Raw genomic sequence first — 144,179 nt, forward strand, 5'->3', positions numbered from 1 at the left:
TATTCTTCACAATATGTAGATTAAGATTTTCATTTCAACCTTTTTCCCTACTTTTCTATGTGAACTTTAAATATTCAACCTCTCACAATGACTACCCAACCTCTCTTTCAACATTGTTTCCCCTTTGTCCCTACAATTCTACACAACAAGCTCTCCAAGAGTTGTTTCCTCTCTTACAACATCCACTCGTTCACTTCCCATTTTATTGGAGTTGTGTTCAAAAGGAACCCTTTCAATTCTAATACGAAATGGTCTAAGGTCATCATTATGAAACAATCATGCCTACCAATATACATACAATAGATGGAAGACAAATTACGTACAAACATGTTCTTTCAACTTAGAATAAAATTTATATATGCATGTAGCCTAAATGGGATTTTCTATTACAAGAAATACAATGATATTACTCATTTTTTAATTGGATTTCCATTATATTAAATCTCAATAAATTGTACACCAATTACATGACTCATAATTGATTCCTTTCCTATATTTTAAGGTGTATAAAACAATGGAATTGTTTGTCACCTTGGGTTTTTGTAGCACATCACCTTTATCATCATTCTTTGAAGACTCACTTTTGTTGTCATTAATGATTCCACCCACCGCTATTATACTGGAATCATTATACCCTATTCAAGAACTAAATTTTATCTATTCTTAAGAGTTTGTAAGTTTGTTGTCTTTTATGTCAACCTTCTTCCTACAACATTCAAGACCTCTATTGGACCTGTAATTTGCCTCTTTTCTATGTTGGTTCTACCTAACAACCATGACTACAACAACCTTATAAAAGTTATGGCATCACCTTATTTGAGTGGTTATCATGTAGAGCCTCTTTAGTATGATTGGGATTGCATGCCTTAGTATCTAGGTCATCTCAAATTTTATCTTAATTTTATATTCTTCTTTGCAAGAGCTTTCTTCATCAACCATCTTTCTCTATTCTTCTTTGTGAGAACCTTCTTCCTCAACCATTTTGATCTTATCTTTTATTTCTTCCTCTTTGTTTTCAATATCCTCTATTTCCTCATTGTGTGTGAATTAATGAGAGCATCCCCTTTCTCTACAAGACTCCCTTTCATATGCTTCTTGTTCTTCCCACCACCTTCATCCTAGACTTATGTCCACTACTAGTACTACAAATATTTGAACCTTCTCCCATCCCAAGGTTCCACATATCCAAGCTCACTGGATACCATTAAATCCTAAATTTTTTTTTTTTAGTTTCTGTTTTTGTTTTTAGTTTTGTTTTTGTTTTTGTTTTTGTTTTGTTTTGTTTTTATGGGTTGTGAGATCTCAACATCTTATTCAACTCTTTGTGGGGTCTTTATGGGTTTTGAGACCTCAACATCTTATTCAATGCTTTGTGGGGTCCTTCCTCCACATCTACCTTCGCACTAACCCTTCCAGACTCCATAGGCCCCCCGCCTTTTTACTTGTCATTATATTCATACTCAAATGATGTATTTGCTCCAACAACCATTAAGAATGAAAGGAATAATATGGGTGCTCCTACAACCATTAAGAATGAAGGAATGATATGGGTGCTTCCAAAACCATTAAGAATGAAAGGAAGACTGATGACAAGCCTTCTTGCACTCTCTCCTTCCTATAAAATAACAAAGCACCTTTATACTTTGTAGGAATCCTAATGGTGATGAGGGTTACTAAACCATTGGATGAAAACTTATCATTGGGGGCATCTAAGTAGAGTTTTTTTGGTTCCACATGATGAAGAAGGATACGCCTACATAAACTTTAGTCATTCCTCTAGCTTTAAATCCCCTCTCCTTTGTTTAAAATATTTTTCTTCTAACTCGAAACATGGTAATCCCATCTCTTCCTCATAAAGTTAATATCCATATAATATTTTGGATACTTTTACATGTTATGGAAATATCTAACCCCAAAGTAATAAAAACTCACTAATTACTACTAAATAATATTTGATCAAAACACAATGCTTAAAAAAATTACTTAATCCTAAGAAACAATCTTCCACAAATACGATGCTAAAAACCAAAATTTACAATTTTTTTTATATTGACAAAAATGTTTAAAATCTTAACAGAATATTAGTAGTACATTTTATCTATAGTAAAAATGAAATAAATCTTTTAACATAATTTATTTACAAAATTGTTTTATTAATTTATTTTAATTAAAATGTTTTTGTTAAATGTTTATAATATATTTATTATTATTAATCAAATTTATTTGATCATAATTAATCCAAAACCACATTAGGTGATAAACTTCATCAAATACTTGTAATATATTATAGATGGAGTTGTCTACCGAGGCGGAGGAATTGCCCAGACGGTCAAAAGTGGCTGGAATTCGGGCAAAAAAAAATTCAAAAAACCTTGTAGAGGCATTGTTTGAATCGTGTTTTTGATGGTGGAAATGGATTCAACACCATCAAAAACCTCTAGAACACCTAAAATTTTGAAGTTTAAGAACTATAACTTGGATTTACAAAAATCCTTGCCGGATTTTCTCCAAATATAACCGGAATTTCCATGACTTTCCGGGCAATTCCTCTGGCTAGTTAGACTATGGCTATTATAGATTGGCAAGAATGTCTTGATGGTGATTCAGTAAAACATTTTCCTTCTTTATTTATATATAAATAAATTTATTTTATATTAAAATTTATTTTATTTTTTATATTATTATCCACCTATCTTTTTTTCAATAAATTATTATTATTATTATTATAAACCATATTTATTTAAGAGTTCACTATTAATTCATGCAACACTCTAGTTAGATAAAGTGAAGTGCAGGTCACATACAATATCTTTCGTGTAAGGAAGGTTGCTGAACTCATGAATTCAATCTGAACTCTTTCTTTGGCAGGCTTGGGCCCTAAAGATGGCACTCATATGTGACTCAAATTACTTTCCACACTCTTAGTTCCTTCCTGAAAAGTCATCCTTCCTATACGGCCTGCATCAAAAACAAAAACTTGGGAAGGGAATTGAACCCAAAACTTGCAACAATTCCACAATATTTAGTTTCATGTGATAAACATACACACAAAGGTCAATTTTGTATTGTTTCCTAATGGTTATGAAAATCCATGCATCCTTCTGAGATCATGGGCTCTCAATTTTTCTAACCCAAGCATGCCACTCTATGCCCATTTGTCCAATGTCGATTCTACTAGTTCATCAGTATGTATAACAATAGATTCTAGGATTAAGGGCATTTATATTTGTTATTGCTCAATTGTACATAATTAGGATTGAGTTTTTCAATGAATTAGATGAAGGCAACATGGATCAATATGAGAAATGCCATGTTATTTTTGAAATATAGTGCTGAAAAACCAACCATGTCCAATATGACCACTCGTTCGAGCTGATATGTGCAGTACATTCTATCAATATTTGAATTTGTGGCTCTATTATGTTAATTATGGATATATTATAAAACAAACGTTAGAATTTTGTCATAAATTGAATGATTTTCTACGTAATGCTCTGCTTCTAATCCTGATAATGGATTTTGGATGGCATGATCTAGGATATATACATATAGCCTTAACGACGAGGATGCAACCTTCTCGGAAATATATTTATGGATATGGAAGGTACAAGCATCTCGAGTAGTTGCAGGCTAGTGTTAAGTACATATGTCTAAAGATTTTCCTTGATTTAGTATTAGTGATAAGTTTATTGACTCGTGCCTAGCATTGATATATATATATATATATATATATATATATATATATATATATATATATATATATATATATATATATATATATATATATATTCTATAATCACAATGTGGGATGGAGTTCTCTAGTGCCAATGATGTTTGATTTCTTGCATTTAGTGACATGGGGAAGGCTCAACACAATGCAACAGATGAGCATTACATTCATGTTGTTGGAAAGGCAACAGAGGAAAGCACAAATTGCTCACAAAACATGTGAGCTATTACTCAATCAATTACAATCGAACCCAATATGATGTACTTATTCTATCTAATTAGTGACTTAAATAAAATGCACTCAAAATAACTACATCATGCAAACTTACACCAACATGACATCTTTAAATCTAGACTGAACTCAAACTAACTTAATCTCCTTGTCTAGATTAATCTGCATGCGGAAGAAATTGCCTACTTTTATCACTCCCTCTTAATTACGACCACTAAACTAAGACATGACTCATGATAACTTAAACATGCTTGCTAGTCTAAGTCATAGTTAGGCTTACAACTCCTAAGTTTCCTCTATGAAACTCAAATATATATTTTGCTAATGGCTTAGTGAATATATCAACCAACTGATCAATCGATTTACAAGGCTCTAAATAAAATTCTCCATTGCTCACAAGCTCTTTTAGAAAATGGCGTCTTGTAACAATATATTATTGATCATTCTTGTTTCTATTGAAGTCCTTCCAAAACTCTACATAACCATATTACTTGACACGTTGTTGATGTCACTGCTACATATTCTGCTTCTGTTGATGAAAATGTCACAAAGACTTCTTCTTATATTACCATGGAATTATTCCTAAAATTAAACACATAACCAAAAATGCTTTTCCTATCATCCAAACATCCTATAATGTCATTTTCAGCATATGCAACCAAATATTTATTTTATGTGCTTGCAAACAATATGCCACAATTTTTATCCCCTACTATGTATCTCAAAATCATTTGCCAGATTTCCAATGTGTGTCTTTTGGTGACTCCATAAATCTAGAAATCATACTCACTCCAAGCATGATATCTGATCTTGTAGCTATGAGATGCATAATATTGTCAACCAATCTTTTGAACAATGTTGGATTTACATATGAGCCATCATCATCCTTAGTTAACTTTGTACTCATCACTACTAGTGTAGGTGCAAGTTTACAACTTTCCATTTTGAATATTTTTAACAATTCTTTTGCATATTTATATTGACAAATAAAAATCTCTTTCTCTAATTTCTCAACTCTATACCAAGAAAATATTTCATAAAACCAAGATCTGTCATTTCAAATTATTTCTTCATTGATACTTTAAACTAAGCTAGTTCAAGATCACCAATATAAATCATATCATCAACATAGAAACAAACAATCAAAATTTGCCCATATTGATTTACTTTTATGTACAAGGTTGGTTCATTTCTTCTTCTGCTAAATCCATTTCTGATGATATAATTAGGAATTCTTCTATACCATGCTCTTGGAGCTTGTTTGAGTCCTTAGAGTGTTTTATTCAATCTGTAAACTTTGTCTTCATGACCTTCTACTTCATAACCTGGAGGTTACTGCACATAGATTTCTTCTTCTAGAATTCAATTTAATAAGGCTCATTTGACTTCGATCTAATACACTTTCCACTTATTCTAAGTTGTTATTGCTAAGACTGCTCTTATAATATCCAACCTTGCTATTAGAGCAAAATTTTCTCCAAATTATATTCCTCATTGCTACAAGAACCCTTTTTCCAAAAGCCTTGCTTGAAATATGCCAATCTCTTCTTTTTCATTCAATTTCATCGTGTAGCCCATTAGCAACCAATGAAATTTTTATCTTTAGGTGATTCAACCAAATCCAAGCATTATTTTTCTCTAGAGATTCTATTTCTTCATCCATAGATTTCACCCAATTCTTGACTTTGATACCTTCTTCAAATAATGAGGGTCGAAATGGAAATAATGAAAAATTCAAACTGATATCTAAATCATTGTAAACATCTTGCAAACTTCTCATTTTTCTCTCACCATTACTTTATTCATTACCTAACTAATAGTATGGAATATTTTGATCTACTGATTTGTTTGATGATCCATAATAGCACGGAGTCTTTGTTAGCGTGTATCTGATTGGTGTCATTTTCTGTGATCCTTGCTTCTCATTTTCTTCTTCATCTTGTTCTTATATGAGTGGTACTTTTGTATCAACACTTTTGTCTACACTCCCATTCCATGACTCTTGTTCATTGAACACAACATCTCTGCTAATTATAGTCTTTTTGGTGACAGGGTTATATCATTTATAAGATTTTTAATGCTCACTATACTGTGTAAATATACACTTTTCACTTTTATCATCTAACTTGCCTCTTATCTCTTTAGGTATACGAGCACATCCAAACACTCTAAAATGAGATAAACTACAAGGCATACTGGACCATGCTTATTGTAGAAGCTTATTCATCATGCTTGTAGGAGATTTGTTTATCACATAAGTAGTGCATGTAATTACTTATGCCCAATTCACATTACACAAATTTCTCCTTTCGAGCAAGCTACTTTCCATGTTCATAATTGTTTGGTTCTTTCTTTCTCCTACACCATTCTACTGCATTGTATATATGGTAGTATATTACCTTGTGATTCCATGTTGTTTTCAGTAAGCATGAAATGTCTTCAAATCATATTCTCCACCACAATTTGATCTCAATAATTTGATCTGACAAATATTGTGGTTCTCTACTAGAGCTTTGAATTCTTTGAAATTTTCAAAAGTCTCAGACTTCTGCTTCAAAAAATAAATCATCTTTCTGCTAAAATCATCAATAAATGCAAGGAAGTAATAACTTCCACTAATCAACTATGTCTGCATGGGTTCACACAAGTCTATATGAACCAACTCTATTAACTTCTTTTCTCTATATGCAACTCCTTTCGAAAAACTTTCACGATGTTGATTTCCCAAGATACAACACTCACAAGTACTAGAAGGTTCTTCGATGGGAGGTAATACTCTAACCATCTATTTTTGCCATAAAAATCTCACACGAAAAAAATGCAAAATGTCAAAACCAAAAGTGTCATAACCAATAATCATCACCACATGCAACCTTATAAGAAATGACCTGAATTTTAGTAATTCGTGATCAGAGGGAAGCATATGTTCTTTGTCATCTACACCTTCTCTATTAGCTTCTTGCTTGGAGGCTTATCATATAGGAGACAATCTTGTCCCTCAAAAATAACTTTGTATCATTCTTGCATTAATTGACTAACACTAATCAAATAATGTTTTAGACCAGGAACATAGTATACCCCTAAAATTGACTTCGGCTCCCCCTGCTTGGTCGGTACGTTGACCAATACTTTTCCATCTACATCCACAATATTTCCAGACCCTAATTTTAGCTCTGTCTTGACCAATTCATTCAATTTTGCAACTACATTCTTGTTGCTAGTCATGTGTTTACTACCATCATTGTCTAATAACCAAACATTATCAGAGGGTTCATGCATGGTATTACAAGATAGAAACATGGAGTCATTATTTTTTATAGTTACATTTTCTCTTTGTTTTCCTTGATCAATTATCCGCTTCCTACAATCACGTGCATAGTGGCCAAATTTATTGCAATAGAAACATCCCATCTTTGATTTATCGACTCTTTGATTATTATTGAAGCATTTCTTGTTGCTTCCACTTTCTTGTTCTTGCTCTTCTTTTCCATCTCTTTTACCACCATTCCTTTCACCTCGACCTTTGCCTCTCGATTTACCTTTGCCTTGCCCTTTGTCTCTTGAGATAGAAACCTGGATTTTAAAGGCATTTTCTATGGAGGAATCCTTATTTCTTTCTATCCTCACCTCATAGTATAGATGTGATCCAATTAATTCATAAACTAACAACATCGTCAAATCATTGCCTTCTATAATAACAAGTACTACAACATCAAATTTAGTAGAGAAAGGTTTGAGGAAATTTCCAACCAATGGTTGATATTTAATCTCATCATCATAAATTTTTAACTCGTTTACAATGGTCAAAACCTGATTCATGAACGAATAAATATTCAATGTTTCTTTCATTTGTAGCCTTTCAAATTCTCTCCTAGTATTCTGCAACTTAACAATATTTATTTTTTCCATACCTTTATAGAACATTGTCAATATTTCCCATGTCGTCTTTGTCAAAGTGGTGGTCATGATTTTCTAGAATATTAACTTCCTCCACCGCTTATTGGATAAGTTGCAATTCATGTGCATTCTTCTTTCTATTTAGCCTCAATTGGTCCTTTTATGCATTTGTGAGGGTTTGTTCTATTGCTCGATTGGATAACTTGCAATGCATGTGCATTCTTATTTCTATTTAGCCTCAATTTATCCTTCTATGCATTTGTGAGGGCTTGTTCTATTGCATGATCTGCAAGTTCAGCATATCCAGTCTTCATGTAATTTCAAATGTCTTGAGCGAATAACGTAGTCTCTATCTTAATAGCCCACATATCATTATTTTTCCTAATAAACATTGAAAATTACGATTGAAAGCTCGTTGAAACCACTTTTCCAATAAAAAACTCACTAAAACCATATCTTCTTTTACAATAAAAAGAACTCATTGAAACTACATCTTCTTTTCCAATAAAATTTTTGTTTATAGTAGGATCAAAAACCTCACTTTATAAATGTCTTAAAGAAAACTTTTAATATTTGTCAACATAATACCTTTAATATTTGTTGAGAGCCCCTTTAAAAATTTAAGATATAATAAACCTTTATACATGTTAAGTTTCTCAAAATTATATATTGAACCTTGGAAACATTTGGAAACTTTAAGAAACCTTTGGAAAAAAACTTCACCTTTATGAAACCTTACGAATTTCTTTTTAAAAACCCTTTAAACTTGTGCATGGCAAACTAACACGGTGTGGGATAAGGAGGGCACACGTTACTAATGTGACTTGGGTTAAGGAGGAACCACGTTTAATCTTTGGATTCAATGTGTTACTTCGTTACGTTACATAGACTACAATTGCTAATTTGTATACATTTTAGTTTTCCGACAGCTCTTTGAAACTTTACTATGCCATCAATCTGTTGGAAAGATTGAAGAGAAAAAGAGAAATTTCACAAAGAGAGGAACTTGGTTAGATGTGCCCTTTTTGTAATAAATCTTAGATCTCCCACTTGATCTGTTCATTTTCCAAAATGGAGTGGTAGTATATCATCTCATTAGGCAAAGGTGCTCTAGGAGTTAGATTGATTGAATGCTTGACCTAACAGTGCAAGGGTACCCCTGTGGGTGAGGAGAATATGTACTTGCATTCTTCCAGAACCTTCTCACCTACTTATGCTGCATGGAGGAACCCTTCCCATGGCCATGGATGTGACCACAATCTTCCCCTTACTTTGAGAGCAAATTAGAAAGAAAACAAATTTCCTGGTGTCAGACATGATCTTACTTCATTGCTTAGCTGAGATCAAAGAGATGGTAGTAGGCGCAGCTACCTCAGGTATCCTATATAACTTATTGCCCAAAGTAGTAATAAAAGCATGAGGCCTAGACTCATCTACAACATGATGCTTCCACAAGTATGGTTGGCCTAATAATACATCACAAACTTCAAGAGGATAAATGTCACACAATACCTCATATGTGAAGTGTTTGATGTTATAGGGAAGGTGAGACTGTTGGCTGATGTGGAAATACCATCCTTGGTGGAGCCACCCGATGGTGTATAACTACGAGTGACTACGAGTGTGGTGTGGTTAGTAGGCCCAACCACTTAATGACTTATTTTGAGATGAGGTTCTTTTAGCTACCATTGCTAATAATAAACTGCAACGATGACCCCTTCATCCACATATGTGAGTGGAAGAGATGCTTCCCTTCCTCTGGGTCTCTAAGCTCAATCTTATGGATCTTTGTGGTGGTAACAATGGTGTTGGGCTCTGCATCAATAATATTCATCCCATTTTCATCCCCCTTGTCAGATTCTAACTCAAAGTCAGAACATGCATCTAACTATGAAGCCTTCAACTTGGCCACTAATGACTACTTAGCACAATACTAACTTTCGTTGTGAGTGGGGCTCTTGTGGAACTCACACCACTTCCTTGTATCATTCTTCATCTTCATGGAGTTATTCTTTGCTTGCACCGTTGATGGGTTGTCTTGGGTTAACCCACCATGGATTTGTCCTTTGCTCTTCAATTTGGGGGCACCTGTTCCTTGCCTTGGGTTCGCAAATCCAAAGTCTCCCTTCTTCTATTTATTTTTTTGTTAGATCTTAACAGTGTATCAATATGAAATTTTGAGCAAGGAGATTTTCAGGAACTCCATCTCGTCCTGGATGTATTTGTGTAGACAATCATGGTAGTTGAGTACCATATGCTGCTAAGAGTCCTTAATACCCAACTTCGTATGAACGATATGAAACCTATTTCTAAACTCTGACATGTCTTGGTCCCTTCCCTGATGTAGTGTGGTCCATTTTATGTACTTAACTTTATAGCCCCCGATAGGGTGATAGTGTTCCTTGACGACATTTTGGAAGGAATTCAAAGAGGGTATGGCTGAAACTAGTGAGGGTTCTCTCTCGTCCTAATACTAATAGTAGGATTCCCACCGGTCCTTAATGTGGGGGAAGCTTTGAGGAGCACAAAAGTAATATTTCCCCTATTGGAAAAATCATGAACCAAAAATATCCTTCGAGTAGATTTAACCAATTATCTATGGCACTTGCATCTATTTCACCTTCAAATATAGGGATGTTAAATTTAACTTGCACCTTGAAGGGGTTGGCACCTACGAATGACTAATGGATGAAGATGCATTAACAACTGGCATCCGACAAAGGATCTGGGAAAAATTGTCCATATTCTTGTTCCTTTGCTACTCGAGGGATTCTTCGAGTAGAAGTTGATAGGGTATCCTTCTTCCTCGTCTTTATTTTCTTTCCCCATGGGAAGTCATCGGTATCGGTGGGGATGGTCTTACAACGATTAAACCAATTCAAGTCATAACTCCTGATACCTCAACCTCGTTGGGGACATGGACAGGAAAAAAGACAAAGGGAAAACCACTCTAATACCACTAATATGAATCTATTCATGAAGGAAATGAAATACATACATAAATAGGAACAGAGAGCTACAACAAAAACATAACTTTAATTTATTAATAACAAAGTACTGAAAATTGTTACATGCAAAATGCAAATAAACTAGTTTGGGAAATGGTATCTTATCTGTGAGAAAAAATGTGGTGGCTACATGCCTTTTGAACTATGATACAATGAGGCTCAAAGGCCTCTTTATTATTGAGAACAATGGAAAACCTTAAACATCCAAAAACATAACCCTAGGAGATGAAGTACCAAAACTTTGTGGGCCCCATTCAGGTAAATTTGTGCATCAACATCCTAAGGTCGTAACTTCCGCATACATTCTTCATTTGATGCGTATGATACCTCATTAGAAATATATATATTCGGAATACAGCATTTCATTGTAAACACCTACCAAAACTTTCGATTTTTCTCATTTTCCAAAAAAAATGTCGTTTAGGGCCTTCAAATGGCTTCGGAAGTTCATGACTAAAAAAACTACCAAAAATAGTAAATTGTGATACAATTAAGGAAACTAAAAGAAACAATGGTGGTGATCCAAGTGGAATAGATGTGTGTCCACCAATATCCACCTGGATTAGTAATCCAATTCTTTGGTTGTCCTCTTTGTTGGTCCTTGTTGAAGGTAGAAAAATGTGCAAGAATCCTTTTCACTTCTCTCCAAATTTCATCCTTTCCCCTACAATGTATACGCTTCTTTCCATTCACATGTGTGCAACGTGTTGGTGCCACATTAATCCTCATAGGTTTCACAAATTTGAAATTATCCTCTTCTTGACAAATTCTTCGTCCCTTAAACCCTTCAATAGTTCTACCCATCAAATTTTTATAGGATTTTTCTTCTTCTACACTAATATTTCTTACCCTACAATACTCTTTTCTAGATCTATCTCTCTCCCTTGGGAAACTATATAGGGATTCACTTTCTAAATATTCCCTCTAAAATATTAATATTTTAGATCTTTGTAGCTCAACTTCCTTCTTTATCATGATTTCCTACTTCACAATATGCACTCTAGCCCCAAAAATAGCATCTACCCAACAATTCCTATGTTGGAGTTATTCTTCACAATATGTAGATTAAGATTTGCATTTCAACCTTTTTCCCCACTTTTCTATGTGAACTTTAAATATTCAACCTCTCACAATGTCTACCCAACCTCTATTTCAACATTGTTTCCCCTTTCTCCCGACAATTCTACACAACAAGCTCTCCAAGAGTTGTTTCCTCTCTTACAACATCCACTTGTTCAATTCCCATTTTATTGGAGTTGTGCTCAAAAGGAACCCTTTCAATTCGAATACCAAATGGTGTAAGGTCATCATTATGAAACAATTGTGCCTACTAATATACATACAATAAATGGAAAATAAATTACTTACAAATATGTTCTATCAACTTAGAATAAAATTTATATATGCATGTAGCCTAAATGGGATTTTCTATTACAAGAAATACAACGATATTAGTCATTTTTTTATTGGATTTCTATTAGATTAAATCTCAATAAATTGTACGCCAATTACATGACTCATAATTGACTCCTTTCCTATATTTTAAGGTGCATAAAACAATGGAATCATTTGTCACCTTGGGGATTTTGTAGCATGTCACCTTTATCATCATTCTTTGAAGGCTCACTTTTGTTTTCATTAATGATTCCACCCACCGCTATTATACTGGAATCATTATAACCTATTCAAGGACTAAATGTTATCTCTTCTTAAGAGTTTGCAAGTTTGTTGTCTTTTATGTCAACCTTCTGCCTACAAGATTTGAGACCTTTATTGAACCTGTAATTTGTCTCTTTTCTATGTTGGTTCTACCTAACAACCATGACTACAATAACCTTATAAAAGTTATGGCATCACCTTATTTGAGTAGTTATCATGTACAACCTCTTTATTATGATTGGGATTGCATGTCTTAGTAGCCTAGGTCATCTCACAGTTTATCTTAATTTTATTTTCTTCTTTGCGAGAGCTTTCTTCATCAACCATCTTTCTCTATTCTTCTTTGTGAGAGCTTTCGTCCTCAACCATTTTGATCTCATCTTTTATGTCTTCCTCTTTGTTTTCAATATCATCTATTTCCTCATTGTGTTTGAACTAATGAGGGCATCCCCTTTCTCTACAAGACTGCCTTTCATATGCTTCTTGTTCTTCCCACCACCTTCATCCTAGACTTATGTCCACCACTAGTACTACAAATACTTGAACCTTCTCCCATCCTTAGGTTCCACATACCCAAGGTCAATGGATACCATTAAATCCTCAATTTTTAGTTTTTAGTTTTAGTTTTTTTATTTTATTTTATTTTATTTTATTTATTTATTTATTTATTTATTATTATTATTATTATTATTATTTATGGGTTGTTAGACCTCAACATCTTATTCAACTCTTTGTGGGGTCTTTATGGGTTGTGATACCTCAACATCTTATTCAACACTTTGTGGGGTCCTTCCTCCACATCTATCTTTGTACTAACCCTTCCAGACTCCATAGGCCCCCACCTTTTTACTTGTCATTATATTCATGCTCAAATGATGTGTTTTATCCAACAACCATTAAGAATGAAAGGAATAATGTGGGTGCTCCTACAACCATTAAGAATGAAGGAATGATATGGGTGTTCCCAAAACCATTAAGAATGAAAGGAAGATTGATGACAAGCCTTCTTGCACTCTCTCCTTCCTATAAAATAACAAAACACCTTTATACTTTGTAGGAATCCTAATGGTGATGAGGGTTGGTAAACCATTGGATAGAAATTTATCATTGGGGGCATCTAAGTAGGGTTTTCTAGTTCCACGTGATGAAGAAAGATATTCCTACGTAAATTTTAGTCATTCCTCTAGGTTTAAATCCTCTCTCCTTTATTTAAAATATTTTTCTTCTAACTCGAAACATGGTAATCCCATCTCTTCCTTATAAAATTTATATCCATATAATATCTTGGATATTTTTACATGTTATGGAAATATCTAACCCCAAAGTAATTAAAACTCACTAATTACTATGAAATAATATTTGATCAAAACAAAATGCTTTAAAAAATTACTTAATGCTAAGAAACAATCTTCCATAAATACGATGCTAAAAACCAAAATTTACAATTTCTTATATGGACAAAAATGTTTAAAATCTTAATATAATATTAATAATACATTTTATCTATATTAAAAATTAAATAAATGTTTTAACATAATTTATTTACAAAATTATTTTATTAATTTATTTTAATTAAAATGTTTTTTAATATTTTTAACATATTTTATCATTAATAATAAAATTTATTTGATCATAATTAATTCAAAACCACATTAGGTGATAAACCTCATCAAATACTTGTAATATATTATAGATCCGCAAAAATGTCTTGATGGTGGTTCAGTAAAACATTTTCCTTCTTTATTTCGTGTAAGGAAGGTTGCTCACATACAATATCTTTCGTGTAAGGAAGGTTGCTCAACTCATGAATATTCTGCTCAGCATATCCCTTTGCGTATTCTCAAAATATGAGTAATTGAAATAGGATTTTTATGATGAGTTTTATTTGTTTTTGAATTGTTATATTTATTGAAAATATTATGTCATTAAGATATATGAGCAATTGAGATAGGGAGGACAAGTGGACATTTTGACTTTTGTCATATTAGTATTTTTATTTATTAGAATGGGGACACCTATATATATATATATGATATTGATGAAATGGGAAAGTATTAAATAAAAATTATTAAAAATGATTAAAATTCATAATCCCTTGACTCTTTAGGAAACTTATATATTTTTATATAAAATATTAAAGGTGTTTTATTTTTATGTATAAAACTTATTTAAAAATATTTTGCGTATTTGTACCTAAAATTAGATTTTCATCCATAATTATAATCGTTATAAAAGAAATAGATAAGTGGTAGAGCATAATTAAATTATTGAATTGTAAAAAATTAATGAGGATTTAATAAATGTTAAATTAGTATAAATTTGTTTTAGTTTGTATTTTAGACATGTATATATCAAAATACAGTTAAATCCTTTTCTATGTGGAAGGAAGATTAATTTTGGGCTTTGGATAATACCTTGTGTGAAAATAGGTTTACTAGAGATAGTAATTTACCAAATCAGTAAATGTGAAATTTAATGAGTCCAAAAGATTGAGATTAATGTCTAATGATTCATTATGTCACTCAAATTACTTTCCACACTTTGAGTTCCTCAAAATTCATCCTTCCTATAGAGCCTGCATCAAAAACAAAAACTTGGGAAGGGACATGAACCCAAAACTTGCAACAATTCCATAATATTTAGTTTCGTGTGATAAACATACACACAAATGTCAATTTTGTATTGTTTCTTGGTGGTTATGAAAATCCATGCATCCTTCAAAGATGAGAGGCTCTCAACTTTTCTAACCCAAGCATGCCACTCTATGCCCATTTGTCCAATGTCGATTCCAATGTTGATTCTACTAGTTCATCAGTATGCATAACAATAGATTCTAGGATTAAGGGCATTTATATTTGTTATTGCTCAATTGTACATAATTAGGATTGCTTTTTTGAATGAATTAGATGAAGGTAACATGGATCAACATAAGCAATACCATGTTGTTTGTGAAATATAGTGTTGAAAAACCGACCATGTCCACTATGACCACTCATTTGAGCTGATAGGTGCAGTACATTCTATCAATATTTGAATTTGTGGTTCTATTATGTTAATTATGGATATATTATAAAACAAATGTTTGAATTTTATCATAAATTCAATTATTTTCTAGGTAATGATCTGCTTCTAAGCCCAACAATCGATTTTGGATGGCATGATCAAGGATATATTCATATCGCCCTAACGACGAGGATGCAACCTTCTAAGAAATATAGTTATGGATATGGAAGGCACAAGCATCTCGAGTAGTTGCAGGCTAGTGTTAAGCACATATGTCTAAATATTTTCCTTGATTTAGTATTAGCAATAAGTTTATTGACTCGTGGCTAGTGTTGATCTATATATATATATATATATCTATATATATATATATATATATATGGTTTCTATAACCACAATGTCAGATGGAGTTCTCTAGTTCCAATGATGTTTGATTTCTTACATTTAGTGACATGGGGAAGGCTCCCCACAATGCAACAGATGAGAATTACATTCAGTTTGTTGGAAAGGCAACGGAGGAAAGCACAAATTGCACACAAAACATGTGAGCTATTACTCAATTAATTACAACCAAACCCAATATGATGTACTTATTCTATCTAATTAGTGACTTAACTAAAACGCACTCGGAATAACTACATCATGCAAACTTACACCAACTTGACATCTTTAAATCTAGACTGAACTCAAACTAAATTAGTCTCTTTCTCTAGATTAATCTAAATGCGGAAGAAATTTCCTATTTTTATCACTCCCTCTTAATTACGACTGCTAAACTAAGACATGAATCATGATAACTTAAACATGCTTACTGGTCTAAGTCTCAGTTAGGCTTAAAACTCCTAAGTTTCCTCTATGAAACTCAAATACATCTTTTGCTAATGGCTTAGTGAATATATCAGCCAACTAATCAATCGATTTACAAGGCTCTAAGTAAACTTCTCCATTGCTCACAAGCTCTTTTAGAAAATGACATCTTGTATTTATATGTTTTCTCTTTTAATAGAACACATTATGCTTCGATAGTGCAATGGTTGAGGTGTTTTCACGATATATTATTGATCATTCTTGTTTCTATTGAAGTCCTTCCAAAACTCTACGTAATCATATTACTTGACACGTTGTTGATGTCATTGCTACATATTCTGCTTCCGTTGATGAAAATGTCACAATAGACTGCTTCTTAGATGACCAAGAAATTATTCCTAAAATTAAACACATAACCAAAAATGCTTTTCCTATCATCCAAACTTCCTATAAAGTCATTGTCAACATATCCAACCAAATATTTATTTTATGTGCTTGCATACAATATGCCACAATTTGTAGCTCCTACTATGTATCTCAAAATCCTTTGCCATGTTTCCAATGTGAGTCTTTTAGTGACCCCATAAATCTAGAAATCAGACCCACTCCCAGAATGATACTTGATCTTGTAGCTATGAGATGCATAATATTGTCAACCAATATTTTGAACAATGTTGGATTTACATATGAGCCATCATCATCCTTAATTAACCTTGTACTCGTCACTACTGGTGTAGGTGCAAGTTTACAAGTTTCCATTTTGAATCCTTTTAACAATTCTTTTGCATATTTATCTTGACAAATAAAAATCTCTTTCTCTAATTTCTCAACTCCATTCCAAGAAAATATTTCATAAAACCAAGATCTGTCAATTCAAATTATTTCTTCATTGCTACTTTAAACTAAGCTAGTTTAATATCACCAATATAAATCATATCATCCACATACAAGAAAACAATAAAAATTTGCCCATATTGATTTACTTTTATGTACAAGGTTGGTTCATTTCTTCTTCTGCTAAATCCATTTATGATGATATAACTAGGAATTCTGCTATACCATGCTCTTGGAGCTTGTTTGAATCCATAGAGTGTTTTCTTCAATCTGTAAACTTTGTCTTCATGATTTTGTACTTCATAACCTGGAGGTTACTGCACATAGATTTCTTCTTCTAGAATTCAATTTAATAAGGCTCATTTGACTTCCATCTAATACACTTTCCACTTATTCTAAGTTGTTATTGCTAAGACTGCGCTTACAATATCCAACCTAGCTATCAGAGCAAAAGTTTCTCCAAAGTATATTCCTCATTGCTACAAGAACCCTTTTTCCACAAGCCTTGCTTTTAATATGTCAATCTATTCTCTTTCATTCAACTTCGTCTTGTAGCCCATTCAACACCAATGACATTTTTATGTTTAGGTGATTCAACCAAATCCCAAGTATCATTTTTCTCTATAGATTCTATTTATTCATCCAAAGCTTTCACCCAATTCTTGTCTTTGATATCTTCTTCAAATAATGACAGTTGAAATGGAAATAATGAAAAATTCGAACTGATATCTAAACCATTATAAACATCTTGCATACTTATCATTTTTCTCTCATCATTACTTTATTCATTACCTAACTAATAGTAGGGAATATTTTGATATACTGATTTGTTTGATGATCCATAATCGTGGAGTCTTTGTTGGCGTGTATCTGATTTGAGTCATTTCCTGTGATCCTTGCTTCTCATTTACTGCTACATCTTGTTCTTATATGAGTGGTACTTTTGTATCAACAATTTTGTCTACACTCCCATTCCATGACTCGTGTTCATTGAACACAACATCTTTGCTAATTATAGTCCTTTTGGTGACAGGGTTATATCATTTATAAGCTTTTTAATGCTCACTATACTGTGTAAATATACACTTTTCACTTTTATCCTCTAACTTGCCTCTTATCTCTTTAGGTATATGAGCACATCCAAAAACTCTAAAATGAGATACACTACAAGGCATACCTGACCATCCTTATTGCAGAACCTTATTCATCATGCTTATAGGAGATTTATTTATCACATAAATAGTGCATGTAATTACTTCTACCCAATTCTCATTTGAAAAATTTCTCCCTTCGAGAAAGCTTCTTTCCATGTTCATATTTGTTTGGTTCTTTCTCTCTCCTACACCATTCTACTGCAGTGTATATATGGTTGTAAATTACCTTCTGATTCCATGTTGTTTACAGTAAGCATGAAATGTCTTCAAATCATATTCTCCACCACAATTTGATCTCAATACTTTGATCTGACAATTATTGTGGTTCTCTACTAGAGCTTTGAATTCTTGGAAATTTTCAAAAGTCTCAGACTTCTTCTTCAAAAAATAAATCATCATTCTGCTAAAATCATCAATAAATGTGAGGAAGTAATAAATTCCACTAATTGATTATGTGTGTATGGGTTCACACAAGTCTATATGAACCAACTCCAGTGACTTCTTTGCTTTATATGCAACTCCTTTCAAAAAACTTTGACGGTGTTGCTTTCCCAAGATACAACACTCACAAGTACTAGAAGCATCTTCGATGGGAGGTAATACTCTAACTATCTATTTCTACCATAGTGGTCTCAAACGAGAAATATGCAAATGTCCAAACTAAAATTGTCATAATCAATAATCATCAACACATGCAACCTTATAAGAACTGACCTGATTTTTAGTAATTCATGATTGGAGGGAACCATATGTTCTTCGTCATCTACACCTTCTCTATCAGCTGCTTGCTTGGAGGCTTATCATATATGAGACAATCTTGCACCTTAAAAATAACTTTGTATCGTTTTTGCATTAATTGACCAACACTTATCAAATGATGTTTTAGACGAGGAACAAAGTATACCCCTAAAATTGACTTTGGCTCCTCCTGCTTGGTCAATATGTTGACCAATCCTTTTCCATATACATCCACAATCTTGTCAAACCCCAATTTTTCCTCTGTCTTTACCAGTTCATTCAATTTTGCAACTAGATTCTTGTTTCTAGTCATGTGTTTACTACCACCATTGTCTAATAACCAAACATTATCAGAGGGTTCATGCATGGTATTACAAGATAGAAACATGGAGTCACTGTTTTCTATAGATACATTTTCTCTTTATTTTCCTTGATCAGTTATCCGCTTCTTGCAATCACGTGCATAGTGGTCGAATTTATTGCAATAGAAACATCCCACCTTTGATTTATCAACTCTTTGATTATTATTGAAGCTTTTTGTTGTTGCTTCCACTTTCTTGTTCTTCCTCTTCTTTTCCATCTCTTTTACCACCATTCCTTTTGCCTCGACCTCTCCCTCTCGATTTACCTTTGCCTCGCCCTTTCTCTCTTGAGATAGAAACCTCGTTTTTAAAGGCATTTTTTATGGAGGAATCCTTATTTCTTTGTATCCTCGCTTCATAGTATAGAAGTGATCCAATTAATTCATAAATTGAAAATATAGTCAAATCCTTGTCTTCTATATTAACAACTACTACAACATCAAATTTAGTAGACAAAAGTTTGAGGAAATTTCCAACCATTGGTTGATCTTTAATCTCATCACCATAAATTTTTAACTAGTTCATAATGGTCGAAACCTAATTCATGAATGAATGAATATTCAATGTTTCTTTCATTTGTAGCATTTCAAATTCTCTCCTAGTATTCTGCAACTTAACAATATTTACTTTTTTCATACCTTGATAGCGCATTGTCAATATTTTCCACGTCGTCTTTATCAAAGTTGTGGTAATGATTTTGTGGAATATAGCTTCATCCACTACTTATTTGATAAGTTGCAATGCATGTGCATTCTTCTTTCTATTTAGCCTCTATGTGCATGTGCATTGACTTGGGTTAAAGAGGACTAGCATTTGTGAAATGCACCTCTTGGTGCAAGGAGGTGGCATCAATGCGGAGTCATTAAACTTAATTTTGAGGAGGCCACATCAGGTGTAAGGTGATTGCCCGTGCGTCTGTCCTGCTTTATAACACGTTTAATCTTTGGATTGAATGACTTACTTAGTTGTGTTACATAGACTACAGTGGCTGATTTGTAGAGATTTTAGTTTTCTGTTAACTCTTTGAAACTTTGCTATGCCATCAATCTGTTGGATGAAGAGAAAAACACAAATTTCACACAAAATAACTGAACTTTTACTCAATTACTCTATTAAAATATAAATTTAATCCATTACAATTGAATCCATTATGATACGTTTGTTTTATCTAATTAATCACTTAATTGAAACTCAGTGAAACTAAGTACATCATGCAAACTCACAGTAACTTGGTTTCTTTAAATATAAAAGTAACTCAAACTAACTTGGGCTCTTTCTCTAAATTAATCAGCACGCAAGAGTAATTACCTACTTTTATCACAGGTATCAAGTTTGCTTTTTGATATTGTGGGATAAACTAACATGGTTCTACTTTTGAAATTGTTGGGATAAATTAACATGATTCTACTTTAACTTCGGGTTGATTTATGAAGTATGACTATTCAAAACCCAGAATTTATCAATCACTAGGAACATCAATCGCACCACAACACTCTCAAATGATTTATTAAGCAAGAATAGTCAAAATCTAAAATTTCTAGATGAAATAAAACTCCAGACTTAAGAATGGTTAATAAATTCAGAATGAAATGAATTAGCACGTTTTCTATGCCAACCATACATTTTTGGTAAAACATGTGAGTAAGCAATGTCCATTTTAATCTCGGTTTCTTTGTATGTCACTATTTCTGTTTCAGTAAAACTCTTTACAGTTTGAAAATTGTCCGGTTCAGAAATCCCAATCTGGGGACTAATGCAAATAATTGTTTTTAATTTATTTAATACTATTCTAAAATCCAATCCCATTCGGATGATAATGGGCGTTCATAGTCTCAATTTTAAAATTATCATATTAATAGTGGGTCTTTGGAAAACTCAATCCCATTCCCATTCCCATTATGGGTGTAATTGACAGATGGTGGATTCTCAACCCAGTTCTAATAAACATGATTACATTTACTCTTTTACTTTCTTTAGTTACTTAAATTAGGTTAATCTACTAATAGGTTTGGTTATAATGAGTAATTAGATTTCTGGAAACAAAAAATATAATATAAATGAATAATAAATCAAATATAAAAAATAAATTTATCAAAATATTGTTTATATATGTGTGGGAGGGAAAGAGTCGAGTAATTTATTATGAATGTTAAAATATTGATTAAATAATATATAGGAACTTTATTCTTGTATTCTTGCAAGACATATATTTTAGTATTTCTATCATCCACACCACTCATAAAATCATTTTTAATATATCCAACCAAGGAATTAGTGTTAGAATATAATTTACAATATCTTATTATTCCAACAATATATCTAAAAATTATTTTGTCACCTTGCCAATGTGAGTCTTTTGGAGATACCATGTGCCTAAAATCAAACTAATATCATACATAGTGTCTAGTATAGTGCTAGTGAGATACATGAGGCTTGACAACCAATGTACTGAATAGATTTAGATCTACATTAGATTCTCTTTGCTAATATTTTTCCTTGCTACAATTAGAGTTGATGTTGGTTTATAGTTCATCATCTTGAACCTCTTCAACATATCTATTTCATATTTTATTTGAAACACAAAAATTCTTCAATATGATTAATGACTTCAGTACTAAGGAAATATCTCATTAACCCCAAATCAAACATTTCAAATTCTTGATTTGGTTGATTTAAACATGTTTATTAGCATATTTTCTATTAAAATCATATCATCAATAGATAAACAAATAATCAAAATTTGAATTTTCTTATTTGACTTTGTATACAATGTGGTTTTAATCATGCTTATGTTGAACCTATTACTAATCACATATGAATCAATCTTACTATACCAAATGCTAGGAGTGTTTTTGAGCCCATAGTGATTTTTCTTCAATTTGTACATTTTATTTTCATGTCATTTTAACATGTATCCTAGTGGATATCTATATAGACATTTTCTTCAAAAATACTACTTAAAAATGTTGATTTTACATCTATTTGATAAACTTCCCACTTGTTCTGAGATGCCATGGCTATGATAGCTGTAACTATATCTAACCTCAGAATTGGCTCAAAGGTTCCATCATAATCAACTCCAAGTTGTTATGCAAAACTTTTTGCAACCATTTTGGCCTTGTACTTTTTAGCTTCTCATTTTTCATTAAACTTGGTTTTATAAATCCATTTTATACTAAGGCAATCTTTACCTTATTGTTTTTCTCCATGGAATCCATTTCTTCATTCATTGATTTGGTCCTATTTTCTTCTTTAATTTCTTCTTCAAAATATGTTGGTGGAGAGATAAAAATGCAAAATTCGATTACACATCTAGCTTTTTGTAGGCTTCTCTCAAGCTTTTATCCTTTCTAAAACTTCGAAAAATAATTGTAGGGTTATATTCACTACTTGATTGAGAAGGAATATATTGGGATACTAGGAAAGATGACTCACTCTGAATAGAATTACTTGGAGTCTTTGTTGGACTACGTATAATTAATGAATGGTTTGTGAACTTTGCACTTTGAATAGAATTACTTGGAGTCTTTGTTGGAATACCTATAATTAATGAATCGTTTGTGAACTTCATTGCATACCTTAGGCAATCTATTCATTTACTTCATTTTCTATATGAAATAATGTTTCTTGCATATGTTCCCATCCCATGCTTCATCCTCTTTTAATTCAAAACTTCTACTGATATCACCTTGTTTGTAAATGAATTATATAATTTATATTCCTTAGACCTATCACCTTTTTTGTAATTGAATTATATAATTTATATGCTTTAGACCTATCAGTGTCCACAAGAAAGATGGGACTTTTCAATTATATTGTCTAACTTTATTCTTAATTCTTTAGTCACATGGGCATATGAAACACAATCAAATATTATAAAGATACGAAACACAATCGAATATTATAAAGTGGGCCATATACCTGTTTTTACTTCTTATAAGATTTTGTTTGTCACACTTTTAATGGGAGATCTATTCAAAATATAAGTAGAGGAAGCTATTTATTCTCTCCATAAATCATTTGATAGTCATTTTTCTTTCAACATGCCTCTACTCACGCTCATAATGGTTCTATTTTCCTTTCTGCTACACCATTTTGTTCAATATTTACTTTTTCATAAACTATTATTTAACACCCTATTGTTGGTAAAAAAATATTCATATTCATATCCGTTTTCTATTATTAAAACTTTAATTTGATTGCCACTTCACTTCTTTACTAAGGGTTTGCATTATCTAAATTTTCCAAAAGTTTTAATATGACCTAGTCTTTCTATTGTAATCATCTATGGAGGTTACAAATTTTCAATTTAAAAATGGAAAGGCATGGGAAAATCTAAAGAAAAAAATTGTTCAATATCAATTCATATTTCTTTTGTTCCTATTTTTGACTGCCACTGCATTTCATTTTCAAATAGAGATACTCCTTTTCCAAGTATAAATTTAACAACTCAGACTTAACATTCTAATTGTAAAACAAATTTCGCCACTATATTAAAAAAAAAAAAAAAAACAAAAAAACGCAAACTAAAACGAAGCTACGCTCTTTACGAATCAATCTATAGGTAAAAACTGATTCATGCCCTGCGTTATCTTTACTTGACATAAAGTTTGACGAAAGCAGAACATTTGATACACGTAAAATTTGATAACTACACGATATTGAGAGTTCTAATATGGTTTGATTTAGTTTTCTTTCAAAATTCAAATTCCATTTAGTTTGATTATATAAGATGCCAAGGTTGCCTACATATATCATGTGCCGCACGTAGCCATTTGCTTCTCCACACTGATCCAGCCATGAGTACTTTCAGAAGAATGCAGACATTCTTCAATCAAATTAATCATATTTTCTTCTTCACGTGATTCTTATTATGGCAAGCCTCATATGTTTTGATTCCCACTGCAGTGGATTTTCTGCAGATGGTTATCCTTCGAACTCATGGTTCGATATCGAGACCTCAAGTCTTGGCTATCATAATCTGTGTGGGATCGGATACAGATGCATTAATAGAAGGGTTCTTGAAGAGTGTTCGGCTCAAAATCCAGAGTCGCAGATTAATCTCAGCACGCAAGGACCGCTTCCGGATGAAGAATGTTGAAGTACTAATTCCAACTGCAATGACCGTAAACCTTTTACCAAACCACCTGTTTTATCGCACCACGTTTCACAAGTTAGTGGTATTCTTCGGATGGGCAGCGATACAATCACCATCTGAGGCGTGTATTCAGTACGTTTTCCAAAACAACTTTTCATCGGAGCATAAAGTTCGGCATGAAGAAGCCGCGCAATATTGATTTCAGCCGTTTGATTGAAAGCTTGGTTTGGAGCCGTTCAATGGAAGTCAACAACTAAATGTACAGGCCTGCAGCACCATGGAGTTGACGTGAAGTTTTGATTTTGACCGCCAGTAAAACAATTAATGTGATTTACGTTGGTTCGTAGATTGTAGGTGAAATGTTTTAATTTTAATGTTTTTAAATTGACGGGAGTATGGCACAAGAGTAATGGTAATATCATTATGTTGTTTTCGTTTTTTTTTTGAATATGTAATGCAACACACAGTAGTGTTGACCAGGGTATTGTGAAACGCACAGTAGTGCGAATATAGAAGAACAGGGGCAGCGTGGAAATTTTTTTTAGTTGATTGTAATGCAATATAGTGTAGCAGCGCATGGATGTTTTTTTTGTTGATTGAAGTATAATGTAACACATAGCAGTGCGAGGGTAGCTTTGTTGATTGATCGTTGAATGCAATATGCGTAGCAGCGCGAAGGGAATGTAAGTTTCTTTTGTAATGGAATATGCATCAGTATAAATATACGTAATTTTACACACAGCAGTGTAATATTTTGCAAGCAGAAACAGAGTATGTTCAAGAGAAGACATAGTAATTTTTTTTTTGTATGGAATTCGAAGTTCTTGGTGAATCCCTCTGTTAAAAGGAAGATCCTTTTGTAACAGGTTGTTTTATTAATGAATACAAAGTTTGTTTTGTGGGTGTATGAAACTCTATCTGCTCAGCAAACAATTTTTGCTTCCCTGTGTTAAAGATCCTGTGTAGAAACAAAGTATCATTCTCTGTTCATTATTTTGTTTTGGAATTTAGCAAAAAATTCCCAACAGTGGTATCAGAGCTTGTCCAGGCTCTTTGAAGGTGTCAAAGAAGCTGAAGGGAGGATTTTCTTGTTGCAGCCGCTTCTCCAATAGAGTGAAGACTCAGTCAAGTCAAGTATTTTGAAGAGTGCAAGAATGGCTGACTCCACCACCAGCACTAGCATGGGTATCTTTAATACTCAGCTCCCACAGTTTAATGGGAAAATTGGGCAATAACCATGAAGGATTTTCTTGCCTCACAAGATTTATGGGAATTTGTTGAGGATGGATTTGAAGAACCAGCAGATGAAGAAGAGTTTAATAACTTGACACAGGCAGAGAAAGATCTGTTGAAGAGCTATAAGAAGAAGGACTCAAAAGCCCTCGTATTTTTGTATCAAGCAGTGCATGAGAGTGTGTTTCCAAGGATAGCAGCAGCAAAGACATCCAAAGAAGCATGGGAAACTCTCAAGACAGCCTATGAAGGCATGGAGAAAGTGAAGACAGCAAAACTACAGTTGCTGAGGAGAGATTTTGAAAATATTTGCATGAAGGAGTCAGACAATATTGACTCATTCTTCACACATGTAATTGGTATGGTCACACAGATAAGGTCTCATGGAGAAATTCTTAAAGAAAGGAGGACTGTGGAGAAATTGTTGAGGGTCCTACCCTCAAAGTTCGATGTGATTGTCACCACCATAGAAGAGACAAAGGATCTCACAAACTTCTCAATTGATGAACTACATGCATCATTGATAACACATGAACAGAGATTGAGTAGGAATGAAAACTCATCTCTAGAGCGTGCTTTCAAGACCTAGATGTGCTTTGGAAGAGGAAGAGGTCAAGGCAGAGGAAACAAGAGAGGAAGAGGCAGAAGCCAAAACAGAGGTGGAAGAAACAGTCAATCAAACACTCAAGGAAAAGGCAGCAATCCAAATCAGAACCAAGGCCAAGGTATCAACCAACAAAGTGGACAACATCATGCTCAAGGACAAAGGTATGAAAAATCCAATGTCCAACGTTATTATTGTAAAAAATATGGGCATTATGCAAATGAATGTAGGAAGAAGAAGCATGATATGAATAATAGATCTAGTGCAAATTTCACTAGAGAAAATATCAGCCAAAATAATTTTTTTTTAGCTTGTAATATGGTTGAAGAAAATAGTGAAGATGTATGGTTTCTAGACTCCGGTTGCAGCAATCATATGACAGGAAACATAGCCCTGTTTTCTATGTTAGATCAGAATTTGAAATCACAAGTCACACTATGGATTGATAATAAAGTTTTTGTTATGGGAAAAGGAGAAGTAAAAGTTTTAACAAAGAGAGGTGAAAATAAAACCATAGAAGATGTTTATTATGTTCTTAGAATGAAATGTAACCTCTTAAGTATTGGATAGCTTGTTCAAAAGGGTTACAATGTTTTCTTTGTGGATGATGTATGCACCATCATGGATAGAGCACCCAGCAAGCAATGTATTGCTGAAGTGAAGATGACAAGGAACAGGATGTTCCCTCTCAGAATGAAGGCAGATTTGAAAAATAAAGAAGTAATTGCAACAGTGACTCAAAAGGCTTTCCAAAGCGAACCAAAAGATGAAAATTGGTTGTGGCACTTGAGATTTGAACATCTCAACTTTGGAGGTCTTAACTTGTTGAGTAGAAAAGGAATAGTAAGAGGATTGCGATTGATAGAGAAACTAGACAGCCTTTATGAAGGTTGTATCTTGGGGAAACAACACACAGAAAGTTTTCCATCAGGGAAAAGCATAAGGGCAAAAGCACCCTTAGAAATTATCCACTCAGATTTATGTGGACCAATGCAAACTCCATCACTTGCAGGCAGCCACTACATATTAACATTCATTGATGATTTTACAAGAAAAACTTGGGTTTATTTCTTGAAGAACAAAAGTGAATTGTTTGAAAGATTTTTCAATTTCAAAGCACTTGTGGAAAACCAAAGTGGGCTGCATATCAAAGTTTTGAGAACTGATAGAGGAGGTGAGTATACCTCCAAATAATTTCTACGTTTTTGTAGAGAAAATGGAATTCATAAGTAGTTTACAGCTGGGTACACCCCGCAGCAAAATGGAGTTGCTGAAGGGAAGAATAGGACAATCATGGATATGGCGAGGAGTATGTTAAAGGCAAAGCATTTGCCAAATGATTATTGGGCTGAAGCTGTACATTGTGCAGCATACATTTTGAATAGATGCCCTACAAAAGCAGTTATGAACAGAGTGCCGGAAGAAGCATGGAGTGGGAGAAAGTAAGGAGTCACCCACATGAAAGTTTTTGGATGTGTGGCTTATGCACACATTCCAGATCAGCTAAGGAAGAAGTTGGACAGCAAAGGGGAGAAATGTATTTTTATTGGATACAGTGAGGAATCCAAAGCTTACAGGTTGTATAATCCATCCACCAAGAAGCTCATTTTGAGTAGAGATGTTCAGTTCATTGAGGAGGAAGCTTGGGATGGAAGCATAGAGAAAACAGTGAATGTTAAAACCTCTTTGTCACATCATGAAAATGATGAGGAGATGGCTGAAATAAATCCCCAAACAGCAGCACCAACACAAGGACAGCAAGGGACACCCTTGAGGAGAAATGAAAGTGCTTCTATAAGCACACTACAATGAAGAAATTCAAGTGCTTCTTCAAGCACTTGTACACCAAATGAAAGAGGTAAGAAGTTCAGAAATTTAAGTGATATTTATGAACAAGGGGCAACAAATGAAGGTATGAATTCTTTGTTTGCATTATATTGTCATGTTGATGACCCTATTCATTTCGAAGAGGCAATTAAGGATAAGAAATGGATAGAAGTTATGAATGAGGAAATCAATGCCATAGAAAGAAACACGACATGGGATTTGATTGAACTACCAAAAAGAAAGGAGGTAATTGGAGTTAAATGGGTCTACAAGACCAAGAGTAATGCTGAAGGCAAAATAGAAAGACACAAGGCAAGACATGTTGTCAAAGGATATAAGCAACAATATGGGAGAGACTATGAGGAAACTTTTGCACCGGTTGCTAGAATGGAAACCGTGAGAGCAGTGCTATCCATAGCAGCACAAAACAAGTGGAAAGTTTACCAAATGGACATGAAGTCAACATTCCTAAATGGAGTGTTAAAGGAAGAGGTTTACATTGAACAACCTCTAGGCTATGAAAAGAAAGGCCAAGAGCACAAAGTGTGCAGATTGAAGAAAGCTCTTTATGGGCTGAAGCAAACACCAAGAGCATGGTACAGTAGGATAGATTCCTATCTACTGGAAAATGGATTTGAAAAATGTGAGGGAGAACCCACCCTCTATATCAAAGAAAATGATGGTAAAATTTTAATTGTTGTGTTATATGTTGATGATGTTATTTTCACAGGTAATGATGATTATCTTATTGAAAATTTCAAAACAGTCATGAAAGAAGAATTTGAAATGACTGACATGGGTTTGCTGAGATACTTCTTAGGAATAGAAGTAGAACAAAATGAAAATGGGATTTTTATCTCACAAGCAAAATATGTTAATGAAGTGTTGGAAAGATTTAATATGCAGGAGAGCAAAGCAGCAATCACTCCCACAGTGATGGGATTAAAACTCAGCAAAGAGGACAGCAGCAAGGATTTTGATCCTAGCTTGTACAAGAGCATAGTTGGCAGCCTCATGTATTTGACTACAACTAGGCTGGATATAATGTATGCTGTTAATTTAATTTGCAGATTCATGGAGAGGCTAAAAGAAGCACATTGGCAGGCAGCAAAATGAATTCTGAGGTATGTTAAAGGTACTAAAAGATTTAACATTTTATGTACTACTTCAGAATGTTCAGATTTAATTGGATACACTGATAGTGATTAGGCTGGAAGTGTAGATGATCGGAAAAGCACATCTGGTCATGTTTTTCACATGGGTTCAGGAGCTATTTCATGGGCTTCTAAAAAGCAGCCTATTGTAGCATTGTCTACAACAGAGGCAGAATATGTGGCAGCTACAATAGCAACATGTCAAGTGGTTTGAATGAGAAGGATGTTGAGGAGCTTATGCCAAGAACAAACAAAAGGAACTGTGATCTTTTGTGACAATATCTTAGCTATTGCATTATCCAAGAATTCGGTGTTTCATAAGAGAACGAAAGACATTGACACAAAGTTCCATTACATCAGGGAATTGGTAAACAGTGGAGAAATTGTCTTAAACATTGCAGAACTCAGAAGCAAGTTGTAGATATTCTAACCAAACCATTGGGACACAAATATTTTGAATTTTTGAGGAAATGTCTGGGTATGACTAATAACCCAGTAGTTGAAATTAAAATGGGAGTGTTGAAGTATTGATTCCAACTGTAGCAGCACCATGGAGTTGACCTGAATTTTTTATTTTGACCGCGAGTAAAACAATTAATGTGATTTACGTTGGTTCATAGATTGTAGGTGAAATGTTTTAATTTTAATGTTTTTTAAATTGAGGGGAGTATGGCACAAGTGTAATGGTAATATCATTATGTTGTTTCGTTTTTTTTTTTTTGAATATGTAATGCAACACACAGTAGTGTTGACCAGGTATTGTGAAACACACAGCAATGCGAATATAGAAGAAGAGGGGCAGCGTGGAAATTTTTTTAGTTGATTGTAATGCAATAGTGAGAGGGTAGCTTTGTTGATTTATCGTTGAATGCAATATGCGTAGGAGTGCGAAAGGAATGTAAGTTTTTTTTGTAATGGAATATGTAGTAGTATAAATATATACACAGCAGTGTAATATTTTGCAAGCAGAAACAGAGAAGAGAGAGTAATTTTTTTTTTTTTTGTATGGCACTGGAAGGAGTGTAATATTTTGCAAGCAGAAACAGAGAAGAGAAAGTAATTTTTTTTTTTTTTGTATGGCACTGGAAGTTCTTGGTGAATCCCTCTGTTAAAAGGAAGATCCTTTTGTAACAAGTTGTTTTATTAATGAATACAAAGTCTGTTTTGTGGGTGTAAGAAACTATGTGATAGAAACACAGTATCATTCTCTGTTCATTATTTTGTTCTGGAATTTAGCAGAAAATTCCCAACAAAGAATTCATCACTTTGACCATCAACGGACTCTCAAATCCTACCAACGACATTTGGGTTTCCCTAGTTTCGCCTTCAAGCCCCTATGATGTGTTGAGAGTTGGTTTTCATTACGGTTTCTAATTATTTGCAGTTCGTTTTCATTAGGGTTTCTAATGATTGAGTTTTGATGCCAAAGTGACTGCCACGGCCAATACGGCCAATTTTTCTGATGAGAATTGTGCAATCATAATTATGTATAGGCTGTAGAAGAAAAAAATAGGGCAAATGAATAACTAATTGTGATGTGTAACAGCATTTCGACTTGTCCACTGAACGTGTTCATGTACTTGGAAACTGGAGATACGAATCCCTATTCCCTGCTCTGCCATTACACTATGAAGGTATGAGGTATCTCATATCAAGTTTCATTTCATTAATTCATTCTTATGTCTGTGTAAATGTAAGTGTAAAGTAGTAATTTTGGAAGAAATCTAATAGATTCTTTTAGGGTTCAGTTAGTTCCCTATGTTAAGATGGGTTTAGCAAAGGTGAGTAATTTTCCAAATTTGCCAAATCTGCAAAATTTGAAATTTAATTTTTCCAAAAAGATAGAGATGAATGTCTAATGATACATAATGTGATTCAAATGCCTTGGGACAGTCACAGTTCCTGAAAAGCGACCTTTCGTATAGGGAGTGCACAAAAAACAAAAACAGCTTCAAGTTAGAGAAAAAGTGGGAGGAGCGTGAACCCAAGACTTGCAACATTTCATGTCATCAACATCCGCACGGATATCGAGTTTTTATTGCTGTCTGCTGGTTATGTAAACCCCTGCATCCTTCGGAGATCAGAGCCTCTCAAGTTTTCTAACCCAAACATGTCTCTCTATGCCCATCTATCCAGCGTGGATTCTACTGGGTCATCCGTAAGTATAAGAATAGATTCTAGGATTAAGGGCATTTATATTTGTTAATGATCAACTGTATAGAATTATAATTACTTTTCGATAAATCAGATGAAGTTAACATGGATCAGCGGGAGCAATACCACGCAATTTGTGAAATATGGTGCTGGAAAATCGGCCATGTCCACTGTGACCACGTTCACTCGAGCTGATATGTGCAGTACGTTGTATCAATCTTTGAATGTCTGCCTCTATTCTGTCAATTATAGATACACTATAAACAGTTGTTAGAATTCTATCACAAATTCAATTGGTTTGCTAGGTAATGATTTGCTTCCAAGCCCAGCAATGGATTCTGGATGGCATGATCCAGGATGTATTCATACAGCCCTAATGACGGGGTTGCTTCTTTCTCAGAAATACAATTACAGATATGGAAGGTACAAGCATCCAGAACTTGCAGGCTGGTGTTAAATATATGTCTGAAGATTTTCCTTGATTCAGTATTAGCAAAAAAGTTTATTAACTCGTGGGTAGCGTTGATATGTATATGGTTTTTGCAGTGACAATGTGGGTTGGAGTTCTCTGGTGAGTTTCTCCACCCCACCTGCATCAGGCGCCAGCGAGATTCGATTTCTTGCATTCGGCGACATGGGGAAGGCTCCCCGCGATGCATCCGATGAGCATTACATTCAGGTATGAATTTTACGTTTTGGCATTGTTGCACAAACTAACATGGTTCTACTTTAACATATGATTGATTGTGACGATTCAAAATCCAAAATTTATCAATCACTAAGACGATCAATCACACAACTCTTAATTGATACAGGAGTAAAAATCCAGAATTTCTTAATGATTAAGAAGATCAAATAAAACTCTACACTTAAGTACAGTTAATAAATTCAGAATGAGACGAATCAACACGATTTCTAGGTCAACAATAGTCTCATTTTGAGCTGTGTTTTTTGGTAAAACATGTGAGTAAACAATGGCCATTTCAATTGCTCGATTTCTTGTATGTCACTCTTCGTCGTTTGATAAAACACTTTACATTTTCAAAATAGTCCTTTTCAGAAGTCCCAATCTCGTGATTAATGCAAGGAATTTATAAATTTATTTAATACTATTCTAAAATTCAATCCGATTCGGATGATTCTGGGTGTTGATAGTGTCAATTTTAAAATTATCATGTCAATAGTGGGTTTTCCAAACCCATTCCCATTCAGATGATTATAGGTGTTCTTCCGGTGAAGTGACATAGATCGTGGATTCTTGGTGGTTCTAATAAACATGATTGCCGTTACCTTTTTACTTTCTTCTGATACTTAATTTATGATTATGCTAATTTAGTAATAGGCTTTCCTTTCAATGAGTGATTATATATATATATAAACATTCATTAAATAATGTATAAGAGTTTCATGTTTGTATTGTTTTATATAATAATATTTTATAATAGTTCTCTATAAAATTTAGGGGATAAGAAATGTGAATACACTTCATGTGATTAATTAATTAGAGTAGTTACAGTATTTCAACTTTCTTTTAATTATTGTCATTAAGTGATTTAACATTTATAATGTTTAACCTGTGTTTATGAAATTTGAATACATCTTTTAAAATGACTGGTAAATGTATTAGGTAATTGGTTTTTTTATTTACAAAATTCCAAGTAGATTTCACGAGTGTTTACAAATTCTCTAATGAAATGATATTTAATATCAATATGCCATTTTTTCTGAAAAGCATGGCTTTTTCACAATGCTATTACTAAGTAATTGTCATAATACATTGAAGTTGATCCTTCTTGTCATTGTTGAAGATTACTCATTACTCCATGCAACTAAACTCTTAACAAGTTGTTATTGCTACTACTACATATTCACTTCTTGTTAGATTGTCACAATGAGCTACTTTTTGGAATCTCATGAAATTACAATTGAACCAAGATGGAAGACATATGTTGAAGTACTATTTCTATCATCCATATTCTTTGTAAAATCATTTTATATATCCAATCAAGGGATTAGTGTTGGAATACAATATACAATATCCTATTATGCCAACAATTTATCTCAAAAATTCATTTGCCACCTTCCCAATGTGAGTCTTTTGGAGATGCCACGAACCTAAAATGAAACTAATAGCATACATAATATCTGGAATAGCTGAAGTGAGATACATAAGGCTGCCAACCAATCTACTTAATAGAGTTATTTCTATATTGGATTCTCTTTGTTGATATTTGTCTTTGCTACAATTAGAGTTTGTGCTGGTTTATAGTTCTTTATTTTGAACCTCTTCAACACATACATTAGATACTTTATTTGAAACAAAAAAATTCTTGAATATGATTATATGACTTAAGTACTAAGGAAATATCTCATTAACACCAAATCAATCATTTCAAATTATTGATTCATGGTTGATTTAAGCTTGTATATTAGCATATTTTCTATGAAATCATATCATCAACATATAAACAAATAATCAAGATTTGACCTTTCTTATTCACCTTTGTATGAAATGTGGTTTTAATCATGCTTCTATTAACCCTATTACTAACAAAATATAAATAAATCCTACTATACTAAACTCTAGGACTTTGTTTGAGCCCATAGAGATTTTTCTTCAATTTATACATTTTATCTTCATGTCATTTTATCATATATCCTAGTGGATATCTACATAGACATTTTCTTCTCAAATTTAAAAATATTGATTACATCCATTTGATAAAATTCCACTTTTTCTGGGAAACCATGGCTCTATCTAACCTTGCAATTCACTCAAAGGTTCCATCATAATCAACTCCGAGTTGTTATACAAAAATATTTGCTACCATTTTGGCCTTGTACTTTTCGACTTCTCATTTTTATTAAACTTGGTTTATAAATCCATTTTAAACTAATGCAACCTTTACGTTACGATGATTCTATTAACTCCCAATTGTCATTTTTCTCTATAGAATCCATTTCTTTCTTCTCATTTTCTTCTTTAATTTCCTCTTCAAAATATGTGGGTTGAGAGATAAAAAAAATGCAAAATTTGATCACACATCTATTTTTTCATAGATTTCTCTCAAGATTTTAGTATTTCTAAAACTTAGGAAAACAATTGTTGGGTTATATTCACTTATTGATTGAGAAGGATAATATTGGGATACTTGGAAGGATGACTCACCCTGAATAAAATTTCTTGGAGTCCTTGTTGGAGTACCTCTAACTAGTGATTGGTTTGTGAACTTTGTTGTCTTCCTTGTGCAATCTATTCATTTACTTCATTTTTTGCATGAGGTATTGTTGCTCCAACAATTTTAGTCTTGTTTATGCTCCCATCACATGCTTCATCTTATTGGAGTTCAACAACCATATATATTATCACCTTCTTTGTAATTAGATTATATAATTTATATTCCTTAGACCTATCACTGTCCCCAAGAAATATGGAATTCTCACTTACGTTGTCTAACTTTATTCTCAATCTTTAATCACATGAGCATATGGAACATAATCAAATCTCTGAAGTGTGCTACACCACGTCACATACACGTATGTTATTATTGTAGGACTTTGTTTTCTACACTTTTAGTGGGAGATCTATTCAGAACATTAATAGAGCAAGGTATCAATTCACCCCAAAAATCATTTGAAAAATTATTTTCTTTTAGCATGCCTCAAACCTTTCTCATAATGGTTCTATTTTCCTTTTTGCTACACCATTTTTTTGAGTGTATGTTGATTTTCTAGTGCTAATTAGACAAGCACATTTTTTTGCAATTGATAATTAATTCCAATGATACATGATCTTACTTAACACACTCTAGAACATGATTAAGTAATTACACTAAAAAAAATCAACTCATCAAACATTGAATGTCTCAAACATTTGACTCCTTGAAAACTTTGGCCTCTTCCTTAGATAGCTTTCCACATGTGTGTGTGAGAGAAAAATGTGATATGAGTGAGTGATTAGTGCTTATTTCAAGTGTTTTTTATAGTGATATTAAGAGACACATCTCTTTGCAAATATTATTTTTTTATTTTTATTTTTATTTTTTTTTATTTATATTTTATTTTATTTCTTTTAACTTGTGTAGATGAGGAATACCTCCCAAAACTACCCAAAAATCAACACTCCCACTTACCTATGGAGGTATTCATCTTGAGCTCCTCAGGATGCCCACTTAGCTGAAAAATTTCTCTATCCCAACAAAATATTGAATGAGCCCACTATGTTAATGTATCCATCCACTTTATGTTTCATTCCAGAACTACATGGAAAAAATCTTAAATCAACATCATGTAAAGGATCTATTCACCCACTAGCAAAACACCCTTTGGTGATATGGTCACATAATCCTTGACCGGGGTAAAAAATAAAACTAGTCCTAGGTTTCCAACTAACCAAGTCATCGCTAGGAACTAAGTCAATTTTCCCTTACCAATGGTGAAACCCTGGGCCCATTTACCATTCCCGCATTTTGTCACATAACACTTGAATGGTAAAAATACTTTCCCAATGCTTTGAGGCACTCACTCTACCTACTATTTAAGTAACCCTTGGTAATATGGTTAGAACCTTCTAACTAGGGAAGCACTCTGGGCCTTGATGTTATCTAGGTCATCCTCACTAGCCACATTACATGGCACCTAGTCAATACCCTTTACCTAATGAAATGTGCTTCCCTAATGCTACAACTATTCGGTGTCTTTTATATTCTTTTAACAACTAGATTTACACATTTTACATTGTGTTGGGCACAATGGGGGGCCACAAGGGGGTCGGCAACCACCCCTGTCAGGGGGTTTGTAGGGGAGCGGTATCCCCCCTGCACAGGGTCCAGGGAAGTGCCATCGAATTTTTTATTTTATGCGGACCGAATAATAGTTTGGCGGATGAAAATATGGGGGGGCATACCCAAATATGGTGGGCGGACCTACCCATGATTTTTTGTATGGGTTTTACACATGGTTTTGGGCATGATGATTTTCTACCCATGGTATTTTGTAGATCCGGTCAAGAGAAATATGGTTATGTTCTAATCTAGGGTTAATGTATTGGGGTTTATGACTGATTCAAAATATATATATATATATATATATATATATATATATATATATATATCTATATATATATATATATATACATATATACATACATATATGTATATGTATATATATATATATATAGATATATATATATATATATATATATATATATATATATATATATATATAGATATATATATATACATATACATATATGTATGTATCTATATATATATATATATATATATATATATATATTCATTGAAAGGGACATAATGAAAAATCAATTTGGGATTCCCATTTTTGGGATCGAGGGGAAAATATCTGTGTATATTTGTTTTCTATTCTTGTCATTGTTATTTTTTTGTTTGGATAATTTGTTTGCAAGTGATTTATGTATAGGTATAAAACCTACAATAACATCAACACTCCCTCTCAACAAGGGAGGCATTCTCAACCACTCTAGGCTTGTCCCTAAAGTATAAAAATTTCATTCATGATAAATCCTTTGTGAGAATGTTAACAACCTACTCATCTGTAGAAATGTATTAGTCTCCCTTCTATACCATGTCTCGGATGTAGTGGTGTTAGATACTAAAGTGCTTCGACTTGTCATCATGGTCATCTTTGGCACCTAATCAAATTATCCTATGAGCAACTTCTGAAGTGACACTCCTTCAAAACTCGCCAAATTAGTTGCAATATAATCATCTTATGTAGTGTTGAGTGCGATAAATGTTTTATTCCTTCTTATCCAGGATATCATAGTAGAACCTAAACTGAAGCAATATCCTAATGTGCTCTTCTTATGTTTGACACTTCCTACCCAATCAAGATCTATGTATCCTTGCAACTGTACTTCACCATTTGACACATCTATAAATCAATAACTCACTACACCATGTAGATATCTCAACACATTCTTTATTGCAATCCAATGTGCATGTCTAGGTTCCACCATGAATTGGCTCAGAGTGTTCACTATAAAGAAAATATAAAGTATGGTATTAACCAGATACATCAAGGATCTGATCAACTATCGATACATATAGGGATCCACCAAATCTGAGTTAGAGCCTCTCATCTTCTTCGAATTCACCATGGGAGTGGCCATGGAATTACAATCCATCATCCCAAATCTCTAAAGGATCATAATGATATACTTCCCTTGACCAAGGAAGATCTCACTTGACATCTACCACACTTCTAATCCTAAGAAGTAATGCATTAAAATTAGATCCTTCATCTTAAACTTAAAAGTCAACTCCCTCTTACACTGATTAATGAGATTTTCTACTCCCGTAAAAAACAAGTCATCAACATAGAACAACAATATGACAAGATCACCTTTAACAATGATGTAGTAAATATTGGGATTGACATCACTCTTGGTGAAACCAAGACTCATCAAGTATCCATTAATCCGAGAATACCAAGCCCGAGGTGCCTTCTTGAGTCCATATAAATTCGTCTTCAATCTGTAGACATGAGACTCCTTCTTGTGTACCTAAAAGCCCTAAGGTTTCTCTATTTACACTTGTTCCTAAATCACTCCATTGAGGAAAGTGATTTTCACATCCATTTGATGCAATTTCCAACCCATAATAAAATAAATATAAATAATAGCTCTAATAGAAGTGTATCTGGTGACTGGAGAAAATGTCTCTTCATAGTCCTCTCCCTTTGTATGGGAGAACACTCTTGCCACAAATCTCGCTTTGTACTTCTCTATGATGTCATAGACCACATGATTGATCTTGTAGATCCAATTGGAATTTACCACTAACTTCCTCTTAGGTCTTGGCACAATTTACCACACATCATTCTTCATGATGGACTAATATTCCTCCATCATGGCATCCTTCCAAAATTATTGTCATGCTACCTCCTTATAGTTGGATGGCTCAGAATCAATAATGTGACTCATGAATGTTGCATATATTGAGTACTTCTTAGGACATTTTCTTTATGTAAATGCGTCATGGGGAGTTGCATGCCCCTCTACATCCGTCAATGTACTTTGAAGCCATGTCGATCTTTTCTTAGAATTTGGAACAATGAACCTAAGTGAGTCCACTAACTCAATGAACCATTCTAGGTCTTTCTGATGATATAAAGGATGTTATACACGTGTAGAAGGAACTAATCCTGTATCCTTGGAAGCCTCCTACTCCTCATCATCATGAGAGACCATTTGGATCTCTAGTAAGATGAATCCTTCCATTCTACCTCACTCCATACTCCCTCTAAACTAGAAGCTCTTCTGATCCTCTGCATGGTTATAAATGTCAGTAAAATTTCCCCCTATCGAACACAAATCACTCTTGCTAAGTTTATGCTCGATCCTAGGAGAATTCTCTAATATTCCCTTTAAATCTCCTTGGTTAATTTCCTATGAACACTAGTGTATTTATGTTGTTATTCACCCCACACATATTCTCTAACCATTTACTCATTGGTGCTATGCGGTTAAATCTCTCCTCATATTAAAATTTGTCTTTTACTCCATTGAAATTACGTTATAATCCACCCACATAGTGTTTGACTTTGTTAAATTGGTCCTCCATAATTTAGTTATTCTTTGCATAAATTTAGGTACGATTAAAAAGTAATTGTGTAGTGCATTATTTATATTTAGGTAATTAAGCATATTTACCAGGAATTACTACCCACCATAATTATGCAATTCTTGGCATAATATGGGCTACATAAATATTGTAACAACCCCAAAAATTTAACATTTCCCATCATAATTTATGCTCTGATACGATGTTAATTTTCTAGTGCTAATTAGACAAACACAATTTTCTACAATTAACTATCTCATAAATTTGACTCAGAAACTTCAACCTCTTCCTTCAATAGCTTCCCAACTTTGAGAGAGAGAGAAAGATAAAAATGTGAGTGATGAAAGAGTGATAGTGTGTATTTCAAGTGTCTTTTTATAGCGATATCGCAGTGCTCAAGAGGCACGTCTGTTTGAAAAATTAAATTAGATTTTCACTCTTCTAATTTAAAAATTATTTTTCTTTCTTTTAATTTTGTGTAGATGGGGAATACCTCCCACATCTATCCAAAAATCAACATTGGATGCCTTTCCAACTATTTTTTGATGTCATTTTGTTGCTAGAAAATATGGAAATCATTTTAATCATATTCACATCCCTTTTCTAATCTTAACACTTTAATTTGATGACCATTTCATTTCCTTACTAATTCTTTGAATTCTCTAAATGTGCCAAAAAATTTATAATTCCTTGCAAGAAAGTACAACCAAGTCTTTATACTATAATCATCTATGAAGTTTAGGAAGTAGTATATGCCTCTTAGTGATTGGGTCTATATTGGGCCATATGTATCTCTATGAACTATCTCCAAGGGTATCATTTTTCTATAAGATACTCCTATAAGGAAACCATTTTTGTGCTTCTTTTCAGAATGCAACTCTCACATGAACTAGCTAATTCTTGAATTAGAGGAAAAATTATAACCATATTTATTTTCTCCAATAAAAAAATGTAGATGAACAAACGTAAAATTTCACAACCAAAATTCATCCAGCATGTTTCCTTTTGGGTAAATGAGGCAGTTTGTCTACGATAATTCATAACAAAATGATGAATTCTACTCTTTGTCACCCTAGTAATCAATATATTTCTAGGAGGTCTGTCATATATAAATAATTATTTCCCTTAAAAATTACGTTAAACCTTTTTTTAGTTAGTTGGCCAATACTAATAACTTTAGTCCTTATAGGTTTGCAATTAGGCTTTTGTTTATTGTATTATGATTGTTACACCCACTATTTATAAGCTAAACATTATTAAAAGTCTCATTGGAAGCATTACAAGAAAGGAGGAAAGAGTCTTCATAGTTTTTAGAGACGTTAGAATTGTTTACATCCTACTTGCTAAGGTTAAATCTTTTCTCCATACATTCATATTCATAATAACATAACCTATTATAGTAAAACATTTAACTTTAGATTTTTCATATCTTTGATTTAGTTATAAGTTTTTATTGTTTCTCCCCATTGAGTTATAAGGGTTTTGTTATTTTTCATTTTTTTCTCTAAATATTCCTTACTATATCTTTGGTTACTACTTCTGCTACTCAAGCCCATACCTTTTTGACATTAATCTTCCTCTGACTCATCAGATAGTTACCTAAATTTGAACTCATTTTCCAAAAAGGAACCATCATTCCTATTTATTTTGAATTCATGGGATAGAAGAAACCCAAACAACTCATCTCTTGATATTTGTGTCAAGTCCTTAGAGTCCTCAATGGCTACATCTATTGCATCAAGATTCTTAGAAAAAATTCTAAGAACCTTCTTTACCACTTTATAATATGGAAGTTATTCACTATTCATTCTTAATTAGTTTACAATGTTCATGACTTGGGTCATGAACTAGTTTATTGACTCTCACTCCTTCAATTTTCAACTTTTCAAAATTCATTATTAAAATTTGTAACTTCACTATCTTTACCTTGGTAATGCCTTGATAGTTTATCTCTAAGGTGTCACAAGTTGTTTAAGAATTATGCTATTGAGATCCTACAAACTTTATCGTTACCCAAGTCATTTTGAATGATATAGAGTGCTTTTGCCTCATTCTTCCTATTTTATCTAAGTTTATATTTTTTAGCATTCTTCAAGGATTTCTTAGATGTCAAATCAGTTGGTTATACATAAACATGAATTACAAAATCTCAATAACTCTAAGAACATAATAATGTCCTCACTAATTTACCAAACTTCGCAATTCTTTCTTGTGAAAATGGGGATATTTTGCTATGAAAAATTATTGCTACTTGAGATCATTTCTTTTTTATTGACTAAAAGAACAAGAGTAGAAATTTAAATATGAAGCTTATAAAAATGGCAAGTTACCCTAAATATATGAATAACTATAAAACTATGGAATTGTTTAAACATGAATGGATTTTGATAGTAAATCCTCTCAAATTTTACCAAATAAAATATCTTGAACATGATCTAAACACCGCATAAGAAACAATAATTGATATTTGCAAGATAAAGGCCAGTAATCACCATGTTATTATACTTCAATAATTTTAGCAAAAAACTAGGGTATAAACCTCCACAAACCCTAACTTTCCTTGGATTATAAAATATATACAAACACTTATCACCTCTCAAATGGCACACATCCGTGGCCTTAACTATACTCCCCTTATAAAATAAATTTTGGAAATATTCCAATATAAAAAAAAAAAAAAAAAACCGTGTTAAATAAAAAATTAAATTTGCAATACCTCCTTATACAAAATCACTTCACTTGATTGGCAAATGATGGTTCCAACTTCGCTTTGATACCACTAGTGGAAGGAGGATAAGACATTTATTATCAACCTTTGAACAAGCAACACAAATCATTTTAAGCATTTTAAACATAATTATGTTTAAGTCATAAACCATTTTTTTTTAACCTAATATTTCATTAACCAAGATAATATGGCAATTATTACAAAATTATCCAAATCTACATACTAGTGGCCTACAACAAGGGAAACCAAACCATTGGAAAAATAGTACGTTAGCCAAAAAATGAATAGTGGAAAAAACCCAGCAAACCAAATTTTGACAAATTTCAAAGTGTTTCATAAAGCACCATGAGAGGTGCTTTGACAAAGGCTCATAATTCATATTAACCATACTAATAAAACTATTTAAACATAACCTAAAAATACTATTTAATCATATAGACCACATAATTAGATACATGAGGAAATTGAGGAGATGTCGATACATCCACCTCAATAATGTTGGTGTGCCCTATAATTAAACCTCCTTAACCTAGAGCAGGAGGAAGCTGAGCTTATATGAGCTAGAAATAAGTACCCACACCTTGTTGACAAAGCACCACCTTATCTAGCATAAGTAGGATATCTTCTTAAGCCTCATTCCTTTCCATGATAACCCTTCCCAAAAACATTTTCAACCTTCAATACAGGTCAATTATGAGACAATATTTATCTTTTATGCCCATGGTATGTCTATAGTTAGGTACCCTCTCACTTTCAGTGATATCTATCAAAACTTTACAATCGATAAGACAATCCCTCTACATTGGGACATCAAACTCATATTCTCTAAGCTATTAAAGGTCAACAAGAACCCACTCTTATGTTGGAAAGTTAGATTAGGAAAGACAAAAAATAGCACAAAATTCACACACACGATAACATGAATTGCGGCTCTTCAATTGGTCACAAAAACTTGATGATTATAATGAGCTCAATGAGGTCTATTTAACCTTTTTGACTAGTGACTCACTCAAAATAACGTTGACATGCACACACACTCTAAAATTCGACTTTACCCAAAATAGTACTTAACTCAAATTGAATCAATTAACTGACTCTCTAAATTCATCCAATTCTTCATTCAGGAGTAATTATTTATGTTTGAATCTCCCCCTTAATTACGACCACTAAACTAAGACATGGCTCATGACAACTCAAACATGTATGTTGATCTAAGTCTCAGCTAGGCTTACAACACCCAAGTTTCCTCTATGAAACTCAAATACATCTTTTGATAATGGTTTATTGAAGATATCATCCACTTGATCACTCAATTTATGAGGCTTCAAGTAGACTTCTCAATTGCTCACAAGTTCTCTAATAAACTGATATCTTGTATCAATATGCTTTATCTTTTTATGAAACACACTATTCTTGGATAGTGCAATAACTGAGGTGTTTTCATAATATATTATTGTTGATCCTTTTTGTCTCTACTTGGGTCCATATAAAACTCTCCTTAACCATAATTCTCGGCATGATCTTGATGTCACTGCTACAAATTCTTCTTCTGCTGACAAAACTATAAAAATAGGATGCTTCTTAGATGCCCATGAAATAACACCCGAACCAAGATGGAACACATAACAATAAGTGTTCTTCCTATCATCTCAACTACTTACAAAATGATCCAAAATCTTTTGCTTATAGATGTGTTAAAGAATTACATGCATAAATTGTAGCTTAACATAGAAAACTTAAGGTGCACATGAGAGAAGAGGAGAAACACATAAAGCATGAAAGAAGACAACAAGACATGATAACAGAGTTCGTCCGACTTGGACTATGTCTCTGATCCCTTCTCGATCAATGGGGAGGCCTTCATTCATTAAGTGGCATGAGAAAGAAGAGTACAAGCATCACTTACAAAAAAGGAGTTTTATACCTCCATACTAAAAAATGGTCGAAAAATGTAGAACTAGGATGGAGAAACAAACACCGCCATTACGTTTGTGGCATCAAGAAGCGTTGAAACCATATAAAATTTGTCAAATTCTGACAAAGTGAAAATTCAGCCCTCCTACAAAATTCTGCCTCGAACTATGTGCACTTCCTCCCTCTGCCTGGGTGCACTGACAAACTGCATTTAAGTATAAAATGGGTGGCAAATTTTTCAACGAGCACGTTGGTTGGAGATCTGTTCAATAAGGAGGAGGTTGGGCGGTCAAACCCCAAATCCTCCATTTTTTATACAACGAATATTTTTAATTTAAACAACCCCTTAATTTTAAATTATGGGTTCAGTCGGGCTTGCTTTAGGCGACCCGCCCACCATACCCACCTCTACCGGTCTCTCTATTTCTTTTAATTTGAATTTATAACATTTTATAAGGAAAGTTTAAAATATAGTCAAAGATAATCATATTTAAATATTAATTTTTTTAAAAATAGATTAACCAAGCTAGATTTATCTAATTCCACATCTATAATGTAAAAGGATCATATCTACTTCACATTACATTTTACATGTTTAAAATTTAAAAAATCATAAATCAATTTTATTTTTTTATATCATTTTGGGATAATAGTTTAGCTATATATTAAATTGGTATATAGGATTTTTTTCATTTGTGTGATAAGAGACTCATTTTTGTTTAGCCATTTGAATAGTAAAATTTATGTAGATTAGATATACTATTTCTTTTAATTTTAATTTATAACATTTTATAAGGAAACTTTTAAATTCAATCAAGATAATTATATTTAAATATTAAAATTTTAAAAAATAGATTAACTAAGCTAGATTTATCTAATTCAACATCTATAATGTAAAAGGATCATATCTACATCACATTACATTTTACATTGTTAAAATTTATAAAATCATAAAATCAATTTTATTATTAGATATCATTTTGGGATTATAATTTAGCTATGTATTAAATTGGTATATAAGATTTTTTCATTTGTGTGATAAGAGACGCATTTTTGTTTAGTGATTTGATTAGTAAAATTTATGTAGATTAGATATTCTATTTCTTTTAATTTGAACTTATAACATTTTATAAGGAAACTTTTCATTTCAATCAAGATAATCATATTTAAATATTAAAAATTTTAAAAATATATTAACCAAGCTAGATTTATCTAATTCCACATCTATAATGTAAAAGGATCATATCTATTTCACATTGCATTTTACATGGTTAAAATTTAAAAAATCATAAAATCAATTTTATTATTAGATATCATTTTGGGATTATAGTTTAGCTATATATTAAATTGTTATATAAGATTTTTTCATTTCTGTGATAAGAGACTCATTTTTGTTTAGCGATTTGATTAGTAAAATTTATGTAGATGAGATATTCTATTTCTTTTAATTTGAATTTATAACATTTTAGAAGGAAACTTTCAAATTCAATCAAGATAATCATATTTAAATATTAAAATTTTTAAAAATAGATTAACCAAGCTATATTTATCTAATTCCACATCTATAACATAAAATGGTCATATCTACTTCACATTACATTTTACATGGTTAAAATTTAAAAATATCATAGTTTAGCTATATTTAAATTGGTATATAAGATTTTTTCATTTGTGTGATAATTGTTTAGTGATTTGATTACTAGAATTTACGTAGATTAGATATTCTATTTCTTTTAATTTGAATTTATAACATTTTATAAGGAAACTTTTAAATTCAATCAAGATAATCATATTTAAATATTAAATTTTAAAAAAATAGATTAACCAACCTAGATTTATCTAATTCCACATCTATAATGTAAAAAGATCATATCTACTTCACATTACATTTTACATTGTTAAAATTTAAAAAATCATAAATTCAATTTTATTATGAGATATCATTTTGGGATTATAGTTTAGTTATGTATCAAATTCGTATACAAGATTTTTTTGCTTGTGTGATAAGAGACTCATTTTTGTTTTGTGATTTTATTAGTAAATTTTATGTAGATTAGATAGTCTATTTCTTTTAATTTGAATTTATAACATTTTATAAGGAAACTTTTAAATTCAATCAAGATAATCATATTTAAATATTAAAATTTTTAAAAATAGATTAACCAAGCTAGATTTATCTAATTCCACATCTATAATGTAAAAGGATCATATCTACTTCACATTACATTTTACATCGTTAAAATTTAAAATATCATAAAATCAATTTTATTATGAGATATCATTTTGAGATTATAGTTTAGCTATATATTAAATTGGTATATAAGATTTTTTCATTTGTGTGATAAGAGACTCAGTTTTGTTTAGTGGTTTGATTAGTAAAATATATGTACATTAGATATTCTATTTCTTTTAATTTGAATTTATAACATTTTATAAGGAAACTTTTAAATTCTATCAAGATAATTATATTTAAATATTAAAATTTTTAAAAATAGATTAGCATTTATCTAATTCCACATCTATAATGTAAAAGGATCATATCTAGTTCACATTACATTTTACATGGTTAGAATTTTAAAAATCATAAAATCAATTTTATTATCAGATATCATTTTGGGATTATAGTTTAGTTATATATTAAATTTGTATATAAGATTTTTCCATTTGTATGATAAGAGACTCATTTTTGTTTAGTGATTTGATTAGTAAAATTTATGTAGATTAGATATTCTATTTGATTTAATTTGAATTTATAACATTTTATAAGGAAATTTTTAAATTGATTCAAGATAATCATATTCAAATATTAAAATTTTTAAAAATAGATTAACCAAGCTAGATTTATCTAATTCCACATCTATAATGTAAAAAGATCATATCTACTTCACATTACATTTTACATGGTTAAAATTTTCAAAATCATAAAATCAATTTTATTATTAGATATCATTTCGGGATTATAGTTTAGCTGTATATTAAATTGGTATATAATATTTTTTCATTTGTGTGATAAGAGACTCATTTTTGTTTAGTGATTTGATTAGTAAAATTTATGTAGATTAGATATTCTGTTTCTTTTAATTTGAATTTATAGCATTTTATAAGAAAACTTTTAAATTCAATCAAGATAATCATATTTAAATATTAAAAATTTTAAAAATAGATTAGCCAATCTAGATTTATTTAATTCCACATCTATAATATAAAAGGATCATATCTACTTTACATTACATTTTAAATGGTTAAAATTTAAAGAATCATAAAATCAATTTTATTATTAGATATCATTTTGGGATTATAATTTAGCTCTATATTAAATTGGTGTATAAGATTTTTTCATTTGTGTGATAAGAGACTCATTTGTGTTGAGTGATTTGATTAGTAAAATTTATGTAGATTAGATATTCTATTTCTTTTAATTTGAATTATAATATTTTATAAGGAAACTTTTAAATTCAATCAAGATAATCATATTTAAATATTAAAATTTTTAAAAATAGATTAACCAAGCTAGATTTATTTAATTCCACATCTATAATGTAAAAGGATCATATCTACTTCACATTACATTTTACATAGTTCAAATTTAAAAAATTATAAAATCAATTTTATTATTAGATATCATTTTGGGATTCAACTGCTTTAAGTTGTAACTGACTAATTTCCATGATAGGTAGTCATAACTGACTAATTTCTCATGATTTTTGAATAGTCCACTTAGCACTTATTGCATCGGGTTAAGTAAGTCATTCATATATGACCATTTCCATGAGAGGTAGTCGTAACTGACTAATTTCTTATGATTTTTTAATAGTCCACTTAGCACTCATTGCATTGGTTGATGCTCACAGGGGTGAATAAGTGGGATTGAAACTAGTGAAATGAATCACATAGCGTCAATCATCACTTCTGGGGCTTGCACTGAGTAACCATGACTTCCCGGAAGGTCACCCATCCGAGATCGCCTCTGGTTCAAGCGCACTTAGTTGTGGAGTTTTCCCCACAATCAAGCCTACTTAGCTTGCTACCCCATTTGCAAAACCTTAGCAAGTATTGTGCCTCATCAACCATTCAAGTAGAGTTCCCTTCACTCTTTTGAATTAAGTATTGGGGTTTTCGCAGTGCATTATTAGATATCATTTTGGGATTCAACTGCGTTAAGTAAGTCATTCATCTATGACCATTTCCATGAGAGGTAGTCGTAACTGACTAATTTCTCGTGAGTTTTGAATAGTCCACTTAGCACTCATTGCATCGGGTGATGCTCACAGGGGTGAAGAAGTGGGATTGAAACTAGTGAAATGAATCATATAGCGTCAATCATCACTTCTGGGGCTTGCACATGGTAACCAGGACTTCCCGCGAGGTCACCCATCCGAGATCACCTCTGGCTCAAGCGCACTTAATTGTGGAGTTTTCCCCACAATCAAACCCACTTAGCTTGCTACCCCAAAATGAGTGCTAAGAAGACTATTCAAAAATCATGAGAAATTAGTCAATTACAACTACCTCTCATGTAAATGGTCATAGATGAATGACTTACTTAATGCAGTTGAATCCCAAAATGATATCTAATAATGCACTACGAAAACCCCAATACTTAATTCAAAAGGGTGAAGGGAACTCTACTTGAATGGTTCATGAGGCACAATACTTTTTGAATAGTCCACTTAGCACTCATTGTGGGGTAGCAAGCTAAGTGAGCTTGATTGTGGGGAAAACTCCACAATTAAGCATGCTTGAGCCAGAGGCGATCTGTGATGGGTGACCTCCCAGGAAGTCCTGGTTACTAGGTGCAAGCCCCGAAAGTGATGATTGATGCTATGTGATTCATTTCACTAGTTTCAATCCCACTTCTTCACCCCTGTGAGCATCACCCGATGCAATGAGTGCTAAGTGGACTATTCAAAAATAATGAGAAGTTAGTGAGTTACGACTACCTCTGATGGAAATGGTCAGAGATGAATGACTTACTTAGCGCAGTTGAATCCCAGAATGATATCTACCTCTCATGGAAATGGTCATAGATGAATGACTTACTTAGTGCAGTTGAATCCCAAAACGATATCTAATAATTTACTGCGAAAACCCCAATACTCAATTTTATTATTATTATTATTATTATTATTATATATTGAAAAAACGTGAAACAAGATTCTTATACATAGAGATTTACCCTACTTTATCATGGAGATTTTTAATTTGTATATAGGCTTTGTTACACCACCATATAAAATTACTTCATGAATTATCAATACCATGGAGTAGTAATACCACATGCCTAAAAAATATTTTAAATTAGTAATATAACGCATCCAAATAATATCAATTCTATGTTGGTTGTAAAATAGGTCAAATTTAACATCAAATTGATGTATGATATTTTTTATTCCTGTAATAAAGAAATGAGTTTAGTTTAATAATATAATTAATAAAATTTACGTAAATATATATTCTCTATTTTTTTTAATTTGGATTTGTTAATCATATATAAATTTATAAAATGTATTAATAAAATATTTTAGATAAATTAAAAAAATATATATGATACAAATGTTTGATTACAATATTTTAAATTAAAATAAATTAGAAAAATGTTTATAATAATACAAGGAAAGTATGAATCAGATAACTTTATTAACAGATAAAATACATAAATCAGAAAAATATTTATAATACAAAGAAATTTTGAATTAGATATATTTATTAATAAAATACATGTGTAAAATTTTTAAATCTTTACGAAGAGATATATTATAAATGTTTAATTAAATTGTTTAAATAAATATAAATTAAGAAAACATTTGTATTAATATATTGAGAATTTAAATCATATTAGATATCATTTTTGGGATTCAACTGCGTTAAGTAAGTCATTCAAAGTATGACCATTTCCATGAGAGGTAGTCGTAAAGTGACTAATTTCTCATGATTTTTGAATAGTTCACTTAGCACTCATTACATCGGGTGATGCTCACGGGGGTGAAGAAGTGGGATTGAAACTAGTGAAATGTGGAGAACGAATCACATAGCATCAATCATCACTTCCGGGGCTTGCACCCGGTAAACCAGGACTTCCCAGGAGGTCACCCATCCCAGAACTCCTCTGGCTCAAGCGCGCTTAACTGTGGAGTTTTTCCCCACAATCAAGCCCACTTAGCTTGCTACCCCGGAAGTGATGATTGATGCTATGTGATTCGTTCTCCACATTTCACTAGTTTCAATCCCACTTCTTCACCCCTGTGAGCATCACCCGATGCAATGAGTGCTAAGTGAACTATTCAAAAATCATGAGAAATTAGTCACTTTACGACTACCTCTCATGGAAATGGTCATACTTTGAATGACTTACTTAACGCAGTTGAATCCCAAAAATGATATCTAATATAATGCACTGCGTAAATCCCCCATACTTAAATTCAAAAAGAGTCAAGGGATCTCTACCTGAATGGTTCATGAGGCACAATACTTGCTAAGGTTTTGCAAATGGGGTAGCAAGCTAAGTGGGCTTGATTGTGGGGAAAAACTCCACAGTTAAGCGCACTTGAGCCAGAGGAGTTCTGGGATGGGTGACCTCCTGGGAAGTCCTGGTTACCGGGTAGCCCCGGAAGTGATGATTGATGCTATGTGATTCGTTCTCCACATTTCACTAGTTTCAATCCCACTTCTTCACCCCTGTGAGCATCACCCGATGCAATGAGTGCTAAGTGAACTATTCAAAAATCATGAGAAATTAGTCACTTTACGACTACCTCTCATGGAAATGGTCATACTTTGAATGACTTACTTAACGCAGTTGAATCCCAAAAATGATATCTAATATAATGCACTGCGTAAATCCCCCATACTTAAATTCAAAAAGAGTCAAGGGATCTCTACCTGAATGGTTCATGAGGCACAATACTTGCTAAGGTTTTGCAAATGGGGTAGCAAGCTAAGTGGGCTTGATTGTGGGGAAAAACTCCACAGTTAAGCGCGCTTGAGCCAGAGGAGTTCTGGGATGGGTGACCTCCTGGGAAGTCCTGGTTACCGGGTGCAAGCCCCGGAAGTGATGATTGATGCTAATGTGATTCGTTCTCCACATTTCACTAGTTTCAATCCCACTTCTTCACCCCTGTGAGCATCACCCGATGCAATGAGTGCTAAGTGAACTATTCAAAAATCATGAGAAATTAGTCACTTTACGACTACCTCTCATGGAAATGGTCATACTTTGAATGACTTACTTAACGCAGTTGAATCCCAAAAATGATATCTAATATAATGCACTGCGTAAATCCCCCATACTTAAATTCAAAAAGAGTCAAGGGATCTCTACCTGAATGGTTCATGAGGCACAATACTTGCTAAGGTTTTGCAAATGGGGTAGCAAGCTAAGTGGGCTTGATTGTGGGGAAAAACTCCACAGTTAAGCGCGCTTGAGCCAGAGGAGTTCTGGGATGGGTGACCTCCTGGGAAGTCCTGGTTACCGGGTGCAAGCCCCGGAAGTGATGATTGATGCTATGTGATTCGTTCTCCACATTTCACTAGTTTCAATCCCACTTCTTCACCCCTGTGAGCATCACCCGATGCAATGAGTGCTAAGTGAACTATTCAAAAATCATGAGAAATTAGTCACTTTACGACTACCTCTCATGGAAATGGTCATACTTTGAATGACTTACTTAACGCAGTTGAATCCCAAAAATGATATCTAATATAATGCACTGCGTAAATCCCCCATACTTAAATTCAAAAAGAGTCAAGGGATCTCTACCTGAATGGTTCATGAGGCACAATACTTGCTAAGGTTTTGCAAATGGGGTAGCAAGCTAAGTGGGCTTGATTGTGGGGAAAAACTCCACAGTTAAGCGCGCTTGAGCCAGAGGAGTTCTGGGATGGGTGACCTCCTGGGAAGTCCTGGTTACCGGGTAGCCCCGGAAGTGATGATTGATGCTATGTGATTCGTTCTCCACATTTCACTAGTTTCAATCCCACTTCTTCACCCCTGTGAGCATCACCCGATGCAATGAGTGCTAAGTGAACTATTCAAAAATCATGAGAAATTAGTCACTTTACGACTACCTCTCATGGAAATGGTCATACTTTGAATGACTTACTTAACGCAGTTGAATCCCAAAAATGATATCTAATATAATGCACTGCGTAAATCCCCCATACTTAAATTCAAAAAGAGTCAAGGGATCTCTACCTGAATGGTTCATGAGGCACAATACTTGCTAAGGTTTTGCAAATGGGGTAGCAAGCTAAGTGGGCTTGATTGTGGGGAAAAACTCCACAGTTAAGCGCGCTTGAGCCAGAGGAGTTCTGGGATGGGTGACCTCCTGGGAAGTCCTGGTTACCGGGTGCAAGCCCCGGAAGTGATGATTGATGCTAATGTGATTCGTTCTCCACATTTCACTAGTTTCAATCCCACTTCTTCACCCCTGTGAGCATCACCCGATGCAATGAGTGCTAAGTGAACTATTCAAAAATCATGAGAAATTAGTCACTTTACGACTACCTCTCATGGAAATGGTCATACTTTGAATGACTTACTTAACGCAGTTGAATCCCAAAAATGATATCTAATATAATGCACTGCGTAAATCCCCCATACTTAAATTCAAAAAGAGTCAAGGGATCTCTACCTGAATGGTTCATGAGGCACAATACTTGCTAAGGTTTTGCAAATGGGGTAGCAAGCTAAGTGGGCTTGATTGTGGGGAAAAACTCCACAGTTAAGCGCGCTTGAGCCAGAGGAGTTCTGGGATGGGTGACCTCCTGGGAAGTCCTGGTTACCGGGTGCAAGCCCCGGAAGTGATGATTGATGCTATGTGATTCGTTCTCCACATTTCACTAGTTTCAATTTCTCCACATTTCACTAGTTTCAATCCCACTTCTTCACCCCTGTGAGCATCACCCGATGCAATGAATGCTAAGTGAACTATTCAAAAATCATGAGAAATTAGTCACTTTACGACTACCTCTCATGGAAATGGTCATACTTTGAATGACTTACTTCCCGATGCAATGAGTGCTAAGTGAACTATTCAAAAATCATGAGAAATTAGTCACTTTACGACTACCTCTCATGGAAATGGTCATACTTTGAATGACTTACTTAACGCAGTTGAATCCCAAAAATGATATCTAATATAATGCACTGCGTAAATCCCCCATACTTAAATTTAAATCATATTTTTATTTATTTAAATAATAATAATAAAAAGTTTCATACTTGTACTTTTTATAAGTTTGTATTGTATTATATTTTAATAGTAAACAGTGTTTCATGTTTATATTTTTCATAAATTTATATTATATTATGTTTTAGGATTATTTCATGTCATGAAGGTTTTCATTATGTTTGTCATTTTTCGTATTAAGGTGTATATATAGTCGTATTTCTTTATAAAACTTTAAAAATAGTTTTATAGGTTGATCAAATTATATATATATGATATTTAGATATATAGAGAACAGATTTAGGGTAATTTTCTATTAATAAATTATTTATAGAATATAATGAAGTATAAGTAAAGGTGTTTTGTTTTGTTTTATTTTATTTTATTTTATTTTATTTTATTTTATTTTATTTTATTTTTATATTTGTTTTATAAAGTTTAATAATGTGTAAATTTAATATGGTATTTAAAAAAATTGTTTAATAGGAATAGGGTTATTTTTCTTAATATTGTATTTTTAGGATAATGGTTAGTATTTACTAAGATTCATATGGTTTATTGGACATTAATAAGCTAAGAGATTATGTTTTAGCATTTTATTTCTATGCTAGAAAAGCACTGAGAGAAGCATTCTAAGATCACCATATTTTTGGTAACTTAAAAAGTCCAAAGGTTGGTAGTGTGATAAATATTCTGAAAATTAGATCAAATGTGAGTATAACATGGAAAATATAAAAGAGAAGTATTTTCAATTTCACCCTCTTATTGGTGCAAATGTGACAGAATCTTTCATCCCATGGTGTTTTGGGAATTGACCAACTTCCAATTTCAAAATGAGGCTCATGAGAATTTGTTCTTATTTTAGCAATGCTCAATTACTTCTTAACATTAGTCAAGATAGAGAGATATTTTTTTATTTTCAAGGTTGCAATTGATCATCTCCATATAATCTCTCATCTTTCATTTTCCCTCTAACTCACCCCACAATTTCTCCTTAAATTTTCAAGTAACAATATTTTTAATATTATCCTTATTATGCAAAATGATATCCTCCTTTATCTTCCAATGGTCTAGCCAAGACTAGGCATGCTTATGGCATCATTGCTTGAGCCAAAGGTGGGGTTTTAGCTAGAGTTAGAAGTAACTTTAGGAAACCTTTTAGATTCCATGTTTTTTAACTTTTCTTATACATAAGATACCTAGTCATAGCCATGCTTTCAATAGGGGAAAGGCTTGATTCAATCAGGAGAATAGGATAGAGAATATTATCCTTAATATTGAGATTGTAAGTTATAAACTTCCTTTGGATCTTTTCTATCTTCCTCAATGACTCTCTATAACCCCAAACCTCATACCGTTATAAAATAACAAGAGTAAAGAGAGTCTCAAAGAGGAGTTTCGTTTTATCTTATATCTAAATATTTGTTGACTTATAATTATTTTCAAGCCCATAATAAGCTTTACATCCTCCATTTATCCTTTTCTCAATGTTATAATTCCAATTGAGCTTGTGATGGATGTTGATTCCAAGATATTTGTATGAAGTAACTTTCTCCAAGTAGTTGTTTTCATATATGAAAGTATCATATATGGTATTATTAAATTTAATTATCATGACTTTAGCTTTGTTAATATTAACATTCATACCCATATTGAAACAAAAATATTGGATGATTCTTAGTTTCTTGCCAATATCATAATTGTTAAGTATGTGTTATATTATTTTCATGACCATCTCTACTCATTGTACAGTATGTTGGGTGCAGCCAGTGGGTCATAGTGGCATTTAGGGGAAGTGTCCTTGAAAAAAAAATTGGGCAATTTTTTATGTCAATTTTTGGCAGTTTTCAACAACACATATTTCACCTTCAGTTATTTTGTAGCGCAATATGGTTTAGTCCATGGTTTTGTATTTTTAAAGAAATATAGTTGTATTCTAATCTAAGGCAATTGTGTTATAATCTAGGGTAAATGGATTAGTGGTTTATGGATGTCACTGGATGGATATATATATATATATATATATATATATATATATAGAGAGAGAGAGAGAGAGAGAGAGAGAGAGAGAGAGAGAGAGAGAGAGAGAGATATATAGTTAATTAAGTTTAATTGGCTTAATTAGCTTAGGAATTTTAAGTTGGAAGTCTTTTGGAAGTCATGTAAGTGTTCTCCCTAAATATCATGGGTTCAATATGAGTTTAGATTGAGTTGTAATTAGATAACTCAGTTTACTGAGTTATGGATAGCTAAACTAGTTCTAACTATTTGTTGAACTAGTAGAGGATTAGAAGTCAGTTAGTGCACTGGTGCATCCATAGGTGCTACTCAAAATAACTGAATATTTTCTCATAGGAAACTCGTGCATGTCAGTTCTGAGAAAGACTCAGTTGAGACTAGAGTGCAGGGACAGTGTACTATCAGTTTTATGATTTACTTAGTTGTATAGATCATGCATGCAATCAGTGAGAGGAAGTAGATTGGATTTCACAGTTTTGGAAGAACTGGATTCCCATTAATATGGGCTATTCAACCTAAGAATTGCATGAGGAAATAGGGGCTTGGAAGGCAGTGGAAATTTTCTAAGATCAGGCTTGTGAGGTAGAGAGTTGAGCACACTTGTGCGGAATTGTTCTAGTGACAACAAGCTTTGTATCTTCACTCATATTTCTGATTAATGCAATATAGATAGATGGGGTTATGAGCAGTGGCTTTCCCAAGAGAAATTTATTTTTTTAGGTTCCATTGATTTGTCTTCTTCTTGTTCATAGTGTTTTCATCAATCTATTGGCTTCCGCTAGTTAAAAGTAGAAGTAGATTCTTATCTCTTATTTTAGTAGATTACATGATCTTGTGAATATACAGGAAAATCTACATGGTACCGGAGCTGAAGATAGCACACTAGAGGAGATTTAAAAGTTTTGAGTTTTGGTTTATAGGTGAAATTTGAATTTGCAATAAATACTTCAGGATCGGGAGATAGTGTTCTATGGTTTGCAGCTCGAGTATGCCTTGGAAGGAAGCTCAAACTATATAGCCTGGAAGGACAGAATGGAGGTTGTGTTGGAGGATAATGGCTTGAAGGAATTCATTGATTAAGACATTCCTAATCCATCAACATCAAATTCACAGAATCTGGCTGAATGGAAGAAGTGTGTCACAAATGCGAGGCGAATAATACTTGAGGAGTTCGAGACCACATTGTCTTGAGTCTCCATGGAAAGGAAATTCCATATGCTATGTGGAAAGCATTAATGGACTTGTATCAAAAAAACAATGACCAAAGGAAATTGGCACTGAAGGACCAACTGTGAAAAATCAAAATGGAGAAAGGTGAGACTATTCCAAAATACTTGACCAAGTTCACTCAATGTCGTGATGAACTTGGAAGTGTTGGAATCATAGTTGCCGAGAATGATATGGTGAGTCTTGCTCTTCTGGGAGTGCTAAAGAGTTGGCATAGTTATCTGGACTCTATCAATGGTCGGGAGAAGATGACATATTGGGAACGATTGTGGTTGGATTTGATGCAAGAATAGATCAGGAGAAACAATAGGGATGTCTCTTCATCAAATACTGATGATGAAGAGAAATGTTCCTTAGCGATTAAGGCGAAGAAAGAGAAAGGGAAAGGTTCTCATTCCAAATCAGATTCTTGTCATGGAGGCAAGAGGAAAGGCATGACAAAAGTGAAATTCTTTCATTGTCATGAATTGGGACACTTTGCTACAAATTTTCTACTCAAGAAGTCCAAGAAGAAGTCCTCAGGAGGAGCGACGGATGAGGCTTTGGTCTCTCAATTTGAATTGGAGTTTTCCCTCATTACATGCAAGGTGCCATCAATGATGGGAAGTGTATGGTACTTAGACAATGGAGCTTCATTCCACATGACTGGTGACAAAGAGTTATTCAATGACCTGGAGAAGAAATATCTCCAGATGCATATTGAGATGGGTGACGATAGGAGGTATAGTGCTACTGGATTGGGCACTGTTACTTTTCAGAGGGAGTGTGGGGCTCCACTCATCTTGAATAATGTTATGTATGTGCCAGGCCTGAAGAAGAACTTGGTATCTATTTCTGTGCTTGAGGATATAGTCTATGATGTTATCTTCTCGAAAGGAAAGGCGTTCCTTTGACACATAGCCACGGGTCAAGTAAATAAGATAGGGATTCGAGTTAAGAATCTCTATAAGTTGGATGTAGAGGATTGTACTGGTTTGAGCACGAAAGCAGAAATGGTGCAGAGTTGAGACATTGGCAAGTTGTAGCATACATGATTGGGCCACTTGAATCATGGGGCTTTGAAAATCATGTAGTAGATCTCTACTGGTCTTCCCAAAGGTATGCTAGAGCAAGTTGATAGATGCAAGGGTTGTACTTTGGGAAAATACACCAAGTATTCCTTTCACGACAAAGACAATTGAGTAGGGGCTATTCTAGAGTAAGTCCATTCAGATGTGTGTGGACCATTCTCGACAACATCCATGGCCAAACACAGGGATTATGTTATATTTTCTTATGACTTTTCTTGAAAATCTTGGATATTTTTCATGCAGAAAAAGGATCAAACCTTCACAAAGTTTTGTGAGTTTAAATCATTGGTGGAGAAAGAGTCGAGAAAGAAGGTTAAATCTCTACAAAGTGATAATAGTGGTGAGTATGTCTCAAACGAGTTTAAGAACTTCTGTGCAGCGAAAGGGATTAAATGGGATTTGATGGCACCCCATAACCCTTAGCAAAATGGGGTGGCCAAGAGGAAGAACATAAGCATAGTAGGGGAAGCGAGGGAAATGTTGCATGATCAGGGTCTCCCACTACACTTGTGGGATAAGGCATGCAACACAGTAGTTTATTTGCAGAACCGTAGCCCGCATCAGATTCTTGGGATGAAGACGCTAGAGAAGGCTTATTCCAGTAAGAGGCTAGATGTTGGTCACTTAAGGAATTTTGGGTCATCAATATATTTACCTGTGACCAAAGATGCATGGAAGAAGCTTGAGCCAACAGCATAGTTATGGATATTTTTGGGGTACACTCATACACCTCACAACTATTGGGTGTACTTCAGTAGGATGAAAATGGTTCACAGGGATGTCAAATTCGATGAGGATAAGGTCATGCATGTTTCCCTTGAGAGGGGGCTTCAACTAAATTCGTTTGAGGAACTTTTAGCTCCTAAGGTTGAGGAGCCTTGGATTGATGTGGAGCAGCGACATGTAGAGGATCCAGGAGTGGAGATATCCACTCACGCAGAGTCTTCCAGAGATGGGAGAAAGTGCACCAGAGAGGCAGATATATTGTTTTCGGATGCTAGATAGAATGTGGGAGCACCCACATCACATCGTAGACAGAGGAGTTCACAATGGATACATGGATCTCATGAGTGAAGTATTGTTATAGAGCCATCTTCCTTTGAGGAAGCAGTGTAGCAGCCAATTTGGGTTGATGCCATGGTGGAGGAGTATGACTCCATAGTTCGTAACAGTGTTTGGGATGTGGTCCCGAGACTGGAGGATAATTCTGTGGTGAGTTCTTCTTGGCTTTACAAGGTAAAGAAAGTTGCAGATGGTAGGGTGGAAAAGCATAAGGCTAGATTTGTGGCCCATGGCTTTTCACAGGTAGAGGGGATTGACTATGATTAGACCTTTGCTCCTTTTGAAAGGTACTCATTGATCAAATCTATATTGGCACTATCATCACAGATGGGTTAGAAGATACATCAGATGGATGTAAAGATAACCTTCACTGATGACACGATTGAGGAAGAAGTGTACATAGAGTAGCTTGAGGGTTTTAAAACCTTCAACCATTAGTCATGTGTGTGCCAACTCAAGAGAGCATTGTATGGGCTGAAGAAAGAACCTCGTGCTTGGTACACTAAGATAGACAGCTACTTCACCGGGTTGGGCTTCACGAAGAGTAAAGCGGATGCGAACCTGTACCACATAGTGGTGGAAGGTAAAATGTTGATCATTGTACTTTATGTTGATGATCTCACACTGACACATGATGATCAATTGACCAACCTACCCTCAACTAGTTGGATAGTTAATTACATTATTCACTAGTACAACAACAACCACATATGCATAAGTGAAACAATAGTACCCATCAATAACAAATCCAAGGAAGCAAGCATAAAAATATGTGTTTGATTGAGGCAGGATAGCCCAATAAGTCTTTTTTTGGGATCTAGAAACTTCCCTTTAATTGTTTAAAATAAAATTTTGAATGTATTAAATGGATTCAACATCCTAAAAAAACCATGGAGCATTAGATTTCTACAAATTATACACTCAAAATTAAAATTCCCAAAAACATCTACTAAATAAAACAAAAACATCTATCAATTACATTACTACTATATTAAATATAAAACATTCATAGAAACCATACATAAAAGGACTATAAAAAGATTATAAAATCCATATACCATTGATGTTTTTGTAGTTCATACATACATAAAGTCAGTTTGATTGATAATAAACAAAACTATTATTTCTTCATATGTATACAGGAAAAAACATTATGAGAATACCAACTCCTGCATAAAGCATAAACGATTTTCGAGTGTTGGGGTTTGGGTGTCATCTTTTTAGTCCCTTCCCTTCAAGATATAGGGACAGAATAATTGATATTTAATGTTCAATTAGTTCAACGCAAAAACTAATAAAACTTTACTGCTTTAAACCAAAGTTTCAAACAAATCATATTTTTCTAACCTTTGCATTTCAATTTTAATCTATATTTTAAAATTGAAATCTTATTTACCGTTTTCCCAAAGAAGAAGCCCACATTCATATTAGCATATAATATATATTTCATCATAATTTCTTCCAAACAAAATAATATTGGCATTACTTTGTTAACATTAAATTTTTACCTTTTCCATACATAATATAGTTCATAGCACACTTATTTGGACTTGCTCTAGAACCACACTTGCCATGTGCATGATCATGCATATGGAAATAAAGAGTTATCAAGCAGTTGGTCAAGGGAAAACTGCAAGCTCCCGGGAGGATGAAACAAACAAATGAGAATGGAATTGCAAGGGTCTATGCAAAGCTCGACCTCAAGTATATAATTCTATGCATCACTAGTATTATCTTCACTTGTATTGTCTTGATACTTTGGATGTTTCTTTCAATTGGATAGACTTGGTGTTTCTTTCAATCATCTTTCAGCTCAAGTATGTTTCTTTCAATCCTCTTGTAGCTTAGGTATGAGGCTCTATAGTTTGTATATGATCTGTAGGCTTTATTCTCTTCAACTCGGGTTTCTTTCAATCCTCTTGTAGCTTAGGTATGAGGCTCTATAGTTTGTATATGATCTGTAGTCTTTATTCTCTTCAACTCGGGTATCAAACTCTGTAGTTTGTATTGGCTTTCCAATTTATATTCTCTCAACTTGGGTATCGGGATTTGTAAGTAAAATATCATTATTATGAGCTCAGGTATCTATATTCTCTCCAGCTTGGGTATTCTGATTTGTAAGTAAAATATCATTATTATGAACTCAGGTATCAGGATTTGTAAGTACAATATCATTATTCTAATAAAAAAATTTGCTATATCCTGATTTGTAATGATAAAATATCATTATTATGAATTCAGGTATCAGGATCTGTAAGTACACTATCATTATTTTAATACAAAATAAATTGCTATATTATAGAGATTTATTCTAAATTACATTTTTTCATGGTACTTTTACATTTCTTTGGGATGAATCTCCATTTCTATTAAATTATGTTTTTACAACAAAACTTAAGGATGCATATACATTTCTTATAAATTCTAAAATTTATTCATTTTTATGAATCCAAGTAATAAAATAATTGTTTCAGTTTTATATTTACAATAAAAATATATTTACAGTAAAAATATAGTAATTTACAAATTCTATATCTAATTTATGTGGTGGAGAACTATAAAAATAGTATTTGTTTCTAATATGGAGAACTATAAAAATAGTATTTGTTTCTAATATTTTTACATTGCTTTTGGATGAATCCCATTTAAAATATATATATATAGATATATTTCTTACAACTGAGCTTAATGATGAATGTCCATTTCTTATAAATTCTAAATTTTATTATTTTTACTAATCTATGCAACAAAATAGTTATTTTGGCTTTATATTTAAATAAAAAATATAGTAATTTACAAACTCTACGTCTGATTCGTGTGGCCGAGAGTTGTGAGAATAATTTCCGTTAAAGGAGATTCGCCAACCCACAAATTTATGTGCAATATATATCTCGATAATCAGATAAAGGGAAATTAATTAATATAACGTACAAGATACAGTAATGCGTAGAATTCACTTGTTTAGGGCTAGGTCAGTACATAATATCTTCCGAAGGTACACGATATATGTTAAATGCAGAGGAGCTACTAAAGTATATTGCATTATAGGTCCGCAATATATATTTTCACTATTCTTCGCTTTGAATAAGTAATCGCAATACTTTTTTATGGATTTTGTTGAGCAAAATAAACATTACGTGTGGTTTAGCTTTGTGCAAACATGGTGAGTTACATCGCTCTCGTAATAATATTTAGAAAAGAATTATCAAGTTTCATGTTTCTTCAATTTGTCTTGGCTAATACAAGTGTGAAAAGAATTAGAAGGTTATAGCGTTGCCACTGTTTTTATTCTTTTCCTGTCATTTTTTCTATTGATTGTGGAGTGGGCATTTTTTTTTGTCTTTATTGTTTAGTAGAATATATCATATAAATTTTAAATGTTCATCATGAAAACATAGCTTATAGCTTCTATATGCAATATAAAAAAGTCAAACAAATTGCTAAACCAATAAGAAAGTAGATTTACTTTGAATATAAATACATGTAGATGTTCATCATGAAAAACATAGCTTATAGAAGCATACATGCAATATAAAAAAGTCAAAGAAATTGCCAGACCAATAAGAAAGTAGATGTTCATGTTCATCATGAAAAACATAGCTTATACAAGCATATATGCAATATAAAAACAAAGAAATGGCCAGACCAATAAGAAAGTAGATTCTCTAAATACCATGTAGATTCTCTTTGAATGTAAATACCATAAATCCAGAATAGATTTATGTCAAAGCAATAAGCAGGAAATCCAGCTACATCACAACAAAATTTTAAGGCTAGAGTAATCACAATAAGAAAACGTTTTTATCTTCTACTAGTATATTCTTTCAATATCTTCCTTTTTCAAAGTTGGAGCATCATGAACATCATCTCCTATCATTCCACATATTTTCTTATCTATCTGTATCCATCTCACTATCTCACTATCTCATATTTGTATTATATGTTCTATTTATAAAGAAAGAAATTCAAATAAATTCAACCCATGACATGTAAGAAGCAAGAATACTTCAAAAAGATTAAAATAGAGAGTTATATTATAAAGTTATTGTGAGAAGGTAGAATACTTCAAAAAGATTAAAACAGAGAGTTATATTATAAAGTTATTGTGAGAAGGTACGCATACCTAGAAACACCACAGTGAAGACATCATCCATTTCAATCAATCCATCAATGGGAAGAGATGCAATTGATGCATCCTTATCATGACCCAGCAACAAAGACGAAGTGTGCATATTTGTACCCATTCGAACCTCTACTATGTCTCTTTCGCAATGGACTCAAGAATCCCTTACATGGCTATTCCCCTTCCTTTTCTTGTTATGTCCGGAGTCATAGGGTGGACTCATCAATGGTTCACCGGTTGAGCCATCTTTCTTTGTGTTTCTGTAGTGAGATGTTCCAGAAATCTTAATCTCCATTGAAAGTGGCTAGAATCGATCATGGGCTATTTGAGCATGCCATATATTATGGCATTAAATTGGCTTAAGACATGTTACCCAGGTGGCGTATCATACAATGGAACTTGGCACGTTTATTCTGGATCACTATTTCCATTCATTTCTCGTTATTAAGCCAAGCTTGTTTGGGCCAAGGATGTGTTTTATCTTAATGTTAAAGTTAGCCAATGTACTCGGAAGACTTGAGCTAGGGGCACGTGGATTGCATGCAACCCTAGCATGTTGCCTCAGATGTTTATTCACTTTTTTTTTTTTTTAATTATTACTTATTTCCCATATATTAATTGTTTTATTTTTTAAACAAATAAAATTTTGAGGCCAGACTATAATCAAAGTGGGTGTGGTCTTTTAGACTGGGCTATTTAGCTAATGCACCAGATGGTATTGTAGGAGCCTCCTATCTATAGTTGCTAACATCTTGAACAATATGTTGAATTTATACGGAAAATAGAGTAGGATTGGAATATTTATCAAGAATTCTCTTCTTCCATTTTTATCCAAACTGTCTTGAGAATGTTATATCTTGATCTACTTGAAAATTTGTATATTATGGCATCAGTAGAATCTACATTTAGATTTAGCTTCTATATACAGTTCCACCTACCAGCAGATCAATTTTTTTTATTATAGTAGTACGTTGACACAAGCTCCAGATTTGCGTTATGTGAATTAGTGTTACCGTACAAATTTTCGACTTAGTTTAGCATTCATAAATTGTTTTAACATTGAAATGCATGGGATTTAGAATTATTTTCCATCGTATAGGTATATTATCTTCCAAAGTATATCCAAACTTTGTAACTCCTGCGGTATCGGTAAAGCCACCATCTTTGAGTAAATATAGATTATTCGTTTCAATGAAGAAAGAAACACATAGTTAAGGTGGATGGAAGCGCCTGTAGTACAGTCTTGAGTTGCTTGATGTTTGTGATTATTAAGGTTATTTAAGTCATGGAGCGGCAACAATCACGAAACGCTAGTATATTTCGAGGAATCAGTGGTTTCCTTTACAATCATCAATAAGGAGCTAGGGCATTACTAAAGTTATCAAGTGAATAAAACAATGATTTTGGGCATTACTAAATTTATCAAAGTGAATAAAACAATGATTTTGGTTTTCTATGCTTATGCTAAGTGACCAGGGAAAAAATTTAGTTTGTCTTATAATTCAGAATAGAAATCATTTGGAACTAATCGTTGGGAGCTAGTTATAATATTTATTTGTTAATTTTTGAAACAAGTGGTTCAGAAACCATGATGTATTAGGTTGGTTCAAACAAACTGAAGTAATGTATTTCTTACAATGAGGATGAAATTGTTGAAGTATTCCTTAATGATATTGTTTCTTATGCATGCCTTTGATAATGTTTTCATTTTATAGTTTCTTCACGCATAGCAAATCAATGTCACTCAGAAAAGTGACATACAGATTAAAATAGATACATGTAAATTCATATGGTTTTTAGTAGTTTCTGCAACAAACAGATTAAAATAAATACAAGTAAATTCATAGGTTTTTAGTAGTTTCTGCAACAAACAGATTAAAATAGATACAAGTAAATTCATATGGTTTTTAGTAGTTTCTGCAACAACTGGCTCCTTGCATCTCAGATCTTAGTTCTCTCCCAAATCTAATTCCTAAAAAAGTATGAGAGATAAGTTGATAACCATGGCTGGAATTTTCTCCGCAAGAAATTTTTGCTTTCCACCTCACTTCACAGTATAAGGTGAATGTCTATGAGTTATAAATCACCTAAAATAATTTTCGACAAAAGCAATTGGCAGGGACTTGCTTCATCTGTGCCACTCTTATTTATTTTTATCTTTAACTACTTCTAGGAGCTTTATACGTTGATAAGATTGAGGATGGGTTGCAATTGTTGAATTGGCATTTGGTATCCCATATTGCTCTTGTTCTTTCCATAGTGGAGTTGTTAGCGGAGTTAGATTGACATTTGGTATCCCGTGATACTATTATTCTTTCCATAATAGAGTTGTTAGCAGAGTTAGTTTCACCATTTGATTTATTATCATAATAGAATCCCCCAGCATAATAAAAATTGAAGTTATAAATTTTGGAAAAGTGTATATGTTTTTTCATAATTGTTAGACATTATTATTTATAAACTCCATACTTGAAACCTTAATATCAAGGAGTATATTAATATTATAATCCATCATCATTTATTCAAAATTACTTAAGCTAAACAGAAATTATATTTATTTTAGTTTTAGAAAATTAATATTTTTTCTTTAATATAAAATTTATTAAAAATTATTATTTGATAAATTAAAATTATTTTTTATAAAAGAAAAATATTTATAGAATATTATGCAACACAATTACGATATTTGTCGTGAGCGGTTTTATTTTTCTCTTTAACATTTTTTAATGAAGTTTAATAATCCATTTACTTATCATGGTATGATATTTGTAGAATATTATTTCCATTCTTCATAGAAAATATATAGATTTGTATCTTTCTATATATAAAATATGATTTTTTTTTATAATTTTAATGTTTTGAATTTAGATTTATTTTAAATTTTTTAATTTTTATTAACATATTTATATTAATAAATTATTTTTCAAATTTATATTTATTTAAAAAAATTGGTTAAATATTTATAATATATATGGAAAAAAGTTTTAATAAATATATTTTAATTTTATTATTAAAAAATAATTAAATTATGTTTTCATTACATTAATAAAATGTTTATTTTTAATTTATTGTAATTAATTTTTTTTATAAAAAAATCCCTATTATATAATGATAATAATTAATTTTAATTTATTGTGATTAAATTTTTTTATCAAATATCTTTGTTATATAATGATAATAAATAAACTTTATTAATTAAATTGATATAAAAATATTTTTTTAAATTTATTTGAAATATTTTTTTTATTAAATTATATTATATAATAATGTATAAAGGGCAACTCAATTGATGATAGAAATAATGTGAAATATGTGAAAGATTAAAAAATCCAAAACTCAAATCCCCTGATTATAACCTCATTTAAAGAGAGGAAAATAAACTTTGAACCCCAAAACTCAATAACAAACCCAAAAATTTACTTCCTCTCAAATTTAAATAAATAAATATATTATATTATATAATAATAATCCATTAAATATATAATTAATTTATCAATCCATATATATGATCTTTTGATTTATTTTAAAAAGTTATAAATTTATTTGTAAATAGTCTGAAATTTTATCATTACATTTTATTAATAATATTTAAAAATGCATTTCTCATGCTCTTATAATGCTTTTTTTTTGGGGGGCTCGTGACAAAAGATCAATCAAATTTTATAGAAAAGTGTTTTTTATTTTTTCCGTTTAATATACTTAATTTATAATAACAAAAATCTATTTTAGTAATTGTTAATAAAAATTAAAATATTATTTTATTTATTTTATATTAATAAAAAAATATTAAAATATTTTTAATACATACGTAGAAAACAATATCTATATTATTAATATTATTTAGAGTTATAATATTTTCTAGTAAATTTGTAATTATTTAATTATTGTGGTTAAGTTATTTGACATTGTGGGTTGGGTAGAGACCTGAATGACAAATGAATGAAATGTTTTGTTTAGATTATATATATAGTATATTGTATTATTAATATTATTTAGAGTTGTAATATTTCCTAGTAAATTTGTGATTATTTAATTATTGTGGTTAATTTATTTGACATTGTGGGTTGGGTAGAGACCTGAATGACAGATGAATGAAATGTTTTGTTTAGATTATATATATATATATATATATATACTATATTATGTGGGTTAGTCATAAAAATCACGGTAATGTTAAGAAAATTTTACATTTTAGATAATTGGAAGACAATTACTAGCAAGGTGGTTATCTTCCTTTAACGTCCAATAACCATAGGATAAACATATCACCTTACTAATATATCAACAATAGTATGACGTGTTGTAAACCACATATAACCATGTTACGATGTCTCAAGCATTACAATGTCAAACCATGCAAAGATTATTAATATAAAGTTACACAACGCAAAGACTAACAGGAGACCACCTACTATGAGCATAATCAGTTATGGCGTTGAACCATAATAAGGATAAATAAATTAAAGAAGGATGTTAAATATAAAGAAAATATATATTGATATAGAATCTCATAAATATAAATAAAAGTAAAAGTAAGATATAAAGTAAGATATAGAAAGACAATAGTGAGAAACAATTAGGGTATGATGTTAATGAAGATAATATGTTGATTTACACAAACATAATTTATGTCCCTAACTAGCAAGCCATTAAGCAGTTGGTTTTAGATGAATATCATAAAGTCCCTATGATGCCCACCATGGTTATCAGAAATTAATTATTGTTTTACAAAAATATTATTTTGGCCTGGTATGAAAAGAGAGGTGGTAGAATACCTAGCGAGATGTCTGGAATGTCAAAAAGAAATCGTTGAACATCAGCATCCAATAGGTTTGCTTCACCCATTACCTATTCCTGAATGGAAATGGGAGGTCATTACATTGAATTTTATTACTCGTTTACCTAAGTCCAAGAGGAAAAATGATTCTATAATGGTTTTAGTGGACAAGGTAAGTAAATCAATACATTCTACCTTTGTACAATCCACTTATAAAACTGTTTAGATTGTTGATATTTTTATGAGAGAAAAATTTAAATTACATGGTGTACCTAAGGTGGTAATCTCTAACAGAGATGTAAAGTTTACTTATGCCTTTTGGAAGGCTCTCTTTATAATATTGGACACTCAAATACAGTTCAGCATTGCTTATCACCTGCAAACATATGGACAAGATAAACGAGTAAAACAAGTACTGGAAGATATGTTGAGGATGTATGTTATGCAACAGCCAACTAAATGGGAAGAATATCTCCATCTAGTAGAATTTTCTTACAAAAACAGTTATCATGCCTCCTTAAGAATGAGCCCATTCAAGGTATTTTATGGGCGAAGGTGTAGGGAACCTATTAAGTGGAGCAATCCTGAAGATAAACTAATGTTGGGACTGGATACGTTAAAATAAATGTTGGGACTGGATACGTTTAAAAAGAAATGGAGCATACTGTGAAAAAGGTGTCAATGAATTTGAAAGTTGCTCAAGATCAACAGAAACTTTGTGTGGACAAAAGACGAAATTATAAGGAGTTACAGACGGGATATCATGTATATGTAAGGGTTAAACCAAAGAAGAGTACACTAAGGTGGGGAGGTTGTGCAAAACTGGCCCCTTGATTTCACGGCCATTTCCAAATTCTTGCCCGAATTGGACCTGTAGCCTATCAATTGGCTTTACCTAGTCATATACATGTTCATAATGTATTTCATGTTTCTTTGTTGAAGAAGTATATTTATGATTTGAGACACATTATTAATTGGCAGGATATACAAGTAAGCAATGAATAGATTAATTTTAGTAGTTTATTTCTTAAACTGTTAATTAATGGAAACTAACAACAACCTCAATGACTATGAATGTAGGTCAAACTAAATAGAGTATTATTGGTTGAACCTCCGTGTATTCTCAATCAGAGAGAAATAATGCTACAGAAGTGAGTTATCACCCAGGTTAAAGTGCAACGGAAACACTTTAGCCCAAAAGAGGCAACCTAAGAGGACGAAAAGTTTATGTGAAAAGCATATCCTAGCCAGTTATGAGGACTAAGAAAACACTAGGGATGGTGTTTTTCTCAAGGGGGTGAGAGTGTGGGGGGCGGGAATGTAATAACCCCTAGTAAATCTGTAATTATTTAATTATTCTAGTTAAGTTACTTGATACTGTGGGCCAGGTAGAGGTCTGAATGACTTATAAATGAAATGTTTTGTTTAGATTTCATTAATGTGTATGTGTGTGTGTATGTGTGCAAGGTTAGTAATAGAAATCACAGTGAAAAGAAATTTTGAGAAAATTTCACATTTTAGACCGTTACGGGCAAGGTAGTTGTCTGCCCAAACTCCTTCCCTTGGAGATAAACTATCTCAATTGGGAAAAGGGAGCCAAGAGGGTAATAGAGGATACATACTAAAAAGTTAAACCTCTAACAAGACGTTGTGGAGGAAGGCACGACATTACCAACAAAAGGAATTATTAAGATGGTTGGTCAGTGGAATTCCAACTAAAGCATATGTGCTCAGTTTTAAAGACCCTAGATTAAATCTGATTAGTATCCGAAATATTTTAGGTTGGACCTATGCAAGTCACTATTTTGGATGTGAAGTTGGCTCGGGGGGAGTTCTAGTGGTGGTACTTGTTCTCATGGTTGGGTGGAGCATTCTTTTCCCCGTGATTTTGTGGCTGGATCAAATAAGCAGAAAAGAGGAACAAATAAGTATTAAGAATTTGTGTTTATGTTGAACAATATTTTATACCAAAAATAGAGTTGTTTATCCCTACTGTGAAGTGTTATTTAATTGTAAGAAAGAAAGGAAAAAATTTAATGTTAGAAGAGGCATGGTATTAACTTAATACAAATTCCAGGTTAGTTTATGGGCCAAGTCAGCGATTCCAATAGCTTAGAAACAATCATGAACCTGTAACGGTACATATAAAATGAACAAGTAAACCCTGTATAAAGAATTCCTAAAATAAATTATGATAGTACTATTAATTATGAATATATGCAGATAGGTAATAGTTATTGAAATTAAAATACCCTGAACAAATAAATATATCCAAATATATAGAAATGAAAGATAAGATGTAAGTTGAAACTTTTGTGCATACAGACAGATACAGAATCAAGGACAATTATGTAATAACACTAGTAGAAAATGATGAAATTAATGACTAGGTGACTATAAAAGTTAGTCACCACAATTATTTCAAGTGAATTACTACTAAATTTGAACAATTTTAAGCTACCAAACTAAAAATGACTAAATTAAACGACTAATTCAGTCTAGGGATAAAATATATGACTAGATAATAAGTGACTAAACTAAAAGAAACTAACTTAAATGACTAATTTAGTCTAGGATTAAAAAATATGACTAGATAATAAGTGACAAAATTATTTCATGACGAGACTACCCTACAAGCCACCAAATTTATATCATATCAATGAGGTCAACAACAATTTGTGGTTCAATACATAACTAATTTGGAACAAACCTAGCTCTAGAGCCTAGGATCTGTTTCCACCTCTAATGTTTATGACAAAGATATCAATTTCTAAACCATGTGGGATACAAACTATCACCTTTCCCATGTTGACTCCCACTATTGAACATCATAGAAACTCTCCATAGATTAGTTATCCTTACTAAAACAAACATTTCATTGGAAATGATCATTAATCCTATGACATTACTACTTCACTATACTTTTTTACCACACAAAGCTTATTTTGATGTCTACCCTTCTTATTGCAAGACAAGACTACCCTGCAAGCCACCAAATTTTTATCATATCCATGAGGTCAACACCAATTTGTGGTTCAAGATATAACTAAGTTGGAACAAACTTAGCTCTATAACCTATGTTATTTTTCCACCCCTAATGATTATTTATAATTGGAAATACCTCCCATTAAACAAGATAAAAGACTCACACTATATTTAATGGAATTTAATTCCCCTTCACATTCTCCATGGTCACATCTTTTTCCCTCCTATTCTCTCTTATTTCATTTCTGTATCTTTCTTTTTGTTTTAGTGGTTTGTTATGCCTTGCATTGAATTATGGGGTCTCTGTCTTATTATTTCATTTCAATGTTCTCTTGTTCAACACATTTCGGTGAGCTCATCGTCACACACCTTCTTAAACCTGGAATTTATCCTCACCTTTCATGCCTTCAAGAAATATCCTTAGGCTCATATTTTTGGGCATGGGACCAGGCAGGAGGCTATAGCTAGCTAAATGGAAGCTCAAACTGAGGGTGCTTATAATGGTGGCCTATGTTATCAAGTGCTATGGGTGGTGGTGCCCCTGTTTTCACTTGGTCAACTGAAACTCCTTTCTATGGCTATCAAACTGGAATTACAACCCAGTCATAGTTGGCAAGATTTCTACTTCCATGGGACTGGGGAACTATATGATCTATACAAACCCCAAACTCAAGTGTTTCACTTATATATTGCTAAGGGCTGCTTGGATTTGGATCTGCTACCCTTGTTTCTAGGTAAGTCACTGGATCATTCACTGGCTCCAAATCAATTACACGTGGAACTCGACCTACTACTTAAGTTGTTGTGGAATCTATGGATTCCAAGTAAACTCACTTTCGAACTGTTACCAAAATGAATTCTCGAATTTGTGTGAATTACTTATTTTAACCAATTGGTCCAAACTAAACTATCCCACCCGGGTCGAATAGTGTGGCATGCAACTCGTTACTGGGACCGGTTGGCATAAAATCTATTATTAATTTTTGATTGGATATTGACAGATGGGTGAGGATTCTATGCAATTATACTAGTTTCGAGAAAAAATTCAGTTGCTTGTGGACGCTTATCAATAGTTGCTTGTTAGAAACATTTTATGACATATTCCTTAAATGATTGCAAAATATATTCATTTATCCTCAATGTCTAACTCACGTAGTACTCATGAATATTTTTTGTGTTTAAGTTTTGAGCATTGCAAGCAATAGGTTCTGATATACTTAGATATCAGCAAGGGCGTCTTATAACTAGACATGAATATATTTTGCTAGAGCATTGCTAATTTATAAGTTGGCTTCAAGGTGCATAACCCCATGTGTATGTGCTCATATATTTCCTCAGTCTGGAATTAAAATCCTTAGCAGCTTTAGTGCCATACCTTGTATTGTGCCTTGTGGCCCTCTTTGGCTCACAGTTGTCATCTTTGTGATGTCCAAGATAATTGCAACTATTACCACAGTGGCATATCCACTTTGACAAATCTGTGAAATGTGTTAAGACATTTAACCCCTCAAAATCATGTGATGCTACCTCTTAGTTAACCTAAGTACTCTTTGGGCTACAGATAACAGAATCTACAACAACAAAAACCTTACATATCAAATCATCAAAACAAGAAAAATACATACAAAATATATATGTCTCTCTTACCTGCAAAGCTTTTCAGATTTTGTTTGCCCCTTCAACCTCGTTAAAGGTGCAAAGCAACATAAAAATGTGGAATGATTGACTAGATAGAATCATAGAAGTAAGATTTCTTCACAGGCACTTGACCAAGTCACCAAAATGATCTGCAAGGGCAAATAATTATCTTGCAATTTAGAAAATACAACTAAAGACAAGTTTCCATGAATTGTAGAAAAGGATATGTACTACAAAAAATTTAGCCATGCAAACTAAAAGAAGACAAAAAATACTCTCTATCATTTCATTTATAATAAAATTTCCTGAACTACCACAAGTAGCATGATCTCTTTGCTTTAGTTCATTTCATTTATAGAGAGCTACAGATGTGCATTTAGAATTATAGAGGTATTAGCATTCCATTTTCAAGGGACTACATTTGAAGATTCCTATACTTAATTTTACATATTGTACTTATATGACTAATATTGACATGCATACCTACAACTCTACCCTAATCATAGTATGCAGTGATCTTGACAAGTCGATGTGATTGAAATATTCAGCAACCATCATTGGTAGGCTCAATGGAACTAAGCTATTTAATTGAATTTGTGTACAGTTTTCTTCAGCATCAACCTTAGCATAAATAATTACGAATGTGAGGCTATTATAGTGGGATTTTTTCAGGATATAAACAACAGTATCAAGGGTCTTTCCTAGCATAACCTCCATCAAAACTTTCACATCATACTCTTGTTTGTTATAATTGTCATTGTGCAATAATACACAATATGGTGGAGATGTCTTCCTTGATTTTCTTTTATTGTAGTGACAAGCAAATAGAAAGAGACTTGGAAGATGCATCGAAGGAATTGGGAATTCTAAAGACATCATATCTATTTCATTGACAATGAAAATAAAATTCAAGTAAAATTCTAGTCACATACACTCTAATAACCATGTCCTTCACAGTAGATATCTTTATTTGAAAAAAGTTCTACATAAGAATATAATGAAACAAGAATCTATTCATAAGTCATCATTCTATTTATCGTAGATCAAACTCTGATTCTCGACCAGGTGTAGTTTTCTCAATTGTTGGTTCCTCTATCAATCCACTACCTTTTCCCCATGGTGAGGTTGATCTAATTGCAAAAAACACCCAGGTCATGCATGTACCTTTTGACTATGATATTTTGTCACCTTGGAGACTTTGCAACATTGTTATCTTGTGGTTGTTCTCCTCACATTTCCCTCTTTGTACATGTAGTAGCTCACACGTGCATGATTACTAATTTACCCATAAGGGAAATCTGATTTATGTTGAAATGACTGGGGATGGGGAATAAGTAATCTTGAAGATATCAAACTGGTCATCATGTTTGACCCTACTTGAGAGTACAAGCTCATGTTGTACATAACGAGAGGACAAATTTAGAATGGTGGGCTTCTTTCCATTATTCCTCTTTCATTTTTGTCTGTTTCCATGACCTTTTTTTTTCTTTTCCTGATTTCCATTGATTTTTAGTTGGAGAATACTTTGTGCATACCCAATGACTGAAGGTCCAGCTAGTAGTAAACTATGGTTGAAATTTAAACCTTTGAGATGGACCAAGCTCTAGCTAGTGAAGAATAATCTCCTCAAGGTTTTTATGCATGGGAGGGCTTTGTTGGGTCTATAGTTTGCATGTTGAAGGCATAAGAGAAAGACATAGTTCTCTACCACATTTTAAACAAACCAACGAGGGCAACATCTCCAATGATTTTTCCATTCTTGTCTTTTAGTTACAGATCCTTCGATAATGATATCAGCAGTTATTTATGTTTTTGACTGATATGATGATAATCAATGAGATCTTGCATGTATAGCTTTTTTTGGTTTCTTACACACTAAGTTTGTTTATGTTATTCTCATGTGACTAGAGATTTGACAAGGCCTCTAACATAATAGGAGTTGATGGACAACTATAATTTTAACCATATGCATTAAACATTTATATCTATAAAGTGCTTATTTATTTATATGTGTCTCTCTCTTTCACATTTAACCAGAAGAAAATTAGAGTTTGAGTTAGTAGGGCTTCATCAACTAAAGTGTGTAAACCTCCCGTCGAAGACTCTCTTACTAGTAAAATATATAATATGGAATTGCAGAATATATGGGTGAATTCCATCTTCCAGTTTTAAAAATAGCCTTTACTCCCTGTGGTGTGGTTAGGATGGTGACTATCGAGCAATGGTGATAGTTGCACCCATCAAGGTTTATCCCTTAAGACATCACCTATTCCTCTAATATTATGAGCTACTATATGCATGCACATGAACTCATGCACAGAACAGGGTTTCGAGGTTTCTTCTAGAAGGCTGCAAGAATAGGCACTCTCATTTATGAACCTCATTGTAATAGGGATGGTGGCATTTACTGTAACAACTAGATTGATTTTTGACTTTTTTTTATTTTTAACATTTAAGACATACTTTATGATATGGTAGTTCAAGTACTATAACTTGAAATCTTATATAGGCATATTAAAATTTTGTCATCTTAAACTCTGAGGTCAATAGAGGCTTCCATCAGGGTTCCATTCTCACTGTCCTCTGCCTCACCTAAATTGTGTGAAAATCAAAGGGATGAGACTGGGTTAAAATATTGGGAGTGGGTTGAATACATAAGCCCCAAGCCTGGCACTTACAGCAAAGGAAATTTTCTCTTTATGGTGTAGCTCAGCAAGGCATGTTTTTCAAAGCACTTCCAAACAAAAAAATGCTTTAAACAAAATGGTTCATATATATTTGATTTCTTTTGTTAGATGTAGCAGTGAAGTTTCTCTATATAGTTAAATTGTTTTTAGCATTCTTCCTAACCTATTTTTGTTTCTTTGTTTAGGATGATTTTTTATTCCTTCTAGTTGTACCATGCTTTATTTTATTAAAATATCCAAGGATAAAATTTAACACTCATCTATTCTCAAGTTAGGTAAAAATCTGGTTGATGGTAATGTCAGTTGATATAGACACATGGATGACCGAGATCATGAATCTTTACTGCCTTTCTGATTTGAAAAATGTTTTAGTTCTCTGTTTCTTGGGAGGCACTATATTAAGGCTGATGAGATTTAGTGCAAGGTAGAAGGCAGAGTTGTCAATGTGCATTTGTAAGCTTCTAAAGTAGTTATTATTGTTTACCCTTCTTGGCATTGCCACTAGTTCAAGAAAATAACTTTATCAATGTTGACAAGACTAGCACGAGATTCGCTCAAACCTTGATGGGGGAAAACATCCTTGGTCGTGGCTCAGGTTTTAAGCATTGCTCTATCCCAACATCCAGTTTTGTAGTTAAGGTGAAGCATACTTATTCGATACTTAAATTATTACGTAAGAACTAGATATTTTTCTCTAATTTTTTCTAAGTGAATGATCTTATTCTCCATTCCTTTAAAAAATAACTAAGCCTTAAATCTGTGATAATGGGGCTAGAACAACAGAAGTTGCAATGTAATTTTACTTTTATTGGTTCTCGTCATTGCTTCCCATTTGAGATTTTGTAATCTCTCTTATTAATCACGGACATATAAGATTTGGCATCCAAAATCTAAATGTAAACATGTTGATGCCACTTTATTTTGAGAAAACTAGTAAAAAGGTGAAATATTCGTTGTATCATTTGTCAACTTGGAAAACATTTCTATGAGGAAAAATAATGGTTTATTGTAGTTGCAGTTCATCCTCAAGGTTCAAATTAATGGTGAACTGAAATCACTGTGATAAATTGAAATGTGATACCACACAGATTTTATTGTCTTTCAGAAATGTTGACAGATTCAGAAATGGATTTGTACAATATAAACATGACTTCTTATCTGGGAAAATCATGAACTGAAGGATGCCATTTCTAACATTTTCACTATATGGTAAACAGATCTGTAACTATGAACCCTAGAAATTTGAAACTTAAAGGAACTCACTATGTTAGGATATTCTGACACATAGGAAATAGTTAAGTATAACTTGGTTTAGTGTAGAGTTAGGTAAAGTGTGTTTCTTTACTATGTACTTTTGTAACTTACAATCAGACGATCATGATATGTTCTCAACATGAAGTGATCCGACAGTTCATTCTCTCCTCGGTATTACCGACACTTGATTCATGGCTTAACACCCAATTGATCCATGATCTCTATTTAAAGAGCATGGAGGGTCACTTGTAGGGTAACCGTTCATGAGATAAGCTTATGTAAATTTTCATTTTTTTATTAATAAATTACCTGAAGTGGTCGCGTTGGCTCAGGTCGTGGATTGTTTCCCTCTTTGAGGGTTTTAATGACATCAAGAATACTAGTGTATTGATCTGTGATATATTTGTGAGAATTGTCCTTTGGTGTTCGGTCTGAGGAAATTACCCTATAAATTCCTACATGGTATCAGAGCTATTTGAGGGCCGCATCCATTGGTGATCCAAATCTGAAGCCAGTACAACTGCATCCGACTATCGTTTCCTAGATCTATTGTTTCTCACTGCTTTCGGGCTGAGAGGACTGCTCTATTGTGTTAGGAGCATCTGTTCCAGTGAAGAACCCCTTTCGTTTCACGCGAAAAGGTTTTTGGTAGCCCTAGATACGTCATTTTAAATATCTGGAGGTATATAGTCTTTATCTGCAATTTTAGCTATTCATCTCTTTGTTTATTTCGATTTATTTAGCTCTCTGTTTTTTATTGCTCGATCTATACCTTTCATTTCTGTGTATGCTCTTTTCCCCACATCTCTGTGTGATCTGGGCAAATCAGTAATAGAAAGGAAGGATTTTTCTCATGCGTATGCTCTTTTCTGTCGCGCTTTAGTGTAATCTCGGAAAATCAGAAACATTGAGGAAAATATTTAGTTTCTAGCTAAAGCTAACTTCAAGCTGTAAAGTTTGTTTTTTTTTTATGTCTGTGGTTTTTGTTTTGTAGGCAAAAAGAACTTTTTCAAGTAAGCACGCACCCCAAAGCTTCAGTGACTAAAAAAACAAAAAAAAACCCCTTCTTCTTTTCCAAAAATTACTAACCTTTTAAACTAGCTCACTTGGTCCAAAGTTACTTTATGAGAATAGAGGTCTTGAGTTCAAGTCTTTCTTTTTGTAGAGTTATTTTTTCAAAAAGCACATGTAACTTATGTTTTAAAGTTACCTTATATAAAAGTGTTCTCACCCATTATAAAAAGTGAATCACTTATAATTCTAAAGTCTCTTTATCTTTTATTTAAGTTACAATTTAGTGGGTAGCTCATAAATTACCATTGTAAAAGTGACTTTCACTTATTTATAAAAGTGAGTTACATAAAATATTTTTTGTAAAGTGATCTAATTAGATTAAGTTTGGAGGGGGGGTTTAAATATAACATTATCATTCATTTCTGCACATTCATGCACTTCGTCAATGTCTTCAACAATTTTTCTTCAAAAAGCCATAACTTCTTCATCTGAAAGCCATTTTCATAGCCGTTTTTTTAATCATCCTAATTTTTCGAGATATTTCCATTGGAACATTTAGTTTCAACATCTACAGCTTCAGTTTCTGTTAAAATGGAAAGTCCATGCCAAGTTATTCTTAACAGCACCAACTACTTCCAATGGTGATCCTACATTGTGGATTTACTTAAAAGTAAAGGTCTTTACAGAATAGTCTCAGGCCAAGAAACCAAACCTCAAGATGAAGATAAGGTATCCAAATGGGAAAATAGGCAAGATCAATCACGTGGGTTGATATGGATGTCTATTTCTCCATACCTTAGATTCCATATCACAGAACTTGATACCCCTAATGAAGCAATGAAACAGCTCACTAAAGTTTTTGGAATTAAAAATGAAATTAAAGCCCATCAACTCGAAAATGAGTTGCTTACATTAGACCCCAATAATTTTTCTTCCATTGAAGACTTTTTGTCCAAGTTCAAGACCCTTAGACTTCTCTTAGAAGGTGTTAAGGTCAAGAAAGAAGATGGTAGCCTTATCTATTCCATTCTTACTAAGTTGGGACCAGCCTACTCTGTGTTTGTTTCCACCTTCCATTCTACTAGAGAAGCCTTTATTTCTCAAGGACAAGACTACAATTCCCCCTCTTTTAATGCATTTTGTTATTCTTTAATAAGATAACAAGAAAATATCTTATATCTTGGTCTTCTTAATCTTGGAAACTCTTCTAAGAAAGCCTTAGCCACCTAGCAACAACCAAATTTAAAGAATCCTAAGAAGCAGTATCCTAAAAAGAATGGTCCTAAACCAAATAAGGGTCCTATGCAATTTCAGTCTCAAAATGAAAAATCATTTCAACAAAATGATAAGGCAAAAAAAAACAAAGGGAAGAAGACTGATAGACATTGCCACTTTTGTAATCGAGATGGCCACTTAGAATCCAAATGCTTTAGGAAGATGGAAGCCTTGGAAGCAGCAATGAAGAAGCATAACATCCGTTTGGAGCACTCTTCCACTTCAACTTCATCTTCAGGAATAGCACTTTCTGCATGTGGTTGTCAACCATCTCAGTCTGGTTATGCAGTAAATGTGTCTTCTTCTTCTCATTCTCATGATTAGCTCATTGATTCTGGAGCTTCTTATCACATGGCCAAAAACAAATCCATGTTTTCTTCTTTAAATGATTGTAACACCAAAAATATATATGTTGGTGATGATAGATCTCTTAATGTTGTAGGGACTGGAACCGTTCATCTAGACAATGGTAAATTTAATGATGTATTATGTGTTCCAACCTTATCCTGCAACCTTCTATCTATATATCAGATAACTCATTCAGGTGAAGGTAAAATCGTTGAATTTTCACCTCACGATGTTGTAATTAAGGACCTAAGAGATCCTAGACAGATTTTAGCTACTGGCATTGCTGATGATTCTACAAGGTTGTATAAGTTCAACAACTTTGGGTCATCAAATCTTCCCTCGGTATTTGTTGCTCATAATGATGTAGTGAGCTAACTTTGGCATGAGCGATTTGGTCACTTAAACTATCACCCCCTTTAGAATCTATGTAAAGAAAATATGGTGACATGTCTTCCAATGGTATCTTACAGAGATGGTGTTTATTCCAGATGTGTACTCAGAAAACATCATCGGGATAGTTTTGAAAAACGTGCCTCTTGGCACACCTCAGCCCCTTTACAGCTTGTGCATAGTGATTTATGTGGTCCACTTCCAGTTGTTTCATTCTCTGGCTACAAGTATTTATTAACTTTCATTGATGATTTCTCCAGACGCACTTAGGTATACTTCTTAAAACTCAAGAGTGAAGTATTTAACATGTTCTCAGCCTTTAAAGCCTTTGTTGAAAAACAATCTGGACATCAAATTCTTAAGCTAAGATTTGATAATGGCAGAGAATATGTTAACAACAAATTCATCAATTTTTGCACTGAGAATGGAATTCAAATGCAACATATTGTTCCATATACTCCACAACAAAATGGTGTAGTTGAAAGGAAGAATCACATCTTAAAGGAAATGGCTAATTGTATGCTTCAATCTAAAGGACTTAGTCTTAATTTTTGGGCAGAAGCAATTAACTGTGCAAATTACATAGTAAATCGCACTCCTACTAAGGTTTTAAAGAATATCACTCCAGAAGAAGCATGGAGCTCAATTAAGCCATATGTAAGTCACTTTCGTGTTTTTGGAAGTGAAGCATGGGCCCATATTCCAGATGAGAAACATAAAGCTTTAGAACCTAAGAGTGAAAAAATGTATTTTTGTTGGATATTCTGGAGATGTAAAAGGATATAGACTTATTCCACTTAAGTCCAAAAATGTTATCATTAGAAGAGATGTAAAGTTTGCTGAAAATATATCTCCCTACAAGCCTAGATTGATGGATGTGCCACCTCTCTCTATCCCTTCTACTTCTAAAAATATTTCTTCTTCAGATGATGACAACGAGGATGAAAATCCTCCCCCACCTTCTCAGGATCCTCCTTTAGCTCCTCAGCTTCCAAAATGGGTCCATGCTACTCGGGATGCAGCAGGTGCTCTTGCCGGTGATCCTACAGATCAGCGACGTATGCGTTCGCAGTTCGATAGAGCCTCTTATTTATTGGCTCAAGCTTCAGCGAATTATGATCCTAACACCTTTGCAAAAGCTTCAAGACATTCAGATTAGGATGCAACTATGAATGAAGAATATCATTCATTATTGGGAAATGATACATGGGATCTTGTTCCTCTTCCAAAGGGACAAAAACTTGTTAGATGCAAATGGGTTTACAAAACCAAGTATGGACCAGATGGAAAAGTTTATAAACATAAAGCTCACCTTGTTGCTAAGGGTTTTTCACAAGTTGAAGGCATTGAATATACTAAAACCTTCTCCCCTGTTGCCAAAATGAACTTTATCTGCCTTGTTCTTTCCCTTGTTGCCTCTTTCAAATGGGAATTCCATCAGATGGATGTTAAACCTACCTTCTTGCATTGGGACTTGCATGAAGAAATATATATGGAACAACCTATTGGCTTTATATAAATAGACTCCAACCTTGCATGTTGGCTTAAGAAATCCCTTTATGGTCTCAAGCAAGCCCCTCAAGCTTGGTATGCCAAAATGGATAGCTTTCTTTTAGAAACTGGCTTTTCTAGGTGTCATTCTAACAATATTGTCTACACCAAGAAAGTGAGCAAGTCTCTTATCATTCTTGTTCTTTATGTTGATGATCTTATCCTTACTAGTAGTGATCCCAACCTTATAAACCATGTGAAGTCCAGCCTTAAAAATAAGTTTGAAATGACAGACTTAGGACACTTGCATTATTTTCTTGGTCTTCAAGTCTTGCAATCCAAGGAAGGTATTTCCCTTTCCCAATCCAAGTATGCCTGTGATCTTCTACACCATTTTCACATGGAACACTGTATGCCAACCCCTTGTCCCTTTCAATCTAGAGCCAAACTTTCAGTCACTTGTACTTAACCTGAAGTTGATGCTACCTTATACCGTCAACTTGTAGGAAAACTTTTGTATCTGACCCATACTTGTCCTGACCTTTCCTTTGTTGTTGGCCTTATTGCTCGATTTATGCAAAACCCACATGAAAGTCATTGGACAGTAGCTAAAAGAATACTTCATTATGTTCCAGGTACAGTTTAGTTTGGGATTCATTACAGTGCAAAAGCATCTCCTCTATTGGTTGGTTTCACTAATTCTGATTGGGCTGGTGACCCTGATGATTGGAAGTCTACTGCAGGTTATGTGTTCACTCTTGGTTCTGACCTATTACATGGGCTTGCAAGAAACAAAGTGCCATTTCTCTTTCTTCAGCAGAAGTAGAGTATCGTGGTGCTATAGAAGCTAGTAAGGAAGCCCTGTGGCTTTGTTAGATCCTGTCAAAGTTTGGCTTTCAGCAGCAGCATCCAACTACACTTTGGTCTGATAATCAAAGTGCCATTCAAATATGCAAAGATCCAGTCCAACATCAGCGCAGCAAACACATTGAACTGCACATGCACTTCATCAGAAAACTCATTCATGACCATGTTCTTGAAGTGCAATATTGTTGAACAGATGCTCAAGTTGCAGACATCTTTACAAAGGCTCTCACAGAGGCGAAGTTTACTAAAATTCGATTTATGGTTGGAGTTCAAGAAGTTGTCACTAAGGGGGGATAGGCTCTAATGCCTCCTTCCTTCTCCTATTGTGTCATATTTGTACATCCTTTAATCCTATCCCAAGTTTTTCTTAAGGGGGGATGTTCGGATATTCCAACACATAGGAAATAGTTAAGTATAACTTGGTCTAGTGTAGAGTTACGTAAAGTGTGTTTCTTTAATATGTACTTTTGTAACTTACGACGGTCATGATATGTTCTAGACATGAAGTGACTCGACGGTTCATTCTCTCCCAGGTATTACCGACACTTGATCCGTGGCTTAACACCCGATTGGTCCATGATCTCTATTTCAAGAGCATGGAGGGCCATTTTCATGAGAGAAGCTTATGTAAATTTTCATTCTTTTATTAATAAATTCCCTGAAGTGGCCGCATTGGCTCAGGTCATGGACTGTTTCCCTCTTTGAGGGTTTTAACCACATCAATAATATTGGTTTATTGATCTGTGATCTATTTTTGAGCGGTGTCATTTGGTGTTCTATCTGAGGAACTTACCCTATAAATTCCTACACACTAAACTACTTCTTTATTCTAGATCTAAAAATTCATAAGCTAACTAGAAAGTACTAACAACAAAATAATAGGAATTCGAAGTACTCAAAAAATAGTCAGAAACACCTATTTGTTTTCTTCATTAACTAATGAAAGGGAAAAACAAGCAATACACACATAAAAGAGTGAATATAACAATAGGGACTGTATTCGTTGTTTTTGCAGAGCTTGAAGCTTCTTGAAATAATTTTTCATGAATAACATATTTCCCAAGTAACACCTACATACCAAGGCTATTGCTTTTGGTAGATAGTTTTGTCCTTGTCTTCAAGAATTTAGAACCAATTTCCTTCATGTTGAAGACATTACTCCAATCTAAGTCTATCATAAGCACACAAATTTCACTAGCCAAGATCATGAAAAGGGCATCTAATATGTCAATAGTGGATATTTGAAACTTCCAAAATATCATTTCACCAGGATACTAACATTGTTTTAGCTTGTACGAAAAATAAATTCCTTGAATGCCACAGAATTGGTAGCACCTACCTCTTGCAATCATCAAGACAAAAAATGCTCTCTATCATTTCCTCCATAATACAAGTTCCTGAACTACCACAAGTAGCATGATCTCTTTTATTTGGTTCCTTTCATTTACAGAGAGCCATAGATGTGCATTCAGAATTATAGAGGTATTAGCATTTCATTTTCAAGGGATTGCATTCTAAGATTCTTATAGTTAATTTTACAGATTGTACTTATATGACTAAAATTGGTGTGAATACCTACAACTCTACCCTAATCATAGTATGTAGTGATCTTAACAAGTCAATATGACTGAAATCTTCAGCAACCATCACTGACAGGCTCAATGGAACTAAGTTATTTCCTTGAAGCTGTGTACACTGTTCTTCAGCATCAACCTAAGCATAAATAATTATGAATGTGAGGCCATTGTAGTGGAATTTTTGTAGGATATTAACAACATTATCAAGGGTCTTTCCTAGCATAACCTCCAACAAAACATGCACATCATACTCTCGTTTGTTATAATTGTCATTATGCAATAATGCACGATATGGTGGAGATGTCTTCCTGGGTTTTATTTTATTCTAGTGACAAGAAAATAGCAAGAGACTTAGAAGATGCATTGAATGAAATGGAAATTCTAAAGACGTCATATATATTTCAGTGATAATGAAAACAAAATTCAAGTAAAATTTTAGTCACGTACACTCTAATAACCATGTCCTTCAGAGTCGATATCTTTATTTGACAAAATTTCTACATAAGAAAATACAATCAAAAAAGAATCTATTCATAATTCATCATTATATTTACCATAGATCAAACTCTGATTCTCAACCATGTGTAGTTTTCTGAATTTTTTGTGTCTCTATCAATCCACCACCTTTTCACCATGCTGAGGTTGATCTGATTGTAGAAAACACCCGGTTCATGCAAGTCCCTTTTGACTGTGATATTTTGTCACCTTGGAGACTTTGCAACATTTTTGTCTTCTACTTTTTCTCCTCACATTGCCCTTTTTGTACATGTAATAGCTCACACATGCTTAATTGCTAATTTACCCATAAGGGAAAGCTGATTTATGTTGATATGATTGGGGATGGGGAAGAATTAATCTCGAAGATATCAAACTAGCCATCACTTTTGACCCTACTTGAGAGTACAAACTCATGTTGTACATAATGAGAGGACAACTCTAGAATCATGGCCCTCTTTCCATTATTCCTCTTTCATTGTTGTTTGTTTCCATGACTTTTTTTTCCTTTCCTGATTTCCATTGATTTTCAGTTGGAGAATACTTTGTACATACCCAGTGATTGAATCTATTTACAGTAGTAAACTATGGTTAAAATTTCAACCTTTGAGATGGACCAAGCTCTAGCTAGTGAAGAATAATCTCCTCAAGGTTTTGATGCATGGGAGGGCTCTGTTGGGGCTATAGTTTGCATGTTGAAGGCATAAGAGAAAGAGATATTTCTCTGCCACAGTTTAAACAAACCAAAAAGGGCAAGATCTCCAATGATTTTCCCATTCTTGTCTTTTAGTTACAGATCCTTCAGTAATGATATCAGTAGTTATTTATGTTTACGACTGATATGATGATAATCATTGAGATATTGCATGTATAGCTATTTTTGGGTTCTTACACACTAAGTTTGTTTATGTTATTATCATGTATCTAGAGATTTGATAAGGCCTCTAACATAATAGGAGTTGATGGACAACAACAATTTTAACCATATGCATTAAATATTTATATCTATAAAGTGATTATTTCTTTATATGTGTCTTTCTTTTTCATGTTTAACCAGAAGAAAATTAGAGTTTGAGTTAGTAGGGCTTAATCAACTAAAGTGTGTAAACCTCCCCTCAAAGACTCTATTACTAGTAAAATATATCATATGGAATTGTGAATGCCATCTTCTAGTTTTAAAAATAGCCTTTACTCCCTATGGTGTGGTTGGGATGGTGACTATCCATCCATGGTGATAGCACGGGTCTTGTCTAGTTACAAATTGATTGGCTCTTCTAGAGTAGACTCTGGACTACATTACTTGCATGCATAATCACTCAGTCGAAAGTAAAACATTGGTAAAGTATCCATAGCTTGAACACTCTTTCAAGTTCACCAGATTAGTTCATAGCCATACTATATCCTCTATCAAAAGATGATTCATATGTAGGAAAAATATATTATTAAATCATATGATACAATAATTTTACTAATGCTGACAAGTTATCAAATGGTGTCAATGGGAATGCAAAGTATATGGAGTCAAAACATTAATAGTAATGTGGCAGTGCCATGACATCTCCTTAGTACCAAAGGAAAAGAGATACAGAGAAAAATAGAGATTCGGTAGGAAGGGGTCTGTTGAAGTGTAAACTTAACAAGGAGAGGTACTACATTTTACTGGAAATATGGATTCATTTCCCAGGTTCATAATTGTTTGGGATTGCTATGATGTCAATTACAATAGGTTTTCTAATTGAAACAAAAGACTTGGATTTTCATAATTTGTAGTGTGTGGAAGCCATTTCATGAAACTAAAACGGCATTCTTTATTTAATCATTAATACTGGGTGGCCTACCTCTAGGCGTGAAACTTACATAGCTTGGGGATACCACAACCTAATTTCCCTCCGAATGGTCATTCTAAGATGCTCAAAGCCTCAAGCACATTTTTTTTGTTTTTTCCCTCCTCCCAAGTCTATCCAAGAATGGGTTTAGTTCTTTTCTGGCTAGCTTTACCAATGTCCATCTCATGGAAGATAGCCTTGTTATGTGATGAACTGCCATGGGCAATAGAATTGTAGGCCTCATGGCATCTTTGGGGAGTGGAAATACTCATTTATTTGTAAGAAAATGAATGGTGTGTTATTTAATCTCATACAGCATGATAAAAGTTTATGTTGGTTTTCTAGCTCCCTAATTCATGTGAGCTTGTCCATACAAATACATTTACGAGCCCAAAACCTTAGGAATATTCTTGACTTATTTGAGGTCATCTTATGTACTATGAGCAAGACTCCTCCTGGAGATTCTCCTACATGTTCAACCCAATTGTGATAGCCTTAGCACTTAGAAAAGTTAACCACAATTGTTGACACAACCATAACTGTTAACCACAATTAGTGCCCAAAACCATAATTGTTAACCACAAATGTTGACACAAACTCAACTCCACCACTGAGTCAATTTTATCTAACATTTGACTGATGTTTCATCATGTGTGCCAAAGCTTTCTTTTGAGATGTTTAAAGCATTGGAAAACAACCACAATTGCAATTATGATTGCATTTAAAAGTTTGAATGAATTAATGCTTATGTTCTTATGATAAAATAATGACATAATTAAGTAAATGTATTTTCTCACGGCAAAAGAATATCATGAAATTTATGTAAGGTACCTTGAGCAAGATGATTTCTTAAAGAATGAAAATCTTTGTCATGAATGAAAAAGTGAATTTAAGATACTTGCGATTAAAAATATTATTCTATCATAATAAAATCAGTTGTCAGTGAATAAATTTGTTGAGGTGATCAAAATCAAACTGATGAGTGATAGGAAATACTTTTGCTTGGAAGTGATATTAGAAATTTATCATTGTTGGTTTCTAAGTTATATTATTTCAAATTTTGTATTATTTTAAAAAGTATTCTTAATTAAAAAAGAAATATAAGACATGAAATGTATTTGAGGTTCTTGAATAACTTTCTCAAACGTGTAACTGTATTTCCATATCTATTGATTTGAATGCATTTCTTCCACCAACTGTATTTTCTGTAGTATATTGATATAAAACAATTTTAATTGAAATTTATTCCCATGGGTGGAGGTTTTTCCTAACAGAATGATTTTCTGTACAGACTATGAGCAGAATTAATATGGTTATTGCAACAGATGTCTCTTGCTTTGAAGCAATGACAATGGCACCTCTCGATCCAATTCTGGGTGTTTTAGAATAATTTAAAGCAAATAAGTGAGTTGAAGCTTAATCTTGGTGTTGGAGCTTACAGAACAGAAGATCTTCAACCCTGTGTGCTCAATCTGGTGAAAAAGGCGTTATTGAATTCTTTTTTCTTTTAGCTAATCTGAATTGGATAGTATAAAGGTTTTGAGGTCTTAATCTTAGTTTATAGCATTTTGAGGGCTCTTTTAGATTTATATTATTAAATGGAATCCTTCTTATCATTGCTTCTATTTTGCAGGTAGAGAATTTGATGTTGGAGAAGGGAGACACTGAAGAGTTATGCATGTGGTTTTAGTGAAGGAACTATTTCACCCTTTTCGTGGGAATCGTTTTAAGTTTTTACATATTTGACATTATCTTGTTATGCTTTGTCTACAACACCTCCCTACTGAAGGTTTGACTTCTTTTAATAAGGCTGCTATGGAATTGTTGGTGGGAGCTAACAATAATGCAACCAAGCAAGGATTGTATGTTGTCTCCAAAATACTCTATGAACTACTTATGGGTAGAGTAGGTTGGAGGTAACAAGGTGATATGGGTGGCAGAATAGGGTGAGTTCTTTTTAACTTTTAGGTTGCACAATATTTTCCCTTATGCAGACTATGCTAGGAAAAGGATATTTGTATCTCTGTAGATCACCTAAGAAAAGGTAGCGAAGGTCGTATCATAGATCCCCTTTTTCAGACTAGCATTACAATGCTTATGTCATGTGTGTGTTAGGATGATGATATTTTGTGCTTGTGTATGTGGAATTAAATTTACATAATACCATGTTGACACTTATCTAGGTGGCTATTGTCCAAGGCCTTTCAGGAACTGGTTCTCTTCGCCTCGTTGCTACCTTTATTCAAAGATATTTCCCTGGAGCACAAGTCTTGATTTCTTCTCCAACTTGGGGCAATTATTAGATTTTTTATTCTGAGCTCTAAGTAATGTATTTAGAGTTGTGATACTGAACTCTAAGTTATGTATTTAGAGTTTTCATGCGCATCTTATAATTGAACATTATTAATAATTTATATGTAAACAAATATTTGATCTATTTGAAGCTATTTGATTCTAGTTTGATTTTGATGAAGGAATCACAAGATCAGTTTCAATGATGTTGGGGTTCCATGGTTGGAATACCGATACTATGATCCTAAAACTATAGGACTAGATTTGACACGATGATTGCAAACATCAAGGTAATAAACATTTGTATTCTTAGATATTTTCACAGACAGATGATTGGTAAAGTCACTATTGATTTGTTGCTAGTAAAGGAGACTGATAGTTTCTCAACTTCCTTCAGCCTACACCAAGTGGTTGTTTTGTGCTACTTCATGGTTGTGCTCAAAATCCAACTGTAATTGATCTAACTCCTGAGCAATGGGAGAAGATTGTTGATTTCATTCAGGAAAATAATCGTATTGCTTTCTATGATGTTGCTTATCAGGTTATTAATGATATGGGGGTTATGTTTATAGCCTTTATATTGTGAATCACTCATTGCATATTACTTTGTTTTTTCATTTTCTTACATTTTCCTATATTGGCAAGTCTTATTTTGTTTCTTGAAAATAATTTTTTAGTTTTTACTGATTCTTCATTTTCAGATCTTTATGATTTCATTGCAAGTTCCCTCATAATTTGATTATCAATATGAGAATAATCAGAATATCATCAACCTGTATGATTCCATGATGCAAGAGTCTACCAGGACTTTATATGATTACCAAGATGCAAGAGTCTATCAAGACTATGTACCATACCAAATTGTAGGGCGACATATAAGAAACATTATAAATTTTATTGTTATTGACATGAATTTGATAGTAATCTAGGTTGTCATAACATACTATGACACTAGCCAGTGGAAATAAGGGGTTCATATGGGCTAGATTACTACTAGTCCACCTATGCTCCAACCTTACCCTTTTCATGAAACTAAGGAAGGAGCACTTTCACTTGAGAGAGTATGCAGGTTGCAGGTTTTCTTGGAGATCCCCTTGGAAAGAGTTGTAAATGTCAGCTACATATATGACAATAGATCTTGAAGCAGATCTCTGAACTTCTTGGATCAAGACAGGAGGCCACAAAAGATCTAATGTGTCATGTCCAAAGTTTTCTTCCATTAGGTAAGTGTCTCATGTTCCTAGGATCATTCAGCAAAACATTTGAGGGAGAGATGCCTTCCGGACCCTTTCCTTTGTCCTTTTGTCGTGCCTCATCATCCAGCTTAGCAACCTCGTGTAGGATTCTTGAGTGATTGTAGTTGAAGGATGAATGTGGGTGTCTTTTGCCCACTTTGAAATAGGGAAGATTTCCTTTCCCAAAGACTAACTTCTCAATGTCTTCATTAATATCTTCTTCGTTGTTTGAGCCCAAGGGAACCCTTATTTCTCTAGGGTAACGTATAGTCCCGCAACTTGCAAATCTCTTGCCATGGAAAATGGGGGTAGACCCCACTTCTTCATCACTTTAGCTCTGGCCTCTTCTAGATAAGGATTGGGATGTGCCTGTCCATGAATGTGGGAGGGTGAGTCAAAATCTCATCAGAGGATAATCTCAAACCCATGACCAGCATTAGCCAAGCAACTTCAACCACCAAAAATAGATAAGAAAAGGAAAAAACCAATTGCAGAGAAACAACAAAGGGGTGATATGTTAGCTTGCATGCTGAAAAATAAAAAATAAATCATGTTGTTCTCCATAGATGGGGTCTATTGTTACATGTTATAATTTTATTATTGTTAGGGAGGTAGGTGTGGGGAGGGTATCTTCAACCTTAAAGGATATCAACTAATAATGAGGTGGAAGCCTTGGAATTATACAAAGGTTTCCTAATCTTAAAATATAAAGGGATCCATATAGCTACAATGGTGGGGACCCCTCAATAATTCAAACATCAATATATCAAAATGATTTCGAAGAATTTCAGTCTATATAGGCTAGCACAAATAATTCTAGTAGAGGTTAAATACTTTGAAAAGATTTGAGTTTTTTGATGTCCCATGAAAGCAAAACAAGGTCATGGACAAGTAGACTAACAAGGGAACTAGGTTGTAGATGGGTGTGTGATTCAAATGGGGCCCTACTATCCATCTATCCCCATGAATGCATTTGAATCTTAGGGTGAGCCCTCATTTAAACACACATAAAATCATGTAAAGTTTGACATGATAGCAAGTTAATACACCAATATCACCCCTTGCGGTTCTTCCTCATAAATTTTGCATAGGTGTTTATGACGGCTACAATGGAGGAGTCAAGTGCCACTTGTGGGTTTATTTAGCTAGGAATTAGGATGAGGACTGCATTATGCTCCCTTGATTTGGGCTTTGACCCCCTCCCCAAGTGCAAGCAATGGGTGTGTGGGCTTGTTCGATAGGGAATTGAGACTTTGTTTGACTTATTTTTCTCTACTTTAGACTTTGACCTTTAGCATGAGCAATGGACATATAATTGTGGTTTTTTGTTTGTTCAGATTGTTAGGATTGTGGCAATGGCTCACCACCATTGCAAGAGTGTTTCTTGTGAATTTTTGGAGCATGATAGGGTAAAAAGAGGAGTGAAGCACATGCAAAATAAATAGTGCAGGTGAAGTGTAGTATGATGAATTCCACCATTCTTTGATGGAGTGTTATGATGTTATCCTTCCCACTCAGGTTCTATTCTTGCAAGTGACATGGGAAAACTTTGAGCTTCACAGAATTGGGTTTAGCCTGTGTAACATCCTCATAATGAAGGAAAATTCTAGTGGGTTACTTTGAGAAATGCATTACGTGGAAAAAAAAATGGAAGGAAGAGTATGAGAAGCATTTTCTGAAGAAAAATTGTGTTAGGGACTCTTGTGCAATGGACATAACAATCGCATGTTGGAAATCTGGGATTTTCAAAAAAGTGATGGATTCATTGGGGTCACTACAGGAAGTATTTGGAGTTTAATGTACATCTATGGTCTCTACAACATATGGTTGGAAGAATTGTGGCTCATTTTGATTTACCTCTAGAAATTGTGTCATATCCCCCTCTTGAAGATTCAAGTCCATTTGTGGCTATATCTTTGGTCTTTTGGAGAATTGTAGGGGTATTCAACTTGTTCAAGAACTGGTAATGGTTGAAAGTACATATAAGGTTAGCCTTGTTGCTATAATCAGACAAGAGAGGCACTTGGAGGGCTATTGGAAGTGAGCCAAAGGAGGACAAATAAGAAGATGCCTGTAGTATGCATGGAAACTAGTATTTTTCTTTTCGATTTTTATATATGTAAGGAAATACACCTGTAAGGCCACTAGAGGCTGGATGAAGGAAGATTGAGTATATGGTTCGAGGGACTATAATTTTTCATTTTGGACATTCGGTTATGGCTACCACTTTTCTTTTTTGTATTACAACAATGTTTGGCTTGACTACAACATTTTCTTCTAAAAATATATATTTTATTGCGAAAAATATAATTTGATTACTATTGTGATGCTTGTATGTGTTCTTAGACAACATAGATGTGTCTAGTAGTATTTCATGCAGTAATTAACTAAAATATTGGTCTGAAAGAGCTTATTTCATGATTCAAAATTGAGATTTTACTTGAATTTGCAGGGATTTGCAAGTAGCAGTCTTGATCAGGATGCATCATCTATGAGGTTGTTTGTAGCTTGTGGGATGGAAGTTCTTGTTTCTCAGTCCTACAACAAGAACATTGTTTTTTTATGTAAAACGAATAGGAGATATCAATGTTGTGTGCTTCTCGTTCAATGCGACAACTAGGTATCACTTGTAAATTATGGATTTTTATTTTTCCCATTGGGTGTTTATATTGCTCCTAGATATTTAGCAATTGTTTAAATGGATAATACAGTTGATTCAATTTTAGCCATTTTTAGTTTGGATATTTTTTAGGATGTAAATGAATATGAAAGAAGAAAACCAAGTGGGTATTCAGCATGTTCAAAATCTGGTAATGGCTGAAAGTACATATAAGACCAACCTTGTTGCTACAATCGGGCAAGAGAGGCACTTGGAGGGATGTTGGAAGTGATCCAAAGGAGAAGCAACAATCATATGCATGTAGTATGCATGGAAACTAGTATTTTTATTTTCCAGTTTATATATGTAAGGAAATGCACTTGTAAGGCCACTAGAGGTTGGATCAAGGAAGATTGACCATATGGTTCAAGGGACTATAATTTTTCATTTTGGGCATTCAGCTATGGATACCACTTTTCCTTTTTCTATTACTAAGATGTTTGGCTTGACTGCGACATTTTCTTATAAAAAATATATTTTATTGTGAAAAAATATAATTTGATTACTATTGTGATGCTTTTATGTGTTCTTATCCAACTTAGATTTTTCTAGTAGTATTTCATGGAGTAATGAACTAAATATTGGTCTAAAAGAGCTTATTTCCATGATTCAAATTTGAGATGTTACTTGAATTTGTAGGGATTCTCAAGTGGTAGTCTTGATCAGGATGCATCATCTGTGAGGTTGTTTGTAGCTCATGGGATGGAATTTTCTATTACCCATTCCTAAAACAAGAAATTGGGTTTATATGCATAACAAATAGGAGCTATCAATGTTGTGTGCTCCTCGTTAGATGCAGAAACTAGGTATCACTAGTAAATTGGGGTGCTATCCTCTCAGGAAAATATGGTGTTATAAAGGTGACAAAATCAGGACATATTCCTGCTTGCATCATCTACCTAAACAATTTGAGAACCCTGTGGAGTACTGAAGAAGGTATGTTTTATTGATTATTTTGTCATCTTTTCTTTAAAAACTCATAATCCCCTTGCATCATGAACTAGGTAAATAAGAAGAAATTATGACAAAATCAATGAGATTTGTATGTAACGCAGAATAACTAATAATAACCATTTTCTTATGTAGAAAAAGGGAAAAACGAAAGATTGTCGTCCCAAGGAAAAAGACAGGGCAGAGTTAACTGTTGTCCCTATGGCAAGAAACCATATGCAGACAAGGCAATCCAAACTGAAGCGTATCAGCCAAGGAAAGGAAAAGGAGATATCGAATCGGCGCAAGAGAACAAAGGGATAACTGGAATTAACAGTTTGGCGAATCCCTCAGGATCCTTTGATCCTAAGGGAACGCAATCTTAACTATTTTTGCATCATTGATATCTCTGCTCGTCTTTTATAAAAAGGGGTAGCACTGCTAGCCCAGGGGACGGTTGTTGTTACTCTTATGTAATTTCTCTTTATGTTTAAAACTTTGATCATCGACTCTCGTTGAGAAGTGATCCACTGTAAATTTGTTTCGATGCTTTAATATAAATCTGGTTGTTGTTCCATCTTTGATACTGGAATAATCTCAAGTGGTGTAACCCTGGAGGCTAAGGGCCCAGCCCTAGTGGAACACTTGCTCTTGTACCATTATCTTTAATTCGTGTGTGGTTTTCATTATCAGCTTTGATCAGTAACATGTGTGTTTTGTTATTTTATATCACAGCTCTGTTATATTTACAATATCGTTCTATGTAACGGGAATGTCGTATTGTTCATTCTGACTTTATAACACATTGTTGTTCCTTTAAATCATTGATGTAACATTACTGTTCTTTACAGAATACTATTGTTGTTCAATTACAGAGTAATCGGACTATAATATTCTTAAGTTGGTATTATTGTATTCATCTATGGTTTATACTTAATTACGATTTTTGTTCAATTGACATTGTTGTTCCATTATGAATTCGATCGTTATCCTTTATAACTAAGATTAATAGTTGTGGTATCAGAGTCATATTACTGTTTCTCTCAATATCAAGGTGTGTTGTGTGTGTTATTTATTTCGGTTTACTGTACATTCACAATTGGCTCTAAGCGCTGTTCTATATTTCATTGCTAATTATTTCCATTTGCTGTACGATTTGTTCTTAGAGTAAGGATTTCTCTCTGATTTCTGTAGGATACGATTGCTGCCTTTATTTCCTTAGAGTAAGGTTTTTCTGTTTATCAAGACTAGTTGTTGTTCCATTTCCTAGTTGTTGTTTCAATTATAGTTGTTGTTCCATTTCCTATTATTTGCATTACCATTGCCTTGAACGATCTGAAACTGTAGTGAGCATTGACATTCGTTGTCTAGTTACCAGGTTGATGATCTATTCCTTGATTGTCTTCAATTACATCAGTTTACAGAGGGATGAGTTATTGTTACTATACCCTTGACTGATAATTTACTTAGTCTTCTGAATGTATGATTTAAGTCTTAAAGTGCTTTGCTGTAAGTAGATCTTATTTCAAGCATCCGTTTACTTTTGTATTTTGCGCATTGTACTACTAGCATTACTCTAACAAATGACTGCTTCAAACTAAGTACACTCTTTGAAATAACAAATTGTTCCTGGATTGACAAGTTAATGTGAGGTAATTAGAGGTGAAAAAGACCCTTTTTACGGCTCGACATTTTGGCGTCGTTGCCGGGGAAGAGTGTATCCATTTGTTTCTTTTCTAGAGTAGTGTGAGAACCTGTTAGGAAAGAACTGGGTTTTAAAAACGAAAGGTAAGAACCTGCATGTGGAGTATGTAATAGCCCTGCTCCCCTACCCGCTTTCCTACAGATTTGTTGCTATTTTGTTTGGGTAGAACTTAGTAGTTGATTTGAGTGCATGACTAAGCAGAAAAAGCCTGAAAATAATCCTAAACCTCTACCCAAGCCCGATAAAGCTAAGGGGCCGGTGACCCTTGGCCGATCGACCTTTATAGACAAAATCCTTAAAAAAGCAGAATCTCAGCCTTTAGTAGGACCTAGAAAATTTGCTTCTAGACAACCTACTAGTTCCCTTCAGGCCACAGGATCACCATCTGTAGCCTTTGTTGAGGTGCATAGTCAAACCGAAGAGCAAGATTTTCAAGAAATTGAAAATTCTAGCCCAAAATCATTGCAAGAAGGGAACCTTAGCAATCTTTGTGAAGGAAGAGGAGAAACAGGAGAAGTTGAAGAACCAAAATCTCCTCTTGGGGTAATACAGCCATTAAGCAGCCCAGATAAGGGAAGTGCTGCAAAAATCATTTATAACGAAGTTGAAGAAATTCAAGAACCTGAACCCTCCCAGACATTAGACACTCTCATCATCCCAGATAAAGGAAGTGTTGTTAAGGCCATTCCCGTTAGAGCCATTCCCCCTCGACAACCTAGGAATACCCTCCTAGACATCCCAGAAGGTTATTGGCATATATTTGACCAAATGGCCCAGAACCAGCCAAACACCCAAACCTCTACACTGCAATACCCCATTGTGGATACTGCAGCTAATGCACCTATGAAAGAAATTCCTCTCCAGCATATCCCTACATTCCATGGCCTTACATCAAAAGATCCAGATGCATTTTTATTCGAATTTGACGTGCTGTGTAGAGGATATGACTATACCACCGACCCCCAGAAACTGAAATTATTTCCCTCCACATTAAAAGGGGCTGCTCTAAGATGGTTTATGGGATTAGGTGGTGGTGTTATAAATAACTGGGACCAAATGAAAGAGTCTTTTCTAAAAAAATATCAAGACTATTGCAGGTCTAGAGAGTTAAAAGATGAAATATTTCAGATGGTAGCTAGACCAAATGAAACATTAGAAGAATATGTAGAACATTTCCAGTACAATCTTCAAAGATCTCCTTATGCATCATTACCCTTCCCTGATAATGTAATAAAAACAGCATTAATTATGGGAATGAAGGAACAATGGATTGAAATAGTAAACATTATGGGGAAAGGAGATATTTATCAGGAAAATTTTGCTGACATTATTGATTTATGTATCAGGAGCTCAAGAGGTAGCACAAGACTAAAACTAGCAGAACATGATCGGTTTGCAAGAGATAACAAAACTTCAGCTAGAGGAGTAACTTGTGTAGAAATTGCAAATTTATTAGAAAAATTTAAAACTGACATATTCAGGACACTGACAACACAACTTGATATTATGCAGGCCAAACAAAAGCAAGCAGAAGCAGAACAGAATTTGGCAATCTTCTGTCCCAGATGCAGAAAGAAACATAGCCATAAAGAGTGTCCATTAGATGCAGTCGAAGTTTGCACCATTTGTACAAAAGACCACTCCATAGAGAGTTTCCCCTCACTTCTTGGATTGAAAGCAGTATACAAGGAAGCAGAAGAAGAGCCAGAATCAGTGTATCTACTTAATCAGCGCCGTTAATGGCAGTCGCGATAATCAGGTATGTTTTCAGACCCATCTTCTTCTTTTCAGCCTCCACAATATCATGCTCAACAATATAATACAATGTGGCAAAGTCAACCTCATTTCCTTCATCATCTCCATGGCCGAATCAAGCAAGCCAATCCAATTGGCCAAATTTTCCCTATACCCCACCATATTGGCAAAACAATGCATATCCAGCACAATGGGCTCCTCCTACTTCACAGAGTCAAGTCTGGCAGACAAACTGGCAAAGACTGATGAATCAGCCAGTAGGAACCATCCCACTCCCTCAACCTACACTGCCAGCATTACAACAAAACCCCCAACCTAACTTAAGATCGCAACTCCCAGCCCAACCCAACCCCAATCCAAATAATAGACCGGTCCAATCCATTCAAATAATTGAGACACCAGAGATAGGAACCGATCTAAGGGAGTGTAATGATCTTCAATTAAGATCTGGGCGTATCATTGAAACAGAGGGAGATAAAACAGCTCAAGTTGAAAATCAATTACCTATGGAACAACCACCACAAGAAGAGGAAGTGACCAGACAACAAATTCATAATCCAGCAACCACATCCTCTCCTCCATTCCTGGAACGCCTAATTATACCTTGACTTATACAATACTCTGATTTTGACATTTTGGGAGAACTATAAAACTTGTACATAAAAATCCCACTTCTCCGAGCTATTCAAGACATTCCAATATATGCAAAGACTATCAAAGAGCTATGTATAAAGAAACCAAGGAGGAAAATAACAAGCAACCCAAAAATCCAAGTAGTTGGCACTCTATCCGATTTATTATCAGGGAAAGAAACACCTATTAAATACGAAGACCGAGGAAATCCAATAGTAACCGTACAAATCTATGGTCAAACCTTCTCAAATGCCTTAGTTGATCTAGGAGCTGCAATTAATATCTTAACAACCACCACTTGCCAAAAAATGGGTATTACATCAGTAGAACTGACCTCTATCTACTAGAACTGGCAGACTAATCTGTGGTTAGGCCAGAAGGCACACTACATGATGTCATGGTATCCGTTGACTCTTGGGAGTATCTGGCCAATTTTCTGATAATAAACCCCAAAAACCGACTTGATGGACATCCTTTGATCTTAGGTAGACCTTGGCTTGCAATTCCCGATGCTTATTTTGGTTGCCGACAAGGTAGTATGACCATAGCTAGGGGGGCAAATGTCAAGAATCTAGCTTTATATCCCCCAACGCAGCCAAGTGTCACAATAATAAAAACTAACAAGCATCCTGTATCATACCTTACCAAAAATATTAGATCCCCATTAACCATAGAAGAGGCCCTCGATTTCACAGACCAAACAGAAGATGATGCCATTAACAATTTTATTAGCCAAACTGAAACTGGATCCCGCATACAATGTCACATGATATAAGCAGCATTTGATAATGAATTAGAAGAAGATCCTCTTAAAGATACGCACGATCAAACAATACCTACTACCTCTGTCTCAAATAGTAAAATTGTAGAAATTGACCTAGGAAAAACTTTAAACATTAATGCCAACTTGACTCCCGAACAAGAAGAGAAGCTCATCCAACTACTGAGGAAATACAAGGAAGCATTTGCATGGGACTACCTTGATATGAAAGGAATTGATCCCCAATTATGTACACACCACATTTACATAGAAAAAGATGTGAGACCTGTTTGCCAACCACAAAGGAGACTTAATCCTCACCTAAAAGACATTTTAAAAGCTAAACTTCAAAAACTTTTAGATGTGAACTTCATCTATCCTATCTCCGATAGTAAATGGGTCTCTCCACTTGTCGTGGTACCAAAGAAGAATGGGAAGTGGAGAATTTGTGTAGATTATAGAGAACTAAATAAAGCAACACAAAAAACCCACTTTCCCCTTCCATTCATTGATCAAGTATTAGACACTCTAGCAGGAAAGAAATTCTTTTCTTTCTTAGATGGCTTCAGTGGATACAATTAGATTCAGATTGCCCTTGAAGACCAAGACAAAACCACTTTTACTTGTCCTTGGGGAACATTTGCCTACAGAGTTCTACCTTTTGGCTTATGCAATGCTCCTGCCACATTTCAAAGGGCTATCCTCAGCATCTTTTTAGATTTAATAAATGAAGGACTCAAAGTATACATGGATGATTTTACACCATACGGAGACGATTTTGATCCAGCATTGGACACACTGGAAAAAGTTCTACAGCGCTGCATTGCCACTAAGCTCTGTTTGAGCCATGAAAAATGTTATATGATGATGACTGAAGGACTGATTCTAGGCCATTATATCTCAGCAGCTAGCATACAGGTAGACCCAGCCAAAATTCAAATAATTTTACTAATTCCCATGCCCACCACTCAAACAGAGGTACGCAATTTTCTTGGATTTTCTGGTTACTATAGAAGATTTATAGAACAGTTTTTGCATATTGCTGCACCTCTATATCCATTGACAGGTAATGTTGACTTTCTTTAGACAGAAAAATGTGACCATGCTTTCCAAGATCTAAAGAAGCTTATTTCTACAGCCCCAATCCTTCGAGGACCAAATTGGGATCTGCCATTTCAAATTTCATCAAATGCCTCAGACACAGCGATTGGAGTAGTCCTTGGGCAGGAAGAAGATAAAAAACCATATGCAATTTATTATATTAGCAAGAATTTATCCCGTGTTGAATTGAATTATACCGTTACTGATAAGGAATTTCTAGCTGTAATACATGCTGTCAATAAGTTTAGGCATTACATTACTGGATATCATGTTATCTTGTATACAGATCACTCTGCCATAAAGTATTTAGCAAATAAACCAATCACAAATGGTAGAATAACCAGATGGTTGATTTTATTGCAGGAATTTGATATCACAATCAAGGACCGCCCTGGAAAAGAAAATCATGTAGCTGACTTTCTCTCACGAATGCCCAAACCGGTGGATGCAGCAGCAGTTGAAGATCAATTTCCAGATGAGCATTTGTTCACTATCACTGTTAAAACACCTTGGTATGCTGATGTTGAGAATTACTTAGCAGTAGGAAAATTACCGAAACATCTGACCCCCAATGAACGAAAACAGATTGTCCAACAAAGTGCTCGATTTTCCTGGATTGGAGGCTACCTGTTCCATACAGGAGCAGATATTCACATCAGGAGGTGTGTCCGGGAGGATGAAATTTTTGACATTTTGAAAGCTTGTCACGACGAACCATGTGGTGGACACTTTGCCGATTGAAGAACTGGACATAAGGTGCTACAAACAGGGTATTATTGGCCCACGATCTTCAAAGATGCAAAAAAGTTCGTTCAAGCTTGTGACAGTTGCTAAAGAACAGGACGCCCTGGCCAGTCTGACGAAATGCCCCTGAACCCACAGCTGGTTATTGAACCATTCGAGTGATGGGAACTCGATTTCATTCGTCCAATTAACCCATCCTCAAACCAGAAAACATATATTCTGGTAGCAACAGAATATGTCACCAAATGGGTTGAAGCAGAGGCATTGCCGAGAGCTACAGAGGATTTCGTCATACAGTTCCTGTTCCATATATTTGTGCGATATGGGCTTCCAAGAGATATAATTACAGATGGTGGACCACAGTTTGCTAGTAATATATTGCTGCAACACTCAAAAACTATCATATCCAGCATAAAATTACTACTCCATACCAACCACAGGCAAATAGTCAATTAGAAAGCAGCAATAAAATAATAGAAGCAATCTTGACAAAAACCATTGCATGACATAGACGAGATTGGGCTGCGAGATTACCAGAAGCATTGTGGGCTTACAGAACAACATGGAGAAGCACTACTGGCTATTCACCATACCAATTGGTATTCGGAAAGGAACCCATTTTTCCCATAGAATTCGAAATCCAAACATTGTGAACAGCACAAGAAGTTGGTCTAGATCTAAACGAGGCACAGATTAATAGATTATAGCAGATCAATGAGCTAGATGAGATCAGGCTCTCTGCCCTTCAACACACTGCATTAATCCAACAACAACGAGCTAAATGGCATGATGCTCTCATTAAAAAGAAAGTCTTCCACGAAGGAGATTGGGTGCTCTTATATGATTCCAGGTTTCAGGATTTTCCTAGGAAGCTTCAGACTCGTTGGCTCGGGCCATACGAGATCCAAAAGGTGCATGATAATGGCACCCTTACCCTAATCACCATTGATGGATCTAGACATACCTTTAAGGCAAACGGCCATCGAGTTCGACTATACCGCAAAACACTTACTCGGGAATCCTTCTACCAGCAACTCCACGAAGATTCCGACATGCAAATTTTGGTGGAGGAAGAGAAATCTTCCTCACCTCTGGTTCATTTAACTGTTTTTACATTTTGTACATAATTCTTTTGCTTTGTTAGCATAAATTATTCTCTGTACATATTTTTTTGCACTTTGTTGTTCCTTTTCAAAGAATCAGCAATTCTATTGTTTTTGTTGTTCCTTTTAAAAGGAACAACACCTTCACTATCTCGCTGATACCTTTCTTTCAGCTTGCATTTCTTTTGCTGTTCCTTTTTCAAAAGGGACAACACTATTGTTTTTGTTGTTCCTTTTCCAAAGGAACCGCATTTGTGTGCACTTTTGTTTTTCTGTTGTTCCTTTTCCAAAGGAACAACGCTTTTGTTTTTGTTGTTCCTTTTCCAAAGGAACGACACTTGCGGTTTTGTTGTTCCTTTTCCAAAGGAACAACACTTTTGCGTTTTTTCTGTTCCTTTTCCAAAGGAACATCACTTTCGGTTTTTGTTGTTTCTTTTCCAAAGGAACGGCACTTGCATTTTTTGCTATTCCTTTTCCAAAGGAACAACACTTTCGGTTTTTGTTGTTCCTTTTCCATAGGAACAGCACTTGCGTTTTTTGCTGTTCCTTTTCCAAAGGAACAACACTTTCGGTTTTTGATGTTCCTTTTCCAAAGTAACGGCACTTTCATTTTTTTGTTGTTCCTTTTCCAAAGTAACAACACTTTTGGTTTTTGTTGTTCCTTTTCCAAAAGAACAGCACTTGCGTTTTTTTACTGTTCCTTTTCCAAAGGAACAACACTTTTGCGGTTTGTTGTCCCTGCTCCAAAGGAACGGCAATGGCATTTTCTGTTGTTCCTTTTCCAAAGGAATAGTACCTGTACTTTTTGCTCTTCCTTTTTGAAATAACAACATTCTTGTATTCCTTTTATTGATGCTTGTTTTCCTTAATGTTCCAATTAAAGGACAATTGCCGTTCTTCTCAATATATGATAATTTAGAGTCTTTTTGGAGCACAGCTATACACTTATGCAATGAATACAAAACTAGAGCATACCGAAATTAGTAAATTATATGAAATCACTATTTTTACAAGAAATTTCTTTGAATTGATAACAGGAAAAAGGAAAGGACACAATTATCCATCACTTTTGTTGTCATTATCCTACTAATACTGATATGATTGCTTATCTTTATCATGATGGTTCTTTTCTTAAATTTCCATAATCTTCTTTCATCATTATTAAGGAATAAGAACAAAGAGTATATTTTTCTATTGAGATGTTAAGACTTCTTCCACCATTCCTACTCTTAAGGAGTGTTGAACCACCCTTTGTGTATACATAGGAAAGTACTTTATAGAAAGGAAAAAAACAGAGAAAAATGTTTATCTAACTTATGGGTTGTCAAATACAAGATAGGGGGTCTCATCAAGAGCCAGCCTACCATGATCATAAGGAAGAAAGTGAAGTGGCATTCCCACTATGGCCACCACACCAGGGATATGATCCAAGGGGCACATCAGAAAAAATAAAGAGTCCTTGTAACAGGAGTTCTCATCACGAGCCAGCCTGCCCACCTTTCACTCCTTCCTGGTGAAAGGCATTATGGATTAACTGGTTACCAAGCCAGCATAATGGCCTCCATTTTGACATTGTACAGCACTTCCTAAGCATACATAAAGGATCATGGTTCCATGGGTGAAACAAACAACTCTATCAAGGTTATGGACACCTGTCGGCAGCAGAGCTCTGTTAATGGTAGTGAAGTCACATTCCTTATACCCCAATAGTAATCATTAACACCCTTTTTTATCTTATACCTTTGTAATATTTCACATAAGATTATGTATATTATTTTCCCGAACCATTAAACGCATGAAAATCTATTATAACCAATCATGACGAAAAAAGTTGATAATGACCGCATCGGACTTTTTGTGCACGTCATCTGTCCTATCCTCCCAACCTCGCATCATATCATAGCATTCTCTTATTTGTTCAGCAATCCTACTATACACCTCGATTTCGGCAATCTGCTCCTTTTGTAAAACATGGAATTTTGGCATACATTGTTCCTTTATGACTCTGTACTATGGCAAGTCGGCATGTCGCTCCCTCATTTGATGGCCGAGGGTGGCCTATCACATTGCAGGGGGGAGGCAGGTGACCTCATAATTTACTGGTATACGTGTTAGACTATTATTCGGAAAACTGTTTACTTGGAATTAGCAAGGCTCAACAGTATATTGTTTTTCAATCTACATGGCTTGCTGTTCCTAAGCCATTTCCGTATTATGCTCTGTAGCAATTAGAAAGTAACCCAGGATTTGAACGAGCCCTACTGTTTCATTATTTTCTCTGTATTTCTAACAGTTTGAACAGCCTGCTGTTCCATTGCCGTCTCTACGTTTTTATAGTGAGCTAAAGCATGGGAGGAAGATCAATTCGGAGAGAACCACAGGTATTCATAGCTTCTGATGCTTCACGGGAAATATTGGCAAGGGCAGGATGGCTAGTTTATCTTAATCGTTTACAGGAATCCAACGAGACCATAGCAATAGAATTCTTGCAGAACTTGCAAGAATATCACTCCACAGTAAGGGGGAGACACATAGCAGTCACCGATGACATAATTGCAGAGGTCTCGGGACTGCCAGCCACTGGACCTATGTGGACTCTAAAGAAGGAGAGACTGCGAAAGATCATGAAGATCTTCCAAGATGAAGGCCAGAACCTGACAATCAAAGGAAAGGGAGTCCTACCAGCAACATTGGGTGAGCCGTGGGCAGAATTGGCGAAGATCATCCAGAGCTACATCACCTGTGAAGGCAGGAAAGACGTGGTAAGACCACGACACCTTAAACTCTTAGCTGTATTAAAACAGAAATGCTCTGTGAACTTACCTACATTTTTAAATTCAATACTTCACGATGTAGCCCGAAGTATGAAGAAATCACAACATGTAGAATCGGTAGTAAGTCACCATGGGCTGATACGGCTAATAGTTAGCCACAGTATTTCTTAGCAACAGAGCAGTTGGGAAGAGCTAATTTCCATGATAGAAGGGGGACTGACTATGCCGGCCCCAAAACATAAGCATGCTACTAGTACACCAGATAGACCATTGAAATGGAGGAAATCAGTCAAATTGGCACGGATTAGAGGGAGGCTAGAAAATTCCCAAGGGGATAATAGCCAACCAGTGGAGATAGACAATCCAAGGGATGAGAAACCCCTGCAATTGGAAGGAGAAGAGAATGAGAAAGGATTGGAAGGAAATGAGGAAGGAGAAACGGAGAAAGAGGCCGAGCAGCCTTGGGTAGGAGGAGGAAGAAATGGAGCAATGCGAAGATAGCCCACTGCAAAATCCATTGCAAGAGGATGAATTGGCCAAAATTCTGGCCGATATGGGCGAATATGCCCAACCTCTCATCTTGCTAGGCCTCCATATTGAAGAAGAACCAAAAGAGCATTCTGCTCAGGACAAAAATGCACCCAAAGAATTATGCGACAAGGAAGTAGAAGAAGAGAATCATCCTGTTCATGATGAAGGTATGACAGGAGAGAAAAGTGATACAGAGGAGGAACAATCTGTTCCCAGCTAGACTACACTGGAAGAATTCCAGGAAGAAGAAGGGGTGGAAAAGAAGTCACCCAGGAAATAACAGAGCCAGCTAGGGTTTTTACTCCTGAGCAACCTGAACAAAACAGCGAAGGAGCACCCTAAGAAGAAAACTAGGGAATTGGCCAAGGTGACAGCCCAGGCCCGACTAAACATACAATTGTTCTTTCTAAGAAAACAGAAGAAATTAGAAGACTACGAAAAGAACAGCAAAGATTGTTGAATGTGATAGCACGACTTCGACAACAAATCAGGGTTTTGAAAATGAGAAAGAGAGCAAAAAGGACTTTAGGGGTAATACATGCAACCACTCCAGTGAGACCCCCCAAGAAAAAGGTTCGAAGGACCCATGTCCAGTCTATTGTTCAAAACCCTGTTGAAGAACAGTCTCCTGTTCAAAACACTGTTGAAGAACAATCTGTTGTTCAAAACCCTGTTGAAGTGCAGACTGCTGTTCAAAATCAAAAGGAACAGCATTCAATTGTTGCCCATGTTGAAGTGCAAACAGATGATATATCGACATGTGACAAAGAAGTTCAGACAGAGGCACAGTCCTCTAAAGGAATGCAGACTATAAACACGAGGTGACGCAATAAGAAGATTCAAGTAAATATTCCACTTGCCACTACTATGTGGGATAGTGATCCGAGGACAATAACCCTACGAGAGGGTTTGATGCAAGCTCAGAAAGCAGTAGAAAAACTCACAGAACAAATGGTTTCTCGAGAAAAGTATGAAGAATTACAACAACAGCTAAGGAATGTCAATCTATCTGAAAGCCAGGCTTTTGAAGGATGGCGAAAGGAAGAAGAGAAAGTTGCAAAGGTAACTCATAGGTTAGATGTAGTTATCAAGCAAATGGATACCTTATGCTCTTTGTACACTGACATCCTAGCATGTAGAGCCCCTGCTAAGAATTATGCCTTGTTTTTAATGGAACGATATTTGCAATTGAAAATTAAGGTTGTCAAAGCAGGAGCCCCTATACAAATTAATACTATTGATGATTTTATAAATTGTTGTAAGCACTATGGAGTAAAGGTTCAAAGACTACTGTGTGAATTCTATCTGCATAACCTTGTGTTAGATCAAGAGACAGAGCAGAACCCCGGCCCTTTCGTTGGGGATATCCAACTGCAGGCATTTGTTTCATTTGGAGTTAATCAAATCAAATGGCTTAAAGCCTATAATGCCTTCCAAAGACAAGAAAACGGATTAGACTTATGGGTAAGAGCTGAGCCTAGAGATCCATTACAGTTATGGAACAAACACAGGAGTCTCATGAGGACTCCGAGCGTGATTGAAGCATTAGGACCCATTCATATAGCAATCAATCGGCAAGGGATAGAATACTTCTTTACCATCAAGGACCTTACCATTGCAGCTGCTAAATTTCGATATCAGACCTCTAATCCAAACATCCAACTCAGGGAACCATTTAATTATGAAAACTTTAAGTTAGTCACTGATCGCTTGAGCCTCTATGGTGAACTTATCCTGAGGGCAGGTCCATCTTGGTTAGGATATATGTTCAGGAGTCCGATTATTTGGCACCCTACACCTGGGTACCAAGCCCTATATGAGATGCCTGAGGGCCAGACAGACCATCTTTTTGAACACCTAGTTAGGCATCATGGCTGTAGACCACCACATGAGATCCCGTCTCCAGCTTACTCTCTCACTGCCTTACATGTCAACTACAATGTTTTCATGAGGGCATGAAAAAGAGTAAGCAGGGGGGTGTGTGGAGTACTGAAGAAGGTATGTTTTATTGATTATTTTGTCATCTTTTCTTTAAAAACTCATAATCCCTTTGCATCATGAACTAGGTAAATAAGAAGAAATTATGACAAAATCGATGAGATTTGTATGTAACGCAGAATAACTAATAATCACCATTTTCTTATGCAGAAAAAGGGAAAAACGAAAGATTGTTGTCCCAAGGAAAAAGACAGGGTAGAGTTAACTGTTGTCCCTATGGCAGGAAACCATATGCAGACAAGGCAATCCAAACTGAAGCGTATCAACCAAGGAAAGGAAAAGGAGATATCGAATCGGTGCAAGAGAACAAAGGGATAACTGGAATTAACAGTTTGGTGAATCCCTCAGGATCCTTTGATCCTGAGGGATCGCAATCTTAACTATTTTTGCATCATTGATATCTCTGCTCGTCTGTTATAAAAAGGGGCAGCACTGCTAGCCCAGGGGACGGTTGTTGTTACTCTTATGTAATTTCTCTTTATGTTTAAAACTTTGATCATCGACTCTCGTTGAGAAGTGATCCACTGTAACTTTGTTTGGATGCTTTAATATAAATCTGGTTGTTGTTCCATCTTTGATCCTGGAATAATCTCAAGCAGTGTATCCCTAGAGGCTAAGGGCCCGGCCCTGGTGGAACACTTGCTCTTGTACCATTATCTTTAATTCGTGCGTGGTTTTCATTATCAGCTTTGATCAGTAATCTGGTGTGTTTTGTTATTTTATATCACAGCTCTGTTATATTTACAATATCGTTCTATGTAACAGGAATGTCGTATTGTTCATTCTGACTTTATAATGCATTGTTGTTCCTTTAAATCATTGATGTAACATTACTGTTCTTTACAGAATGCTATTGTTGTTCAATTACAGAGTAACCGGGCTGTAATATTCTTAAGTTGGTATTACTATATTCATCTATGGTTTATACTTAATTACGATTGTTGTTCAATTGACATTGTTGTTCCATTATGAATTACGATCATTATCCTTTATAACTAAGATTAATATTTGTGGTATCAGAGTCAGATTACTGTTTCTCTCAATATCAAGGTGTGTTGTGTCTGTTATTTATTTCGGTTTACTGTACATTCACAATTGGCTCTAAGCGCTGTTCTATATTTCATTACTAATTATTTCCATTTGCTATCCGATTTGTTCTTAGAGTAAGGATTGCTCTCTGATTTCTGTAGGATACGATTGCTGCCTTTATTTCCTTAGAGTAAGGTTTCGCTGTTTATCAAGACTAGTTGTTGTTCCATTTCCTAGTTGTTGTTTCAATTATAGTTGTTGTTCCATTTCCTGTTATTTGCATTACCATTGCATTGAACGATCTGAAACTGTAGTGAGCATTGACATTCGTTGTCTAGTTCCTAGGTTGATGATCTGTTCCTTGATTGTCTTCAGTTACATCAGTTTATAGAGGGATGAGTTATTGTTACTGTACCCTTGACTGATAATTTACTTCGTCTTCTGAATGCATGATTTAAGTCTTAAAGTGCTTTGATATAAGTAGATCTTATTTCAAGCATCTGTTTACTCTTGTATTTTGAGCACTATACTACTAGCATTACTCTGACAAATGACCACCTCAAACTAAGTACACTCTTTGAAACAACAAATCATTCCTGGATTGACAAGTTAATGTGAGGTAATTAGAGGTGAAAAAGACCCTTTTTATGGCTCGACAAACCCTATACTTCATTCATGTTGAGCACATCTGAAAATTATGGCATTTCATGAAACCACATTTCTTTCAAGCATTTTCTCAAAAACCTTCAGTGAATCCTCTACATTCCCACATTTTGCATACATGTCAACAAGGGCACTCCCAAAGATAACACTTGATCCAAATCTAGGTATAAAGTGGGTATGGACCTCCTTACCTTGTTTTAGCATTGCATTTCCAGTGCACACAACCAAAACACTGCCCAAAGTGAACTGGTCATGCTCTATCCTGATACATGTCAATATGTCCTGGTACATAATGGAAGAATTAAATTATTTTGGAGCATAGGCGCTACACCTTTTCATCTGTGAAAGCATGAAACCATTGGATTTAAAGAAGGCACAGAGCAAAGAAGAGCCAAGTTGTAAACAGGGGAGTAAGAGGGGAAATCCTCTACTTCCCATTTGAATTCTGGGAGATTACTTGGCAATCTATCACCTCGCAAAATTAATGTAAGGACGTTGACTATGGGATTTCCATAGGTGGCAAAAAAATTGGTAGGCAAGAAGTCTATTTTTTCTATTAGATATACTACGTCAAAAGTAAGGCCTGTCCTCGTTGTTTTCTAGGAAAGCTTTTAGTGGAAAACTAGTAAATGTTGAAATTGCTACTCGAGGTACTGCAACACATACTAAAGATCCCACTCATGAGACACACTTGTGATTGAGCCCACCTTTAGGTAGCCATTTCCATACACTTTTTAACAAAATATAATTTTCTCATAATTTTTGAATGAAAGCTATTGTTATATTTCATGAATGTTATCCATAGATGAATTATTTTTTCATATTGTCCTTTGTCTAGAAAACATGAAAATACTTTGCCAGAACATATTTAATGGCATCATTGCAAACATAGAACTCAACCTCTAGAAGTTGGAGTCGTCAAGGAGATATCTTAACTTGTTTGTGCCATCAGTAACTTATGATTGGTAGCTGATTTGAGTTCCCTCATTTCCCATTAATTGTTTTTGTCATAAGTATAAAATTGCGCAGATAAGTGCATTGTAAGTGTCCACATCAGGTTCTATTCTTTTAACTGACATTTTATCCATAATTCTAAATGTCGCCTCTAATTTTCCACTCCTCTAATAGCCATGGATAACATCATTTTAAATAGAAACAACTAGAGTCAACCCCCTGTCCAGCATATTGTCCAAGAGTCATTCAGCTTCCTCCAACTCTCCTTTTACACAGAACCCATTGATGAGTATGTTGAAACTATTAATTTTAGAATCCATACCCTTTCTGACCATCTTCTCCTGCACTTTTAAAGCCTCCTACATTCTATCTTCCTTGTAATAACCATCAATTAACAAGTTATAGTCTGAAACAGTGGGCGGCAACCCATTGTTGATCATGTAGTGAAAAAATTTATCAGTTGCATTTATTTCTCTTTGCATGAAAATTTGAGTAATGAATAGTATGCATATGTCTGATTCTGGAACAATTCCTTTTGAGAGAATTTCATCCATTGGAACCAAAGGCTCGTGAATATTTCCTTCCTGCAAGTGCCCAAGAATTAGTGTGGCATAAATACTTTTTTTGGAGTACAAGAACTTTCTTTAGTATTTGAATAGAAATATTATGAGATTTTTTAATATCTCCATCCTCCTAAATCCCACCAACAACTTTTCATAGAAATATATGGAAAGAGGAGGAAAACCTTTGTGAATCATTTCCTCCAACAACTTCAATTCCATCCTTGAATTCCCACTCTGGCAATGGTCGTATATAAGCTTGACATAGCTACTCTTTTTGGGAGTCAAACCCCTTTCCTGCATTTCATTAAACCATTCATTTGCTTCTTCTAGTTGTCCTCCTTTATACAACCCTTCAATCAGTGTAGTATAAGTTGCAACATTCAATACTATACCTTTTCTAATAATGTCATCATGGATTATGTTTAGTTGTTCAACATTGCCCTTGAGGCAGTTGATCTCCACAACTGCAGAGAAAATTGTTGATGTAGGAACCAATCCCTAGTCTAACATTTGAAAGATAATATTATTCACTTCCTCTACCATTCCAAGCTTAGAAAGTATGCTAATGAATGAACTGTAGCTATCCATGTCAAGGAGAAGACCATGTTCTAGCATCTGATTGTGTAGCTCTGTAACATGTCCAATGCTTCCCTTCTGCAAATGAGTTTCAATTAAAACTGTATAAATTTCAAAGCTTGGTTTCAATCTCCTTTGATGAATTTGTTGTAGGAGGCAGTTGACATCCTTCAAATTACCTATCCTGCAGAGACCTTTGATAAGTGCATTGTAAGTTTTAATTTGAGGCACAAAGCCTCCTTGTGAAATGAGATCATTCACAATATCAAGAGCCTTTGACACTCTACTTTCCTTGCAATATCCATAAATAAGTAAATCATAGGTACAAAAGTCAGGAACGCAGCTTGTTTGATGGATGGCTTGTATAATTTTGGGGGCTTCTAGTAGCTTACCCCCATAACAAAAAGTTTCAACAACATAATTCCAAGTATTAGTAGTTGGACAAAATCCCCTTTCTTACAATTATTTAAAGATTTCCATCACTAATTACAGTTGTTCCATATGATCTAAAGCTTTAAGAAGCATATTGCAACAATGAATGTCACTTACAAAGACTTGTAATATGTCAGCGGCTTCTGGCATCATTTGACATTATGCACAAGTGTTGTTCACCTTTTCAAGGACTATAGGTACCGAATAACTTGAATATGTAGAAATTAATCCCCAAAAAATGCTCGAAATTGAGGTTTTATCCTTGTAGGTAATAACATAATGATCCATTACATCCTGTGCATCATTGTACAACTTTTCCCTTATCAATATATGAATCAGAGTTAAGTGAACTTGTATAGTTTGTTGAATATGTTGTTTTTCTAATCAGCTGAAGAATTGCAATGCCAATCCAACATCATCTTGGATTTCAAGCAATACTTGAATTACAACACATGGGATCAATTTATATAATAATTGCTCTATCATATCCCAATGATGTCCCTTCAACAAATTATAGATAGTAGCAATATTACCCGAATTAACTGCCTAAGTGTAAACACATTGTTTTTGTTCTTCAAAAATTTCAGTGTCAAGATTCCACGAGACTGCTTCTGCTGAAATATATCTTGTTCTTGTAGCATGATCAAGAAAATAATTAGTCCTGCAATCAAAATATTTTATCCTTAGGGCATGAAACCCTTTCCATCTCCCTAAACTATTTCGAATTTCAAGCCTTCTTAGCTGGGGTATTGTTGCAAGTATTAAGGCTTTAAAGATCATATCAGGTTTAAAACTCGTTATTTTAGTAGCTCTATATAGCCAACAGGACCTTGGTTATGTTAGTGTCAGTCATTCCAGCCTTTCTCCAGTGATGAAACATGCTCTTACAAAGTGATTTTAAGGTGTCAAGGTCAAATTTTGTCATTTCAGTGAGTCTTCAAGCAAAATTTGGTCACTAGGCATTAGGTCTAGGGTTTGCTTTTACTCCTATCAAAGTTGTCCAAATGTCGGTCCTTGTCACCTTTCAGCTGAGTATATCGTCATTCAGAGGGTTTTCATCATCATGTCAGGTTCCAATGTGTCATTTTACACCTTTTTCATGCTTCAGTTGCGCCTAGGTAAGGTCATTTCCCTCTCCTAGGGTTTTGAAGGCAATTTCTCATGGACGGTCAAATCATCAGCAAAACTGGTATCCTGATGTTCATTCACCTTCCCCTATCCTTAATGTACCTTATTAAACATTTCCCATCACTGAGATCCCCCAAATTCCTCACTTTCACACAAACCCTAGTTTCTTGCTACAAACCCTATTTTCTAGGCTAGGCCTGTGTTTTTCCCTTTTGGACCCCTTCCCCTCACTCAATTTCAGATATTACACTTTCTCCTACTTCCTAACATCACTCCCTACTTCCAAAAATTTCCTCAAGAATTTAGAAGCTCCCTATCCCCTTCATTTCGCTTCATTTCGACAAATCTCTCGTTCCACACATTGGGGTAGGTTTCACTCAAATGATGTTTCTGAGCAAGAAAATATGAATTTGGGAAAACTGAGAGAGGTTTTTGTCCACAACAGGACAAGGAAGAAACGAATCCTTCACTTTTTACACATGTGTCATGGTTTTAGAGAAATGTCAAAAATACAATTGCCTCGGGAGAATTGATGCACCTCTGAAGTGACTTTGGAAAAATCAAGTTTTCTCCTAGCTTGGTCAGCCAAATGACTTTCTTGATGAGTAAAATAATAACAAAACACAAAGATATTTCCAATGAGTTATCATGAGCTCAATTTGGAGTTGAGGAAGGCATTCAAAAGTTGACTGTAACAGCACTCTGCCTTTAGGCAGCCTCATTTGGCACATTTTGACCAGTCTTGGGAGATTTGATTTTTGACAGGGCAAATGAACTCCAAATTGAAAAATTCTAGTTGGGTTGGAAATTATACTCAAATACCTTTCCAACAAGCTATCCTGCACCGAATTTGGACACAGGAATTTCTACAAAAGTCTCCTTCAAAAAGAGCTACGCACAGGCTCTATGCGTCGTGCCTTCCTTGTGCGCCACGCCACCTAGCGCGCGCTTTTGCTAGGGAGCTCCAAACTACAAAAAGTTTATATTTTTGGATTTGGCATGAAAAATCATGACTGCTGGTGCATGGCCAAGAAGTTTGGGCAAGTTTTGAGTCCCCAGGAGGTCAAAAACACTCAAAAAATGACCTCACTGCCCCTATTTTGACACACAGAAAGAAGTCTTGGGAGATTGAGGTTTTGGAGGGGCAAATGGGCACAAAATTCAGAAATTCATCTTGGGTTGGAAAGTAGACAGGTAGTGCTTTCCAACAAGCATACTTGCACTCAATTTGGACTTCAGGAAGTGCCTCAAACTCAGGATCAAAGTGGCGTGACGCACAGAGAAATTGGCGCGGCGCACAGAGGATTTTTGGTCAATTTTTCACCTTCCAGCTCAAAAATTCGGCCAGTTTGACTAGTTTTGCTTTGTGATGTAATTTTTGATCTATCTTGATGTAATTGGATAAACATGATGTAATTTTGGCACTCATTTACTTGTTCTAGAGGATTCATTCACCAAGATAGATCCAAAATTACATCACAAAGCAAAACTAATCAAATTGGCCGAATTTCTGAGCTGGAAGGTGAAAAATTGACCAAAAATCCTCTGTGCGCCTCGCCAATTTCTCCCTGTGCGCCACGCCATGTGGCACGCACTTATGATAGGGAGCTCCAAATGGCAAAAACTTTATATTTTTGGATTTTTCATGAAAAATCATGACTGTTGGTGCATGGCCAAGAAGTTTGGGCAAGTTTTGAGTCCCAAGGAAGTCAAAAACACTCAAAAAATGACCTCTCTGCCCCTATTTTGACACACAGGAAGCAGTCTTGGGAGATTGTAGTTTTAGAGGGGTAAATGGGCACGAAATTCAGAAATTCCTCTTGGGTTGGAAAGTAGACAGGCAGGGCTTTCCAACAAGCACACGTGGGCTCAATTTGGACTTCAGGAAGTGCCTCAAACTCAGGCTCAAGGTGGCGTGATGCACAGAGAAATTGGCGTGGCACACAGAGGATTTTTGGTCAATTTTTCACCTTCCAGCTCAAAAATTTGGCCAGTTTGACTAGTTTTGCTTTGTGATGTAATTTTTGATCTATCTTGATGTAATTGGATAAACATGATGTAATTTTCGCACTTATTTACTTGTTCTAGATGATTCATTCACTAAAAAGTTAAAATTTAATGAATGAATCAGTTTCCTACCTTATAGAGGCAAGTTGTTTTGATTGCCTAGATTTTAGTGCTTTGTTTAGAATTGGTTGAAACAGCTCCTAGAATGATGAGCTCGACCCCTAGAGGCTAGGAAATGGGTTGGGCTAGTCTATATCATGTACTTTCTAAGTCATTTTTAGGGTTGGACACTTGGGATTGCTTTGCATATCATTGTACATTCTATCTCTGCATTTTTGGCTAAGGAAAGACCAGGGTTTTGCAGCACTGTTTGGGATCCATGTGGCTTTATGTTTTGATGGTGTTCTTCTCTAAGTAATTGTAAGTTCATTAGTGTTATGTGTATCATTTTCCTGTCTCTTCTTCTAAATTTGAACAAATGAGTGATTAAGGTAGAATCCATTAACTATCATGCTCTGCCTTTGAATTTGTTTAAATTTCCATGTTTTCATCTATTTAAGGAGAATTCTTGAGAATCTCTTGCTCTCCTTAGCTCCTCACCAGTCCAATCTATCCATTCACTCAATTTAAAACATCAAAATGATTGCCTTCCTTGCCCCAATCTGAACTCTGCAGAAACTGTGCCTCATCCCCGAGCCCAATTTTCCTTTCCCTATTTCCAGCACAAAACCCCCAAAAAACTCCAATCAAACCCTTGATACTTCATACCTAGTCTAAAATTAAATTTTATTTCAGTCATCTCGAGCCCCATCGCTTGTATTTTGACGAAATCGATCCAGAGAGAACCCTCTCTTGTCCTTGTAGGGCTAGCTACGAGGCTGAGCGTGGTTTGATGTGGACTTAGAACCTTGTCTTTTCAACCTGAGACAAATCTAGGCCCTAACATAGTGGCGACCAATTACATCAATATAGATCAAAAATTACATCACAAAGCAAAACTAGTCAAACTGGCCAAATTTCTGAGCTGGAAGGTGAAAAATTGACCAAAAATCCTTTGTGCGTCGCACCAATTTCTCCCTGTGCGCCGCGCCAGGTGGCGCGCGCTTATGATAGGGAGCTCCAAATGGCAAAAACTTTATATTTTTGGATTTGTCATGAAAAATCATGACTGTTGGTGCATGGGCAAGAAGTTTGGGCAAGTTTTGAGTCCCAAGGAGGTCAAAAACACTCAAAAAATGACCTCTCTGCCCCTATTTTGACACACAGGAAGAAGTCTTGGGAGATTGAAGTTTTGGAGGGGCAAATGGGCACCAAATTCAGAAATTCCTCTTGGGTTGGAAAGTAGACAGGCAGGGCTTTCCAACAAGCACACTTAGGCTCAATTGGGACTTCAGGAAGTGCCTCAAAATCAGGCTCAAAGTGGCATGATGTACAGAGAAATTGGTGTGGCGCACAGAGGATATTTTGTCAATTTTTCACCTTCCAGCTCAGAAATTCGGCCAGTTTGACTAGTTTTTCTTTGTGATGTAATTTTTGATCTATCTTTATGTAATTGGATAAACATGATGTAATTTTGGCACTTATTTACTTGTTCTAGAGGATTCATTCACTAAAAATTTAAAATTTAATGAATGAATCAGTTTCCTACCTTATAGAGGCAAGTTGTTTTGATTGCCTAGATTTTAGTGCTTTGTTTAGAATTGGTTGAAACAGCTCCTAGAATGATGAGCGCGACCCCTAGAGGCTAGGAAATGGGTTGGGCTAGTCTATATCATGTACTTTCTAAGTAATTTTCAGGTTTGGACGCTTGGGATTGCTCTGGCATATCATTGTACATTCTGTCTCTGCATTTTTGGCTAAGGAAAGACCAGGGTTTGCAGCACTGTTTGGGATCCATGTGGCTTTATGTTTTGATGGTGTTCTTCTCTAAGTAATTGTAATTTCATTAGTGTTATGTGTATCATTTTCATGTATCTTCTTCTGAATTTGAACAAATGAGTGATTAAGGTAGAATCCATTAACTGCCATGCTCTGCCTTTGAATTTGTTTAAATTTCCATGTTTTCATCTGTTTAAGGAGAATTCTTGAGACTCTCTTGCTCTCCTTAGCTCCTCACCAGTCCAATCTATCCATTCACTCAATTTAAAGCATCAAAACGATTGCCTTCCTTGCCCCAATCAGAACTCTGCAAAAACTGTGCCTCATCCCCGAGCCCAATTTGCCTTTCCCTGTTTCCAGCACAAAACCCGGGCAAAAAACTCCAATCAACCCTTGATACTTCATACCTACCCTAAAATTAGCTTTTATTTTAGTCATCTCGAGCCCCATCGCTTGTCTTTTGCCGAGATCGACCCGAAGAGAGCCCTCTCCTGTCCTCGTAGGGCTAGCTACGAGGCTGAGTGTGGTTTGATGTGGACCTAGAGCCTTGTCTTTTCAACTTGAGACAAATCTAGGCCCTAACATAGTGGTGACCAATTATATCAAGATAGATCAAAAATTACATCACAAAGTAAAACTAGTCAAACTGGCCGAATTTTTGAGCTGGAAGGTGAAAAATTGACCAAAAATCCTCTGTGCACCGCACCAATTTCTCCCTGTGCACCACGCCACGTGGCGCGCGCTTATGATAGGGAGCTCCAAATGGAAAAAAAATTATATTTTTGGATTTTTCATGAATAATCATGACTGTTGGTGCATGGCCAAGAAGTTTGGGCAAGTTTTGAGTCCCCAGGAGGTCAAAAACACTCAAAAAATGACCTCTCTGCCAATATTTTGACACACAGGAAGCAATCTTGTGAGATTGAAGTTTTGGAGGTGCAAATGGGCACGAAATTCAGAAATTCCTCTTGGGTTGGAAAGTAGACAGGCAGGGCTTTCCAACAAGCACACTTGGGCTCAATTTGGACTTCAGGAAGTGCCTCAAACTCATGCTCAAAGTGGCGCAACGCAGAGAGAAATTCGCATGGCACACAGAGGATTTTTGGTCGATTTTTGACCTTCCAGCTCAGAAATTCGACCAGTTTGACTAGTTTTGCTTTGTGATGTAATTTTTGATCTATCCTGATGTAATTAGATAAACATGATGTAATTTTGGCACCAAAAAGTGAAAATGTAATGAATGAATCAGTTTCCTACCTTATAGAGGCAAGTTGTTTTGATTGCCTAGATTTTAATGCTTTGTTTAGAATTGGTTGAAACAGCTCCTAGAATGATGAGCTCGACCCCTAGAGGCAAGGGAATGGGTTGGGCTACTCTATATCATGTAATTCCTAAGTCATTTTCAGGGTTGGACACTTGGGATTTCTTTGGCATATCATTGTACATTCTATCTCTGCATTTTTGGCTAAGGAAAGACCAGGGTTTTGCAGCACTATTTGGGATCCATGTGGCTTCATGTTTTGATGGTGTGCTTCTCTAAGTAATTGTAATTTCATTAGTGTTATGTGTATCATTTTCCTGTCTTTTCTTCTGAATTTGAGCAAATGAGTGATTAAGGTGGAATCCATTAACTATTATGCTCTGCCTTTGAATTTGTTTAAATTTCCATGTTTTCATTTGTTTAAGGAGAATTCTTGAGACTCTCTTGCTCTCCTTAGCTCCTCACCAGTCCGATCTATTCATTCACTCAATTTAAAGCATAAAAACAATTTCCTTCCTTGCCCCAATCAGAACTCTGCAAAAACTGTGCCTCATCCCTGAGCCCAATTTGTCTTTCCCTGTTTCCAACACAAAACCCCCAAAAAACTCAAATCAAACCCTTGTACTTCATACCTAGCCTAAAATAGCTTTTATTTCAGTCATCTCGAGCCCCATCACTTGTCTTTTGCCGAGATCGACCTAGAGAGAGCCCTCTCCTGTCCTTGTAGGGCTAGCTACGAGGCTAAGCGTGGTTTGATGTGGACCTAGAACCTTGTCTTTTCAGCCTGAGACAAATCTAGGCTCTAACATAGTGGCGACCATACTGGGGAAGAAAATGGTTTGCTTGTTGATGTCATTTGTTTTATAAGCTATAGAGGGAGCCTAAAGTTATGCCAGGTAGCCTTCGAAACAATTTTGCTTTGCATTAGCGCAAGTAGATAAACGCTGCTTCAGTCAATCTCCGGTCTAGCTTGTAAACGTGACATCTCACTTGTTAATTGCCCCAGTACATGTATCAAGTTCAGATCAAACATAAGAAAGCTGAAATCATTCACCTGGTGACTCCATTCACTGAAAAATCCAGAAATCAATGCTTCATGGTGATTCCACTGCAGGAAGATTAGTAGCTTTGAGATTTTCAAGATGGATTGGGTTGCAAGAAGATACACTCCCATGAGCCGAGATCACATCCCAGGTTTTCCAAATAAAATGCCCAAGGTAGATTGGTCAAAGAATTTGCCTATGTTCAGAAATGTGGAAGGTAATGACGCTGCTCTTCATCTGGTGAAATTTCACATTCATGTGCATAAATTAAAGATCAATTTTCCTGAAGACTGTTTGATGAAAATGTTTATGGCTACTCTGGAAGATGAAGCCCGATCTTGGTATGAAAGTTTGCCACCGGCGTCTATTTATGGTTTAAAATATTTTCATGCAATATTCTTTGAAAGGTATAAAGAATCATATCCATCCTTGGCTTTAGTTCAGGACTGTTGTAGCCATGTTCATAGTTTTATTGAAAATCTTGAGAAAGTTTATGAAGATGATAATTTCATGGATGATGAGATCATGGAAGCCCTGTATGAAAATCCATTTCAGCAGCATAAAGACGATCATGAAAATTTGCAGCAGGATCAAGATCTTAGTACGGTGGAAGATGAAGGAATTTTGCATCTTGACAGCCAACAGGAATTACATGAAATGGATCAGCAATATGAGGAAAGCTTTTACACTCCTTAACTTGAAATTAATGAAGACAATCACTGTTTGAGCAAGAGAAAACAAAAAGTATTATCTCCTCTGTCTGAAGACGAGATAGATCAACTCTTGAATGGTCATGTTCCAGCTCAAGTTAACGCAGATCTGCAATGTGCACATGGTCAAGAAGGTGATGGTGGAACTTCTTCCTCTTCTGAAAAGGATGACAGTCCTATAAGAAGCTTTATAGATCAGCAGGTTGAAGATGTCCATATGGTTGAAAATGATGAAAGAGAAAGTTCTGTTTCATATTTGTCCATAGAAGAAAACAGCATGCAGGGAAGTCAAGTTTCGAAATCAAAGAGTGATAACATTAAGTCAGCCATTTCAGATCTAGATTCAGATTGTGATGACCAAGAATACCTTGTGCTGAATCTCACGAAGGAGAACTATGCTGCTGAAAACATCTGGAATAAATAAGACAGAGTTATGAATCCAAACGTTCTCATGTCATCAGAACAAAGCCTTCATGAGGAGGTAGTCCAGTCATTAAGTGAACAACAAGATGAAATCTTTGTTCAAGAAAGTGAAAAAGTTTCTTTGGATGCATCGTTGGTAGATGATATAAATGATAGTGTTTGGTTTCACAAAACATCTGAAGTTTCTTTTCTTATGATTGATGAATGTAATGAGAATCCGGCTGTCATATCATATGAGGATGACCTGCAATATGTTCAAACTACAGAAGAGCAGAACATTCAGCATTGCCTTTCAGATTCTTCTTCATATGCCTCATGTTTTGAAATGTTTTTCCAAGAGGAGATCTGCTCATATACTTGTTCAGAAATTTTTGAGGACCAGGAACATACTGAAGTACATTTTGAAGGAAGGTTAGAATCAAAAGAAAAAGAAACTTGGTTCTTCAACAGGAGGTAAATCTTCATGTTTTTCAGGATCTAATGGCAAATCTGTTGCAGTCAGTAGTGATGGTGATTATTGCAGTGTTTAGTGATGAAGGAGACCATGGTCAACTATGTTTTTGGATGCCCAATTACCAGTATCTGTTGTTGACCAAGAGTTCTGATTAGGAGAGTCAACCAAGAAGGCATCTTCTTGATTGGTTACATTGGAATTTTGATATAGTTTGATGGTATATTGTCTTGTAAGAAACGCATGTGGTCATGTACTACCACCAAGCTTTAAGTTTTAAGTTCAGGTCTTAGTATTTTGAGTTAGTTTGATAGAGTCAAGTTTTTTCCAGTCATTCCAGTTTGCATCAAGTTAGATTGAGTCAAATTTTCAATCAGTAAAGTAGTTAATAGTCTGGTGTTGATTTGGACTCCATTGCCCAATGGATGAAGGCACTGTCTGCTCACCCAGAGATCTGTCGTTCTTGGCACCTCCAAGGAGCTACCATCCCCATTGGAGCCAATGTTAGTGTCAGTCCTTCCAGCCTTCCTCCACTGATCAAACATGCTCTTACAAAGTTATTTTAAGGTGTCAAGGTCAAATTTTGTCATTTCAGTGAGTCTTCAAGCAAAATTTGGTCACTAGGCATTAGGTCTAGGGTTTGCTTTTACTCCTGTCAAAGTTGTCCAAATGTCGGTCCTTGTCACCGTTCAGCTGAGTGTACCATCATTCAGAGGGTTGTCATCATCATGTCAGGTTCCAATGGGTCATTTTACACCTTGTTCATGCTTTAGTTGCGCCTAGGTAAGGTCATTTCCCTCTCCTAGGGTTTTGAAGGCAATTTCTCTTGGACGGTCAAATCATCAGCAAAACTTGTATCCTGATGTTCATCCACCTTCCCCTATCCTTAATGTACCTTATTAAACATTTCCCATCACTGAGATCCCCCAAATTCCTCATTTTCACACAAACCCTAGTTTCTTGCTACAAACCCTATTTTCTAGGCTAGGCTTGTGTTTTTCCCTTTTGGACCCCTTCCCCTCACTCAATTTTAGAGATTACACTTTCCCCTACTTCCTAACATCCCTCCCTACTTCCCAAAATTTCCTCAAGAATTTAGAAGCTCCCTATCCCCTTCATTTCGCTTCATTTCGACAAATCTCTTGTTCCACACATTGGGGTAGGTTTCACTCAAATGATTTTTTTGAGCAAGAAAAGATGAATTTTGGAAAATTGAGAGAGATTTTTGTCAAAAATAGGACAAGGAAGAAAAACCTCCTTCACTTTTTACATAGGTGTCATGGTTTTAGAGAAATGTCAAAAATACAATTGCCTCGGGAGAATTGATGCTCCTCTGAAGTGACCTTGGGAAAATCATGTTTTCTCCTATATTGGTCAGTCAAATGACTTTATTTATGCGTAAAATGATAACTAGACACAAAGAGCTTTCTAATGAGCTATCATGAGCTCAATTTGGAGTTGAGGAAGGCATTCAAAAGTTGACTGTAACAGCACTCTACCTTTGGGCAGCCTCATTTGGCACATTTTTACCAATCTTGGGAAATTTGATTTTTGATAGAAAAAATGAACTCCAAATTGCAACGTTCTAGTTTATTTGAAAATTAGACCCAAATACCTTTCCAACGAGCTATCCTACACCCAATTTGGACACCGTAAAGGCCTCCAAAAGTCTCCTGCAAAATGCACTACGCATAGGGTCTATGCACCGTGCCTCAAGCCCAATGCGTTGCGCCTTCCCTGTGCGCCGCGCCACTTGGCGCGTGCTTTTGCTAGGGAGCTCAAAACTACAAAAAGTTTATATTTTTGGATTTGGCATGAAAAATCATGACTGTTGGTGCATGGCCAATAAGTTTGGGCAAGTTTTGAGTCCCCAAGAGGTCAAAAACACTCAAAAAATGACCTCACTGCCCCTATTTTGACACACAAAAAGCAGTCTTGGGATATTGAATTTTTGGAGGGGCAAATGGGCACCAAATTCATAAATTCCTCTTGGGTTGGAAAGTAGACAGGTAGGGCTTTCCAACAAGCATACTTGGGCTCAATTAGGACTTCAGGAAGTGCCTCAAACTCAGGCTCAAAGTGGCATGACGCACAGAGAAATTGGCACGGCGCACAAAGTATTTTTGGTCAACTTTTCACCTTCCAGCTCAGAAATTCAGCCAGTTTGACTAGTTTTGCTTTGTGATGTAATTTTTGATCTATCTTGATGTAATTGGATAAACATGATTTAATTTTGGCACTCATTTACTTGTTCTAGAGGATTCATTCACCAAAAAGTGAAAATTTAATGAATGAATCAGTTTCCTACCTTATAGAGGCAAGTTGTTTTGATTGCCTAGATTCTAGTGCTTTATTTAGAATTGGTTGAAACAGATCCTAGAATGATGAGCTCGACCCCTAGAGGCAAGGGAATGGGTTGGGCTAGTCTATGTCATGTAATTCCTAAGTCATTTTCATGGTTGGACACTTGGGATTGCTTTGGCATATCATTATACATTCTATCTCTGCATTTTTGGCTAAGGAAAGACCAGGGTTTTGCAACATTGTTTGGGATCCATATGGCTTTATGTTTTGATGGTGTGCTTCTCTAAGTAATTGTAAGTTCATTAGTATTATGTGTATCATTTTCTTGTCTTTTCTTCTGAATTTGAACAAATGAGTGATTAAGGTGGAATCCATTAACTGTTATGCTCTGCCTTTGAATTTGTTTAAATTTCCATGTTTTCATCTGTTTAAGGAGAATTCTTGAGACTCTCTTACTCTCCTTAGCTCCTCACCAGTCCGATCTATTCATTCACTCAATTTAAAGCATCAAAACGATTGCCTTCCTTGCCCCAATCAGAACTCTGCAGAAACTGTGCCTCATCCCCGAGCCCAATTTGCCTTTCCCTGTTTCCAACACAAAACCCCAAAAAAACTCAAATCAAACCCTTGTACTTCATACCTAGCCTAAAATTAGCTTTTATTTCAATCATCTCGAGCCCCATCGCTTGTCTTTTGCTGAGATCGACCCAGAGAGAGCCCTCTCCTGTCCTCGTAGGGCTAGCTACGAGGCTGAGCGTGGTTTGATGTGGACCTAGAACCTTGTCTTTTCAGCCTGAGACAAATCTAGGCTCTAACAGGTTCACTATTGAGTTCAATAGAGTACAGGGCCTTCCCTACCAGGGTCCCATTTTCACTTGGGTTTGCCCAACCCATATGTCATGCCGAAAAAAGGATAAGGTTGGGTGTTGTATTAGGGGCTCTGGCAGAACTAATGCCCTCAAAACTCATTAATAAAAAGGTCAACATCTAAGTAATATTATTCCCATCATTTTCGCTCTTGGTACATTGATGTGGGTCCAATTAGCTATGGTTGGCTTTTTGTTTGTGGCTTGGTTTTATATATAGCTTTCTTCTCACTTAGCATGGGACCAGTTCCATGGACAATCAATTCCAAAATTTATACTTCAAAATATAGCGGTATGCGTGGAGGCATTGCTACAACAATTTGCTGGATATTTAATCTGATTTTTTCAAAGAGATTCCTATGTTTGATTGATGTGTTGGGCACATCCAAAAAATTTATAGTATTCACAACTATTGTTGGCGTTGCATTCCCTTTTTCCCTTGCTTTTGTTCCTAAGATGAAATACCTGAGCTTCGTGGAGGTCAATAAATTATGACAAGGGAGATCATATAGTGGTAGTATAGGCGAAGAAGGTTCTTTTAACAAACCCCTTCTTGATGATCATCATACATTCTAAAGAAGAAAATCAGGTGCTGAAATCTCTCATGACAGAGGGCATTCAAATCAATTGCTTCAAATCTGTGGATGAGATTTTTGACGTATTATAAGAGAATGTACAACTTAAATGGCATATCACCAATCCTATCGACAAGTTTTTCGTGGTGGCATATTGACATGTTTTACATGGTGACAGCGTCGTATTTTTCATTATTTCTTAATAAAATGCTATTAATGTTTTTGAAAATTCCATTGGATATGTTGGATAATGGATGCTTCTACTTACATCATTCATCAACATACTGTTGGCATTATGATACAGGTGTTGTCCTTGATGGCAACTCACTCAGATGAAAGATCACAGTACAGCATGTCAATAGTAAAGAATTACAAATCAGACTACAAAGAATGGAGAAAGAGAGGCATACACAGGTTCACCTTGACCAAGTTGCGTATACATGCAAGTTCACTGAACACAAGTAGCGTATATGTACACACGCACTTTCACAGAAGGAAAAGCACGTATATCTTGGAAAACTAACTTTTTGGTCTGAGGTATTTGGTCCAAGGTATTTTGATCCAAGGTATTTTGATCCAAGGTATTGGTCCAAGGTATTTGGTCTGAGGTATTGACCCTAGGTATTTGGTCCAAGGTATTGGTTCTAAGTGGTTTTGGTCCATGGTATTGAGAAAGGCCTAAAACTATATAAGGAGGAAAAGATCATTAGGCCAGGTGTGCAAGTATCGAATATCTGATGAAGTGTGAGATCTAGTATGCAGGTTATTGGCTTATGGTGATGTGCTTGATCTGAACCAAGGATGAACCTTAGAGGTTGATGAGGGATAAGATCTAATGATAGATAGGGATCTTAAGGCTTGAAATGAATTATCATTATGTGGTTAGATCATGTATAGTCTAAATCTGAATACTGACGCATGTGTTATTTTGTAAATATTATGATTTGGGTATAACTGAAGTCCGAAATAGCTGCAGAATTATGAATTAATATTTGCGTATGTGTACGTTGGTTGGTTTTGATAGAAGCACGTATACACGTTGGTTCAACACATGGAAGTAGCATATACCTTATGAAGAATATTTGAGTTGTTTCTGTTTGATGTTTGCAGAGTTCTGGGTTCTGCTATGGAATCTAGTGACTGTATGTTGGTGACAGTATTCTGAATGATCATATTGATTGTGATTTGCTACAGTGACGATGGGTTGTCAAAGTGATTGATTGATTCAATTGTGGTTGATTCAGAAAGTGATGATTGAGTTTCAGTGATTGGTTGATGCAAATGTGTTTGATGATTTTATTACAGTTATGATGTTGTTGATGGATCCAATTTTAAAATTTATGAAACGTGGTCCTTGGAGGAAGAAATAAGGTCATAGCCTTCTGTAAGTCGTTGCCTACGTACTAGTAAACATATAGGCTAGTACAACAGCTAGGGGGTTGTAGCTCCCTTCCAGTATAAGCTGGAGAATGAGAGAATGTTGTAACCTTCTGCAGGTAGAAGCATGCGTACTGGTATGAGTCTGCACTAGTACAAGATTGTAAACAGATTTTCTTGTTATTAAAAGAAGACAGAGACGATAGCAGCAGGTGGTTTTTACCCACATTGGGTTTCCACCTTATGTCTTGGTGTTCATGGGTGTTGCTTATGTGAAATACTTTATTCTGCTTTTACTGCATTGTCTAATAAATCTCTGATATACTAGTTAAAGTTCAATGCATGATAAATTGGCTAAATCAAAAGTTCTCAACATATATGCTAGTTGCTTTAAGTATAGTCACTTGTACACGTTGGTTCACTTAGTTGAAGTAGCGTATATAAATCTATTTGGGAAATTAAAATTATTGATCTGATAATATTGATTCACCCCCCCTCTCAATATTATTTCCAACAATTGGTATCAGAGCAGGTTCTTCAGAAGAAGCTTGATTGTTTGAAGGGAGATCCATCATCATGAGTAATCAAGAAAGCGTGGGATCCATCAAACTGCCAATATTTGATGGGAACAACTTTGTTTATTGGAAAATAAGAACCACAACCTATCTACAATCACTTGGAATGGATGTCTAGGAAATTGTGGAAGGAGGATATACATTTCCAATAGCAATTCCTACATATACGGCACGTAAAAAGCAATATGAAACCAATGCCAGGGTTTTCAATACTTTATTGGGAAGTCTGTCACAATCAAAGTTTGTCAAAGTCATGCAGCTCAAATCAACCAAAGAAATATGGGACAAAATCATTCTAAGCTACGAAGGAGACTCTCAGGTAAAACGTGCTAAACTTCAAACTCTCAGAATTCAGTATGAAACTCTTAAGATGCACAATGATGAAAGTATAGCTAGTTACTTCTTACGTATAGATGAGGTTGTTAATTGTATGAAGAATCTGGGTGAAGATATAAAGGAAGTTACCTTAGTTGAGAAATTTTTGAGATCCTTGTCTGCTAAATTTGAATCAAAAGTGTCTGCCATAGAAGAAAAACAGGATCTGCAGACTATCACTATGACATAGCTTCACAGAATCTTAACTACCTTTGAGATGAGAAAAAGAGGTCCATTAGATATGAGAGAAGCCGCATTTAAAGCTTCAGCAAAAGGAAAGGAAGAACACAATGAATCAGGACATATTTCAGAAGAAGAAGATGAGGTAAACTTTGTCAAGAAGCTTCAACGGGGTTCCGGAAGATTTAGAGGTAAGCTACCCTTCAAATGCTTTGCCTATGCAGAGTTGGTCATTATGCTGGCAAATGTCCTCATAAAGATAAATATGAGAAAGGGAAGGAATATGCAAAATGGAATAGAAAACAAGTTGTAAATAAAAAGAGTTACTATACTCATGAAGACAGCGATGATTTATCAAATAGTGATGAAGATGAAAATAGTAATGACTATAGACTTCTAATGGCTTATGACGATGATAATTTTTGGGATGCTTTAGAAGAGGATGATCTTCATGAAGAAATATCTAAACTCAAAATCTGTTTAGAAGAAAAGAATATGAGTATAGATACCTTGACATACCAACTTGTTGAAAAAGAAAACACAATGAAAAACTGGAATGTGAAATTGTGGGTCTAAGAAAGGATCTTGAGAAAACGAAATCTCTCAATCTTAGATTTGCTAAAGGATCAAAAAACTTAAATGGAATTATCAAAGTGCAGCGTTCTCCTCTGATAAAGAGAGGTCTTGGATATACTGAAGAAGCATCTCAATCACAGAAGTCGTCAACCTTCACTAAAAGCTATCTGGATGCAACAAAAACCAGTGAACAGTATGACAATCATCAGCAAAGGCATAAACCAGATCACCAGGTAAATCAGACTCAATTTACTCCAAGGATGAATAGAAGCCACAACCAACCTCAGGTAAATCATACTCAATTTTCTCCAAAGATGAATATCAATAGAAACTACAATCACCAGGTCAATAGACTCGATAATCGTAGGAACTTCTTTAATGAGCAATGTGTCTCATGTCATAATTTTGGACACAAAGATGCTCAATGTGTTTCTTATAAAACCATCATGACTAGAGAAGCACGAAATCAAAGGAATGTAATAGGGGTCAAGAAAAGTTCTGATAATAACTTTTCTCTTTTTGAAAATGAAATAGAATGCTCAATCTGTAACAACTTTGGTCATGAAGAATCTGAATGCGTGAGCAAATTTTAGCAAATATCTCAAAAAGAGTAAACTCCATTAAACCCCAAGATATGGAGAAGGAAAGAAAATCAGTGGTACATTAACAGTGGATGCTCAAAACACATGACAGGTGACAAAGAAAAACTTCAATCATATACTGCCTTAGAAAAGGAAAAGAATGTCTCATTTGGAAATGACACTCCTACAGTCATAAAAGGTAAAGGCTCTGTTCTCATGAAAGAAAAGGTTAAAGCTGGAAATGTTATGTATGTAGACAGTTTAAAGCATAACCTATTGAGAGTCAGTCAAATGTGTGATCAAGGAAATGAAGTAGTGTTTTGATCAAATGGATGTGTTGTTCATGAGCTTGATACAGGAGAGACCATGATCAAAGGTACAAGAACTCCAAATAATTTATACATACTCAAGGGAAGACAACAATAGTACTATCTAAGAAAAAATGATGAAAACTAGCTGTGGCATAGAAGATTGGGACATCTAAGATTTTTGCAAATAAGAAAAGCATGCAGATTCAAGGTTGTTCGTGATCTTCCAGATATCAGCATCCCTGAAAATACAATATGCAAACCATGTCAATTCAGTAAGAAAACCATAGCTCACTTCATTGAAAAAGAAGGGTCAGCTAGTAAGCCTCTTGAACTTGTCCATACTGATTTATGTGGACCATCAACGAAAAAGTCACCTCGTGGAGAAGAATACTTTATTTTGTTCATTGATGATTTTTCCAAAATGTGTTGGATAGGTCTTCTTAAGCATAAAGATGAAGCATTTGAAAAGTTCCAAGCCTTCAAAGCTTTGGTTGAAAATGAATCAGATCGAAAAATCAAATGTCTTAGATCTGATCGAGGAGGGGAATTTACCTCGGATGAATTCTTTGACTTTTGTGAACAACATGGAATAAAAAGGCAATTCTCCACCGCAAGGACTCCTCAGCAAAATGTAGTGGTAGAAAGAATGAAAAGAACTATTCAACAAATGGATCGAGCTATGCTAGATGAATCTAGAACTCCTGCAACCTTTTGGGGTGAAGCTAAATTCATCGTCGTAACTATTCTCAACCAAGAAAATGTTCAAGTAAACAGCACTCAAACTCCACATGAACTTTGGTATGGTAAGACTCCTACTGTAAAATACTTAAAAGTTTTTGGAAGCAAATGTTATATCAAAAGGACTGATGAAAAACTTGGTAAGTTTGAGCCCAGAGCATATGAAGGTATTCTTCTTGGTTACTCTTCCCGAAGTAAAGGATATAAATGTTATAATAAAATACTTGGAAAATTTGTTGAAATTATTGGTGTTGTAGTTGATGAAGCACACAAAAATCCAAAACAGATAAAAACAGAAGATTATGACAATGAAGAAGATGGGGATTATTTTCCCACATCAGATCACAATGATCATGAAGAAGAAACCAATGAAGCACCAGAAGAAGAGATATCGGCGGAAGAAAAGACTCCGTCCAAGTATGTTCAAAAAAATCATCCAGAAACTCAAATTTTAGGGGAAAAAGAGGCAGGTGTACAAACAAGAAGAACTATTACAAAAACCTCAAGCTATCTAGCATTACTATCCTCCACCGAACCTCAAAATGTAAATGAAGCATGCAAAGATGAATGTTGGGTCAAGGCCATGAATGAAGAACTTGAGCAAATTGAAAAGAATAATACTTGGGAATTAGTTCCTAGACCTCATGATAAAAATATTATAGGAACTAAATGGATATTCAAAAACAAGCTGAATGAAAATGGAGAAGTCATTAGAAACAAGGCCAGACTTGTTTGTAAAGGGTATGCTCAACAAGAAGGTATATATTTTGAAGAAACTTTTGCACTTGTTGCTAGACTTGAAGCCATAAGGATGTTTCTTGCTCTTTCTAGCTTTCATAAATTCAAAGTATACCAAATGGATGTTAAATCTGCTTTCCTTAATGGAGATTTAGAAGAAGAAGTTTATATTGAACAACCAGAAGGATTCATTCTTGGAAATGATACAAAACTTGTATGCAGACTCAAAAAGGCTCTCTATGGTCTGAAACAAGCTCCAAGGGCTTGGTATTACCGCCTTGACAAATATCTACATCAACAGGGTTTTTCAAAAGGGTCAACAGATAGCAATCTATATACAAAGATTGACACTGATAAATTGCTAATTATTGTTGTTTATGTTGATGATATCATCTTTGGTAGGAATGAAGAATCCATGAGTCAGAATTTTACTTCAGTAATGCAGCAAGAATTTGAAATGTCCTTACTTGGTGAACTTACCTATTTTCTTGCTCTACAAGTTCAAGAAAATAAAGATGGTATTTTTCTTTCACAAACCAAATATCTCAAACAGATTTTGAAAAGGTACGGCATGGAAGATTCTAAACCTGTATGTACCCCAATGGTATCAGGATGCAGTCTCAGCTCAAATGATGAATCAGCAGCAGTACATCAACCCACTTACAGATCCATGATTAGCAGTCTGCTTTATCTAACAGGTACCCGACCTGACATCATGCATGCAGTAGGAATAGTTGGAAGATTCCAAGAAAATCCAAAGGAATCAAACCTTCAGGCAGTCAAAAGAATTTTCAAATATCTTCAAGGAACACAGAACTTTGGTTTATGGTATCCTAGAGATACAGATCTTACTCTTCATGCATATACAGATGCAGATTGGGTAAGAAGTGTTGATGACAGAAAAAGCACTAGTGGTGGTGCATTCTATATGGATTCTAGGTTAGTGTCTTGGTTCAGTAAGAAACAAAGTTCAATTGTGTTATCTACAGCTGAAGCTGAATATGTGGCTGCTGCATCTTGCTGCACCCAATTACTTTGGATGATGCAAACCTTGCAAGACATTCAGATCACATATACTCCACCCATATCCATTCTATGTGATAATACAAGTGCCATCAATATTTCAAAGAATCTAGTCATGCACTCCAATACCAAGCACATACCCATCAAATACCATTTTCTACATGAACAAGTGCTTGAACAAAAGGTCAAATTGGAGTATGTTTCCTCCAAAGAACAGGTTGTTGATATATTCACTAAACCACTACCCAGAGAGACATTTGAATATCTCATACAAAAGTTGAGATTAGTTGCTGCATCATCTTGCTGTTAAATCTAATTTTTTAGAGAAAGGTTATTATACGTGCGTTTCATGAAGTATAGTCGCGTACACACGCGAGTTTCTGTGGTTCAAGTAGCGTATATGTGTTTCAAACAAGAAAAACAATGGGGCAGGCTCTGATATGGGTGCTCTGACGGATATTGATGATTAATGTCTATATGCTCTATTCATTAATTTTATCTGACTGACAAATATGCCTTGATCATTGACCTATTAACAATGCACAAGCAGCATAGGTTCAGGGGGAGCATTAGCCTTCACGTACATTCAGCATTGTTGGCATTATGGTTGCTGAGTCTAGCTATGGCTTCAGATAAAAGTCTAGGGTGTGATATGTCTTGAATGAGTCCTCTTAGACAAATGATGTAATTTGTATCCCCATTTTACATGGGATGGATGCTGTAATATTTCTTGTTTCTGACATGTATAAACATTTGGTATATCCCCACTTGGTTGGGAGATGGATGTATGTATGAGTTATTGGTGATAGGAAGGTCATCCTCACATAGTTGAGTTATAGAGTCATGTTATTCTTTTAAAAAATATTTTTTTTCAGACTCTGCTTGTGCTCAGGAAGAGCATGGATGGTTTCAGTGCATCTCAACATGTACAAAAGGGGAGCTCAATCAGAGAATTCAGCATGTACTCAGGGGGAGCATAACCAGCATAATGTATGTCAAAGGGAGAAATTATCTTGGTCCACCCTTTGCCCTTGATGTCAAAGGGGGAGAGTGACTTGGTGTTGTTTTTGCCATCAAGTCCAAAGGGGGAGATTGTTGGCATTATGATACAGGTGTTGTCCTTGATGGCAACTCACTCAGATGAAAGATCATAGTACAGCATGTCAACAACAAAGAATTACAAATCAGACTACAAAGAATGAAGAAAGAGAGGTATACGTAGGTTCACCTTGACCAAGCTGCATATACACGCAGGTTCACTGAACACAAGTAGTGTATACATACACACACACTTTCATAGAAGGAAAAGCGCATATATCTTGGAAAACTGAGTTTTTGGTCCAAGGTATTTCGTCCAAGGTATTTTGATCCAAGGTATTGGTCTAAGGTATTTGGTCCGAGGTATTGACCCTAAGTATTTGGTCCAAGGTATTGGTCCTAAGTGGTTTTGGTCCATGGTATTGAGAAAGGCCTAAAACTATATAAGGAGGAGAAGATCATTAGGCCAGGTGTGCAAGTATCGAATATATGATGAAGTGTGAGATCTAGTATGCAGGTTATTGGCTTATGGTGCTATGCTTGATCTGAACCAAGGATGAACCTTAGCGGTTGATGAGGGATAAGATCTAATGATGGATCGAGATCTTAAGGCTTGAAATGAATTATCGTTATGTGGTTAGATCATGTATAGTCTAGATCTAAATACTGACGCATGTGTTATTTTGTAAATATTATGATCTAGGTATAACTGAAGTCCAAAATAGCTACAGAATTATGAATTAATATTTGCATATGTGTAAGTTGGTTGGCTTTGATAAAAGCGCGTATACATGCTGGTTCGACACATGGAAGTAGTGTATACCTTATGAAGAATATTTCAGTTGTTTCTGTTTGTTATTGCAGAGTTCTGGGTTCTGCTTTGGGTTCTGGTGACTGTATGTTGGTGACAGTATTCTGAATGATCAGATTGATTGTGATTTTCTACAGTGACGATGGGTTGTCAAAGTGATTGATTGATTCAGTTGTGGTTGATTCAGAAAGTGATGATTGAGTTTCAGTGATTGGTTGATGCAGATGTGTTTTATGATTGTATTGTAGTTATGATGTTGTTGATGGATCCAGTCTGAAAATTTATGAAACGTGGTCCTTGGAGGAAGAAATAAGGTCGTAGCCTTCTATAGGTCGCTACCTACATACTAGTAAACATATTGGCTAGTACAAGAGCTAGGGGGTTGTAGCTCCCTTCTAGTAGAAGCTGGAGAACGAGAGAAGGTTGTAAAATTCTGTAGGTAGAAGCCTGCGTACTAGTATGAGTCTACACTAGTACAAGATTGTAAACGGATTTTCTCATTATTAAAAGAAGACAGAGACGACATCGGCAGGTGGCTTTTACCCACATTGGGTTTCCACATTATATCTTAGTGTTCATGTGTGTTGCTTATGTGTAATGCTTTATCCTGCTTTTACTGCATTGTCTAATAAATCTCTGATATACTGGTTAAAGTTTAATGCATGATAAATTGGATAAATCAAAAGTTCTCTGCATATACGTTGGTTTCCTTAAGTACAGTCGTGTGTACACGCTGGTTCACTTAGATGAAGTAGTGTATATAAATCTATTTGGGAAATTAAAATTATTGATCTGATAATACTGATTCACCCCCCCTCTCAGTATTATTTCCAACACATACCCTTTGAAAATATTTTGCATTGCTACCACTCCCCAAACATAGGAATTTTAATTTGGCACTACATGTGTGTATGCAAAGGATATATATTTTATGATTTCCTTGATTTGGTATATACATAATTCTGCTCTATTGAAGTTACATCATTTGTAGATTAAGTTAGGTACAAATGAATGGGATTTTTTGGGTTAGTCTCCTAACACTTGTTGTGGTCCAAACAATTTAGGTATCATTATTTGCATACCATTGTTTTTGGGGATGATGGTCTTCCACTGCAAATAAAGATCTAGACTAAAGAAATGCATCAACAAATTGAATTTGGATTTGTTTCACATTGGAGGTACAAGGAGCGTGAAGAAACACACTCGTACTTCATTGTTCATATCATTGAGTGGGCATGGCGGGTGTTAATGTGGAACAATGATATTATCGACACTAAACTATGGTTATCTCCCCAGGGTGCAGACATGAGACCACCTCGACCTTTCCCTTCCCATAAATATGGTTGCCCACATATGGATAAATTTTACAGCCTACCATGTGGCACAAATGATAGTCTCCTTCTAATTATGTTGGAAGATGATAAAGTGAGTATGGTATTCTTAAAAACACCATATTATGATGTAGTTTCTTTGCAGTCTATTTATTTTGAAATTCATTTGCTAATGTTTTACACATTTTTTTATATATGTTGTTTGAAATTTCTATCATCATATCAATTTTATTAATTAAGGATTGCTTATTGTTGTTAAATAGACGTATGTGCAAGAACTACCTCCAAATTCTATTGTGAAGGATTTGCTAGACAAAATAACTTATCGCAATTCACTTTTTACATCTTATGGTTTTCCAATACAATAGGAGTTGAGGCCAAGATTCAATCACAAAATTGTTAGTGATCCTTGTCATAAGCTTAAAATGAGTGATTTAGTTGATTTGACTCTACCAATACCACATACGTTTTTTTATTGAATATAGGAAAGAAAGAAGTCGAATTTTTTGGTAAGGTAGATGAATGTCAGGATGAAACAAGTCATATGCTAGGAAACAATTCACAAGTTGTAGTTATAACATCACTTATGTGGCAACTAGCCAATTGTTTTTGGAGTGAATTAAAAATAATGGTGACCAAAAGACTTACCTTGTTGAATGAAAGTCAACAACAAGGTTCATTGTCATTACACCAATATGCTTGTTATGAGCTCAACACGTCACTTATGGAAATTGAAATTGAGTGGTAAGGATAACAATCATTTCCCACAACCACCAGAGATAAGCCCAATTGACAACTTTCTTTGTGGAGCTTATAATTAATATCATGATGACCGCAATTTTTTTGTAACAAAATCATTCTACTCTTTCAATAATTTCAAGCACATTTTTTTAACAAGGCTAAGAGATAGGTATGGCTAACTAGGAAAGGAAGGTTTGGGATTGTCTAGGCTATTTTGATTCTCATCTTTCTATTTCACTTATTTAGAGAAAATTATATATTCAAATATGAACTCAATTCAAATCAAAATAAAATAGAGAAGCCTAATTATGAAGATGTTTCTCTCTCCACTATCTTGCAATGAATTTTTTTTTTAATTATACTTGAATTTAACTGATAATAACCTGGATTTATATATTGCTTTTAACACCAAATTGGAATCATGATAAACATACAAATATCCCATTAAGTATGAACTAAAGATGGTTCAAATAATCTCATCTTTATCCCATGCATGTGGCAGAGTAATTTTTGAGGTGTGAAGTTTTATTAGAGGCACTATTTGTTTGTTTGTTTTGGTTAGAAAAAAGAGTTTGCTCTCGGTTTTATGTGACTTTCAATTTATCATTTGTAACATGTTGAGAAATGGAAAATAATAATGTGTGACATCTCTCTTGCATAAATTGATGTTGAATGAAAGGATATAGAGTTTAACCAAGCTACAGTCTACTTTGGTAAATGTAGAAGAATATCTTGAAAAACTGCCTACGAATACACCATATACAGAGTTTGAACGCAAGTAATATATGGATTTTTATTTTACAGATATGTTATTTTTTCTACCCAAGTTATCACAACAAGAAAAATATTGATATTATAGGAATTCTTTGAGGACCTCATTAAGGTCGATTTTTTTGATGTCCTACTTGATTGATACATTCTCATTACAGGAAGGATTTAAATATGAATTGATATGTTATTGAAACAAATCAGATTCAAATTTTATAGATATAAAAGATTTTAAAAAATGCCAATGCCTTCGTTTGATTGTTATTTGACTCTGATGTGGGCAGGTTACAGGAAATGTGATTGGAAAAAGGATGGGGAGAGAATGTAGAGAATGTCTTCAATATGATTCATTTGTTGTTGGAGATCCTTCAGCCACCTGAGCCATTGACTTTGGAAATGTTTCTAGTAGGGATTCCTATGGTTTTTAATGTTGTGATTCTTTCACCTCATGGTTATTTTGGGCAAGAAAATATTTCAAGAATGCTAGACAAGACACTAGTGGACAGGTAAACAAACTTCTTATAATTGCAATGTTCATTCCCTGATATCCTCTCTTTATTGTTTGATTGTATTTTGAATGTTTCTTTTGATTTTGTTTTGTTTTTTAACTATAAAATTGAAAATACTTGATATCATGTCAATTTAAAAAACATCCAAAGCTTGAAGATGACTTTAGTAGTACATGACATTAATTGAAATTCTTTTAGTTGTTTTGTGTTAAAATATTTTCATGACTATTAAAAATTTTACTTTCATGTTGTCATTTGAGCATAAGTTATCTATATACTTGACCAAGTTCATGCATTAGAGAATGAAATGTTGTTGCGAATAAAACAACAAGGGTTAAATTTCACAACTCAGATTATTTGTTTTAACAATTTATCTACAATCTGAGCTTTTTAACATGTAACTTAGTTGGCATGATTGTGCCTAAGCTTTCTCTGAACATTTAATATAACTAAGTTACTAAGGTATTATTTTCTCTGGTGATGTTTTATTTACTTTGTTTATACAAGTCATATGGCCACATAATTGCCACTATCCCCAACTGAAGAAAACTTGTTCGAGTTTCTTGCTTTTATGGGGGGAAATGACATTGACATTACTGATGTTAAGGTATAATTCATATAAATATTTTATAGTCTACTTTAGTTTATATTCAAGTATTCGTCGTCTTTCATGTATTATACTCTGAATTGTATCTTTTTTCATTTTCATGAGAGGAATGCAATATTGATGGTAAGAAGTAGGAATTGAAGAAAGAGGAGAACAATAACACTAGAGCAACAAATACAAAATAAGAGAGAAAAGAACTGGTCTAATGATACCCTTAGAGCCAATATCTTGCATAAGGCACACACATGGAAACTCGTGGTCAAGTCTTCAAAGTTGGTGAATTCACTTGCAATGCCTTGCCAACACAGCAATAATGTTTTGAAATGATGAAACAATATTTCATGTGTAAATTGTAGTCCAACCAATATTAAGTTGGAAACTCATATTGTAATACTTGACATTTTATATAATAAAATTTATGTAGTTGAAATTATTTTTATTTGCACTTGATATTATTTAGTCTTGTAATTTACATATGCAACTTTATGTTATCATATTAGATGAACATGCATATTGTATGACATTTTTTTTAATTTAGTCGCAAAATCATACTAATTAATTTATGTTGATTAATAATGAATACATAAAATCAATCTAAAACTACTAAATTAGTAGTTTATATTGATTAATGATGAACACAAATAAAATGATTATATGACTAAATTAGTCATTTATAATGATTGCATGAATGAAATTAAATTAAATGAATAAAAACTACTAAATCATTCATTTATATAATGAATATGAAACTACCAAAAAAATATAAATGACTGCTACAAATGATAGATTTGTGATTACAAATGATGACTAAATTTTGCATATATATGACTATTAGTAGCTAATTTACAATATCTTATAACACAACCAACCTTTTGGTCATATTTCTTTGGCCATTAATTGGTTTTCTCAGGTAACAATATAGTAATATATTTTGTTGTATATTTGGTCATTAATTACGACAACTGATGACCAAATTTGTGACTAAATATACTACCGGATGATAAAATTGAGACAGCCAATTAATGACTAAGCTAAAAACGACTAAAAGTTGTTCATGTTATAAGATACTGTAAATTAGCTACTATTGGTCACCCACTGAAAAATGGTCATTTATATGAAAATTTTAGTCATTTTTTTAGTAATTAATTAGCCATTTTTTACTAGTGTATAAATCATGAACTATTTTACGACAATCAATCAAGAGATTGCACAAAAATCCGAAAGGAATTATCTATATTAAACTCAACAAGGATAGTAAAACCTTTCAAGCAAGATTGAAACCAAAGAAATAAAAGAAAAACTCAGTTCAAATGTAACTATGAATTAAATAACCATATTAATAACAGGAGTCAGCACTACATCTCTATGGCATTATAAATAATGGATACAGCACTCAAAAACCCTTATAAGAACAACAACAATAGTTTATACAGTTGAAATCATTATCACATCATGCCAGGAGAAGAATACTCTAGGGTGATATTAATTTTAAAAGTAACATAAAGCGAAACTCCTAGAATTCAAACAAGACAATACTTCCATAAATATTCAGAATTTAGTTGCATCAACCAATAGTAATAGTATGATGAAAATTTAAAGCTAATTCATAGCAATAACTAGTTCGCCATAGCACGACCATTAAAAAGTCAATAGAAAACTATAGTCGCATTATTTAGCAAATCCCAAGTTGGAGGACCACGACAACAAGTCAATTTAATAAAATTTGATACACAAAGTTTTGAATCAACCCAGTTCTTTACGTGTCATAACAGAGCAATCTGATACTGAATAATTACAAGCATAATATACCATATTTTAATTAACAACGTCGACGACCATTTAAGTTGAAAAGGGGTGAAACCCTTAACAAAGACATCTCAAAAGAGAAACATTATGCAAACCCTAGGAAGCCTAAGTCTAGAAGTCAATGACACCTAAAAGAAGAAGGGATGAGTAATGTTAAAGTTTTGGAATAGAGAAGTGAAAACCAGAGCATTGTCAATCGAAATGGAGCCAAGGTCCTCACCTATAGAAAAAAAAAAGAAAGGCCATGAGGAATTTTGATAAGTATAAACAAAAAATATATATATTTGGTGCATAAAAGAAAAAGGAGGTAAGGTTTTACTTGAAACCCTGCTCAGTCGCCATAGTCATCCCCAACTTTGTCCTGCGCAACTATACAGTTAGAAAATCCACTAAGAACATTGTATAAATAAAGAATCTAGAAATAACTAAAGATGGAAGCAGCCTATACCTTTTCATTGAGTCTATCCATGGAAAACCTAAACTTGAAATGTAGCTTGAACCATGCAAATTTCCAAAAGGAGTGCAAAAGGGAGGCCAACGCATGGGCTACGTAAGTTAACCATATCTGCTCTCTTTCAATTGAAAAATAAAAATAAAATGGAATTAGAGTTTGATCATTTGAAAACATAACCCTCTATCTACCAAAGCTAGTTTTGTAAAGAATAATGGAGTAGCAAATTCACTTGGAAAGATTGATGTCAATCGAAGCTGGAAGAAATAGCTTTAAGGCATCGGTATCCACATAAAATCACAAGGGTAATTGCAAATCGGAATTCCGACGAAAGGGGAGAGTGCAAGTGAGTGAGCACAACACCAGGAGGGCGAGTGGTTACTCTCTAACCACCTTTTCCCCTCACAATCATAGATTCAAACCCTAACAAGCCTGCACCATTGATCCAAAACCACACTTTGCATCCCAAGGTGATCGAATCCCTAGGAGGGTTACATCTGGCAACATCGTGAAGGTTCGATGTAATCGGCCAAGGAAAACAAATGATATAACCCATGGTGTAATGTGAAATGCGACGATATGCAATAACCATAGGATAAACATATCACCTTACTAATATCTCAGTAGTATGACATGTTGTAAACCACATATAATCACGTTATGATGTCTAAGGCGTTACAATGTCAAACCATGCAAAGATTATTAATATAAAGTTACACAATGCAAAGACTAACACTAAAAGAAACCACCTACTATGAGCATAATAGTTATGGCGCTGAACCATAATAACAATAAATAAATTAAAGAATGATGTTAAATATAAAAATAAAAATAGACCTTAATATAGAAATCTGATCATTTTAAATAAAAGTAAGATATAGAAGAAAAAATATATTGAAATATATTACAAGAGGTCTCCATCATTAATTCTATTTTATTTATTTATTTATATATTTTTAATTTAATATATCAAAAATAAAAATTGTTATTAATATTATTTAATACTTTTATTATTATAATATATATTTATTATATGCATCTTGGTTTTCAAAATTAAGACTTCTGACTTCGTCACAAATGCATTTAATATTTGGATAAAGGAAAGGAAAAGTGATAGATTATTTTTTAAGAGTGAAGGCGGCTCCTCAATTCATTTAGGGGAGAGATTCCTAATGTTGTGCAGGGACCAGTAATTGATATAGTACTGGTCCCACCAAACCACCATAAATTGAGACTTTTGAAACCAAAATTTAAACAAAAATAAATAACATTATGTATAAATAAGTATTAATTTATGTCCAAAATTTCCCCATACATTGACTGGGCCCACAACTGTCCATAAATAGTATTTTACTACTTAATACTGCAAACCATATTGACCCAAGTAGAAAACAGCTAAAGCCATAAAGGCTTCCAAAATGGTCTATTCCAGAAGTACAAAGCAGAAGTCACTTTAACTCCCACTCATCAGAACTGTAGCTTTGCATCCCAAATAAATATGTCTACCTGCACATAACAAAAGGGAATGTATGTCAGCCATAACTGTTGTGTTGTTCAACAACTAAACACCCTATGTTCAATCACCCAACCCAATAACATTTAAACCCACTTTGTTCAATAAATGACACCCAGACCCAATAACTGCAATAAATGACACCCAACTCACTCTATTTCTCATTAAAACAGATCAAAGCACATGGATCAAAAAATAACCAATTCCCAACCATTAGATCACATCAAATTAAATCCATACCACACATTCAAAATGAATCCATTGCAATCCATGTGCATCCATGTCCACCAATTAAATTCAAGTCCCCAAAACTATAAAAGAAGTCCACCCACTGTTGAAGTTGCATCTTATGCTTTCAAACTATTCAGAAAACTTGAAGACAACATCACAAAACAGTGGCCAATATATCCAAGTTAGTTATATGAATTACAACTCATTCTTCTTACAGTTCTGTTTTCATTATTTTCATTTATCGGAGTTCTATTTTCATTCTTTTCATTTATCATATTTCTTACATGATCTGTCTGGCTATAATTGCTAGAAGGATACCTGGATGGTTTCACAAACAGCCATTGAAAGTCGTTGTTCTTACAATTCTGTCCATAGGGTTACAGTTAACATTTTTTATACAGAGTTCATGTATGTGTTCTAGCTTATTATGGCAACAATTATTCGATCATCAGCTTCATAGTGATTACAGCTTACATATCATAGAGGTTACATATGTCGTGTTAGTATTGTAGTCACAGCTTGTTTAGATTATAGGAATTGAACCTATTGAATACAATCGTATCCATCTAATCAACCAACTTGGTCATAGCTCTGATTACATCTTATGCTTAAAACGTGTTGTTTTTTGTATGTTGAATATGGATATGCATACCTTATGAACTATGATGAAACGATACAAGCTCTAATCATAGCCTAAGCTGAGTAACTGTTTAGTGATACTAATGAAGCTTGAGACTAGTGATAAGGAACATGTATTACTAAGGGTCTATGTTTCTTACATGCTATGATAGTGTTAATTAGGGATATACCTATACAAATTACTTATAAGTTAGAACAGGTATACTAGTATGATTACGGTCAGAGTACTGGAATTGATGAAACTCATGTATCTTACTCAATACTTGATCTAGTATGAAGCTAAGTTGTATAAGCTATATAACATAATACATTGAACAAAGGTATGTATCATATTCAATGGATCTCATTCATCTTATCACTAGTAAGCTCTATACACTAAAAAGCTCGTATTAGTATCTAAGCATGGTTTTAGTTCACCCTTATCTATGAGTGAGCTAGAACAAAGCTCTGTATAATTACATATGTTATATCTATATTAAAGTTGAGTCCAGTCTATTAGGGAGATAACCAACCTGTGATACATGTACTTTATCATATCTATACATGTATTTCTTAGGTTAGTACTGATAGGTCAACCTTTAGATGATGTTACTTATAAAATATCTATGCTATTACTTATGCCGAGTGTAATGAGAATGAGACAAGCAAGTGATGAGGTAAACAAGCATGGTTAGAAAGAGTCATGTGTAACTACTGTGTTCTAATTCCATAGCTTGTCATAAGCTTAGATAAGGTACAAAGGTGACAAGCTAATCAATATACAACATGATATCCCGAGGTTCTCGCTCTTAGTCATTCCTATTATATAAATACCTTTTTTCTTATTGGTATATAGAGTACCGTTCTCTCCATAATCAATACATATGGATAGACTATAATCACTGTATATGCATATCCTAATGTAAAAAGCTATGTTTCCTCATTACTTTGATTTCCATGGTTCTACTTATGGCATTGATTCAACCATTAGTAATGATTACACTCTACTCTATAGGGTAAGTACATATTGAATAGACCTGCTTATTACCTGTATTCCCTAATCTTTAACAGGTATACTCTCCATAATCAATACATATGGATAGATTGTAATCACTGTATATGCATATCCTAATGTAACAAGCTCTGTTTCCTCATTACTTTGATTTCCATGGTTCTACTTATGGCACTGATTCAACCATTAGTAATGATTACACTCTACTCTATAGGGTAAGTACATATTGAATAGACCTGCTTATTACCTGTATTCCCTAATCTTTAACAGGTATAAGGAGAATGACGTAATTCATACATGTTTACATACCTCATTGGTTTAGCTGTATAAAGTTGTTGAAAGTAAATGGAAAATGATATTTGAAACAACTATCATAGAATCCTACTTGAATCCATATAAAAGTTGCTAAATTGATGAACTATGGATTTACTTGGAATGACATTTCCAAAATTTTGACACTTCCCTATGAAAGTGAAACATTTACTCTCATTATGAAAACAGATGAATACATGGAAAAATAGCTTAATTGCAAAATTTCTTGGATCACTTTGGGTTTGGGTTATAAGAATTTATAAGCAAGTGTTACATTGTCGGTCATTTGGTGCCATTGTCAGCCTACACAACATATGTACTCCACAAAGATCATAAAGAGTTACAATTGGAACTAGTGGACTCTTCAAGGAATCTGGCACAGATAGATTTACAAGGGTTTAAAGCAAAAACACTTAGGCTATGTATCAAAACCCCTGATCCATTGTAAGGCTATTAATACATGCAAAAAACAGCATTTCAAATGAATCTAAGCCACATCAACAAGAAACAACATCAAAAACACAAAACAATTTCATCTCCATTACAAAAACAAAATCCCACTTCACCACTGAACCCTTAATTTGCAATGAGAGACTACGAAGTAATGCAATTCGATTTCCTGTAACATAAGTAATGGAATTCGATTTCCTATAACATACATGTTGATAATTTCCTGTAATAAAGGAAAAGTATTTTTGCAGAAGCAATAAAGCATAATTTACAAATATTCTAATGTCTAAATGCATGCAATAATTTTACAGGTTGTTGCATCTATGGCAAAAGGAAGTTACTCTGCTCGTACAAGGAGAAGTGGCAGGAGAGTGACAAGGGGTGCGCAGCTGCGATGCACATCATCTGACGATGACAGGCCAGCAGATGTCAATGCCAACAATGCACCAGGGAACATTGTTGAGGATGACCATGTGACAGTAGCTGATGTTAACACACCATCAGCCACAGAACCACCATCAACAACAGTCCAAGGGGCAAGCTCAACTAAAAAGATCAGTGCTATAAGAGGATGGACAAAAGAACAAATGTTAGTTGCAATTGATGACATAGAGTTTCATGAATACTCAGTTCGGGCATCTGCAAAAAAACATGGTATTCCTCCCTCATCAATACATTATTGGATAAATGGACTGACTCATACAAAACGTAGAGGGCCTCTTACAGTTATGACTGAGGAGGAGGAGGCCGATGTGGTTGAGTGGTGTAAAGAGATGGCCCAACTGGGACATGGGCTAGAGTTGATACAAATCAAATCAACAGTTGCTCAAATCTGTCAAGGGAGGCCAAACCCATTCAAAGATGGGTTTCCTGGTAAATCATGGTGGTTTGGGTTTAAAAAAAGGCATCCGGAACTTGTATTGCATACTGCTAAGGGCCTTGACGGAGACAAAGCATTAAATTTGCGCCCTGCAGTTGTGCAAAAGTTCTATGACACACTTTCTAGTGCTTACGATAAACATTCTTATGGAGCAGACCATATATGGAACTGTGATGAAACAGGTTTATAGGCAGGGAGGAATTGTGGCATGCAGGTAATTGCCAAGAGAGGGAGCCGAAATGTGCCAAATATTTTGCCCAAGAGCAGGGAGTGGATAACTATTTTATGTTGTGTTAATGCAATCGGTACTTCAATCCCAAGATTTTATCTATTCAAAGGTAAAAATCAATTGAAAAACTATATACAGAACTATGAACCAGGTGCATGCATGGCTACACATCCCCATGCATGGATGACTAAAGAACTGTTTCTAAGTTGGATTTTTCACTTTGTTGCATCGGTACCAGGTGGCGTCTCACCTAATAACAGACACCTTTTGATATTAGATGGCCATGGGAGCCACATGGTTGTACAAACAATTGAGGAAGCAAAAAATTTAGGCATTGATTTGTTGAAATTGCCAGCTCATACCACTCATAGACTGCAACCCCTTCATGTTAGTGTGTTTGGCCCTTTCAAGAACTATTTCAAGTCGAAGTGCGCTGCATGGATGGCAAAGAATCCAGGGATTGAGGTGAAAAGGTTTGAGCTAGCAGAGCTTGCAAGTAAAGCTTTTAAAAGGGCTTTGACACCATCAAATATCAAGGTTGGCTTTAGGAGGACAGGAATCTGACCACTGAACTATGATTCTCTTATGCATGATACTGGTTGTAGCCAAGTGTTTCATGTGGATGGTCAAGAAGAGGGGAATGCCCAAACAGGTGTTGAAGTGCAAGAAGTAGATGACCAATATGATGTTGTTGCAGCTGGTAATATGATTTCCTTGTCTCAAGGACACTTATATGCTGAAGATGATGAAACTGTATGTGAAACACAATATAACAATGAACAAATTCGCAGTAACATGGAGATCGTTCCACCAACTCAAGAACATGAAATTCCTATTGTTGATATTGTTAATGATATTGTGGAACATGCAGCTGACAATGACCAATTGACATTGCCAAGCCAAGTAACCCCACCTTCATGGCTAGCAAAAGCAATGATCAATATGAATGCACATAGTGTCTCAGCAACCAATGAAGAAAGCATGAACATGCCCTCACAACCAGCAGAATTGAATAATGAAATTGTTCATTTTTTTGTGGACAATAGATCAATGGAAGAAAATGAAGGACATAATGAGGCATCAAATGAAGATAATGATATAGTTCAATCAGTTCCAACAGATACTAAAAGGGAAGTACCAAGCAATGACATGCAGGTGGGAGGGGTGGAGAAGACACTTGGACGGTTCCTAAAGCTACCAGTACATAGAGTATTAATGAAAAAAAAGCAAGGTGCACCGGGTAGTCTTCGTCTGGGCCGAAGCTCACAGTTAGTCACCTCAGAGGACTATATAAACCTGTTAGTTGAGTCTGAAAAAAAGAAATTTGAAATGCAAGAATTAAAACAGAAAAAGAAGGATCTAGTCAAGTAGAAGAAGGCAGCAAGGATTGTTGCAGCACAAAGTCGAGCAAATGAAAGGATTGAAAGAGATAAAGCAAGGCAAGTTAAGGACCAACAAAAGCAAATGGCAAGACAGGAAAAGGAAAAACGAAAGGCACAACAAATGCTTGAAAAGGAACAAGGGATGATCAATATGGTTGACAATGATACAAGAATAGCTAATGAAACTAGGATTATTTCAAACTCATTGGAATCCATTGCAGATAATACACCATTATTCCAAGATCTCATAAACATTCAAGTGCCTCACTATTAAACTGAGGGTTTACCCACTTGCCTTATTCCTACCAGAGTTGGTACCAATTCTATGTATGCTCATTACACACCTCCACTTAATGCAGGGGTTAGTAATGCAAATGTGAGGTATGGGTACTCAATACCTCCATGGTTGGAACCTGCAAATTGGAGTCAATCATATGGCAACAATCAACCATTTCCTAATCAACCCTTGACAAGTAGGCCAACCTACCTGGCTCAAGAAGGTAACTCGGGGAGTTTTGGCACTCAAGATTCTTAGGGCCATAAAGAATAGGGGTATCATATTATGATGTGGATTTTGGATGGATTGTGTCTTTTTCTTGTCACAGAAACATTCTGGCTTACAACCTAGGTTGTTTTATTGCTTTGAAACGCTAACAACATTATGGTTCTATGCATTCACTACATTGAAAAGCCAACAGCAGCTTGGTTGGTTGTAAAGCAGTTTTATTTGCGAGCTAAGCACAAATGATATCAGTCCACAAAAGATGCTACAATGATAACTTAGATACTTATTCCCCTTTTGAAATTGTTATGTCAATTCATATTATGTCTTGGGGCATCTTTTTCCACTGCAAAGATGAAAAATATTTCACAAAATAAATCACTTAATACTTCACCATTAG

At 34.6% G+C, this 144,179-nt stretch overlaps 1 pseudogene; it reads left to right on the forward strand.

The window, feature by feature from the left end:
- The first annotated feature begins 24,345 nt into the window (after positions 1-24,345).
- On the forward strand, positions 24,346-92,033 carry LOC149226699 (aspartate aminotransferase, chloroplastic-like; annotated as a pseudogene).
- Positions 92,034-144,179: the final 52,146 nt, after the last annotated feature.

This window comes from Pinus tabuliformis, chromosome J (genome assembly GCF_031772625.1).
Source record: "Pinus tabuliformis cultivar Carrire ecotype Pingquan chromosome J, CPIR1, whole genome shotgun sequence".
NCBI lineage: Eukaryota > Viridiplantae > Streptophyta > Pinopsida > Pinales > Pinaceae > Pinus > Pinus tabuliformis.